The sequence below is a fragment of the Astatotilapia calliptera genome, chromosome 5 (genome assembly GCF_900246225.1).
Source record: "Astatotilapia calliptera chromosome 5, fAstCal1.2, whole genome shotgun sequence".
Classification (NCBI taxonomy): domain Eukaryota; kingdom Metazoa; phylum Chordata; class Actinopteri; order Cichliformes; family Cichlidae; genus Astatotilapia; species Astatotilapia calliptera.
Genome location: NC_039306.1, coordinates 32916982 through 33061160, shown reverse-complemented (window position 1 = coordinate 33061160; position 144179 = coordinate 32916982). Strand labels below are relative to the sequence as shown.

General features: G+C 40.4%; 5 protein-coding genes across 7 annotated transcripts; 2 read left to right on the top strand and 3 right to left on the bottom strand.

The window, feature by feature from the left end:
- The first annotated feature begins 37542 nt into the window (after positions 1–37542).
- svbp (small vasohibin binding protein) lies at positions 37543–40480 on the top strand. The gene is made up of 3 exons (XM_026168993.1): positions 37543–37698; positions 38700–38825; positions 38923–40480. The coding sequence occupies exons 2-3, from the start codon at positions 38712–38714 to the stop codon at positions 39007–39009; spliced, it is 201 nt and encodes a 66-aa protein (XP_026024778.1). The 5' UTR covers positions 37543–37698; positions 38700–38711; the 3' UTR covers positions 39010–40480.
- A 378-nt stretch (positions 40481–40858) lies between these two features.
- On the bottom strand, positions 40859–45965 carry fbxo2 (F-box protein 2). Its single transcript, XM_026168992.1, has 6 exons — positions 45838–45965; positions 44826–44891; positions 43864–43990; positions 43132–43224; positions 42912–43050; positions 40859–41396 (listed from the first exon to the last, which is right to left on the bottom strand). Exons 2-6 carry the CDS (start codon positions 44860–44862, stop codon positions 41262–41264), a joined length of 531 nt encoding a protein of 176 aa, XP_026024777.1. The 5' UTR covers positions 44863–44891; positions 45838–45965; the 3' UTR covers positions 40859–41261.
- A 2387-nt stretch (positions 45966–48352) lies between these two features.
- Positions 48353–102085, bottom strand: LOC113022983 (integrin alpha-5-like). Its single transcript, XM_026168991.1, has 30 exons — positions 101707–102085; positions 94044–94168; positions 92092–92192; positions 91482–91605; positions 90935–90996; positions 90724–90769; positions 90441–90566; positions 89426–89470; positions 89195–89238; positions 89023–89079; positions 85240–85292; positions 83271–83479; positions 81562–81753; positions 81424–81469; positions 81233–81346; positions 78171–78226; positions 77504–77661; positions 73302–73439; positions 67198–67265; positions 60967–61117; positions 60345–60437; positions 59975–60054; positions 57185–57265; positions 56989–57094; positions 54633–54791; positions 54428–54535; positions 50651–50764; positions 50114–50215; positions 49876–49998; positions 48353–49332 (listed from the first exon to the last, which is right to left on the bottom strand). Exons 1-30 carry the CDS (start codon positions 101904–101906, stop codon positions 49249–49251), a joined length of 3165 nt encoding a protein of 1054 aa, XP_026024776.1. The 5' UTR covers positions 101907–102085; the 3' UTR covers positions 48353–49248.
- A 9172-nt stretch (positions 102086–111257) lies between these two features.
- Positions 111258–124585, bottom strand: bin2b (bridging integrator 2b). The gene is made up of 12 exons (XM_026168990.1): positions 124474–124585; positions 122157–122237; positions 121187–121241; positions 120674–120768; positions 118641–118736; positions 118410–118517; positions 118221–118306; positions 117403–117478; positions 117235–117317; positions 114761–115382; positions 114511–114603; positions 111258–111722 (listed from the first exon to the last, which is right to left on the bottom strand). The coding sequence occupies exons 1-12, from the start codon at positions 124564–124566 to the stop codon at positions 111609–111611; spliced, it is 1602 nt and encodes a 533-aa protein (XP_026024775.1). The 5' UTR covers positions 124567–124585; the 3' UTR covers positions 111258–111608.
- Positions 124586–124598: 13 nt separating this feature from the next.
- Positions 124599–142975, top strand: txnrd3 (thioredoxin reductase 3). 3 transcript variants are annotated; one of them, XM_026168987.1, is made up of 16 exons: positions 124599–124828; positions 132843–132903; positions 133881–133990; positions 134629–134736; positions 135168–135240; positions 135342–135461; positions 135608–135750; positions 136103–136218; positions 137066–137291; positions 137513–137605; positions 137992–138068; positions 139574–139730; positions 140070–140177; positions 140431–140526; positions 140639–140773; positions 141996–142975. In XM_026168987.1, exons 2-16 carry the CDS (start codon positions 132900–132902, stop codon positions 142056–142058), a joined length of 1629 nt encoding a protein of 542 aa, XP_026024772.1. In that variant the 5' UTR covers positions 124599–124828; positions 132843–132899; the 3' UTR covers positions 142059–142975. The 3 variants fall into 3 exon arrangements, with proteins under 3 accessions (XP_026024772.1, XP_026024774.1, XP_026024771.1); XM_026168989.1 differs by lacking the exon at positions 124599–124828 and adding an exon at positions 131804–131846; XM_026168986.1 differs by lacking the exon at positions 124599–124828 and adding an exon at positions 131884–132255.
- The last annotated feature ends 1204 nt before the right edge of the window (positions 142976–144179 follow it).

The following is a 144179-nucleotide window of genomic DNA, read 5'->3' as shown; positions in this document are numbered from 1 at the left end:
GATTAACCAACAAAGAATTTTAAAAGTTATAAACCTTTGTAGATCACTGTGATCACACAAGAATGTGACATAGCGTCTGACTCAGACTTTTACAAGAGTCAAGATGTAAACCAAAAACTGTGTATACAGAGATAAAAACTATTTCAGATGAGGTCAGTGTAATCTGCCTGCCTGTAATGTGTCAGGATACCGCTGTTAACAAGACTGTAAGACAGACTGATTGTGATACCAATGTGCAGCCTGTAAATCACTGCATGGGAGACGAGGGAGGAGTGGACTGAGTCAAAACGAAAGACAATTAAAAATGGGAGAAGGAGAGCACAATCACATGTTTCTGTGAATGTGCTCGTGGACATGGTGTTCACCTCACTTGGACATCTGGCCAGTGTTTTAACCCTCTGGGGTTTAACTTGTCATCAGCAAACACCTTGAAGAAGCTATTGCTGTAAATTAGCACTATTTAAATAAAACTGAAATAAATGGAACTGAGCTGTAATTGCAAACCTCAACTAATTCTGTCGACAAGACTGAGAAGGTACTCGATTAAGGATTCAAAGGCAAGTTGGAAGCTCAGAAGTACATATTATATTATTAAATGAAAAGTACAGAAGAGTAATATCAGTACATAAGCCTCAAATACTTGTATGTATTAAGTTAAATTAAGTGTAGGTAACGGTGGGAGCTTAATTCGTATCCTTTCCACTAATGCTGCCAGCTGGTCAGTGGTCAGTAGTTGTCCAGAGGACATTGTTCCAGAAGTCTTATTGTTCCGATGCAACTTTCCAAAGCGAAGCTTTGCAGCAATTTTTTTTTTTAAGAAAAGTCTTTCTCCTGACCATTCGCAAACTGCCAGATTGAATCTGCTTTTATAGCTGTGCTCACACTTGCTGCTAATCAGTTAAACAAGTGCATGTAATTACCGGCACCTGGCTGTTACTTACCCTCTTAATTCCTGTGGAAGCAGTAACAGTGTACTCGTGTTTTCACAGAACTGTAGCTCCTAGCTACACCCCTGCACGCACTGCCATTAACCATATTACCTTAAAAAATTTTGATATGAAACTGAAAACATCTTGTGGTTATGAACTGTGCACTAGGCACTCTCTATTAAACTCTTGGAAACAGCCACACACCGTCGCATTCACACACTTGCACTCGCACAGCAGATACACACTCGGCATCTAGCAGACGGGTCATAATTCAAAAGGCTAATGTTTGTCATGGCTGCCTGCTTAGTTTAGATATATTGAGATCTGATCCCCCTGGGATGTAACAGTAAAGTTACACACAGGGACACTCACACACACACACACATGTGCCCACACACATTTGTGACGTAGCAGTGATGGAATCGATTCTTCACGACTCGAGACAGATGAATGGAAATGATCCACATGAACACCTCTGTGCTTTCTGCCCTGCTCACACACAAGGTGAAGGTTATTGGACGTGAAGGAGAATGAGAAAGGCTGAGAGAGAGCTGTTCCAAGATTGTGTGTGTGTGTGTGTGTGTGTGTGTGTGTGTGTGTGTGTGTGTGTGTGTGTGTGTGTGTGTGTGTGTGTGTAGGTGTGCGTGAGTAACTCCTCCAGGAGTCCCACTTTAAATCAGGGCTTATTAAAGCCGCCTTATTTCAGCCACACTGAACCACTGCTGGACTCCCAGGTTATCACAATAACAATAAATCCCATTCACTCTGGCTCTACAGGCCGCTGTGTGTGTGGGCGTGTGTGAGAGCGTGTGTGCGTGTGTGTAAGTGATATAGTGTTTCTGGCCTTGGAAACTCATTAGGAGTTTCCCAATGCTGTCCACTGGAGGGAGGAGACTGGGGTTGTCACGGAAACATGTCAATCGGTTAACTCTCCCATCAACAGAGTTCCCCCACTGTACATGCATGTGTGTGTGTGTGTGTTTAAAACTGATCATCTGAGAAGAATTAGGCCTCATAACAGTGACAAGCTTCTGTGATCGGAACCAATCCTTTAGGGCTGAATGCAATAGAAAATCTTTAATAGGACGCACATTGTTAATATGTTCCCCATTGTGTAATAATTTCCACCTGAACTCCAACACAGGCACGCTAACAGGATGATACACACTTCAAAGATAAAGCAGAGTACCTGTTTGTAACAATGAAATATTAATTCAATTACATTCATCTTGAACCGGATGAAAGGATGAGGGTATCTTTTGAAACCTCCATGCAAAACGTTTACACTGATGTTTGTTTGCCAGCACTCTTCTTCACTTTTCTTGGACTGATTGCTACAACTATCCCTCATTAGAAAAGCAAGAACTGAACTTATCTGGATGTTATGTATACTATACACTATATATTTAAAAAATAAAGTTGGTTAGTAGAAACATTTAGAATAAATACCATCTATTCTTGGCTGTATTTTCATGGCAGGATGAAGAAGTCTGTCTAGACGTTCTCATGCCACTACGTCATGGCTGTGATTGCCATGCCTTAAAAGAAATGAGAGGAGCTGATTTGATTGGATGTGATTGATAACCCTTGCACATTCTCTGATAATGTATTCTGCTTGATTTATCCTCTTTCAAAACACCAGTCCCAGTGTATCTGAACTGTGCCAACACCTCTTGTCGTTACCAACTTAAAGACTGTTGGACATTGTCCACTTTATTTGCTTCTGGCACCTGCAGCATGCTAACCAATTTTTCTTGTCCCAAATGATTAATGTAGACTCACGGGTCAGGCAGCATGGCTCAGTAGCCCTCACCACATATGTCATATGTCAGCGGGTTGAAAGGTGATTTTGAGATAGAGGTGAGTACATTATCTTAGCATCAAACATGCCAAAATGACTTAACACATGCACGTGTGCCCTGTAAAATCTGGCAAGCCCAGAAGAGCCATATAATTCTTAGTTTTTATAAGTGCCTTGAGATTACAAATTCCTCATAGCTCTGCTTACATCACTCTGCCATATATTAGCTCGCTTTGACAACAACAAGTCTGGTTGGCCACAAGACTTCATCGTGTACAGAACTTTGAGTTCAAAAGGCGAGGGAGCTCTTTTTTTTTACCTCTGTGCCCATTTGAAGCCTTTCATATAATGAATAGAAGTCTCTCAATGGAACTATTTTAAGGCGAGGACTAAAGCTTTACTGCAGAATAACAAACACAAAATCTTGGGGGGAAAAAGGCAAAAAAAAGAAACAAGAAAGACTGACGAATGACCATTGACACTGTAGCTATTAGACAACCACAGTGTATTTTCATGTCCTATTGTCCTTTTGTGATCAATAAGGTGGAGGAGCTTGGTGAGCTGATTACGACCGAGAGGAAACACCCTGGGTGTAGCATGATGTGTTTCATGAAGACGTTGCTACATCCACACTTCCTGGTCCACAGTGTTACCACCATGCTTGGCTTTGTGACTGCACTAGCTGTGATCGAAAACTAATGCAATCCCAGATATTACTGCAAAGAACAAATTTTGTGGCCTGAATGTTGAAAGTCGAGCTGTGGACCACATCAGTACCATCAGCTGAGGGATTCTCTTTAATTATTGATGTTTCTGATCAGTTTGAATCAATGCAATCAAATGCAATCAAATCTATCAGCTGACATAGAAGTGATTAGGGGGACCAACTGTCCTCTTTTCCCCGGACATGTCTACTTTTCACATTTTGTCTGGGGCGCCTGGAGGATTTTCGAGATTGATGAAAATGTCCGGGTTTTCCTACAGGCCTACAGAGGACAGATACGTGGGACGTCATCCCCGAACTGCTGCTTTGTGAGTGGTTGTTCTGCGCTCACAGAAAGTCTATATGGCATTTTGTATTTCACAATTCATTAACCGCACAGAGAAGGCATTGTTTAAATATGTTAAATATGTTTATTTAAGCAAACAGTATTATTAAAGTTCTTCATGACTGGGCCAAGTGTCGTGTTTTTTGGAAATCAAAATAGGGTATTCATGATGATCATAGCTATTCAATTTTTTTCATTTTATTTATTTATTGCCAAATCACAATAACAGTTGCCTCAACGCATTTTATATTATAAGGTAAGGATCCTTCGATAAAAGCGAGAAAACCCAAACAGTCAAACAACTCATTATGAGAAAGGGCTTGGCGACAGTGGGAAAGAAAAATTCACTTTGAACAGGACAAAACCTCCAGCAGAACCAGGCTCAACAATCAGCACATCGGCAGCAATCTGCCACAACCAGTTGGGGGGTGAGGGGAGGGGGGAGACAGGACAAAGACACACCGTGGAAGAGCCTATTAGAGTTCTCTGTGGCGCCCACCTTTCAGTTGTGTTTCGGCTGGTTTTGTGATATAGACATAAACACCCTGACTGCGTGAGGAGAAAAGTAAATGTAAGAGACTTCTAACTTTCTGAGTGATCATTTTACATCCAAATCACAGCACAGCCGTTATCTTAAATGTGTGTGTGATTAAATCACACACATTTTAGCTTATTCTTGAGATTGGATTATATTTATGGATTATTAGCTGCTATTTATGTTGGTGATGGTGTAGCTGTTCATTGGAGTTTTTGATCTGATTATAAAAACTTAATTAAATCTTTTTGTACAAGTTTTTCCACCTTAGCATACTTTGAAAAGTATTAATTGCAATGTGAGCTCTTAGCTTGTTGCAGACTTCTGCCTTTTTCTGTCATATTTACAACACTTGCAATTTTAGAGATGATTTGATAAACGACTTTTCCTAAACAGTTACAGAAAGTATAAAAACATGTGTGTGTTTATGTGTATGACATGTAGTAGTTTACTTTTACAGTATGCATGTGATGAATATGCATGTTTACATGTTTTACTTTATATGTGTGGGCGTCGATGTGTTTGATCAAGTGATTTTGCATACAATATTGTGTGTGTGTGTGTGTGTGTGTGTGTGTGTGTGTGTGTGTGTGTGTGTGTGTGTGTGTGTGTGTGTGTGTGTGTTGTGCCAGTGGAAACCATCGAATCTATTTTCAGAAGAGACGTTCATTTGTTCCATCTGGAGCCAATTAGATAACCTGAAAGCAGCACAGACGCTGTGTTTTGATACAGTGATGCTCCATCTTTTTGGTTTCAGTGACGAGATTGCTGAAGAATGTCCACACACACACAGACGCACACACCCACACACAAAGGCAAATGATTGCAAATTCCTCATAACTTTGTCTCTATCATTCTGTCATGCGTTAGCCCTTTTTGTCCCGTTCCACCCATCTGCACACAGACTTATAAATGTGCTGTTGGCAATATCACGGGTGATGTTATTTGACAGAGTTCTGATCAGTGTGTGCCGCACGCAAATGTCATGGTCCAAATCAAGTAATGTATCAAACATGTGTCCTTTACACAAATCACATCAGAGAACAAGGCATCGCTCTCTCTCTCACACACACACACACACACACACAGACCAGAGTCTTCAACATAGATGATATCAATCACTTCATTGGCATTCATACTCAGTAACATGCTCTCCCACAGTAAAACTGTGTGCGGCTGACCACAGATTCTGTTGGCCAGCGACTCAGTGGAATGTGACAATATCCCAGGGAAGTAGATTCAGCACTGAAACTCTTAGTCAGCCAGCAACACCAGTTAACCCCTCTATTATGATAAGGGCCGTTTCTGCTGTTTTGAGCTGTCTGAATTACTGCATCTCTTTTTCTTTCTCATTTTATTTTACATAATGCATGTTAATTTAGTTCTATTAAAATGGCCTAAATCAGTGCAAAATGTGAACTTGTGCTGTGTCTGATTTAAAAAGATGGCGAAAGTACCACTGCATGTGTGGAAAAAAGTGTATAAACACCTTGCTAGGTTCTAAAGAACAGTGTGAAATCTGTTAGTACTTGGACCACCGTCATATGGGAATGAAGGAGGTCTGAAAAAGTTGGAATCAAGTTAGCTTTGCACCACCTTAGGGCCAATTTATTGTTTCTGTAACCACAAGGGGCCACGTGGAAACTTTGATAAGCTCCTTTGTTTTTATTCAGAATTTTAGATGCCATAGTGTTTCCTAGCTTCCTAGAGTATAAAGTTGCTGAAACTATAATCTGATCTTTTCAAGATAACACAGAAGCAGTTACATGTTTAGAAAATCTGAAGAGTTTAATATAAGATCTAAGAAGGTAAATAGATGTTTCGATAAACGCTCCAAGACTTTATACTGGGGTTCATTTTAGCTTCTTCAGTAAATGTGTGGCATAACATATTCATCCAATTAAGTTATTACTTTAGTTTGAGCCTGAAGCCTATCCAGGTCAATTGCAAATACATCCTGCTACTTTTTGAGCCCTTTTAATTCTCTCTCTTTTTTAAGGGTGTAAAGGGTTTGCGGGTGAGCAGGATTGATTTTGTGAGTATTTCTTCATTTTTACTTTCTTTTAGTGTTTTCAGGATTTTTGCATAAACAGTCATGTGAAAATGAAACGGAAACAAATTCTTACTGCTTCTATAGCAATTAAAATGTTCAATAGCAGCCAGGTGCTACTAATTAAAAAGAAATTGATCTATTGATCATCAGCAAGTGTGAGCACTTCAGTGAAAGCAGACGTACGCTAACAATAAAACTCAACTTGACTCGACATGACTCAGGTAGATCGTTACAGTTCAATATTGTACAGCTAGTGACGCTACAAGTATAAAAAGATTGCTTGTTCTCTTTAATGAAACATGGCTGCACAGCTTAGGTTTGTTAAATTTCATCTGAACAAACCTCAAGACTTCTGGAACAATGTCCTTCGAACAGGCAGGACCAACGTAGAGATATGTGGCCATAATACACAGAGACACCCGAGGGTCCTGTAAAAAGCTAACAACTCATGCACATAGTTAATATGGTAACCCACTTCAGGTCTGGTCACACACTTAAGGACACACAACTTACAGTTTTACATTTAAAAAATCGAGAGCTTGAATGCAGTTCAAAAGATCTTTGTTTTTTTCCTTAAATTCAAAATCAGTGTGATGTTTTTCGTTGTGCATGCAGACAGGATGTAGATAACGCTGTATGATGTTACCTGTATAATCAGAAAAGTAAACAGGAAAAGTGACCTTGCAGCAATGACGATTATTTTATTTCATTAATACATGTACAGATTTTTCAGGCTTTCCAAAATCTTAAATAATAATAATAAATAATGATAATAAATTTTATTTATAAAGCGCCTTTCAAGACACCCAAGGACACTGTACAATAGGATAAAACACATAACAGAATAATGACACAAGGGAGAACAATAAAACAAAAGCACAAGATAAATAAACTGATACTGTATTTTCTTAACAATAACTGACATGGATGATAATCATTTTACCTAAATCCTTATCTCATGTGAGGCCAACAAAATGGCTAGATCCGTCCCTGGGCATGCAGAAATAAAACTGAAGGGAATAAAAGCAACCATATGTCTGGCTCTGTTGCATCTTTTTTTTTTATCTTTTTTAGTCCATCGTGGGTTACTTTTATAGGAGGGCAGTGCTGTATGGGTGGAGTGTTTTTAATAAAATTGCCATTGCAACCAAAACCATAATCTTTCCCTAATCATTTCCCAAGATTGTTTTTGTGTATAAAGTTACCTAACTTTAACCAGCATTAACTAAATCAGCACATGTCAGTACTACATGTTTAAAAACCATCTCTTATTCTTTTGAATGACTTTTTGAATCATTTTTAATCAAATGTCCTGTTACATGAGCATCAAATAACATTATGTTGAAAAGCTAAGTTATCAGTAAATATAATCATGTCTGTCATAAGTCTGCAGAAGCTCCTAATCTGAAGTTAATATCCTGTGATTACTCCATTACACTCCTCTCAAACCACTCGTGTGCACGTACATACACGTGTAATCCCGCTCACACAGATACCAGCATTTACCTCCGAGGAAAACTGTAGCTGCTTATTACGTCAGAGGTGTTTATGCTGGCATGATTGGTGCCCACAGAGCCACAAGCCCTTACTGCTGTTTCTCCACCCAATAAAACACAAATCTGTTGACAAGGATCCGGGACTTAAGTGCCTCAATGGAATGTATACAAATCCTCTCTATACGGATTACTCGTGGAAATCATAGAGGAGTTTCTGTTAATGTTGTTCCACATATGAACACACTGCACAAACTGACAGAGAGGAAAAATAATAATAGGTCATATATTGATTGATATTAAAAATCTTGCTCAAAATGTAAAAAGCTTTTGTTAAGGTTTCTATGGGCACCTCACTGCATACTTGTGCTTCTGAAACTTCATAATGGACCTCAATCAGCTTTATTCTGAGTTCCCTTATTGATGACAAGAGGCGTGTCTTCAGCTGTGACTAAACAGTGCACTGTCCAAACCTCACACTGTAATATCAGGTCAGGTTTGTTGCTTTTTCTTCCACGTTTACTGGGTGAGCCGACATCATATTAAACCCAATGGATTAAGAATGGTATGTCAAGTTCACGTGCGTGTGAAGGCAGACAAGCGAATACTTTTGGCAATAAAGTGTAAGTCAAATACACTGTGTATCGGCAGGGGCAAGAACTAAAGCTGCCTGCAGTCTTAACTGATGCAAGTTAATTGCTGTCTGTCTCCAGTTTCTTCAAATACAAGTTAAGGACGAGTAATCTGAATACACTTTTAACCAGCCATTGAACCTGGAGATAAGCCTTCAGAAAGTGGCAAAGTGACTGGTTTTTCCTCTTAAAACCACGAGTTATGCTTAGAGCTTATATCTTGGTTGCTTCCATTCACCAGAGGATCAATCGTTTAAACAAAGACTGTCACTGCTGCTGCCTCCATTGTCCTGCTGTGTTTATAGACTTTGAGGTGTTCCAGAACTCTCTAATATCCTACTCTTAGGGAGGCCATGCAGGCATTATCCTTATTCCTCATATACACCCTAAGAGTTAGTTTTATTAGCACACGGTGAAGAAGGTAAAGCCTGCCATTTCAAACATGAAAGACTGAGGAAACAAGACAAAGGCGTTTTCGGAATTTTAGGTTGTATGCTAATAAAGATGTTAGGAAGCTGCAAACGCTCAACTGTCACGATGGATTATGCAGGAATTTTGGGCTAATGTGGTTTTAAAAAAGCAAATAGAAGCTGCCCTTTTGAGAATAATCAGCATGGAGACATCACATTTTCCCTCCAAACCAACCTCTGCAATGTTTCAGCTGTCTGTTCTGCCTGGACCTCGTGACTTCACTTTGAGCTCAAGGCTAACTGCTCGGCTCATTGCAGTGACTGATTCAACTGTTTGTAAAAACAAAAATGAACAAAACATACAAAAAAGACAATATAATGTTAGATTTAACATGCTCAAATGAATGTATGCTTGTTTTGTTTTTGGTGTTTTTTAAAGGACCCTAGCTTTGCAGTAATAGTCAGTAAGAATCAAGATTACTCAATAGCTTGTTGGATTATCCCATTTCCTATGAAGAGATGGGTTCAACTCCACTTGACGAACATCATTATCAACATTACTGATACAGCAAAGCATTCGATAATGTTTCTTACTAACACTTAGCTTGTGCTGCAGCTTTTAGCATCAAACGTCATCCAAACTGTACTAGAAGCAAACAGTTTGAAGGAATTTTAAGAGTACCTGTTACATCCTGCTTCATTTTGGGCATCAGTTCCTTACGTGCTTGTGTTTTAACTTTTCTCTGTTGTTGTTGTTCTTTCCTCCATTATTATCTGATTGTGTTCACCTGTTCCCTGTTAGCCGTCTGTACCTGGTGTCTGTTCCTACCTTAGTCTTCCTCATTTTTGAGCTCACCTACTTTGTCTGCCTGTATTATTTTCTGTCTCCATGTAACCAGGTAATAGCAAACCCAAGTTCTAGAGGGTATCAGCCATTGATGTAGCACTGGGGGCAGGGGGTGGGGGTGGTGTCAGTGGAGAACTTTGTTCAGAGTCTTTACAAAAAAAACAATCCACTTTAGGATGACCCAAAGTCAAAACAAATAGTGCGAAAACTTGAAGGCTCTGTAAACTTTAGGAATTCACTATTTGCAAAGTATTACCTACATGGCACAACCTTATCATTTGTACTGACTTATATTCATTATTTAAAACATCTGTTCATGTTTCCCTTTTTTCTCTGTCAGAAGTTCAGCTTGAGTGCTCAAATCCATTACAAACATCAGTGGTTCTGCTATTTACTTAAATTTGTGCAATGTAAATGGAAGCTAAAATGGTCTGAAAGAAATCATTTTGCCGTGTTGTTATGTTTTCCAGGCACTGCAAAGCAGATGGGAAGTAAGGACAGAATACGAGGTACAAAAACAAGCGATGAGAGGATGGATGTTGAGAGATGCTGTGTGCGTGTCGCGGTCCCAAAGCGTGGTGAATTTAACCCAGCAGGGAGACCAAATGCTGGCTTTGGAGTACTTTGAAGGAACAGAACCAGATGTTGCAAAAGAGACATGAAGAAATTAGATTTTTTTTTTTTTTTAAAGAACCTACTGTACAGATCTGAGGGTTACAGAGGTAAATTTAAGAGTTTCAAAGACAAAGATCTGCAAGGCTGCATAACTTCATCAAGGCCACAAACAGACAGCACTAAATACTGTGTGTTTTTGTATGTGTGTGACATTCACAGCCCATTAAGCCTGTCCCCCATCCCACCTCTATCTACATATAGACGTGCAAATCATTCTCTCTGGAGCACGACCTGCTGTCACCATGGTTTGAGCAGCGTGATTGGACATAGACCAGGAAGTACTCAGAAAGGCCATTAGCATAACATCGTTCATGGGAACACTTAAAAATGAGCATGGTGTCGTGAGATCGGCAAAACCTCACTGGAACCGGTTTCCTCCCATCTGCACGACTGTTCCCAGTTAGTCTTCATAATTTGTTATTCATCCTAAATCTCTGTTGCCTTCAGTGATGACAAGAAAAGCCACAGTAAGAATAAATAATCCCAGGCGACTAGAAACAAACACAAAGGCAACACGTACACACACGCGCATACGTACTAAAGCATGAAACATCAGTTGTGTGGAAATCTGTGTAGCCATAATATAATTAGCCACTGAAAACAAGTGTCAGTGTGATATACTCATAAAGCACATTGGAGTGGTGGCTAAGACTAGAAAAACACCATATAAATGCAGCCCACTCATACACACATTTGCATTGGAGATCGCTCCCCCAAAGAAGCTGAGATACAGCTTTAAAACTGCTGTAACTTCATTTCTCCAAAAAAGCAGCTCAGTAGGAGCAGTAGCTCAGTATGGCTCACAAGTGATTAAGTTACTCATGATGTGAAACAGGACAGTTTTAAGAATTCTAAGAAGGAATCATGGTTGATGAAAATGGTATCATGAAAGGTGCCTTTCATATTTGTTTTGACATGAATGATAAACATGGAATTTTGCTGTTGAAGCTATGATATATTCCACCATACAGTTTTTAAAAAATCTTTTGAATTCAAAGGTTATGGAGTTGGAGTTAGCATTAAAGTTATTTTTTCATCCCTGAGACGTTCAAGAAACTAACTCTTGTATGTAAAAAGTATGTAATTCCAAGGGCTATAACTTGGAAATATTATTGGAAGTATTAAGGAAAAAATGTTCATAGCTTCGTTGGATATGTTGAAATTACTCGAGGAGGTCGGGTTTCATATTCTTCTCATACATTGGATGTTTGCATGTTTTTAAATATTAAAGAATATCTTTTTCTGAATTTCTGTTGGACTCTGAATTTAATGTAAGTAATTAATAAAACTTAAGTAATTAAGTTTGTTTAAGATAAATTTCTCTGTGTGTAGAGGGAAACAGATTTGCGATTTTTTCTTTTTTATTTATTACAAGTAATTGGTGTTGTATTATCACAACAACAAAAAAAAGATTAATGTAACTGCCAATTTAACTCCATTGAAGCACAACGGAAGATTGACTCCAGCTTATTCCTGTTATATCACAGGCTTGATACCGGTGAGGTTGCAACTCAGACCTGGCTCCCATATTCAAAGCAGCCATTCCAAAGGTAATGAAACTACTAGTTCATTGCACACAGTTGCAATAATTTTGGTCGAGCCGCAGTCTTCAACCCCTTTTGTGTGACTATCGCGCTAGGTGTTCCTCAGGGAACAGGACAACCTGCCTACCAGCAGTTCAGCACACCATTAAGAAAGATTATGTGCAAACATGGGTGATTCTGCTAGATATCACTGTTATAACACAAATAATCGCTGAAGTGAAGATATGAAGTCCGCTATGACAACTTACTGAAGGAGCAAATGAGCTGCAGGGTGGCGATCTATCACAGTACCCACAGCTGACTGCAAGCTGCGGAGAGCTCTTTATCGCAGCCCAGCTGTGCAGTTGAGATGTTTTATAAACTAATAATCCTCTTATCTGGGTCATCTACTGTGCTGCTCTGCTCTCTTCACGCTACATCACACCTAGGATATACACACATCTCACCTGGGTATAACCGTGCATGGTCCACCACCTTCGTTATCTGATGCTTTCGCTCTGCCAGCAGCAGGACCAGCACAGGAGAAGCCCATATGGAGCACTTTGCCAAAATACCAAAATCTTCTCCTTTATGACTGTATTTAAAATGCAAAGCAAAGATCAAGGCTGATACCTACAATTATTATAGTGGAATTGTGATTGAAACTAACAGGAATAAAAGTATTCCCCCGCCCCTGTAGTCTGCACACATGTTGGGTAGGTGTATAGTGTTTGTTGCAATTTACCCAACAGTACCAAAACCACTGTAACCAGTACTTTGTGCAATATTGTACCAGTATCAGCCAATGATTCAAAGAAAGATAATTTTGGAAACTAATATTCAGAGCACCATCAAGGCTTCACTTTTGACTCATAGGGACTACCTTTGCCTCATTATTTGGCTATTATGAATGTAATATTAAACGGTATACATGGCGGCAAAAAGGTATAACTGAGCCAAAAAAAAAAAGTTATGGGGTGATGTGCATGAACACAGTCTGGTTAGTCATGTGACTATTAAGCGAAACTTAAGACTCGAGATGGGGATATCAGATTTTCTGGGAACAATGAATTTCCAAAGCTGACTCACTCTTATGGAAAAGATTAAAAAACAATGAACATACAGAATTGGGTCAGGACACTTTATGGTAGAAAGCTATGATAAAGAAATGTCTAGGACACAAGACAGTGTTACTTCTGTGTTACAGATGGTCTTCTTCTGTAACAAACTAGTGGAGAGAGCTGCAATAACATTGATGCCTTCCATGTCTTACCTCAGTGTGCTGCTCTTAACCTGACCTGGAAGAAAATGAGTGGTGAAAGGAAAGGTGGAAAAGGCCCGAAGCTCTGTACATTATCACACTCATCAAGATTCTCTGTGATTTGTAGTGGACCTGCGCATGAGGTACGTAGCCCTTGTGATGAATATCACCTTACTGTAAACTACATGATAAATGCACAGAAGTGCAGAGGGGGTTCTGTTATTCAGAACAGGTTGCCATGCGTGCTAAGGCCAAAATGACAAACAGCTGTGGTGCTGTGCTCGTGCCAGCGCACACGTGCATTCCCACTGTTTCTCTGTACTTTTGAATTGATTAATGCGAGCCCTTTAAGCTATAACCAGTAAGGCTGACTAGTAGCAATTGGAGGACAAGTTAAAATTACATTTGATGGTACTAGAAAAAATGTTGGCATATTGAATAGCTAAAAAATGATCTTTAATTATCAGTAATTCTTTTTTGCTAGTGAGGCTAACAATAACAGGTCTACCCAAAAGGATTTTCATGTGTTGCAAAATGATTGAGACTAATGAAAATGCAAAAAATCATTCACATTAATGCCATGACCCAGTTTTTATTGTTTTGTATATTGTTATGATCAATAACATTAATATTTCTGATAGATGTTTTAAAGTTGTTGTTGATTTGTTAATGTGGAGTCAAACTATGCACAGGCTGAAGAGTTGACCTGGACACACCCTCCTGTGGACGCACATCCCACATGAAGTCTGTGTGTTGTGCCACGGGTCTCCCTGCTCGTCCAATCCCCAGCTGCTGAGGCTAGATATAGGGACATGGAACATCACCGCTTGGGTGGGATGGGGAGTAATGCCGTTTTAGTCCTGGTGTTGGAATGCTGGACAGGTCTTTATCCTCTTAAGGATATTCAAGTGTGCATGGGAATTTGCCCAATCAGTCTGCATTTGCTTTATGGGCTCGGAGCAGGTATTTGACCTCATCCCTTGAGGAATTCTGTGGGAGGTGCTTCAGGAGCATGGGGAATTTCGCCCATTGTTATGTCCTTGTACATCTGCAATAAGAGCTTGGGCCACTTTACCAGCAATAAATCTGACTTGTTCCCAGTGGGTGGTGGACTTTACTGGGGAAAAGATACAGAGCTATTGAGTTAACAAGATGCTTATTGTAACAAATCGCACAAATCTCAACAATAGTTTAGAAAATGGAAATGTATACTGAAAGAACGTTGTTTTTATGGAGGGCTGGTGTTTTTTTCTAAGGTTTCTGTTAACCATATCCTTCTTTCTAAGTAGATAAACTATGAGTGCTCTGGCAACTTTCACTGGTGTTTATGTTTATCTTCTTTTTATCTTCCTGGTATGTATTTTATAAATCTGTTAGGGTATGCTTGTATAATTTGTCTCTTAAGTGACTGACATCCCCTACTGTGAGCCAAGTAGTCATGTTGCAGTCACCTATGGTTTTTGGAGATCTGAGGGGTGTTATCTCCAATGCAGCTGGAGCATGGCACTAGGGGCTAAGGGCACGCATTGATGCCAAGTTGCTTTCTCTTGTGCCAAGTCTCTGAAGGTGTATGAGTGTTTACGATGTTCACACTGGATGAGAGGCATGAAGGACCTCTGAGTGCCAGTTTCACGCTAAAGACTTTTCCAATGTCAGTTCACTTTGTCACTCAGTTTGCTTAATGGGCCTCCTAACCTTTCATGTGGAGCTTTTTATCAATCAACTCTATTGTTCTGTTTTTATTATTGTTCAGAGAGAAGCAGGCTTTTTTGCCTTTATTTAGATGGGACAGAGGAGATGAGACAAGAGCACTGATAAAAAGAGCAGGGGGAAAACATGCAGCAAATAACCTCAAAAGCTTGTGCTATACCTTTAGAGCATATAGATCACCTCTGCAAGCTAGCAAACTATGCCAACATCCCTTACTTGTATTTCAAATGAAGTTGTTATTGGTACTGAAACTGAAACAACAGGTACAAAAACTCAGCATCTGGAAGTAAACCATTCCATGGAGTGATTGAATATGTATGTAGTAAAGTAGAAACAAATAAGCCATCAGTTTTATGAATGCATGTCCAAAGACTTGATATCCGGCTGGCGTCCTAAGCGTCCACTCAGGTCCCAGCTGAAGCTGGGCCAAGAGTAACTCTCTGAGGCTGCTCTGAAGGAGCCAAGCCGTGACTAACATGAACCACCATCACCAATGCTGAACTGCCAGCCAGGAAATAAATACAGCTGGAGAAGCCTTGGACCAACACGCCTTCCAGTCATGTTTGGTCCCAGGTGAGAGCAGAGAGCTAGTAGATGGGCATAAAAAAGTCATCACAGGCTTTTTGAGCAACACATTATGTCCGTCAGTGATAATGTTAACATAACATTAAAAATTAGCATGCTGTGCTAAGATAAACTGAAGCAAATGTATATACAAGACTTGACTGTATGACAGTTTGGAGCTGCCACATGTAATCAGTCAAAATCACAGGTTCCAATCATACTGCGATAGAGTATAATTGCACCCTGTCCATCCCTAAATACCCCACATGCTGTTTTATGAGAATTAGTAGAACCAGAAGGCCTAACAAAAAATGCAAGTCAGCTGCAGTGCAGTGTCATAAGCAAAGTTTTTACCCAGATTACAGTCATGGTAAAAAGAAAGCACAGCTTCTTTCGGTTCTAGGGTTCTAGGGTTGAATGCCCACAACTTAAAGTGAGAGACTAAATGATACAGAAAAGGATTACTTCACATTATTTCGGCTAAAGGTGGTTTTACAAGCTGTGTTGTTGTTCATCTCAGGTTATATTTATACAATTTTAAGGACATGGTCATTTTTTATTTTGTCCTAATATGTAAAACCACAGAAGTGACAGAGGGTTTGCTTTCTTTACCTTGACTCTATGTTACAAAGTTTAGCACTTGATTGTGTTGAACATGCATCTGTTTTTCTTTCCTGCCATCAGTTTACCCATTAAGGGATAAATGAAGTAGTTTTAGCAAGCAGATTCATGGTCTGAATGCCTTGTTGTGCCAAGAGGAGCACTATAGACTCTCTGTCTCCTCTTGTTAGTCTTTTTGTATTGTTTTTATTAGTGTGAATGCTTGAAAAGCATTCACAGTATTGTTATTCGAATCTTTATTATTATATATTCCGTACGTTTTTTGGCATCTAACTCCTTCAAAACCGTTCAACTTAGAAAAACCATTCAAACACCGTTAGATTCCTCTTCTTTTGGACATGACTGCTTCTACTTTTCTCATTTTTAACATTTATATTTTTAATTTTATTCAACTTTATTCAACAAAAATTTCCCATGTATTTCAATGGGGAGACCCTTCAAATTCTCATTCAACTTACTCATTTTTAAACTCTTACTACTTCCACATACATTGACATAGAGCCACCATTCAAACTTTAAAACGAAGACAAGACATTCAACTATTCAACTTGTATTTATCTTTTCAATATCTATTATACTTTTTCTTCAGTTCCAGTTTAAGTTTCATGATGTTTTTTCACCCGTTTCAGAGTTTATAATGGGTGTGTATGGGACGGAATGTTGGGGCTAGAGTGAGACAGCTCAACTGCTAGAGTGAGAGGAGCAAAAAAATTAATCTTAAAATCTTTTTTAAAACTGCTGCTGTGTCCGCAGCGTTTGCTCTACAGGTATGATTTTACCCTCAAAACGTAGCCATCGCTGTCCTCTTTCATCCAATGTGTTTACTATTGTACTAGGTGTTATGGTTTTTTCATAAATGTCACCAATGCACAGCCTCCTCCCTCCAACTCTTCCATAGACTCTAATGTTAAAATGGCTCAGAAGGTTCGTTTGAAAATCAGAAGAGCATGGTGTCTTTCCACTGTCACCACGTCCATATAATAAACTCCACAGACATGAAAACTGAGAATTTGGTAGACTAGACATTGCTGTCGCTCACAGTGAAAGAATTTTGTCAATACGACTTTTACTTTTCATTTGGGAACGATTTGTTTCGGCCTGACTTTTCTGTTCATTTTAAGCAGCAAAAGTGAGGTGCATGTCTGTGTCCGTGTGTATGGAGCCATTGGGTGCGGTCACTATAGCAACCAGGCTCACACCTGCCTGCTTAACGAGCTCTCTCTGCCACTGTACCAAGATTCATCTTAAGCACTTCTCTTTCAACTGCTGCTGTGTCCACAGTGTTAAAGCCATCATTTTACCCTCAAAACGTCGCCATCGTTGTTCTTTTTCCAACATCTTGTCTTTCAAAGCTCAGAGATGTAAACTTTTTAAACTGTGTGGGTCCAAGTGGAGGGATCACATTTTAGTCATTCAGTGATTCAAAGAATATGACCTTTTAATATTCTTTCAGATGTTTTCTGACTCTAAATGTTCTTTTCTCATTTCTTAGGTTTTTCTAATTTACAATTAAAACATTTTCAGCTTTTTTCCAACTTCTTCTTCTGTGTAACCTTCAGCTTTTAGCAGTTCAGCACTTTTGTTTTCAGGTTAAATTCGGGTTGTTTTTTTTTATCTCATTCAAGATTTTTAACTTAAATTCAGTAATTAATTCATTTCAGTGCATACATTCAGATTCAAGCATTCACACTGCAGTTTCTTCAGAAAATGCACTTTCTAGTTTAATTTTATTATTCACATTGTTATCAGAGTGGGTTTTATGCTGCAGTGGACATGAGGTGAAGGCCACAAACAAACATACAGTTTTGCTGTGTGTGTGTGTGTGTGTGTGTGTGTGTGTGTGTGTGTGTGTGTGTGTGTGTGTGTGTGTGTGTGTGTGTGTGTGTGTGTGTGTGTGTGTGTGTGAGGGAGAGAATTTGAGTGTCTATGTCTGAGCGTTTGTCATGAAGCTTACTTGATAATGAGGGTGAGAGATTGAAACAGGAGCCAGGGGCAGACAGGGAAAGACCCCAGGCTGTCCAAGGATGCTGAAGAACCAAAGCCACACATCTCCATCCCAACAAAGGGAACAGGAAGGCTCCGGACAAGGCACCAACAACCAAAGGCCCCACCAAGCAATGAAGAGGTCCAAGCAACTCCGACCCACAGCTTCCAGGGAGCACCCAAGCAACCACACCAAAATGCCCATCCAGGCACCAACAAGTACCCATGCCCAGGGATGGCAGCAACAACCGGTGGGGAGTGGCAGGGAGGGGAACTCCCCCACCCACAAGAACAATGTCCCACAGGGGCCATGGCTTAGCGAGCCCCCGACCCTGGCATAGCCATACACACACCCACACATACACTCACACAGAGAAATTGCATGAAGACAGACATCCATCCACATCCACCCCACACTCTGAAGTGCAGAAGAACAGATGCCCCCCAAAGCCAGCGACTTAGAAATATGGTATCCAACCAGATACAAACTCTGGATGGCATAACTTTGGCCTCCAGTAATATTACGAGAAATCTCATTTTTGACCAGGTCATGCATTTATTACTTCCAGGCTGGACGACTGTAATTCATTATTATCAGGATGTCCAAAAAACTCACTGAAAAGCCTTCAGTTAATCCAAAATGCTGCAGCAAGAGTCCTGACAGGGACTAGAAAGAGAGGGCAGATTTCTCCTGTTTTGGCTTCCCTTCATTGGCTTCCTGTTAAGTCCAGAATTCAAAATCCTGCTCCTCACATACAAGGTCTTAAATAATCAGACCCCATCTTATCTTAATGACCTTGTAGTACCATATCACCCTATTAGAGCACTTCGCTCTCGCTCTGCAGGCCTACTTGTTGTTCCTAGAGTATTTAAAAGTAGAATGGGAGGGAGAGCCTTCAGTTTTCAGGCCCCTCTTCTGTGGAACCAGCTTCCAGTTTGGATTCAGGAGACAGACACTATCTCTACTTTTAAGATTAGGCTTAAAACTTTCCTTTTTGATAAAGCATATAGTTAGGGCTGGACCAGGTGACCCTGAATCCTTCCTTAGTTATGCTGCAATAGGTGTAGACTGCTGGGGGATTCCCATGATGCACTGGGTGTTTCTTCTTCAGTCACCTTTCTCACTCTCTATGTGTTAATAGACCTCTCTGCATTTAATCATTAGTTATTATTAATCTCTGTCTCTCTTCCACAGCATGTCTTTTGTCCTGTCTTCCTTCTCTCACCCCAACATATCCCCAAATTTTTGTTCCCCAAAGTACAAATTATTCATGCCCAAAAGCAACAGGCATCTAACAACAGCATTATTGAACATTCTTTCTTGGAGAACAGTCAAAGAATGAAATCAAAGAATGTTTATTTAGAAAACCTGCAAAAAACGTGTAAAAGTTAAGGACAGATGTAAACGTTCTGCAGGACATTTACAATATACAATCCATGGCAGCATCTGTAGTTGGGAAGGAGCCCCTCTGATCCACGGCCCATTAGACCTGCCTGGTGGAACTGTGCTGCCTGGGCCTGTGTAGCCATAGTGTTGGTGTGACCCATGTCCTGTTCTCTGTGGGCAGAGCGCAGGCATTCCAGCAGCTGTCACGCTCCCATCCCTAAGTAAACCCTGCTGGCGTAGTCGTCCAAGGGAAGCAGCCAGAGGAGTTGCTAAAACACTGGAATCACGCACTAACTTAACAGTGCCCGTATTGAACATGGCTGGGAGAGCGAGGCAGGCCAGAGTAGAACTGCAACACCTGCAGCACCTGCCCCGTTTAATGCACCATTCGTTTCATGTGGGAGAGCCGGCAGGTATTGTAGAGTTCGGCTTGTAGGAGCTGTTCACATCAGATTATAGCCAAGAAAAATCTTTGAAGTCCATTTTCTGTTTGTGACTACTGCAAGTTGGATTTGGCAACAGGCCCGGACCTCTTTGATTTGACTGAATGTGACAAGACTTAGTGAAAACGTGGAAGGAAATATTCAGTTTAAAAAAGGAAATCGTATGTTTGTTTCAAATAAGAGCAACAAAAGTGGAGATCTTTCACACATATGTATTATTATAGCAAGATTTTATTGGGGTTCTCATAGTAATGTTTAATTTGCTGTGGAATATATGAGCATGCAATGTGACACTGACTGAAGAACACAAGTAAATAGTATATGCGCCTTCACAAAATATATTGATTAACTTCATAACATCCAACCAGTTATCACTGACGTGTGAACTGCTCTTTAAATTGTTTTATTAGCAAATCTTTTTCTATATTTATTATAAAACTGAAAAAATCTGAATACAGGTGCAAGTTCAAGTTAAGTTAACAAATATATACTCACAACCGTATCAATTATTTTCAGGGATGATGGGGCTTTCCTAGTATTTGCAAACAAATACTCCAGCTTATATTTGAGTATATTCATTGATTTTGTATTCCATTCTGTTCTTGCTTTGTCTTTTGTCCTATTGGGAACAAAATCACTTTAATAAGGAGGAATCATCTGGAACAATTGAACATGATTTATTGAAATACAGAATTCAGTCAAGCTGTTTGTTAATTAGAATCTGATGACCCATCATAGCATAATGGAATTTCAAGCAAGGAGACGGAAAGGCAGAATTACAGAAGAGTACTGGGTTTCAAAGTACATAGGATGGAGGTTGATTGGCTTAGAGAGGGCAAGCAAGAGGATGATTGGACTAGAGCAATGATGCCAGCATTGAGGTTGACAGCATGGGAAAGTGGATGTAACTATAAAAAAAGACTAGCAGCTGAACATCCATGAAACTGTGCAGATGTGTGATTACAGATCTTTGTTTTTCAATGTTTGTATGAGATTCTAAGTCTATGGGTGTTATGATTCATTGCAGAAAAATGTAGCTGCGATGATCCAGGTAGTTTGGTCACATTTGTATCTTTCTTTTTTATACAACAATAAAGTTGTATATACAAGGTTTACTGCAAGGTCCACACAGCACATTATAGAGTGTTGAGAGGCTTTTCTGTTCGTCTGTGTGCTTCTACAACAAATAGACGTAGCCAGATTGCTGGTGACCTATGTAAGAGTTAGAGGTATGGTTAGCTTGGCATCAACCCATTTATACAGAAAACTGCCTGAAGAATACCAGTTTAATCTCTAAGGCCAAAATGGATGTAAGAGATTCGATTTGAAAGGTTTATAATTTTGGACACTATGCTGTGCACGTGGTTCACCCTAATTCTTCTCTAAGTGGCTCGGGTGGATGTTATGATGTTAACATGTATTTATGTCTTCATGAATCTCTGCAGAATTATGATTCTAGCTTAAGCGGGGTCAGACAGCAAATGGGGATAGATGAGAACAAAAGACTTTGTCATTTGAGCTTGGATTTCCATTCTAAACCTTTTTGGAAAAATAAGAAAAGCTTGTTTCAGGCTCAGGGCCGGGAGCTGAGATTTGACTGAAAGCCTTGTATGTAATAAGTAGACATCCAAGTTGAGAATGCTTTGCTGCATAAATGAAGACGCACGCACACACATATTCATTTAAATGTCAGTAAATTTGTGATACAATGTCATCTGCAGGCTGTCATCGAGAACACTGCATACACACAGCTCATTTGGCTACTAGACATCAGCACATTGTCAACCAAAGGGCAGAAAGGGCCACTGACACATTTGCCCCTGCCTTATTTACCACAGCAAGACTCCTGTGTTCTTGTCATTCCATACTTTCTTGTCTAACTCTCCAACACACACACAGAGGAGGGCCTGTAAGCGTCGTCCTCAATTAGGCATGTTTAGCTTTAACAGTGTGCCGGCGTCAGCTAAGCCACTACTCCCTCGGGACCCAACCGCCAATCTCACTGAGTAAACACATGTATACATGGAGTACCCTGACTGCCCCACAAAATGAGTCAGACACAATCATACACACAATTTGCAGGCCACTGCAGTAGATTTACCTTGTAGTGGGTACCTTAACACACAGTGGCTCCTCTAGAGGCATTTCTCCATGCATAATACTGCTCTGACATACAGAACTGAAGTACAGTTCAGGTAATCAGTCTCCTCTATGTGAGCTGTGGTTATATGCTCAATTAGGGTGATAGAGTGAGATAGTGTTGTGCAGGTGGGGAGACACTACACTTATTCATACTAAAACACCTGGTTGCCATGTGTGTGCATGTGCGTGTGCGTGCGTGTGTGTGTGTGTGTGTATACATATTTAGACAGCTGTTATCCCCAAGAAACCTTAACCCTCTGACCTACCACCTTTGTTGTCACCATGCCGCTACAGTCAAGTTCAGGTTTCCTGATTAAACATAATGAAGCAGTATCATTATCTTATTTAAAGATTTGTGTGTTTCTTAATTATTTTTCATCGAGTCTCTTGAGTTGGCTTTTCTAATTGTTCACTGTACCACTCTTAGCTTTTTATCAGAAGTAACAAAAGCACAGCTGATTAAACTGAACAGGACTTTTACTTCAAGACCTCAATTATTTCAATAAAGAGAAACCACGTGGAGAAACTGAATGTGATTTATCGAGGTGGAGAAATTAATTAATGTATTTGGGCTCCAGTAACACATCCCAGCAGTTTTTACTGTGACATGATTCGTGATAATGTCAAGTTGTTACTGTTCTTATGCATGACTTGCATAAATGCTGCGTTTGCCCACAGTTTTGGTTTGTTTTTGTTTTTGTAACACAGTGTGAGATGGGGGTTTTCATAGAATGGCTCAGATCCAACATCATTTAGTAACATCTTGACCACGCGGCTGCAGTGCGTCTGGACCGTAGTGGGAACCTCAGTGTGCTGGAGAAGCCTCACTGATTTGGGTGTGTGGTCATAGTCCAGCTGTGTGTGAGAGAGAGACCATGACATTTTTATGTCTGTTCAATAGTTTTAAAACTACCAGACACATATGTCTCTGTGTGTGTGTAAGAGTGAGAGAGAGTGAGAACATATTTGTGCCATACTGCATGGATGTCTGCCTGCACATGTGTGTGTGTGCCAGGTCCTAAGAATGCTTGTATTGTTTATCATATTCCTGCAGTGTGTAGGGAAACCTTAACCTAACAGTGCTTGCTGCTCTCCACAGCCCGCCTGTCCCAGACAGAAAATTGGGAGGGTTGGGGTCCAAATTATACTCGGTGAGAGAGGAGAACGCTGCGTTTGTTTCCTGCACTATGTGTGCAGCGTGTGTACAGTGTGTTGTGGAGTGTAATAGCTGTGTATCATATGTTTTTCTCTGGTTTGGCCACAGGGCATAAAGCAATAGCAGCCTCACTGTGACAGGCTCTTTAAGGGGTATTATCAGCTCTATCTACATTAAACCAGTGTCAGAGTTCTACACAACATAAACACAAGAAACACTGGCACTGTGTGGATGAAACCCACAATTCTTTCCAATGCATTTGCTATATGGGTTAAATATAACTAAAATCTCTGCTGTTTAATGCTCGATCATCACTGGAACAGAGCAATGCTTTACAGTTTTAGCTCTCAGCCTCAAAATACACCTCTTAAGCAAAACTCAGTTGGCACAGGGGTGCAAAGTGCTTGAAATTTAATCAATCATCTCACCACATTTTAGACAAAAATGTTTAGACCTGTGCAGCCACACTTCAGGTGAAAAGCATCTTTCTGGTCTCTTCACACTGCATTTTCTGGCTAAATCACACCACAGATATGACTTTAGACTCAAATTACAGTCTCCAGTGTGAGTCTCAAACAATTCTGTAAATAAAGTTTTGGATATGTATTTAGTCAAATGGGTTAAATAAAGACAATGCATGAAAAAAGTACAGTGATTTTCTGATAGACATATTAGCTTGTTTCAAGGTCAGTATTATAGTATGCAAATATTTCAATGAAAGGACAGAATAAATGTTAAATAACTAAAACCTTAATTTCTGTAATACATTTGTACAACGGGGAGTGTGTGTGTGTGTGTGTGTGTGTGTCCATACTCTGCAAAAATAAACATGATGGTGTGTTCGGCTGATCACTGGTGTTTAGAGGCTCTACTAAGTGGCACCTGGCCACTGCCAAAACAAACAAAACTGCGCATGCATGTGTTCTTGAGGTGCACGTGTGTTTGTGCGCACACACGTGGGTGAGCGTGTTGCTGCTAAGTGCCACTATGTGTCAGCCAAAACAAACAGGCTTAATGAGAAGCAGCTCCTGGGAGAGAGAGCAAGAGAGTTGTGGAGAGAGAGAGGGAGAGAGAGAGAGAGAGGGAGAGAGAGAGAGAGAGAGAGAGAGAGAGAGAGAGAGAGAGAGAGGGGAGACCCGGCCAGGCCAAACACACTGACCCTGCTGTCTTTCTCGCATGGACAAGGATCCACTGTTTCCCTCTGTCCACCTATAGCACGACCATCACCTCCATCAGCCTCACCCCTCACTCTACTCCACGCTCCTTCCTGCACCCGGCTCTCGCCACTCCATTTACCAGTGAGGTGTAAGGGTGAAAGGAGTGGAGGGGGTGTATGAGGTGAGTGATGGCAATTAGAGGTACATTTGTAGCTGTGTGTGGGAAATGCAGGGTAGTTATGCCAAAATGTTTGTCCACATAAATACACCGGCATAGCATCTGCGAGAAGGAAAAATTGCAGATCAGATTAAACCCTCACACACCCTTTAACAAACATCTTTCACAATTAACTGTCAGCCTCTCTGATCTCTCATCTCATCAGAGAGGCTGATTATTCCACACGTTTTTTTGAATCCTTCCTATTTTGAGGTTGTAATTCAATTCAATTTAATTCAGTTCAGTTCAATTACATTCAGTTCAACTGAATTCAGTTCAATTCCAGTCCAATTCAATTCAATTCAATTACACCTGGTGGAAGACTCTAAGAAGACCCATCTTGGATGAATTGTAAAGTTTCCGAAAGGACAACAAAAACTTTTTAGCTTTTAACAAACAGAAATGTCTAACAAATTACTGATTGACCATGTGCTCATCGTCAACAGTGCCTCCAAACTCAGAGGGTAATACATGTACATAATGTCAAGCTAGCTTAGCTAAATATTATTTTCATTTAAAGACTTTTCGTTGCAATTTAGTTGTTTATATTGTACTAGTATTTTTTTTTTCACTTGAGTAAAGAAGTATTTTACCCACCACTTACTCCACTTACTCCAGTTTGAAATGGACTGATATCAACAGTGTTGGGGAGTAATGGAATACATGTACCGCCGTTACTTATTTAAAATACAAAATATGAGTAACTGTATTCCGTTACAGTTACCGTTTAAAAGGGTGGTATTCAGAATACAGTTACTTTGTTGAAATAAATAGATTACACTGCGGTCTTTTCCTGTTTCATATGTTAGGCTATGCCCTCTCTATTTCTGGTAATTCCACGCAGGTGAAAACCCAAACAAAACACGCATTAAGAGGCTCTATGTCATGTTAACAGCAACTGGCGAGACTGAACATAGGAACCTGAAACATGATACAGAAAGGCACAGTAGACACAACATGGAACACAGTGAAGCCATATTACAAGAACTAAGACCATGATAATCATAACTGAAACCTAGGGAAATAATAACTATAAAGATCAAAACAGCACAACCCACATGAACATAATGAACTCGCAGGGAAAGAGTAAAACTAAACACGGTGAACACAGGAACACAAGATCTCTTCAAAATAAAACAGGAAACGTAAGTCGCAGACATGACAACCTGAACTTGACAACGTAAGACACAGACATGAAACACATGAAGGGCACGGGAGACTTAACAGGGGTGGAAGACACAAGGGGAATCTAATAACAAACTATAACAACCTAGGCATGATAAAAAATGAACTAGAAAACCTGAAGGGCTTAAACGTAAACCATAAACTAAAACTCAAAACGCAGGGTCTCATAATGACATGAAGAAATATTAAAAAAAAATTATTTAATATGAAGGCAGAGTGTTACAGGAATGTAAAGAATGTAGCCTCATGGGCAGCGTAGTCCGTGCTGCATGGACTGCCATACCCGTTATGTGTCTGTGAGCGAGGGAGGGAGAAAAAGGAGAGTCGAAAAGTATGACCACCAACTAGAAACGGGAGCTGGAAGCATGTAAATATAATAATAACCACTGCAGCCAAGAAGAGTGCCTGACGAGCCCAGTGGTAAATACGCTATTAAGACTCGACTGTACGCTGTGTTCGTGTTTTCCTCCGAAACAATAAGTTCCGTTGGAGCAGTCTTTCAACGCCTCTCTCTGTCTCTGGCTAGCAAAGTTGACCCAGACAACAAAGTAAAGCTAGTTTTCAGCTACGAGCCCGACATGAACCCAACGCATTAGCCAGAGGTCCCTTTACGGTTTACGGTTCGGAGCCGCGGACCTGTTTTATATACGCGCGGAATAGTTTTCTATAGGAGATCGCTGAAAAAAGTGCAGCCTTACCTAATGTCCACCTACTGTTACTCATTTTATATTAAGATTTAAAAATCTAGTTGGTATTGGTATGGTGAGTAACCTTCAGTAATAGTAATAAATCACACAGCAATAGTACATTCATGTAGTTGTAAAAAGCATGATAATATATTTTAAGTGTTGAGTAACGTAATGGAATACACTACAAAATACATGTTGGGGCATGCATTCTGTCATCTGTAGTGGAATACATTTTAACCTTCCCAACACTGGATATCTACATAATATTTATCTACTCTTACTCCTCTTACCTTCAACCATGCACGCACTTTCTTGTAGCATTTTCTGTTTTACGTTTAACCACTTTGTAAACAGTGCAGCCAAACTCCCTCTCCAGTGCTTCAGGTTTGATGTATTGCCCAAGGACAATTTGACACGTGCAGGAATCGGGGATCAAACCAACCAGAGAGAGGCTGAGAGGGATATTTGGAGATAAATATGTATTTGTACATTTGAAAGAGAAAACAGAAGCCATTCGAATAAATATAATGCAGTTTTGCTTGCATGGGAACACATGCAGGACAAACACAAAACAGTCTGTTTTGATATTTGAGAGACTAGGAGAGGAGACAGGAGATTAAGATTTAAAGTCCCTCAGTCTCCAGGAGGATCGGGTTGGGGGTCGGGGTCAGTTTTTCCCCACAGATGTTTTTTGGGCGGTTTAACATCAGTGTTTGCTAAGTGTTACCTTATTTATGTTATTCAATATACCAAAGCACCAATGACCGTTTTTAAAGTCCTCAATCTGATCACTTTTGATCAGTTTTGTTTTAAAAAAAAATCTCATCCTATTTATAACAATGCATTGAGTAAGACTGTGGTTAAAAGGTTTGCCAATCACAGCTTGATATGTTATGCCTGTGGAAGATCAGAGCTGTAGCTGAAAACTAAAACTTGGGCTTGACTTGAGGTCATGAAAATGAAAATGTTACTGCTTTGTGAATCCCCCAGTCCCAGACTTAACAGGATCAAATGTGCTGGCTAGTTAAAAGTAAACTCTCAGAACAAAAACAAAAAAAAACATAACTTGAAGGCAGAAAGTTTGAACATTTTAATATCTCGTTTGTAAATTTGAAGGATTTTAGAATTAAGTACTCAACGATATGCTTGTTGACTTGGCTTTGGGAACTAGAGACTTGAAGCAGGTCTTGATCTGATAAATTTGTCATTTGAGTTGAACCTGACCTTACGTAGATTTTTTGGACCTTTTCTTTGACTTGAAATGTGCTCTGAGATTATTTTGATGTCATGAAACTACATTTTGACTCAACCTAAAGGAATTTACACGGATGCGATGGCGAGGTCTTACCATCAAGGACTTTAGAACTGCTTTGGTTCTTGCTCTGGCCAGTTTGAGACTTGATCTCAAAGGATTTTGACGTATTTCTAGGACTGAGGTTCAAGGTCTTAAAACTTGACTTGGCTTTGACCTCAGACATGGTTAGTCCACTTGACGTCCTATTTACTCTGATATGCTAAAGAAGTGACTGAACAAAAACTCACCTGAGATTTGATCTGGATCAGATTTTGTGGATCTTACTGTGCAACGTGACAGGTTCTTGCAGTTAAGTTCAAGTAATGTTCAAGTCAAGTCTCCACCTACCCCTATCCTTGCAACACAACTCTGCAGACAACTTTTAAAGTGCACATGAGCAAGTTACTCACCTTTCTGCTGCACACAGAGCTACACCTCTAGCTGTGAAAGTGATGCAGAGCGGTGTTAAGAAGGCATGAAATCTGAAAACCTTTCCTGGCTTCAAAAAAATTAACCTCAAATACTAACTGACAGGAGTGTGCGCATATTGTCATGTTTGTGTGTCTGCCCAAGTGTGCGTGTGTGTGTGCTCCATCATTTAACTGACCCCTGCTTGTCAGGTCACATCCTGTTCATATCTTTTTTGCTGGTTACCACTTGCTGTTTGCTTTGGCGGCTTTAGGTCTGTTGGGGTTCAGGTGTAAAGAGAGCAACCGAGTATGTTCGCACATTTGTGTGTAGCATGGCGCGCAGGCCTTTGTGTATGTGTGTACAATAACTGTATGTATGTGTGTGCTCCCAGTTATTTTAGGCACAGTCGCCATGGCCGTTTATTTTTAGGCCTGAAAGACTGTGTGTATGCATATGTGCATGTCTACAGGGATTTGTACACACTGTGCTAAGGTGTGTGTGTGTGTGTGTGTGTGTGTGTGTGTGTGTGTGTGTGTGTGTGTGTGTGTGTGTGTGTGTGTGTGTGTGTGTGTGTGTGTGTGTTTTGGCAGAGGAGCTTAGGAGGTTGTGGTGAGTTTGTGTGTTCAGGGCCGCTGGTGTGAAAGAGCAGTCAGAGCAGCGCTTCCCCCTGGAGAGAGGGTTTAATTTAGAAGAACAAGGCTCCTAACACACTCTTGTGCTGTTGCCGTCTCCTTGGCCTATCACTCCACACCTCATCCCTCCCCTTCCCCAGCTCTCTCTGCCACTCTATAAACCTTTAAGCATCTCTCCATCTTTTCTTCCCTTACTTGTTAACCTTTTTATAGATTTTATCTCACATCTGTTTCTTTGATTGTATAATCACATATTACTGGGTAAAAGGTTGCCAATAGTAGGTCAGCAATCTCTCCATTACTTTATTGTCTGCTATGATTTTGATTAATGCTATAAAGTTTTCTCTGAGGTTTTTTGTTTGTTTGTTTTTTCAAGCATTTGCATGTCTGGTTTCTTAGTAATAAATCACAAGTCTGGATGCTCATCAGGCAGGACTGTCAGAAATCCTGAAGCAGAGCAGGAAGGCTCAGACTAGGGTCATCATTCAAAAAATTAAAGACCAGTACGGTGCTTATTTGTGCTCTGACTCAGTGCAAGAATAAGTCTACAAACAGTATGGAACATAATAAGTAAGCAAGCAAAACTTTACAGATATAGCACAATTAGTTCCAGGTGAGAACACAATGCACTGCAGAAAGCAGGAGCTACCACAGACTGCTATGATCCTGGGTTTTCACCCAGGACTTTCAATTTCTGTCCGTTCCCTGTTTGTCATGGTTTGTGGTAGCTTTGCAGTTGAAAGTTTGGTCTAATATCATGTTTTTGTCTAGGCTGTGTTCTTGTTCATATTAGGTATTTCTGGTTTTCCCTGGGAGTTTAATTCAATTCAGTTTTATTTATACAGCGCCAAATCACAATCACTATTGTAAGGTAGGCCCTACAATAATACATAACAATCTCTGTTCCTAATATCATGATTAGCTGGGTTATGTTCTTAACTTTAGTTGGTTTGTATTAGTTCCCTTATTTTCAGTTATCTACCTTTACGTTTTGGGACTCCACACAGCATTGCACATTGATGTTTAAGCTATATATAGATATTTATATATATATATCAACAACTTGGTCAATAAAATAGTTAAAAACAGACATACTGTAACTAGTAGATACAAATAAAAGGCAACAGTGGGATAGGAAACAATGATAAAACTGCTAAATCAATAAAAATGATTAAGAATATTATGAAATAGTAATGAAGATCAGCAGCAGCCCAGTATAACTGTAAAAAAAACTTTTTAAAAAAATGAAATGGATAAAACAAGCAGATGTTTAATAAAACCGAGTGATTATTAACATCAGACTGAGATTACCGATCATGACTGCTGATAGGTCTGGGTTTTTAGTTTGGCTTTAAATATGGATGATCTTGGAGAATGCCAAATATAAATTGGCAGATTTTTCCAGTGTCTTCCAGGGAAGAAATCAGGCAGTCTGCTCTGCTTGACCTGAAGGGCAAAGCCTGTTTGTAGCTTCCTAGCATTTCTTGATGTCATAGTCCATGAAGGACCTTCAAAAATAAGCATTTAAATTTGAAAATTAATGCTAAAACTAAGAAAGTTTTCACTGATTTCATACAAAAGTTCATATTAAATATAGCCAAAGTTTCACATGAAGTCAGTCTGCATACAAGTAATCCCTGTAAGTTAAAAATTAATGGGGGACAAGCAAGCTAGATAAGCTGTCTGCTCTACTGAACTCTACTTTCACTGCTCTGAGATCAGTCACCTCTTCCACTTTGTGTGGAAACAGAGCAGACAGCTCGAACATAAGCTCCGCTTTGTCATCGTAACAGATACATTTTCTGTTACTGACCACATTAGCCAGCTTATGTAATGTACGGTACTTAGACGGCAGTGAAATAACCCCTTTAACCACGTTAGCAAAGAAATTCTCTAATCAAGCTGAACAGGCACAGACGCCACCAGCGCGTTCAGATCAGCCTTTCTGAGAAATCACTTGATTGAGTGAAGGGATACGTTTAACCAGCTGTTTTGTTGATACACCTTCATTTCCCATGAATGTATTTCGTCCCCTCTGTAGATATCGACAGTTAACCACGTCACATAGTGTTGAAGCTTTTGTGTAGGCATCTCTGTAGTTTTGCTAAAAGAATGGTTCATAAAACAAATCCAACCACCACTTGTCATTGTCAGCTAATAGTACATTTTCAGATTATATCTACAAATGTAATAATATTTCATAATTCTTTACCATAAAGCAAAGATGGAGCAAATGAAGATAAAACAAGAGAGGATCATAATATCTGATTATGTTGTCCCTACCTAAAAGTCAAAGTGATGATAATGACTTGTTTTTGTTAGATCAAGTGTTATCACCACTTGTGTACTCCCCTCTTGTTTATAAACTTATGTGAATGGGACTATATTCTGTTAAAGCTCCTTCCAAGCAAACCTAGCAGCTGCACAATATGAAGGATTTCTCAGCATGTTATTTAAGGTACCATGCAGCTACTAACCAACCCTGCACCACCTTTTCCCTCTGATCTTTTGCTAAGTCTGGTCCCGTCATCGCTGTGGGTGTTTGTGCTTGGCTCTTCCCTGAAATCACCTGTCCATCAAACAGCGTGGTCAGCTCTGTGACGTCTTTCCCCTTGCATTTTCTGTAGGTGGCAGACATGATGACTGTCCTAACTGCCCAGTTTGTCTATGTTGTCAGTTAAATGACCATTGCTACACAAGACACATCCCCTACTGAGGATTTTTCCCTCAGCTCTTCCAAACCAGCCCAGGTTCCTGCACACAGGAGCAAAGCAGGCAAAGAGTTTAACATTTACACTTCAGCTGCTTTAAATGAACTCTTAGTTGTGCTATATGACCAAAGTCCAGAGACTACTTTTTAACCCCTGTAGCTGATTGCCAAGCTTCATGTGAGTGTTTTTCATTTGCACTGCTGTGCATATGGAGTAGCCGGTCTGGCCGTCGTCTGCAGCTTTGAGCTGAAGTTGTTCTTGGCAGGATATTATTCTGAGGGAGAGCGCTCTCCCATAGTTGGAGGATAAATCCAGGTAAACCATTGGTATGCCGTGCGATAAATCTCTGTGGCATATAGCACTGCCAGAGGGCACACATGCGCACGATCAGACATCAAGTTCACAACAGCAGAGACCTGCAGTGCTGTCAGGTATATTTGGTGTGAGGAGACGGTTTCCTTGCTTCATATGTGAGAGTGTTTAGTAATTCTGTCGCTTCGTAATGACTGTTTTTGTTTCTGCGGTGATGAATGTGTTGTGGACCACCCTTTGGCCGGTGTCAGCCTCACTCCTCACCTAGTTGATTTATGCACTGAAGAGGTGCCCCGAGGGGAGTCTGCTCAGTATGTGTACGGTGTGAGCAGTGCTTATCAGTTACAGTGGACAACACTTAAAAACTGTTTATCTAAAGATTCCTTTTTTGGCCACATATGCAGGTGTAAGATGATGAGGTTCCAACGGAACAATTTGATGAAGTTTCTCTTGTGAGACGTCTATGTTTCTAATGTCACGCACTCCAATGATCTGTGCTAATGGAAACTGACAGAAATTTACTGCTGGACTGTGGCGACATCTAGTGGCCAGACCTGACTAGAGAACAGCCAGCGCTACACACCATGCAGTTCCACTTTATCTTGTTGCAGTCTTTATTAGAAACCTCTTAAAATTAGCCTCAACTTAGTTGATACACAGCACATGGTACACAGCAGATGGTAATCGACTTCAGGAGAACAAAGCGATCTGAGCACTCGACCCTCTACATAGAATAGAATAGAATAGAATAGAATAGAATAGAATAGAATAGAATAGAATTCAACTTTATTGTCATTGCACATGCACAGGTACAGGGCAACGAAATGCAGTTTGCATCCATCCAGAAGTGCTTTAGTGATATAGATATATTACAATATATATTAGCAATAATATAGATATGTGAGTATATTACAGAAATGGGTCTATTATGGTATGTTATAATGTACACGGTATGAAGTATGTTGTGAATATTCTATAACTATAAGTATGTACAGGCTGTAGTGAGTACAAGCTATGTACAAGCTATGAACAGGATATAAATATGAAAAACTATACAGAATATGAAATAAATAACTTTACAGAATCTGGGATATACAGCTATACAGAAATGGGAACTATGCAAGTTGTAAACAGTTGTAGGATTAAAGATTATCGAATGTACAGAATGATTATTTACACAGAGCTATACAGTAGTGCAGTTAAGATAAGTGAGGGTGTAGATAGTTTCTACAGAGGCTATATAAAGTGCTAGTGGTTGTGAGTGGTGGTTCAGTCCATGTTATTATTGTGTTTGAGGGTACAGTTGTCCATTGTGGGTGTGTGTATGTTCAGTCCATGAGTTTAACGTGGGTCAGATGTCAGGAGGCAGAGTTCAGGAGTCTGACAGCTGTGGGGAAGAAGCTGTTCCGGTACCTGGTGGTCTTAGTCCGGAGGCTCCTGTGGCGCCTCCCAGAGGGCAGGAGGGTGAAGAGTCCATGTGATGGGTGACTGGGGTCTTTGATGATTTTCCCAGCCCTTTTCAGACACCGCTTCCTGTAGATGTCTTTTATGGCAGGAAGTGGTGCTCCGGCGATGCGCTGGGCAGTTTTCACGACCCTCTGCAACGCCTTCCGGTCCGAGGCAGAGCAGTTCCCGTACCAGACTGTTATACAGTTGGTCAGGATGCTCTCGATGGTGCAGCAATAGAAGTTCACCAGGATGTCTGAGGACAGGTGGTTCTTCCTCAGAGTCCTCAAGAAGAAGAGGCGCTGGTGAGCCTTCTTGACCAGCTTGGAGCAGTTGGTCGTCCAGGTGAGATCCTCGGAGATGTGGACTCCCAGGAACTTGAAGCTGCTCACACGCTCCACAGCCGTCCCCTTAATGTGGATGGGTGGATGTGGGTCAGCATTCCTCCTGTAGTCCACGATGAGCTCCTTGGTCTTCTCGGTGTTAAGCAGCAGGTTGTTTCTGTCGCACCACTCAGCCAGACGATCCACCTACATTGATGGGGAGGAGGTAGAAAGGGTAGAAAGCTTTAAGTTCTTCGGAGTCCACATCTCAGCCGACCTTACCTGGTCCACAAACATCTCCCACCAGGTAGGGAAAGCACAACAAAGGCTTTACTTCCTCAGGAAACTACGTCAGGCCCAATTACCCCAAAGACTGCTAGTAAACTTCTACCGCTCCATCAGCGAGAGCCTTCTGACTTACTGCCGCACACTCTGGTTCAACTACTGCACCGCGGAGGACAAGAGGAAACTGCAGCGGGTGGTGATGGCAGCAGAGCGGGCAATCGGCACCTCACTAACCCCCCTCAGAGACATCTATACTGGCAGACTTCAGCAGAAAGCCAGCATCATCATCAAAGACCCCTCGCACACTGGACATTCACTTTTTCCCCCCCTTCCCTCTGGTAAACGTTACAGGTCCATTAGGTCGAAGGCAAACAGACTCAAGTTTTTACCCACAGGCTGTCAAACATTATCCACCCTGATTGGAGGATGACTGCACTGCCAACACTCATGGACATTACACCTTATTTATAAATCGTATTTCTATTTATACTTCAATGCAACCAACATCCCTACCTCTTTAAACTGTATTTATTATAACCTTATTTAGTATAGTTGCAACAGCACCCCCCCCCCCCCCCACTCAATGTGCAATATCACCCCCACACACACTCACACTCAATATCACTGATCACACTACACTTCTCAATGCACCTGCTAGTTAGATGGCATGTATGTAGATGTAAGCGTGTGTGTGGAAATATATGTGTGTATGTATGTATGTACGGATGCATACATGTGTATATATATATATATGTATGTATGTGTGTGTAAGTTTGCAGTTGTGTGTGTATAACTTGTACATATCTTTCTTGTGTAAATGTAAATTTGTCTGTTATTGTGTAAATACTTACGCTATTGTGTACTTCACACACATGGAGAAATGCCAAACTGCCTTTCATTATTCTTGTAACGGTGACAATAAAAAGCTATTCTATTCTATTCTATTCTATTCTATTCATATTACAGCTATATGTGTAGCAAACCGGGGCTGGTGGTTTAGGAAAGTCCCCAGGAAAAGGTGGTTCTCATATAGTTTGATTCCATGTGTGCCCTCACAGGGAACAGTTACTGCAAATCATTAATAAGTTGTTCTGGTGATGAAATATTTTGGTCCCGATGGGTTTGGTCTTTTCCAGGATTTCACGCGACATTAGAGATCACTGATGGCAGTTAAATCCAGGGACCTTTGTTGTGACCAAATGTCAGTCTCTCTGAAGACATATAAGAGATTTGTGACCAACTTCTTGCTCTTGTCCAAGTCATTTCTCAATGAGGTCATAAATCAAGAAATTCTTTTACTTTTATATTGTTCTTTTTTAACCATAAATAACACAGGTTTAAAAAAATTTCTCTATTGGCTACACATATCTTTTTACGTGAAATCTATGATCTATTAAAGGTCATTACAGATTATTCACTAAAAGCACCAACAAGGTGTTCCCCTATTAGCTGAGAACTTGGTGTACCTTGGCATGGTGTGCAGTGTGTGCTTAAAAAATTGGAGGGAAATGCTCGAGTGAATGAAAAAGAACTGGTAAGCCTAAAAAGAAAAATCCAGTAAAGACCTGACACAGAGATGCATCTGAACCATCTACTGTTCACTGAAGTCAAAACAGAAATGGACTCAGAAGAAAGGTGGCTGTCAGGAAGTTATTCTTAAGGAAAGGGAACAAGGAAAAAGCCTCATGTATGCCAAATTACAGAAATGAAATATAAAAACTGACTAAAAATCAGTGTAAATAGGTCTTATGGAGTTGTGAACCTAAATTTTTAATTGTTGTTCCAAATCAACGTCAATAAAGGAGGTGAGTAGAGAGGTACAACAGTGTCCACAGCCATCTGTAAAACATGGTGGAGGCTCTGTCATGGTGTGGGGCTTCATTTCAACCAGTGTTGTTGGCAACCTTGTCAGAATTGATGGAATTATGAACACAGAACAGTGCTGATTATTGGCAATGGTTTCATTATTAAGTTTGAGTGTGTTTGTATTGTTGGAAGATCAGCCTTCACCCCATTCCGAGGTCCATAGTTGTTCTGATGCAGGTTATCATGAAGGATGTTCTGTACATTGCTGCATTCATCTTTCCCTCGACACTCACTAATCTCCCAGTTCCTGCTGCTGAAAAACAGCCCCACAGCATGAAGCTGATAGCCCCATGCTTCACCGTAGGACTCATATTGGCCTGGTGATGAGCGGTGCATGGTTTCCTCCAGATATAACTCTTGGCGTTCAAGACAAAGAGGTCAATCTTGTTTTATCAAAGACTGAACAAAAAAAAACTAAAAAATTTGATAAAGGCAGCATTGTGTTAACGAATCTTGAGGCAAGTATCTGCAACAAGTCTGTACTGCTGTTCAACTCATAGCCAGCAGAGGGAGCACAATTGATTTGTGTCTGCAAACTCTTTCTCTGTAAAGCTACAGGTTACAGATCACAGCTGATGGGAAACCTCTGTCCTTTGGACTAAGCATCAGACATGACCTCAGTCAAAGAAAAACTTAAAAATCTATTGGGTTAAATGCCACAAAATCATTTATGAATATCTTCTTCTTCTTCTTTTGTCACACTTCCTTTTTGGATCACCACAGTGGATCATCTGGCTCCATCTCACACCATCCCTATCATCCTCTATCATAACAACCATCTGCATGTCCTTATGAATCATGTTTGCATATGATTTTACACCAAATGCCCTTCCTACCACACCCTCACTCTCTCTGTGGCTGGGTTCATTTATGAATATCTAACAGTTATAATTCATTCTCAAAGACAGTTAGACTCACACTAATAAATGTAAAGTATTCATAACCTAAACAGCATTTCCTCAGTAAATATATAATAAATTTGATAGTTTGGTGCAGGTCTGTAAAGCAGAACAGGAAATTGCTTGGGTTAAGTCATATTCATGAATCTGAACATGTATATGTTTACACATCTATCAGTGAATATTTTCTTCTTTTTTTCATGAATACAGACATAAACATGTCACAGTACACATACAAGCAAAAAAGGATCAGCATTTGGTAACAGTTTTTTTTAATGATGCAGACATATTCTGAAACAATTTGCCAAATCTACCAAAATTCATGGAGTTTGCCTTAATGTGGGATCCAGAATTATTGGTTTTGTTTTTGTTTTTTATTAGATTTTATTTTATTTTATTTTAACTTTTTATTTTTAATTCAGTTTCAGTTAGTTTCCAAAATGTGTTTGCGCATTTCAGTTTAGTTTTTGTTATTTGAATATCTTTGATTCTAATTTAGCTTTTATTAGTTTCAGTGTTAGTTTTAGTATATTTTTTTTTAATTATTACGCCAGAGAAACGATTAAGGAATATCAGTATATTTTATTATATTTCAACAGAAACAGTTGGAAGAAGTTGACTCAGTCTTGTAGACATACAAAGTCTCAATAAACATGTCCATAAAAGCCTGATCAGGAAGTTTGTGACAACTTTTTTTTAATTTTTTTTTATCAGATTAACAAATACAAAACTAAGACTATTTTCTCCACATTTTTTTTCTTTGTTTGTTTGTTTATTGTTTGTTTTTTAGTTTTCCAAGTTCACAAACTACATAAGACCTATCGAGGGCACCAATGTGGTTTTGTTGCCTCTAGCTGACCGCAAATTTGAATAGAAAAAGAAGGAAAAATATCCGGAACCTTCCACAAATGCCCGCAGACTAAACACGGACTTGTTTGTTGGTAGCACTAGTGATCGTCTAGTAGCTAGCTGCAGTCAGTTTACAAGCTGATTAAGGGTGGTCAAAGCACGTTATAACGCCTTTTCTACTTGTTGTCTTTACTTTGTCAACTGTAGGGTAAGTGTACCATTATCAGAATCTAAAATGCTGCTGGCGATTGAAATGTTACTCTATTAAAACCAAACTCTTAGCTCGCTAATATTAGCTACATGTACAGAGACGATCTTGGCGATAAAGGATTAGAGCTGCACATTTAGGACGTTTAGATTTCTCTTTTTGTGGAGCACTTGACTTGTGTCGGCACAGTTGTTTTCGCTCTTGTTGCTGTTGCAGCTTTACAGCCAAAGCTAACGCTCATTTATCATCCATTAACTCCGTTAATGGTTTTTGTTCGAAAATAAGGGGGAAAGATCGTTAAAACTTCCCGCTGTCCAGGGAATGAAAATGTAAGGTCCTAACTAAACTCCTAAAACTGTGTAAATGTGGAACGCATTCATCATAAAGCAGGTTATGACACTGCCTAAAATACTTGTTTAATTTCCTAAACATACAGATGAGAGAAGGAGCAAAATCACAAGTTATAAAAGGCCTACATACACAAACACACACTGGATAATTGGAGGGAAAGGGGAGGGGTGATGTGATGCATTTAAATAAGTATTTAAATGTATAAAATCCACAATTAGTTAAGTAAACTTGATATATTTCTCATTTTGTGCGTCATTTTTGTTAAAAGTTGCGCTTTTTGTGTCTTAATCTTCTACATCAAAGGGTTTAGTTCTCTTGTTTCCTTTTTTATTTAAATGTTCTCAAATTTCTGTATTGTGAATAGTTGCCACCTTGATGTCACGGCTGTATAATTGGGCAGTGGATTGTAAACCTTGAAACTACAGCTTCTCTCACCCACTCGTTTTTGTTGTTTTCCTCATTTGTTTGTTTCACTAGCTGTTCATTAGGTTTAGCTAGTTATGTGTTACTGAACTCTTCTTGATCACATTAGACAATCCATCATGATTTGCTCTCATATTGACTCTATTTTTAGTCACAATATATGGTTTTCTTTTTAATGTTTTGTCACTATGAGACCATTTGACGCTCGTCTCTTGTTACATTTCTAGTGGACCATCACCATGGAGCCTGCGTGTCGTAAAGACAAACCAAAGCTGAACTCAACCCCGACCAGAGGAGACAGAGCCAAGCAGAAGTCTGCACAGCAAGAGCTCAAGCAGCGGCAGAGAGCAGAGGTGGCCATCATCCCCTTTTGTTATTAAACCTAGCACACATACCCCAACCTAAAATCATAAACAGACATTAAATTTGATTGCTTTCTTTCATTTGCAGATCTATGCTTTGAACAAGGTGATGACAGAGTTGGAGCAGCAGCAGTTTGAGGCCTTTTGTAAACAGATGCAGTCACAAGGAGAATGATGCTCTGTCCTCCTATTTTACACACCCTCCAAAAACACCATGGAGAGACACACACACAGACTGCTCTCTTATATTCAGCTGCATCTCTGTTGTTGCCACCTGCTGGAAACAATTTAAAAAGTATTTGTTTCTGGTGTTGAATCAGGCAACATGTGACATTTAACAGACTCCAGTTCCTGGCCCTGCAGCGGACTTGAAAATGCCACACATTAGTTGTTGTAAGCTGATGTTGAGGCGCATCAGGTTACTGATGTTTCCTTTCCCCGAGGTGTGCATGTGAAAGGTGTCCAGGTCAAACATACATAGTGATATTTTTACCTGCTTTCTTAACCCAGGAAGTCTCTCAGCCAACCGGAAATGGGTTTAAGGCTGATATCCATGAGAGGAGAGATGTTTTTGGACCTCTCCTCTAACAACTCATTGTCACTTTGCAACAGTGAGTTGTTAAGAGCCTGTTTTGACAGAGTGCTTTATTTTTAACTTCTTAATATTTAAAGCTTGCTGCAGGCGTTAAAGTACCATAGTAATGAGGAAAAATCACAGCTTTACTGAAGAAATCATCAGTTTTGGCACAGCTCCGGTCATAAACATTGCTAGTCTGTACATTATGCTCTCCTGACTTGTTGTCACCTGCCTACGTTTTTATTAGGAGTATTTTAATATCCTGCTATCACTCCTCCACTCCACTGTGTTTTTCAGCCAGTACCTTACAGTGATGTCTCACTCTGACCCAATCACAGACTGTAGAAGGTCACATTTTTATGTCCTACTGCGAGTGAAGTCTATTCTATCTGTCCGTGTGATTTCCAGTGATGGTATGTGTTCTGTCAGTCTGTCTGTTAGTTATCCGGATGAATTTGCCATCGTGTGTGAATTTTGGCCCAGCTTTGAACTGTTTCAGCTGATCTGGATTCACGTACCTTTGGAAGCCTTCTTTACCATTACTACATATGTAGTGTCATACATTCTTAAATACATACCCTGTTGTATAAGAACAGCTGTCCTGATGTTTTGAAGAGAATATCACAAACTAATTCAGAGGCACACATCCTTTTGGATTCAGGGACTTCTAGGTGGAGGTAGTGGAGCTGCAGACTGGTGGAAGTCTTGGAGAAACAAAGTTCTTTGGTCCATGTTAGCTCTTCAGATTTTGTCTGAAAGTTTTCATTCTCTTACCAGCATACTTAATGCAACACTACGCTCCGCTCTGGCCATGAGGCTGTGTTTCAGTGATTCATGAACACAAACTAATAGTAACTTTAAAATCCATTGTCCTTAATATCTGTGTGTTACCACAGCTCATATAGACTCGTCAGAGTCTCACTGATCTGTTCACGAGCTACTCCTGCATGTTTTTGCCACAGTCACTCATTTTGTAACCTATAAATATTTGTATTGTTTGTTACCCTATGGCATCTACTCTGACCTGAGTATGATTTATAAAAAAAAATAAAAAGTGAGTTTTTTTGAATATGTGCTTTCATTTCTTTGTGTTTTGACAAAACTTTATCTGTCAGATGAATTAACACAAAAAGCCATCAACAGCAGCTACTTCCTGAGTCCTTCATCTCCAAAGACACCAACAGATCAGCAGCTCTTATATTTAACACCCCACCTTTTTTGTAAGGGTGTGGTGGTAAGATTACCCCTCTGCTCTGTAGCAGAACAGAAGTATTAAAAGAAAAATATTTGAATAAATTACCGAACATTTGTATATGATGTATTGATTCATGGTCCATCGAGAAAGCCTTTGTGACCACATATAGTCAGCAGTAGCAGAGGAAGTACGTCCATCTTGATATTCTCAACCCCCTACAAGCAGTCTTCTTATAAATGAGGACAAGTCATAATCCATTGAATTCTTTATTAACTTTTTGGTTTATATCCTAATTATAATTCCAGGTTAACTGATAAAATGTGGTCACTTTCAGAACCCCACTCATCAAGTCAGTCCCTTAGTTCAACCCACAGTGTAGTTCCACAGAGGTAGTAGTTAACAGATTATGTAGTAGATAATAACTGGTGCAGGCAGCAGTTTAAGGATTTTCAGGTTAGTAAAGCCAAGATGACACGATGGTAGGGTTTTGTTGTGTCATTTTACAAATGTGAAGCAGTGTTTTCACAGCATGAAAAGCAAAATGCAGGATAAGGCAAAGCTGGCCATCAATCGAAAGCTCTGACAATAATATTCTAGTTCTTTATTCTCCACCTTTCACTATTATGTGGTTCCCTTTTTCTGTTGTCAGTGCTGCTTAAACCTCAATAGTAACGGAGCTTCCAGTGACACGGACTCCAAACCAGCCATCCCAGAACTTAGTGTCTTGTCCTCCATGTTCAAAGGAAATGAAACGCATCCCAGGGCCATAGTCAGAAAACGTGTGGTTAACCTGCAGTACAGACAGAAAACCACTGTGAGCTGTAATGCAGGATACAGAGCACTGTGTTTGTCACACATTTATAAGAATCTGATTTTTAACTGAACCCTTGGTAGAACCTGGGACCATTTCGTGGCCTTTGCGTTTTTTAATTCCACGCCATTTCCACTGTGTTTAATGGAGTATAGCCAAATTTTCAAACATGTATTTTTTTTCCCATTTTATTTTAAAATTTCAGTCTGAGTTTTTTAAATGAGCTTAAATGGCTGAATAAAAGGCATACATCCACTATCGAACCTCGTGGCCGATTTCTGCCCCTTGAAACCCATTATAAACGCTATTTTTCACTGCAAATTAATTACGGTCAAAGGGATCGTCGATGTTTTTAAGTTTCATTTTCATTTTTGAGGAGGCCTTAGAGTTGTAATTTTTTTTATTTGTCCACCGGGTGGCGCCCTTGCTTCACATTTGACCCCGGGCTGGAAAACAGCGGGCTGCTTAGACAGACCTGCGGGGAAAGAAGCCTGATTCCCGGCGTGCAGCAGCGGCTTCGCCCGCTGATCGGGCGGGACCATTTTCGGTCCCTAGGACCGTGAGAGGGTGCTTTTTTTTTTTTTAGTCAACAGGAAATGATGTATTTGTTGTCACGTGGTATCGGACGTGTGTGCTGGAAAAAGCAGTCCCCGGTGATCGTGCCCCGGTCATCGTCGCGACTTACCCCGGGAAGATGCACTTTTTTCGGCCTAGAGGAGCAGCATTTGCCGCCTGGAGACCATTTTCTGGTCCTGAAAAAAAAAATAAAAGGCGATCGAAATGACTGTTGGTGCCAATCTTTAGTCCATCTAAAGGCCTAATTATAATAACAATTGAATATTACCTCAAATGTTTTTTTTGGAAAATATTCAAGTTTTATGTTTTTTGGGGCAAAAAAAGCAGTGCGCTCATGTGACGAAACCGGGATATAAAGGGTTAAAATCCGCGAAATGTAATTAAAACTTGACATGAATATTTCAAGGAGAAGTAGGTCTAAAAGATTGGCTAATTTAAAGTGGAATAAAATAATATATAAATTTTTTATAGCACTTTTTTGGGCGTGGTCGATTAGGACCGATAGTGTGTGCATTTTATGAAATGCGCTCCTGCAAAAAAAATAAAAGTGGATCGAAATGAATGTTGGTGCCAATCTTTGGTCCATCTAAAGGCCTAATTATAATAACAAACAAATATTACTTCAAATGTTTTTTTTGGAAAATATTTAGTTTTTTTGTTTTTTGGGGCTAAAAAAACAGGGCGCTCATGTAATAAAACTGGGATTTAAAGGGTTAAAACAATGAAAATATAATTAAAACTTGACATGGATATTTTAAGCAGAAGTAGTTTTAAAAGATTGACTAATTTAAAGTAGAAAAAAATATTGATATATAACATTTTTAGAGCACTTTTGGGGCGGGACAATTTTTGGTCCCGAGGTTCACGAAAGGATGGGATTTTGAGGTTCTACCAACAGTTAAAGGGGCTTTCAAAAACCTCTTTCCATGAGCAGTCATCACAGTCGGGGTCCAGAGTCACCGAATCTGGTCTGAACTCCTGTATGACTTCGTGGTTCTCATCTAGCAGACACACGGTCATCTGGTAGGTGCAGCCACAGTCCGTCCTCCCACAGTACCTGCAGGATGAGCTTCCCTTTAATCACTGAGTCTGTTCTCTGACACAAAGGAAATAACGTGTCTGTTCAGACGTGTCCTACCAGTCTTGTACTGTGACAGGAGGCTGTGCATCCAGCTGTTCAGATGAGAATCCCTCTGCCAGCAGGTCAATCACCTGCCTCTTCAGACACAGCCTGGGACACACAGGATATATTTGCAAACTGAACTAATTTTGGGAAGAAAACAAAAAAAGCATTCTGCCACATATATGATGTTTAAATTGAACTTAATATGTTTCATGTGAATAACAAAGTTGTAGTTTAGTAAAACCTTATGCATGTACATATGTTGTTGAGACAGACTCAATAATACTGTTAGAACTATGCGCTGTATTATAGAGTATCATAACTATCTGTCCAAACATTTTAACGTCTTATGGGGCGATCGTGGCTCAAGAGTTGGGAGTTCGCCTTGTAATCGGAAGGTTGCCGGTTCGAGCCCGACTTGGACAGTCTCAGTCTCATTGTGTCCTTGGGCAAGACACTTCACCCGTTGCCTACTGGTGGTGGTCAGAGGGCCCAGTGGCGCCAGTGTCCGGCAGCCTTGCTTCTGTCAGTGCGCCCCAGGGTGGCTGTGGCTACAATGTAGCTGCCATCACCAGTGTGTGAATGTGTGGATGACTGGTTGTGTAAAGTGCTTTGGGGTCCTTAGGGACTAGTAAAAGCGCTATACAAATACTTACCATTTAAACCTTTTCCAGTGACCCTAAAAGAAGCCTGACAGAATGTAGTGGTGTGACCAATACTCATATGTTGTATGTGATAACTACTCACTCAAAGGAGGTTGCAAAGTATTTAGTCACTCCTTCACTGCAAAAGTCATGACCACAGTCTCCCGGCATGTCCTCCACCTTCCACTGGCTCCCACCATTCTCTATCAGCTCCCAGAATTTCAGCTCATCTGGGAGGGAAATCCACAGTCTCAAGCTTCCAGTCACAGTATTATGTTTCGTTTTGTTTTGTTTTTTACATGAGCTTTATTGGGTCAAATACAAGAGCACAATTAGTTGCATTTGAGTGCTGGCCAGCACGAAACGGCCTCAAAAACAAGACCAGAACTAATAGTTTTTAAAAAGAAATCTAATTTAGTCTTGATCTGGTGAGTAACTTGTTAGCTATGCAACTTCTGTTATGAAATAGTTATGAGTAAGTTATGAGAAACAAAAGTGAACAAAGCTGACAGCTGTTCTCAGTGTCACATCCTAAAATATCACGGTAAAAGGCAGAAATCATTAGCAAGTTATTGAACACACTCGACGGCAAACCAGTCAGATACCCCCCCTCAGAACTTGGTGAAGACCAAAAGCAGAGCCAAGAAGAAAAGTGGACACTGGACTACCATTCACCGGGTGCCTAGAAACATGTTTCTAAATGAATAACACTACTTCTTGTGTGTATGTCTCCTGTTCGTTATTGTTTCTCCCTGTGCCCCATTTCCAGTCTACCCAAAGCATCTTGTGCTCCCTCTTTCGGATCAGTGGCCTCCCCGTGAACCTCCTTATGTGTGCACTGCTCCCTGTCTCATCTTTGACTGCTTGGATTCTGCCTTGCTTTGTAACTTTGGAGGTATCCTGTATCCTACACTAGGCTCTTGTGTACATGTAAGGTTCATACAAGAGGTAAGCTCTGCAAAAAGTAAAAGTTATAAACAAAATGTCAAAACTACTACTTTAAAAAGCATCTGATGAAATGCTCATCATGCTCTCTAATCCACTGAGGGAAAAATAATATCTTACCTTCTCCGCTGGGGTTCTTCAGCAGGTTTCTGGCCATGATTACAGCTCACTCAGAGAAGGCACGACCTGCACAGGAAAAACAGGAAATTGCTACTTGGACCAGTATTACAATTTAAACCAGATCCTTCATGTAGGTATTGGCTTAGCTGCAGGAGAGGTACTCATACAGGTCTCTTCTATATTACACAGTAGTGTGCTGGAACAGTAGTGTGTGTGTGTGTCATGCCAGCTGGAAGACTGCTGAACTCCACTCAATGGGGAACGTCCAATAAGGCAAAGGCTTGTGCTCGGGAAGCACATGTAAATAAACATCCAAGGAGAATCATAGTGACTTTGGGACTCTTAGTGGTCACATGGTGCTAGAGTTTCCTTTACAGCAAAAGGCTGTTTTAAATTGACTGAAATCTTTGTGACATTTGGTGCAATCAATGATCAGCATATGTGGTTTAGGTGGGCTCAGGAGCATATGAGGTGAGACCTATAGTCTCAAAAACATCCCAACCCAAACACTAATACCCTGTCTGCTGACTCACAGCACAGCAGAGAGGGTGAAAGCCTCACGCTTTACATGCTGAATAGGAGGCATCACAGAGGATCAAGCAGTCATCAGACAGACATCAGTCAGCAGGAAAACAACCAGGGATAGCAACACTTTTAAACTCTAGCAGCTCGAATACAGTGTATGTACAGTGCCTGGTCATTAGCTTTCTCTTTATATGCCTGGTGTTTGTGTGCTTCAGCACTGGTACCAACAATGTTTTTTAAGATGAGCTAATCATTTTTGCATTAAGGCCCAAAACGATAACTTGTCATTTTAGTCTCACAGAGTTTTGTGCACTGTGCAAGATACTGGATCTGCATTTTGCTGTTCACTGAGACTGAGAAAAAACTACTGAGTCATTTCCCCCTGCAAAGCATAACAGCTACATGACACGCATGCTAATGACATGCTCTGCTTTAAATAAAACACTGAGCTAAATGCATAAAGCAGCATATTGTGTATGTTACTCACAGACAAGAAGGTGGCCAGGTGCAGTCTTTTGTTTCCTCTGGCTGTTTCTCTGCCTGCACTTGAGTTCCTCTGCAGAGTTGCACCCCCACAATAGAGAGGCTTTTATAGACTGTGACGCACACACACACACACACACACACACACACACACACACACACACACACACACACGAGAAGGAGTGAGAGCGAAGAGAGGAGGAGGAGAGACACAGAACACTCTGGTTGGAGGCAGGGTGCATCCATCCAGCATAACTCAGCAGAACACACATGGACTCAGCACAAATGTCAGAGGAAACACTTCAACAGCAGCTGTGGGAGAAAAGCATTCAGTAAGTCACGTTGCATATACTAATAGGGTCACTTTAGTTGATCGTGAGGTTTTATGTAGCATTCAAATACAAGAAGAGCCAAACAATAACCAAGAAAGTTAAGAAATAACAAGAATTAAATACCAAACTTTGCGAATTAGTTAAAATCAGAAAATGATCTATGACATATGAAAGGACACCAGATTGTAGAAGGTAAGTTATTCCAGAAGTGAACAGACCCAGTGAAAATAAACTCAAAACCAGGAAACACATCTTAAACTGATGGGAAAGGGGACCAAGTAGAATTTGCCATACAGTAACATGCATTACAATCAAACAGCTGACTTATAGACCGGCTGATAGAGCAGTACACCAGGACTCTAAGCTGTAACACCAGGCAGACTGACCTGAGTGGGACTGTACAAGACTAATGGTCCACTCATAACATCCATTGGGAACTCACTGGGACTGTGGAGTCCAGCTGCAGTCACCATCAAGTGGACAATATAACAGGGTGATGCAGCACATGTCCGTGCTGCTGTTCTGCATAGGCCTCACACATCACACATAAAATATCTGTCCAAAATATTGTCTAGTGGACCTTTCCTCGTGCCTGGGCCTTAGTTTTGAGTAGATATTAAATATTTTATCAATCTTGACTTCACGCATCTTTTATGCTGTCAATGTGTAGCACAGTCCTCTGCAGCGGCAGCAAGGTTGTGGATGGCAGTAACATATATCACCTGCAGAGGGAGATGTGGTATCATATGATGGTTCTGCCAAAAACCAAAAGCGAGCTTATGGCCTTAATGTAAAACACTTGTTCACATGTTAGACAAAGATTTGCTCTGTGGTTTGTCTGATGAGAACTCCCAGGAAAAGTGTGTGACTTATGATGGAAACACAACTTAGATGACTGGTAAGTTTTTAATTTAAACGAAAGTAAACGAACCAAACAATATTAATGAAGCCGGTGTTCTGACAAAACGTCCTGCTTTGGCAAAACGTCCTATTGTAAGTAGTTTATGCACATTTCTGCTGTCACAGAGTCATTCCAGCACAAATGTAAGTAGGTATGACGGTTTGGCACTTAATTTTAGCTGTTAAAGTATGCTTGTACGTCACATTTACAAAGGTAGGACGGTTTGGCACTTAATTGTACCCATCAGAGTATGTTAGTAGCTTATATTCACATAGGTAGGATGGTTCGCCACTGAATTTCGTGTTGTGCGCATGCGTAGAAACAACGGGTAGGATGGTTTGTCAGGTAGGATGGATTCCCAGAACACCCTGCACCATCATGGCCCATTTTGTCAAAGCTGTAGGGCTAAATAGATCATAAAAAAGTAATAGCGTATCAACTTCTTCTTATTTTATTTACAAACTTAAATCAGTCATACACCCAAACTAAGGGACGGTCATACCCACAAGCCACCAAGGAATTACTGGTGACACACTTTAACAGCAGAGTCGTTAAATTATTCTTATCTTGCAAGCTTGTTCGGCGATTTAAAAATAATAATTTTAGAAATTATTTTTGCTTCTTAGCATTTTGACAGCACATTTTGATGTAGTTTACGCCTTTTGATGTAATGTAATGTAAAATGTAAAGCCTACCTTTGCTGTGTTTTTACTGCAGTTGCTCCTTTGGTTTACAAAGGGTCTTATCTTCAATAACATCAGATGGGAAATGTGTCCATATGTCTTCTGGTCCTCCCAAGTGTTGACATTTTGTCCCATTTTCATGAGAAAATGTGAGGGTCTAAACTTACTGCACAAGGATATTACTCCTGATCAGAAGGATATTACTTCTAATTGGATCACTTCCAAACTTTCATCTTGCTTTTATTGGTTGATGAAAGCATCAATACATTTCATCACAGTTTTTGTCCTCCGTGTCCCAGGTGTAAACTATAAGAAAGTCTAAAATACTCTGCAAATAAAAACAGCACTTCAGGGTTTTATGATGCACTGCTGGATTGAATTATTTTTATTCTAAAAATACAAAAGAAATCATTATTTGATAATTTAATGGAAAATAAAGGGAGTAATTATAAATCAATGTTTCTAAATGAGTAGCTTTTTCTTGTGTGTGGTGGTGTCAAAAATGGAGTTTAAGTTGGAGGACTTCACGTTCAGTCCAACTAAAGAAAAGGTGAATAGACGTCAGAAGAATGACCTATTACATATAGCATTTTTTTCCATGTGCCAGTGCCCCTAAATGCAAAAAGAAAGAAAGAAAGAAAAGAAAAATAACTGAAGGAGCTCTTGGGGATTAAGTTGGGTGAAAGGGGTTTAATTTGGTGAGCAGGTTCCTGCAGAAGAAGTTGAGTGAGGTGATGTTGCTGGTGTTCCTACTCCACTGCAAAATCTCCTTCCTCGAGCAGGCAGCTCCTACAACAGTGTTAACCAGCTCCCTACCAGGCAGCCCAATCTAGCTGTAAAAGGCTGATCATAGCTTCTTGTGTGGGTATACAAAATTAGGCTTTATTCTGTGCCACAACATCAATATAACACAATGAATACATTACATCATACACAAAGTACCTCCCAATATGGGAGAGAAAAATTCAAGTTAAACATTGCAGATTTGGCAAGTTGCTTTTTTGATTTTTTTCTTCCTGTGGACAGTACAGTACAACATTCAACAATCAATAGGAAATCATTGTGCCATAAATAACAAGTGGTTTAGGCATCATTCATAAGCAGGAATTTTCAAAATCATCAACACCAAGCTTACAAACATGGCTTGAATCACACTTTTTTTCATTCATGAACTACCGACGTTTTGGTGCCTTTTGTTGGATGTCCATTTGTTTCTTTATTGTCAATGCAGGAGTATAATATGACAGGATGAGCTTCTAGAAAAGTCTCTGACTGCACAGAGGAATGTCCAACAAACAGCAGTGCATATCCAACTGCGTGACCCCTGTAATGTTTTAGTGCAGCACCAGACATTTTTATCTTCCAGTGATACAGCACCCATAACTGTCCCTTCATGAATGGGTGGCCTGCTTATAATTAGGAATTTCCGTTATTTTTTTGGGAATGCGACAATACTTCCAGTTCTTTGGAACAGCTGCAGGTGGAGGCTCCGTTCAGCTCTAAGCTTCAGAGGACGCCTGGGGTTTGAGTTTGGCCTTTTCCATGGTCGTACCGTATGGGTCTGATCTTTTAAAGAAGCCCATCTAAAGCAAAGGATGAAGAGATTAGATGCAAAACAATAATAACGTGTGAGCTTCACAACTGATACGTGTAAAAAAATACACTGTTCCCTGATAACTTACCCAAAATGCAACTCACAACTCTTAAAGAATAGTCACTTTTACAATATCTGGTCAATCCACAAACACTATCTAATGACAGCCATACTGATTTTTCTACAACACATTGTTTTTCTTGCTTCTGTAATGGTTTTTGTTGGGTTTTTGTTCCCGCAGTAACAACTGAAAGACAATCTTACAATTTCCGTGTTCTGCAAGCACAGCTTTAGTTCAGATCACAGCTTTCAGCAGTTATAAGTAAACAAACTGACTAAAGAAACAAAAATCTGTTTTTGGGGTCTTTGGCTCAGGCTGTAACTCAGTAGAGCAGAAAAGCCCGAAGGTTAGTGCTGTCAATCTCATATTTATCAAGAATATTACAAAAACTGCAATGTGTAACAACCAAGTTATTCCAGAGCTGTTTTTCTGTGATCATGCTAAAAGTAGGGTATTTGAACACCTTGTTACCTTGTAAAGTAAGTATATGAGCAAGGCCAGCAACAGCAACCCAGCTAGAACAGCCAGGATGATGATCCACACAGGAACCGAGTACTGACTGTTGGGTTTATTCCACATCACAGCAGTCGCCACCTGAACAACAGGAAACCGCAGAACTGATCCACCGTGCACTGATTTTCATTTGTAAATGAAAAATCTAAAGAGCTTGTGAAATTGTAAAAACACAGAAAAAAGCTGTTGATGTTACCTTTTTGGATCCTGATGGCTTTAATGTGGGAGAAACAGAATACGGCATCCTGTCCACGCTGAAGTGAACGGAGCACTCCAGCGTGTACTGCTTATAGGCTCGCTGTGGACGATCGATAAACAAAAGTTTAATGAGGAAACTTTTTTGTATCTAAGGAAAATCAAAAGCCTCTGTGATTTCTGCGAAATCAGTTTCGTACTATTTCTTTAAATATTAGTTTATCGTTCCATACATCATCTACTCTGTACTGTGGGTTATAGTAGGCTCAAAATTTAATTATAAAATGTCACAATTAACAGTAGAAAGCCTATTAAGTTCATTAGGAAAACTGTTAGGTATGAATAATGATCTAATGTGGATGAGACACACTGTCTGTTTTTGTCGGTCGACAGAGGGCAGCATGAGCACAGACTCCTGCAGGTTCTCGCCTTCATCCGCTCTAGTCTGTTCCTTAGTTGAGTTTCTTCTTCTCAAACTTGAAAGACATGACTGACACTACAGAGCAGTAATGCAGAGTTCAAAGTCCTGTAGTCTCACCTCCATGAACGTTTCAGCCCAGACTCTTGAGCGTACAGTCAGGATGACACTTCGTCCTCTCTGCAGCAGCCCCACATTACACTGCAGCTGCCAGCACTCCACTGTACTGCATGTCTACAGAGGGACAGAGCAGGCACAGCACATTCCAGTTAACCATTCACCGTCATTTCTTTCATTACTAATGACTAATTACTGCCCTCACAACAGCAATTTAAACAAAAAAAAAACATGCAAGGATTTTTCTACTACATGATGCATTTGCATACATGTGCTTTACTTTCCTTAGTTTGATAAAAAGTTTTCCATTTGTCAATTTCACTGTTAAGCGTTAATTCTCACAGCCTCAGGGACTGAGAAGCCTGCAAAAGTCTTTTAAACGTTCCTGATTTGTAGGATGATTTGTTGAGTGTACTTCCGTACTTTGTGAGCTTTGGCACTTCAATGCATCATCTGGCAGTCAATATTCGGAGTGGCAGTGACTCTAAGCTCAAGACAAATTTCCTGTAAGAACTATACAGAAACAGCCCCATCTTCGATATAGAAGAGAATACCTCACATGCTGTGATATAACTGCATAACCATAAACCCTAGCAGTCGTTTTTGTAGCAATATAAACACATGGATAAACAGAGATTATGTTTCTTTGTATTATGCTTAGCATTAGTATTGTCAGTTATTATGACTTTGAATTAAGCTAAAATGTTGAAACATGTTCTAAAAATAAGACGGGTCCTCTGGAAAGGCTCACACAGTTAAATGGTTTTGGCAGCACAGTGACAGAGTAAGAGCAGATTACAGTGCAGTGATGATATAAGATGTCAAAGTCACCGGTGCTCTATACAGAGTTGATATGAACCAGTTTGAGCGCCAAGAAAACTTCATTCAAAATCCCACTGACTAAAAACTGAACTTCATTCTTTGGATATAATCAAAAGAAGATTGCTGGCAATTCACATGCCTCTGTTCTCAGATCCCCACAGCACACACTGAAACTCCTGTGATGTGTGTAAATGAGTAAAGTCGTGTATTGAACAAAGTAATGTTGTTGTTTATTTAATATTTCAGCTTTCAGTTTAACCCTGTGAGGTGTAAGTCATTGTCAGTGAAACCCCAGCCCTAAACCCAAACCCTATATATTTTTAAAAAGCCAAGAGGGTCTAAAGTGTCCCTTTGAAATCAACAATTACCAACTGAGTAGGGTTCACATCGTGAATACAGCCTGTCCTAACCCTACCTACACCAACAAGATGTGCCTCCCATAAGCCCCAAAAGAGAGAAATCCATAAATGATTCCAGGGGTCATGAACGGTTCATATGTGTAGAAATATGATATATAACCAACACTGTTGGTGTGTTTTATGATTATGAATGAACCACACTGTCTGGGTTTCTAGTTTCCTCATGGAAGCGTTAGTCTCCCTGTGCCTGTCCATGAAGCCAGATAACACACACCAATGAGTTAAATTGCAGGAATGTCTTAAAGACATAAAGACCTGGATGGCCGCTAACTTTCTGCTTCTTAATTCAGATCAAACTGAGGTTATTGTACTCGGCCCTGAAAAGCTTAGAAATATGGTATCTAACCAGATTCTTACTCTGCATGGCATTACCTTGGCCTCCAGTAACGCTGTGAGGAACCTTGGAGTCGTTTTTGACCAGGACATGTCCTTCAACGCACATATTAAACAAATATGTAAGACTGCTTTCTTCCATTTGTGCATCATCTCTAAAATGAGAAATATCCTGTCTCAGAGTGACGCTGAAAAACTAGTTCATGCATTTATTACTTCCAGGCTGGACTACTGTAATTCATTATTATCAGGATGTCCAAAAAACTCACTGAAAAGCCTTCAGCTAATCCAAAATGCTGCAGCAAGAGTCCTGACAGGGACTAGAAAGAGAGAGCATATTTCTCCTGTTTTGGCTTCCCTTCATTGGCTTCCTGTTAAGTCCAGAATTGAATTCAAAATCCTGCTCCTCACATACAAGGTCTTAAATAATCAGGCCCCATCTTATCTTAATGACCTTGTAGTACCATATCACCCTATTAGAGCACTTCGCTCTCGCTCTGCAGGCCTACTTGTTGTTCCTAGAGTATTTAAAAGTAGAATGGGAGGGAGAGCCTTCAGTTTTCAGGCCCCTCTTCTGTGGAACCAGCTTCCAGTTTGGATTCAGGAGACAGACACTATCTCTACTTTTAAGATTAGGCTTAAAACTTTCCTTTTTGCTAAAGCATATAGTTAGGGCTGGACCAGGTGACCCTGAATCCTCCCTTAGTTATGCTGCAATAGACGTAGGCTGCCGGGGGATTCCCATGATGCATTGAGTTTTTCCTTTCCAGTCTCCTTTCTCACTCACTATGTGTTAATAGACCTCTCTGCATTGAATCATATCTGTTATTAACCTCTGTCTCTCTTCCACAGCATGTCTTTTATCCTGTCTTCCTTCTCTCACCCCAACCAATCACAGCAGATGGCCCCGCCCCTCCCTGAGCCTGGTTCTGCCGGAGGTTTCTTCCTGTTAAAAGGGAGTTTTTCCTTCCCACTGTCGCCAAAGTGCTGCTCATAGGGGGTCATATGATTGTTGGGTTTTTCTCTGTATCTATGAAGCGCCTTGAGGCGACTTATGTTGTGATTTGGCGCTATATAAATAAAATTGAATTGAATTGAATTGCCTACAACAATCGTGCATTGCATGGCAGACTGTGTGATATGTTGGAAACAAAACTAGTGACTGTCACATACCACAGCAAGTCACTGAAGCTACAAGTTATCAAAATTAAAGCTTTTTATCTCTTAAAAATAACCCAACAATGCACATGTACAGTATTCTGCAGCCCTAACTTTCTTCTGGGAGTGTGTAACTGTTGTTCACACTGACCTGTGAACTTCTATTAAGTTAGCACCAATTCATTAATACTAAAAATACTTTAGTTTTTAGAATTCCCACTGTGCAGCACGGTTTATTCGAAACATTTCTGTGTGCTAAGGTTGTTTGGTTTCATCCGAGTGCCATTAGAGATGAGCTGTCAAATGTCAGCCGCACAAAAATAACTCAGTAAATCACAAACGTAATTAACTTCTTCTCACAAACAATTACAGCAAGCAGCTGTCGATGTTGACCAGAGCTCATCATCTTTATTTCCATTTCCTCTGTTGAAACAAACAATCGAATCAGAACAAGAAAAGGCAGAGCTACTCCTTTCTGCAGTCTCATTTGCATCTTTTGGTTTCAGTGCATTGCATACATGTGTAAATACCACTGAACACTACAGTAAACACAGTCCCGTAGAAACTCAGAGAGACTCGACACCCAACAAAAGAGCTTTTGTTTTAAAGTGTTTGGGATCTGCAAGCTAATCTCGCCACTACTCTCCACCCACGTGTCAGACACTGAGGACAGAGACAAACATGACCCGTGTCTTTAAGGGACACATGACGTCCACTGATGAGGAGCAAATGTTGTCACAAGGTTGCAGAAGAAGGAATAAAGTTGGATATTCAGTTTAAACTTGAATTTAGCTAGGTTTGCTACGAACTTACCCTGCTGTGTGTGTTTGTGCTAAGCTAGGCTATACATAGGTTATGGTGCTACAGTGAAGGTTTGGCATGAAGTGCACAGAGATGTCAGACTCTGCTTAGCTCCTGATGGCTTTAAGCTGAGTTAGCTGCAGCTAGAATCTGTAATCAAGCATTTCCATTCATTAATCAAAGAACAGTACATGTTCTCTGTAAAACTCCTTCACAGGTTGAATTTCTATATTCTGTAATGTCTCACCAGGTTTCCTTGTTCAGCCAGAGGATCTCTGTGCACGTCCCTCTTCTGGATGCGGTGCTCAACATTGGACTTCAGTGATGCTGGACCCTCTACTGCCCCAGGCTGAAGCTGTAAACATAAATACATTAGGAGTCATTAGCAAACACAAGCCAGTGTTCACAGTCAAGAATAGACTAACAACAAAGGTGTAAGTGTGTGTCCTCACCTTAAGTTTCAGTGCATTTAAGGTTGTTTTGGAGAAGCAGCTGAGAGGACCCTCAGTGACCACCTCCAGAGGGTAGAGCAGCCAGTGACCATGAGCCTTCAGGGGACATTTCACCACTAAAGATGTCTGGCTCACCACACTGGGACCGTTATTCACCAACTGAGAAAGAGTTTAACATGTTATACTGTGTCTTATTTTAGTACACTGTACATTGTGTACTGCACTTTACAAACAAACTCCCTTGCATTGTGATTTTAGTAAAAGGAAACACAAGTCCTACGCGTGAAATGACATTAGCAATGTTTGACTGTATCAAGCGCGCCAGCACAGCCATCCACGTCATGATAGTCTTGAGAGCTTAATAAAAGAAGCCGACTGGACTGGTTTGTGAACGTTTCACCTCTCTTCAGTTCTAAAACAAGTGGTCCAGTTGTTCAACAGATGTAGCCCGGATAAAATGAACCGGCTTTTTCCTTTCCATGGATCACGTCATCCAGTTCACTTTTGTCCTGGTTGTTCAAAAGAAGAAATGAACAAGACAAACTGGAGGTTTGATCTAGATTTTTTTTAAAAACCCAAAAACTATTGGATTATCTGATCTTATCCAATCAGGTAATCCTGTTTTCCCTTTGAACAGGTTTCAGGATCCGTTCTGACTGGATTTATCCTACCAGATTACTTGTGAACAAACGCACCCAGGTTATTATCCACTAGTGGAGGAGACCCACTTTGAAACCCCTTGTAGCCACATTTTTAAGGAAAAGAAGACTATCGCACATCTTAGTTAAGACCGACGCATCTCAATATTACCAGCTGACAAGGGGAGGTGCAGTGCTGTTCTCAATTCATCTGATTATCACTCCAAAATGACCACACTTTTCAACAATTTAAGGAGTGTGGTAATATTTTACAGCAACACTTATGAGTTCTTAATGTAAGACACAAGCAGCTACTAGATGAAAGACATGAATTGCATACAACAGCTTAAAAGGGAAAAAGCTACTGACCACCATACATACTGATGCCTACACCGAGATGTTACACCCTGCATATGCATGACTTTCTTCTTGTATCTGCTTATGGGGGTCTCATAAGTGTTAGTGTCACTGAGGAGTGTGGTAATTTTGCAGTGATAATCAGTTGACGATTGATGCTTCGGTCTTTACACAGGAATGTTACTCAGGACGCCACCTTTTTCTGGATGGTGACGTTAGAAGGAGGAATTCCCTCACTAGAGTTTAATCACCTGCCAGTTTGTTTTAGAACTGAACTCCTCAGATCTTCACAGATCTGAAAAAGTCCAGGATCTTTCAGGCTCTCAAGTTTGAAGATTTGCAACTTTTTGTAATGACACATAATAGTAAAAATAAAACAAAATGAAGAATAAGATCATTTAAAACACATAAACATACAGAAAGAGCATAAGAAAAACTAATGATTATGGCTTATGAACAGCTCCCTATTTACCTTGTAGAACAACCTTAAGCAGTATTAACTTTTAGTCTCTCACATAGCTGTGGAGGCATTTTGACCCACTCTTCTTTACGTTGCTGGAGGTTTACAGGCTTTGGTTTATGCACAGCAGTTCATTCAGGTTGGGGTCTGGATTTTGTCTCAGCCATTGCAACACCTTGATTCTTTTTTCAACTACTCTATTGTAGATTTGCTGCTATGCTTGTTATCATTTTCCTGTTGTTGATCTGTCTGTTAGGCAGATGGCCTGAGATTTTATTCTGGAATATTTATACAGAGGAGTTCATGCCTGACTTGGTGACTCCAATATTCCAAAAAACAAGCCCAAATCATCAACCCTCCACCACCGTGTTTGACATCTGGTCTGAGGTATTTTCCAAATATGCCACTGCGCATTATGGCAAAATGTCACCACCTTGTTTCAGAAGTCTTTTGGTTCGTTTAGATGCAACATTACAAAACTGTAACCATTCTATTTTCTTGCTGGAGAGAAGAGACAATTTGTTTTTTAAAAGACGTTCAGTCTTTTCCTAATTGTACTGTCATGAATTTCAATATTTAACATGCTAACTGAGGCCTGTAGAGTCTGAGATGCAGCTCTTGGACAGTCATTCCTGTGAACACTGGCACCTATGTGTACTTTTTTTGTAACCACAGCTGACGTTTTAAGCCTCAGAAGATAATGTTAGCTTCTTTTTCACAGTGCAAAATGTTTTAGTGAAATAGCCGAGCTCCTATTTTACACGACTATTAATTTAAGCTCACCAACACTACTATACTCACATTAAAAGTTGGTGAATATTTTGAATGTATTACTCTTCTATGTTTCAGTGTGCAAACGTGATAGGACTAGCTTCTTGTGTATCGTAGATGTTATTTTTACCTCGAAGACCTGCTGAAGCTCAGGGCCGATCTCCTGCTCCTCCCCCAGACCCTGTCGCACAGTCCAGTTGGGAGGAGGAAAGATGACTTTGTCTGGCCGAGAAACACTGCAAACGGCACAGTCACACTTTTATCTTGGCAAGAATGAAGGTTAAGAAAAATGATGTCATAGTTATGTGTCTAAAGTGAAGCCTCACCCCTGGAGAATGATGTCAGCCATGGCAGAGACCTTCAGCTCATAAAACACCACTTCGCTCTCAGAGTTATTTGCATTTTTACTAGAACAAACCACAAAAACGTAATGTTACTGAAACAGCCCTGATCACCTGATCAAGAAGCATTAAACAGCTTTACAAACCTGAATTTTGTAGACTTTTAGTGAAGCGAGCTGAGAAGTTATTAAACATATATATATATATATATATATATATATATAAAACTAACTTTGCAAATGCTACCAAAAAACCCTACAAGATAAAATGAATCAAAAATATTTGGATAACACAGTAGGAACATGTATTTTCACATGAGGTATTATTTAACCAGTGGGAGTTTAAGTTATTTTGCACGCTAATAGAGACTTCCATCTGCCACTGAAGGTGCTCAAGAACTTCTACTCCTGCACCATCGAGAGCGTCCTGACGTCAAACATCTGCACCTGGTTTGGGAACAGCACCAATCAGGACAGACGAGATCTGCAAAGGGTGGTGCGCTCGGCAGAACGCATCATTCAATCAGAGCTCCCTGACCTGCTGTCCATCTACACCAAGCGGTGCAAGTCCAAAGCTAGGAAGATTATGATGGACCTCTCCCATCCCAACAATGGACTCTTCTCACTGTTGAGGTCTGGGAAGCGCTTCCGCTCCCTTAAGGCCAAAACAGAGAGAATGAGGAGGAGCTTCTTCCCCCAGGCTATTCGGGGCCTGAACCAGGTGTAGGACTGGACTCTCCCAAACACGTCACTATAAGACTGGACTCTCACACACGTCACCACACGCACCACCACACATTTCCTATAATCCTATAATTCCTATAATTTATAATCCTTATCTTTATAATCTCTTCTGCTATTTGCACATTTTTACTGTAAATTCCTAAGTTAATTTGTAAATTTTTGTAGTAAATTGTAAATATTGTAAAACTTTTCTTCTGTCATTTAATGGTCGGGCATTGTACAGCTACAAGCATTTCACCCCCATGTCATACTGTGTATGGTTGTGTGTGTGTGACAAATAAAATTTGAATTTGAATTTAATATTCAAACACACAACATAAAGACCCCACATTAGTAGATGCATTGCTGGTTTGGAGGAAGTAATTACTGAAGTTATTACAGAAAGTTCAATCAGAGAGAATGAGTCTAAATAAATATCAGTAGTACTGGAAGTAGCTGCTCATTATGAATCTTTTTTTTTCTTTAATGGTTAAAATTTTACTTGTGAACAAAGTCATTTTAATTCAGATTCAAAGAGTATTTGGCTCAACGAAGCTCTGACTAAATAAACCTGGGGTTGTTCTTGTTTTCAGCACTGAATCAGTGACAAATCGTAAGATGTTCTAACTTTACAAAAGGTGTTTTCTAGTTGCTGGAGAAAATCTTGTTCACTTTCCACAGAAATAGAGCAACAAACTCTTTTTCCAAGCTAAAAAAAAAGATCTTTTAAATTAGCAGGATGCCATTTCCTCTCCAGCTTACAGGTTAACTGCTTTAAGGTACGCGTTGCTGAGTATTTCTCATATGGAGCCTTTATTTTTAGAGGAGCCAGAGTATCCAGGTCACTTTCCAGGTCCACAGTCCCTTTTTTTGGTAGGATGAGTAACATTTTTTTCTTGGCGTTCTTCCTCTTGTCTCAATGAAGCGTGTTTTGTCAATTTCAGTTTGTTCAGGTTAAGAATTTCCAAACTTAGTACAACTTTCAGTTTGGAAGACTAGATGTGGATCACCATCACCTTCTCAACATCAAAATGTTTGCTGGTGTGATATCACTACAACGCAGCCACATTAACCGCGGTTCAGTCAGGATCACTAAAACAGGCTGTTTCCATCTGTAGCAACTTAAATGCTACTCAAAAAATGAAGGGATCACTTAACTCAGACATCAAGTCTTCATGAATGAAATATTCAGGTTGAAAGTCTTTATTGACACATTGTGTAATTTGTTTTGGTTTCAATGGAAATCCAAATTTCAACCCTTCCAAAAAAATCCTAGGAAGAACAGAGCAGGCATCGTGACAGCAGCCTGTTAAAGGGGAGTTTTTCCTTCCCACTGTCGCCAAAGTGCTTGCTCATAGGGGGTCATATGACTGTTGGGTTTTCTCTGTATGTATTATTGTAGGGTCCACCTTACAATATAAAGCATCTTGAGGTGACTGATGTTGTGCTGTATAAATAAAACTGAACTGAATAGATCAAGGAGCTGGGGTTGAGGTGCAGCAACGTTGAAAGCAGCTAAAGCAGCCTAATAGCATGCCCTATATGGGATTTACCATGTGTAGAAAGAAGTCAGCTGGTGTGGACTGGCAATGACATCAGCTGAGTTTGACTTCAGCATGAGTCAGCACTAGTAGTATGTATGTTTAACTGCTCTGTTATTTCCTGAGGGGTTTCAGATGGATGTGCATATTTGATTTGGCACAGATTTTACACTGGATACCATTCCCAGCATAACCCTCCTATTTATCTGAGCTTCAGAGCAGCACTAAGAGTACACTAATCCCTGAAGTGGCTTTGTGACTCCTGTTCGTCCTACCAGAATCAAACCGAGGATCATTATGCAAATGTGTTAACCACTACACCACAGAATCACAATAACAGTGATGATGACAGATTTACTTGGTTGCCCTAAAGAATTTTTTGTTAAAAAAAACTGTATGTAGCTTATAATAAGAATTAAGAGAATACTTTGGATTAAAATCTGCTCCACTGGTATGCAGTTGCCAAAGATACCCCATCCCACTTGAACTGGAATCCCTAAAAAGTGGCCTACCTTCGTATCTGGAGCTCAAACTGAACAGTATTGTAAGTATCACTGAGTCTGGGGATGGTGAAGCGAAGACCGGCCCACAGCTACAAAAACAGCCACAGAAAATTCACGCAGTTATTTCAGGGAACATGAGAAAGGAAATAAATGTGTTAAATAGAGTCTGGGTTCTTTTTCTTAGAGACGCCCACTTTGGAAACAAGGAATGAAAACTCTTTCAACACAAAAGCAATGTTTATCAGGTTTTATCAGGTCGGTGAGAAAACATGTCGAGTTTGCTTATGTATGAATTAGGCAAGTCAACTTGGCTTAATTGTACTGAGACACAAAGAGTGGGAAAGGCCAAAAATAACATGTGGGTCTTATTGGCTCTTACACTGGTACCAGACTTCATGGGGTTTCCCAGATCACACACGAGATAGCGGGTCTGGTTTTCTGCCTCGTAGCTGCAGGTCAGCTGAGTCAAGCTCTGGAAAGGACACAAAGAAATAAAACTCCATCATGTATTTAACTTTATTAAGTGTACTGCTGTAAAAGCTAAAGAGCTGTTGTCTTGATGCATGCTCAGCTATCCAGGTAAGGAAAGAAGATTCATCTGGACGTAGCGTTTTCAGTGTGAGAAACGTTTCGTCACTCAGCCAAGTGACTTCTTCAGTCTCACGAGTTGTTAGAATAATAAATCAAAACTCTGACTAGAGTTAGAGTGTGACTCTACCAACCAGCTGCATTTCAGGGCTTTCAAAAAATGTATTCAAAACGTAGTAAGTGTATTCACGTTCTTTCACGGCTTTAACTCAACAAGGAGGGCGTCAGGTTGAGAAAACTCTTTTAGCGTAACATTACGATGGCAAAGTGACCTTTGACTTTATGCAAAGTCAAAATAATTTCCACATTTTATTTGCATTAAAGCATTTTTATGCATAATTATCATTTGAATGAAAAAACACGGTGCTTCTGACCGTGATACTTAAACCTCCTTTTAAACGCCACCGACTCACCACGTTGTTGCGTGCTATCCCGCTGTAGTCAGCCTCTGGGGGAAGCGCCACATAGAGCTCAGCCTCGTACGCACCTCCCTCTCCCTCGTTCCTGGCATTGAAGGTCAGGCTCACGGAGTTTTCGCCTCCCAAGTAAACCTCTGTCTTGTCACTGGGCAAAGAGAAGCGCAACATCATCACTATGTTTTCACTGAGCCTTACCTTTTTGAAAGCTGTTGAAAGCTGTTAAAAGAACAGTTTATGCAGACTTCCTGTTGCACATAAAACCATAAGTTCCATGTAACACTGAGAATTGAATCGATTTATCAGAGAAAAACAGTTTTTGAACCAGATTTTTATTTTTTATTAACCTAAAGTGATATACTATAACCAACCGTAACCAAAGTACCCATCATCAACAATGACTCCAACCCTAAACTAGTGCTGTCAGGCTAACATTGAAAACACTCTTCTCCAAAACACAGGGACTGGGTTGGGTCATTACCAGTGATGAGACGTCAGGGTCAGAAGGTTAATATATCACAAACCTAATGATTACGTAATGCACAAAAAGTGTCTGATTGTGCAAGAGTTACACAGTCAACAAACAATCATTTGCAGTCTGCTTTAAGCCACACGATTAAAATAAGCACTATAATCTCCCTCCTGTAGATCTGTTCTGTTCTTCAGCAGCCCCTGAGGAAGCTACTCATCTGTGACTCTTTAGCTGCTTAATTCTCCACAGTGTTTCTCACTCATGTTCGGTTCTGCCAATCGAAGTTTTCAAAGGTTTTTCAAGAGCAGCAAGACTGAACAAAAACAGCCAAAGCAAAACAAAGAGCTGAAAGCAGCAACACTAAGTAAAGTCGGGATTCAGCGTTACAGGCTAAGCTCATTGATGTGAATGTGAATATGCCAAAAATTATCAGTACTTGATGTATTATTTTGCAGAGGTGGGACCAAGTCATTGTTTTGCAAGTCTCAAGTAAGTCTCAAGTCTTTATCCTCAAGTCTCAAGTCAAGTCTCAAGTAATGTCAGGCAAGTCAGAGTCGAGTCTCAAGTCACTGGTGTAAAAGTCCGAGTCAAGTCACAAGTCTGAAACTTTGAATTTCAAGTCCTTTCGAGTCTTTAAAAAAAAAAACAACGAAAAAATAATGTTGCAGTTATGCTAAATGTAAATATTAGACCATGTAATTTTAAATCTGTGTTTTTCTCAACACATGACAAAAGTGAACGTAGAAAATATACACAAATTGTGAAATTGCACCTCTTTAAAATGCAGCTCAATTAAACCTAGCTCCAAGAATAATTTTCACCGACAGTTCTGAGATACGCTGCATGTTATTCTTGGATGCGGTTGTAGGACCAGCTTTAAAATCGCATGACAAAAATATCATACACATTAAAAAAACTGTATCACCAACGTAGCCTGGACAACATTTGCTAGTTAGATGAAGTCAGCTATCTCATCTTAGCATATTTATATGCATATTTATAATTATACGGTTCTTGGAGTGAGTGCATACACTCATGAAGTTTAGTAACTTCAGGTCACTGCAACAAGCCCAGGTACAGTTTACCGACGGATGGGTACAGGACCTTGAAATGCACCGTGTAGAACGAAAGACCATCGTACGTATCATAAGTTTACCAGTCTCACAAATCGTCGTCATAAATACACATTCATTAACTGTTTATTAATAGGACCTTTGAGCTCAACGGTAATTAATTAGCAGTGGAAATAATTTCTGGTACCCATCACAGTAATGTAGCAGTGACAATAATACTGTATGCTGTAATCGTACTGGGCAATTAGTGATACAAAAAACCTGTTTTATCCTGTGAATAAAAGTATATGTTTTTGTCAATGTACCATAATAACAGAAGCGAAACGCAATATTGTGTCAGGACAATTCACTATTTATGCACAATAAACAAAGGAGCATAGCGCGACAATTTCTGTTCAGCGCCAGACTTGCTTGTAACCTATATCACCAATTATGTTATGAAAATGACGTATTAACTACTAAAAAACACTGACCTTCGTGTAAATGCTTGGAGCAGACTAACCTGTGAGCTGGAGTGTTCTGGGACGTTATATTTGATCTTTGAATGGCTGCAATCCAGGCCATCCGTCGCGTCTTTGTTACTTCGGAAACATGGCTTGAACAATTTCTCTTCAACGACGTAATCCGATAACAACCGATCTCTTTACCCGTCGGCTTCCCGTGGCTGTCATGTGACTGGCTATTGCAGTTAATGATACAACAGCTTCTTGCCATTTTTGTGTTTCTTTTTATCGCTGTATAACTGATTTCAATTGAAAGCCTGCGTGCGCTACTACCGCTTGCCACGAGTTCCCAGAATCCTTTGCGGTTCTACCCGTGAATGACGTCACATTTTCAATCTCTATATAATATGCATGTTAAATTTTATATTTGGGGTAAAATATCAAGTCTTTTCAAGTAAACCGGTTCAAGTCCAATTCAAGTCCCAAGTCATTGGTGTAAAAGTCCAAGTCAAGTCACAAGTCTTAGAACATTTTTTCAAGTCAAGTCTAAAGTCATAAAATTAATGACTCGAGTCTGACTCGAGTCCAAGTCATGTGACTCGAGTCCACACCTCTGTTATTTTGTGATGCTGCCACTGAAAGTTGAAACTCTTAATAGAATCTAAATGTAAATTATTTTTTTAAATGACCTGGGGGGTCAGAGTACCTTTTGACTGCACTTTCATAGGTTTTACAGCTTTCCCTACTGATACAGACCACCCCACACCATTCATACTACAAGTAATTAAGTAATATATGAATAATTAAATTCATCAAAACCTCCTGTTTTATTAACTATCTACTACAGAAATGTTTTTTAATATATAAAAAAATATATATATATTCAAAGTGAAAAGAAATCAGTGAATTCACAAGAACTTTCTGTTTTATAAATTCAGGACAGTCTCGGGAATGAGCTACCAAAACTTCTTCTGTAATTTGACATATTTTTTTTTTTTAATAAAAGCCCAGCATGTCATAGTAATAGATTACAGCAGCATTTCTTTATCATGCGGAGAAACTGAGATGTACTGTTGAAATTATCACAGGGATTTAAAATTAAGATCAAAGTGGGCTGTGTGTGGTCCACAGTGAATTTGACATGCCTTTTTTAAATACACAGATATCATATATGATAGATGATTGTATAATAATGCCATCTTACCATAGTATAGTGAAGTCCTAAGTACATCCTTATACAGCCACTTGCATGGTGTCAGACTCATTTTCTGGCTTTTGGTTCCCTTGACTGTCACAGGCCATTTATTATTCCGTCTTGAAAAGCTAGTTTATTTACTGTAATCAAAATGACTGAAAACAGCAGCTTTCACACACAGCTTCTACGCCAGCAGAGTTCACTTTTCCTTCATTTCCAGATCTATGTCAAGTCACTGGGTGCAGGACATGACCAACGTGGCCCAAAAGAAGGTAAAACGTAATGAAAAGCAGGGACATAAAGTCTTTCCACACAATGAATCTTTGTTTCAGTCTGTCCCCAAAGGCCATTTTCTCCGACATATCATGTCATGAGTGACATGGGAAATGACCCAAATCTGATCACTGTGATTTGTCTCAGGAAACCGACCCCCACCTTATTCTTCGACTTCATAGTGACACCCCTGTGTGCAAACACATTTTCAGAGAAGTGATAAATCCACTCGACACCCTTCAACTCTGGCCCTCCCCCATCAGCTACACTTGGCAGTAGTAAATTCACGTTTCTATTGAGCAGGAAAGGAAGAAAGGAGCGTGGCTGAAGGTTGGAACCGGGGTTCATCTTTCACTCCATTCCCCCCCGCCCCCAAAAAAGGGGTCTGGACACAGTGACCCCAAACTAGGTAAGACGACACCCAGATGATTTTAATTAACCTTGGGCAAATTTAGCAAATGCAGAGGAAGCAACTCTGATCCCACAAACAGCAGACTCTCACCGATGCCAGGAATGGGCAGGAATCAGCAGCTCACAGCTGACACGTTATACTACACTGACTTCACTGGGAAAAATATAACAGTGGATCATGAAGCTCATAAAAGCATAATTAAAGCCAGAGGATACAACTAAAACACCAGCGACAGACCTTTAGGTTATGAATCTTAAACATCCCACTGTTTGCAAATTCTTGGCAAAGAAGGGAAATCGCTGTGTGCAACAGTCAGTGAAGGGAAACTGTGTTTTAGTGGAAGTGCTGAATCATTCCAAGTTTGGTCCTGTGGCAGCTCCAAATGCAGATCTTTGACTTTTCATGAGAAACTTTTAGCACTGATTGTATTTCTACAGCTAAGAGAAATCACATGGCCATGTAATGCAAAACAGTCCACATATCAGAGCTGGCAGGCTGGGAGGAGAAAGTCTGGAGTGTGTGTTCGCTTTGTGAATGGGCTGAGGCACAGCCAACTATCTGGCTGGAGCCTATTCAGCAACAAGGATTCAGGATTAATATTACAATGATATGTTATTGTGCCAAGAGCTAGGAGTCATTAGTCTAGATCTTTACCCCAGTGCACGCATGTTCTGAGCTGTAAACAACCTCCTATTCTTCCTCAGTGAGGGAGAGGGGGATGTGATCATGTCTGACAGCGAAAAAGACTGACAAGCTGGAGTTCGTGAAACATGTAAGCTCATTCAGTTCTGCAGTGGATCCAGATCACATTCTTTAACCCTCCGAGGTCTGAGTCATCGATGACACTAACCTGCCTAACCTGAACCCTGCATGGTTTTATATGTAAATATATACTGATTGTGCCGGGTTAGGGTTGAGCTCAGGTTTAGGGTCATCGCCAAGATACCCAGACCTCAGATACTGGTGGAGGATTCACTCTGTGTGTATCAGGCTTATATCTTCATATGTTTTTCCTTAACTTCTTTAAATAAATGACTATTTTATAAAGAACTATAGAATTAGAATTATAGAAATTCAACCCAGACCCTAATCTGCATCAAAATATGTTGTTTTTTTAAATTTTACAAAATTATTTTTCCCCAAGTCTTGACAATCAGGAAACAGAGAAACAAACAAAGAAATGATTCTAAGTGAAACACTTTCTGAAAAACGTAGGGAGGGTCGGGGTTAGGGTGTTAGGGTTATCACCTGTGACGAGTAAGACCTCAGAGTTAATTGATGGCTAAAGTCTTTATTTTATGTTTTGCTAAGAATTTGTGATTTCATTAGATAAATAACTTCGAAATTTGCATGAAGTTTAATTCTGTTACCACTTTTTTTCCTGTGTGTCCAGTTATTTAGTACTTAGTAACATAAAACCAGAGGACCTCCATTCCACGTTCCAGAAACTTTCAAAGTAAATTAAATAAAATAATTCAAACAAATATAACTGTTGAGCTTTTAACATGCACCAAACAACCAATCTATGGCTTGGTTATCATTTAAGTCACAGGTTAAAATGACGGTTTGTCAGCAACAGTGTTACTTTTTAAATGAAGACTGAAACATTTAGGCGTTACAGTCTTCCTATTAATAGATTTCCATTTGGGGATTTATTTCAGATGAGTCAAAGTAAAAGAAAAACGGGTGGAACCACATCTACACCTGTCCCAAACCCTTCGCCAATAACAGGGTTTTTTCTTCTTTGCTCGTTTGCTTGCTGGGAATTGTGTGACTGTATAAATGGATATTGCTATTATAGTTTTGTTCATGTAAAACAGTTTAAAAAGAAACAAGCCTTTAAAACTGCAGTATTTATATGTATTTAGTTCATATGCAAACTAGTCATGATACTACAGAAAATGAGCAAATGATCATTTTCCCCAAGTTCACTATTTTAGCATCTTTCAGCTCCTTGTTTTGGTTTTAAGGCCTGAAAACTGTGTCGAATTCTGTGATTCACTCTCACCACTCTTATCTACTTTGTATTACGTTACAACTGGAAGTGTTTTATTCTTTGCTTAATTCCCATCGCCGCATGGATAGTGTTAGTAAGTTAACATAACGGAGCTAAAAGACGAGTGAATGCTGGATTTGCATTAGCTACGCAGCCAGGAGCAAGATTACTAACAGCTTAGCAATATTGACTTCATCAAATGACAACATGTCGACTTCTGTTGGTCTTCCTGGCTGCAAAAAGTCGAAGCTTTTCTTGGAATAATTAGAATTGTTGTTGCGTGAGGGACAAAACTATGGCAGTTTAGCTTCAGGTGGCTAGCAGTTTTAACTTGTGTTTATTGGATCAGGTGGTTTCCTCTCACCCATAAACAGCCAGCTTTAGATCTGGGACACAGATGTTGTCATCTCCACAATCGAGCTGAATCTGGGCCTGAAAAAAAAGACCGAGATAAATGGAATAAATAGGAGCAGTAAGTTAGATTTGGTTCCTTGTAAAATCAAAAGGTACAGGGAGAGAAAAGCTCTGGAGGAAGTGGGTGTTGACAGAAGCCAGAACAACAGATTTGTGATTTAATGAAAGGATAAGAGAGGATACAGACTATACATATCCTCTATATACACACAAAAAACTGTAACAATATTTGCATCTACCAGATGCTGGGAAGTTGTGAGAAAACATGACCCTTTAATGTCTGCAGAGTAAAAGTAATACGTGCCTTACACGTATGTGGGAAGGAAGAAAAGGGAGAAAATATGGTGGTGGAAGGTTTAAGAGAATCAAAGGATGGTAATTCCATCTTAACAAGTATTACATTTTTGTGGGAAAGCCTTTTTCAAAAACAGAGAAAAGCTCATATTTTAAAGGCAGTAGGGATTAATCTGCCCTTTAGTCTTACGTGACAGATGACCACAGTACAAGATAAATGTTATTTGATTTAGAAGTATAGTTTTTCTTTAACGTGCCCTTGAGCGTTTTGCTTTATTCCCTCCTTTCTCCCTTTTTTCTGTCTTCTCTTCTCTGTTCTTCCTTGTAGCTTTACTGTCATCGTAGCTGTGGCATGTCTCTCCAACATATGGGAATCATTAGATTCCCAAAGAATGCAACAGAGAGCAAAGAATCAGCCTGGCAATGGTTAACAGTGTCTCAGTGGAGATCCCTGCTTCAAGTTCCTAGTTTTACATTTATTTAGGACCCAAGATGCTATCGGCCATTTAATAACAAACATGCTTGAGTCTAAATGCTATGCAGGTATACACTGTACACTTCTAAGCGTGAAGTCTCTTCCTGTTAAAACTCGCCCACAGTCACCTGTGTTTGCTAATATGAGTTCATTTCGACCGGCACTGGATTTATGTGCACAGACATAGAATTGGAGGATGGATGCAGAGCATAACAGAACTTCCCCTTCATCTGTTTTGGTTTCAGCTGTAATAAAATTTAGCCAAGACCATGTAGTCAAAGTTCTTCCCATCTGCAGTATTTTATACTTGGCAGCATGGCTCTGCTCTGGGAGATTCCTGACTCAATGACAACAGATATGACACTGATAGAGGAGAAGCTGAGGTGGAGGTGGGTGGTAAAGCAGCTTGCAGATGTGCAGAACATTACAATGGCAAAGTGACCTTTGACCTTATGCAACTCAGTTCTTATGTGGGTAAGAACTGAGTTTAACTGAGCTGCTGTAATTATAGTTGCCTAAAATAAGTTACCATCCACGTGCATTGATAAAATTCATTCATGTAGTCCATCCATCCATTTGCTTTGGCTTATCCAGGTTGCAGAAGCCTAAGCAGACACCTCCCTCACATTCTGATAGTCTACACTCTTTGAGATCTTTGAGTTTGGCCACTTACAACTAAACACAGCTGCTTGACGGCCCAGTACTATATTGCGATTCTTTATTGTTTTCTACATAAGTACTCTGGGCCAGCCTTATATACTGGGAGTCATGAGAGGTAAGACGTAGGGTCAGAGAATTAGGTCAATATCAGCCAACATGTGTGAATGTGGTTAAAAAAAAAGAGTGGAATCATTGTCTGATTTGGCCTGTTGACTGTTTGTGTTGGTGAGTGCAGTGCTGCTTATGGGGCGTCGCTGTGACTGCACCACTGAGAATAACATGCTCTGTGATACACTTACTAAGATCAAGTGATGAGCTCTAACCTATAATCTCTTCCTTCTAAAAACTCTTCATCTGTCGTTCACTTTCATCTCTTGATCCTCACAAATGTAAAGCATGTTTCCCTCCAGATCTTAAAGGAGCAGGCTATTCTACTGCCATCAACTTCATGTTACAGTGAAAACTCCAAACAGCATCACAATTAGATCTGGCATAAGTTCAGTTTCAAAACAATTTACTGGAAATTAATGACATGTGTCATAACCATTGACCCAAGCGACATTATACAAAAGAGAAGATCTTAACCTCCTGAAGTCCTCATCGTCAACAACCCTAACCTTAACGCTCATCCCAGATAAAAAGTTTTTATGAAATTCATTTCCCAAGTCTTGGTAATCAAGGACAAAGAGATATAATCATTTTCACAAACACTGTTTTTCTCCAAAATATAGGGTTAGGCTTAGACCTCAGAGGGCTAAAACTATATGCCGTCAACCCTTCTTTAAATGCAAATACAATATACATGTTTCATTTTTTGAACTGCAAGACCTTTAAGAGCACATCAACAGCTTGGAAATGTACTGAAGAGACACATTCATCTGGACCCAAACACAAAGTCTCATAATGGTTTGGATAGAAGGTCTTTCCAGCTACGACAGCAGACGAGAGACTAATTCTGCTCCAATGGACGTCTGACTCTTTCCCCAACACAAAAACAATGATGATAAAATGAACTCATTAACTGGACTAGTCATTGACAGCTCAGCAGACTGTGTCATTCTCACTAAACATTGTAATATAACAAAGCAATTACAGAACAGAAATTAATTAACTGGATATTAGTGAAAAGCCATTAATACAGTGAATAATGAGCTCTGACATCATTTCAATTTTCTGCAGTATCCCTGTAGTTGCTGGTGTGGTTGTTGTGGGCTATTGTACTGTCACCACACCCAGCAATGTTCTAACGTGAAATGCATGGCAACATCACTGAAGCATTATCAAGTTTATCAATGGCCTTTACGCTCTGATTAAGTGTCCTGTAGTCCTGCAGTTTACTATATATAAGCCTGTCTGGACGCAGTAAAAAGCAGTGAAACTGATTTTGTCTAGAAAGGCGTAGCAGCAAATCTGTCCACAGCATTAGTGTCTATGGGTACACAGCTCATGGCAATTACTGACAGCTGACTGAGGAAATTTTCACTGGTGCTAATTTGGCATTATGTGAACACAGAGAGTGAAAATAACAGGGCTCAAACTGTAGTTCACAATGTAAAGCATTATGGGACTTGTAGTTCTAAACCCTGTCTCACAAAAAGTATGGCGAAGAAAAATAACAAGGGTTAAACCCCACAAACCCTCAGTGGGGTTACTTTACTATGGAGGAAAGTTTGTGACTTGGTCTTCTGTCATCAGGTAGTTTTTAAAGCTTTGACGTATGTTGGGGCAAATTATCATGTTGGAGTACGCATCCTTCACAGCAAAGGAGCAAAGAAAATAAAAGCAATCAGGGGGCAACTCTGTGCTGAATTTACTTGCAGTCTGATGCAGGTAACCAAAGCCACCATAGGAAAAACACAGCTGATGAGGTGTGACTTTGCTAACACACAGTAAGCATGGTTTAGGTTGCTTACTCATTAAAGCTGTGTTGGAAACTAAAGGAAGAGTGATATTTCTAATTGATTAAGAAGTCTGCAGCTTTATCTAATTATATCATAATGCCAATAAATCTTACTCCGTGTCACAAATCTGCTTCAGTGGAAGCATACAACTCAACAAAATTTTAGCTTTTATGCAAAGGACGGCTAAAACGGGAGATCAACAGATGAACCTGGTAATTTTTCCTTTAAGGATTCCGAACTCAAAAAAGTTTGGTGCACTCAATATTACAAAACTCCAATTACAAGCACATGTAGTGCACACTTACACACCCACATCACACACTCACTTCAGCTTATATACCTCACATAAACATGTGCACATTTGCAGGCCCTGGCTCTTGCCTGGTGGAGGAGACCACTGGCAACATACATAAACAAACCACAACCAGATGTCTGTGAGCTGAGCACCACCCCGCCCAAACGGAGCTGTCAGTCCCCCCTCTGTGTTTTTGCAGAGCCATGACTCGCAAGTCCTCCATAAACCTTCCAACTCTTCGTATATGAAACGCGCGCAAAGGAATTGCCAACAGAGACCAGAGAGCAGAACGCAGCTCTTGATTTAACAGTGCCGACCCGCAACCTCTAACCATATGGGCTTCGCTACTATAGAAGGGCCAATGCTAGCCTCTGTCCTTGCCAATCAAGTCATGTTCCTATATGAAAAGTAAGAGTGAGCCGTGACTTCACCATGTATGGAACAAACATGACTTTAGGTTGCTTGGTAGAGCATCCTCACTCCCCTTGCTCTCCCTTCATCTGGTAACATTTGTGGCGACCATCTGGTTAAACCCTAAGAAGCACGGCGTGTGGCCATATAAGTGGTGTGGTCTAGGATTTTGGTGTGGTAATGTGATATACAGTACAGACAGACTCTACACTTTTACAGAAGCACACACTTCTTATCCTCAGAGACTTTAGACTTCAAAGACAGTTTTCAAAGGGTTAAGTTAAAAATGCATCCAAGACACAGCAGAAAAGGGAAATGTTATGAACCCCTGGGATGCATCACATGGTTGAGTTTGTATCCATAGTTAATACACCTGAGTTTGGGGTTTTGTTTATTCTAGTATTTGAAGTTTCTTGCATTGCCTTTATTTTGGGTCCCGGCCTTGTTTATTCTTATTCTTGTAGTGCCTTTCAGTTTTGTGATGTACTTATAGTTTGCTTGTTCTCTTTAAGTTAGCCTTCATGTCTTCCTACTGATAGTTTCCTTGTCTCTGTATTTAGCTGAGTTCTTTTTCCTAATTTACTTGATAACTAGTCGTCTCGTGTGTCTTGCTTTCAGTTTAACTTCCTCCCCTGTGATTGTCTTGATTACTTTTTGTCTTGTTTTCAATTCCCAGTTAGTCCTCAGTGTGTATATATAGTTCTGTCCTTCCCCACAGACAGACACATAGTCCCTCTAAGCATCTGTCTATCTTCCCTCTTGCTCTTTCAGTTTTTCCTGGAACTCTTGGATTTCTGCTGTGTGCTAAATTTGGTGTTTTTGCTTTTAAGCCAGACTTCAAGGTTAATTTTTTCTTATCAGTCTGCTTTGCATCCTTCCTTTGGGTCATTCACTCTACAAAGCTGACAGAAAAAGAGGAGAAAATAGGTGGGACAGATGCCATGTTCACAAAAACAAAGTGCAAAAAACAGACTTTGCAAGTAAATATGCGGCACACATGAAGCATACGATCTCCACTGAAGCTTTCATTGCAAGATTTAAATAAATGTGCACAGGTGAGGCTCGACCATCATGTTTGGGAAGGTTTTGGTAAGGTTAAATTAGGAAGGAGGGTGCTGGTAGTGCATTTGTTTATCCATAAGTAAATGATATACTTTTTGTATCGTGCTGTTAATGGCAGGAGCACATACAATCCTCTGCACAATGGCTAGTTAACTCAGGAAGTGGTCCTAGTAACCAACACCACATGCTAGAAAGTCCGGGAAAGGTGTCCAGCAGACAGTCAGATAACTTCCAGACCACAACACGGGTTTCATTTTAGAAAGATGGTTGAATTGTAAGGCAATGTCTTTGCTGAAGTAATCATTAAAAATCCAGTGTTTTCAAAGAAACTGCACTAAAATTATTGTCACCAATAATTTTGGGTAAGCTGAGGCTCCTCTCGCCTTTTTAATAGTGCAGGATATGGAGAAACTGTAATCCGCCATAAAATTGCTCCACAGCTTGCTGTAGAAGCATCCAGCTGCAGCCTTGCAAACCAAGTTCATGACACCACCACCCTCACCATTACACTAACTTTAACCCTATGCATGACACACCCACTTCCCTACAGCACAGCTGCAATCAGATATATGTGGTTTGTGTTGCCCACTTTCTTCTGAAGTGGTTTAATGAGACCTGAAGAAATACTTTATCTCAATGACCAATTCCTAATACTCGCATTAGCAACAGAGGGTTTAAACAGGTTTTGATTTGTATTTGCTGTTTTGCTTAAAATGCCTGATGTTGTGCTTTACAGGCGCTACTGGCACCACCAAACTGTAGCATTTCGGCTTTTAATTGCGAGAATAACATTATTATTATTATTATTATTATTATTATTATTATTAATAATAATAATAGGCAACATCTTCAAACTGCTTGTTTAACTCTACCATCCCTGCATCTGTTTCTACATGCATACAACAGTGTATTGTCACAGCGTTTTGCATTATCCTATCATTAGATGATGTACATACCTTCTGCTTTATGAGCTGTTCTGTCTCGTAATTGAGGATAGGTCTGAGGCCATGTTGGTCTAGCGGGGCCTGTGGATCCAAACTGAAATTAAGGCTGATGTAAATGGGGGACAGTTTATCCCGAAATTCTTCCTCAGGCTGAAAGAGAGAAAGAAACAACTGCATTAGAAGCTGAGAAATCTGTATATTTAAATAAAAGAAAGCTACCAAGTGCGATTTCTGAAAATAAGAACAGATTTTACAGCAAAAACTGGCCTACATTACTTTTTCATTGTAGTAACTAATGTCTGGTGTGGCTCACTCTGACTTCTTAGCACACCCGTCTCCTTAGTGAACCAGTCCCATGGATCTGATGACTGAACCATCCCTTAATTATACTGCTACAGGCTCAAGTTCTTTTGCTCTCAGTCTTGCTATTCTCTCATTTTTTCCTCTTTCCCTTGACCCCCAAACATTTGCCTCAAACAGCCGACCTTCCCTGAACCTGGTTATGCCGAAGTGTCTTTTCCTGTTGAATGGGAGTTCTTCTTTCCCACCATCACCAAGTTCTTGCTCATAAGGGATTGTCAGTCGGACTGTTGGTTATCTTATACTATAAGACTTATAGTATAAAGCACTTTGAGGCAACTGTTGTTCTGAATTGGCACTATGCAAAAACATAAATTGTGTGAGTGAAATCAGTTTTAGTAGATGCAGATTGATTGTTTTTTTTACTTCTTTTAGAGTATTTATAGGATATATGTAAGTTAAGGATCTTTACCTGACATTTACAATAACTCCCTGCAAGCTAAACTCCACAAAACTTGTGCTGAGAAGGAAAAAAATACCAGTGCTACTGCTAGCTAGCTTTTAGGTTAGCTAACAAAATACCAGTGATACTGTTAGCTAGCTTTTAGTTTGGCTAATGGGGGATTCAAACCTGTATTCGCTTATTGTGAAGGATTCTGGGTATACAACATATGCAGTCATTCAAATGACCAACAGCTTGATGTGGTTGATGGTGTCTATAAGTGGATGATTTTAATTTTGATTTTGAAAGGTGGATGAAGCAAGAAGCATGAAAAACCCCCACAAAGAATTAAAATTAAAACAGCATGAAACACACAGAAAAGTGGCTTTCAGTGCACCTATTTTTATCACTTGGTTTCACTTCAGCTCTTTGTATGAAAAATCAGTCAGCAAAGCTATGTGTAGGACAAAGGTACAACTGTGATTGAGCCCCAAAACTGTTGATCAGAGAACAACAAATTGGTTTGTTTCTGGTTAAGGGGTTAAAGGAGAGGCTGGCAATATCAACTTATTATGCACTGAGGTAAAGTCAATAAAACCAGAGGTTATAATGCACACAACTGATGAACTGACCCAAATTGCTAAGCTAAATTGAAAGGGATTTTGATATTATAACAGCAGTGATATAACAAGTTAGTTTTTAAAGTAATATTACCTTTAAAATGGCCTGAGTGTGTTTAAAGTTAATAACATGTTGCCTGAATTCCCTTTGCATAAACACAATGATGTGGCTCTTTTAAAGAAAGAGTACAGAGTACACAGACAGATAAGTGCTGACTGACATGAGTGCATGTTTGTCAGTTTCTACTCTGGTCTCTTATCCTGTCAGAGACCAAAGTGCTCTGCTCATTATATCTAACAGTGAACATCCACACGTATGACATAAGCGCCTTTGTCAGGCACAATCTTTGATCAGGTCACCACTAAGTGATGAGAGGATTGGTACTGAAGCAGTTTCACCTCACGTAGCACTTCAAACAGCAATTTCAAACCCTGTTATTAGGAAATGACTTCAACCTCGGTATTAGCCGAAAGTTAAGTGCATTCACCTGGTTCTGCAGGTGCAAACCAGTCTCTGATTAGACGGCTCCAATGAAAAGCAGCAGGGCTGGAGTCGTTTCCAAACATTAAGAAGTAGAAAATTTGCAAAAATTATTAAAAGCATACTTATGAAATGGTTGGTCTGAAGAATAAGGGCTGTTTGCACAATTACTTTCATGTTTGTAAATGATGTGTGCTTGTTCTCCTGCCCAGATGACAGCATGAAATATGAGCGACTATTTGCAGGCTTATTATCATAGTTCTGCCTGAAAGTACATTTCTGTCCCTGCGTGTGTTTATATCTGAAAATTGCTGGGTGTACTTATCATTATAGCCAATATCTCCTCACCAAAATGCAATTTACATATCTTTTAGCCTTTAAATTATTAAATGTTTTTCATTCCTTACAAAAGATCTGCAAAGCTCATGAATGATTCAGATTCACTGTTTATGTTAACTTTTGTTAGATATGTTGTCCTTTTTTAATGTTTTTTATATGTTAACTATGGTACCAACTTTCAGTACGTACATGCATAAGAAATACTGATCAGTAATCTTACTAGTGGTTGTCATAAAACACGTGTCATTTTTTTCTCTCCCTCTTTTTTTGTGGTACAAATTGACAGGAAATGTGGTGAAAGAGATCAGGGGAACGGCATGCGCCAAAGCTCCAGATGACCATCTGAACTAGTTGTATTTGATGAGAAACTAGAATGAGACTCAAGAGAAAGATTCAGAAAGGTAAGAGAAAGAGCTTGAGGTCTTTCTTGCTTTATATTGTTGTCACAGAATAAAAATTAAGTTTTTGTTGCTGAATTATTTGGTTCATGGATGTATTTCACTGCATTTTTGTACTTTTCAGAGGCTCCAAATCAAGTTATGAATGCTTTATAAGCAATCATGCTAATTATTTAGCTTCATTCATTTCTTATTCATTGAGGAGCACCTCATGTTACAGTCACACAGTGGCTGGACACAGCAGCACAACCAAAACTATTGTGACAGAGTACAAAGAACTTGCAGTCTTGTTGCTGATGAACAGCAGCTCTGTGAACATTAGCAGTCAGTTGTGCTACGGTGATAAAACAGTTTTAAGATTGAGTAAGTCGGTTATCAGTTTGCAACTGAAGTTGGCGTTTACTCACAAACTGTGATAATATGATGAGTTACAGTTATTTATATTCCCAAAATCAATCGTGTTTCTCTTTCACGGCAGGGAAAAGGCTCGTTGCTACCACCTTTTTACCCCTCCTGGATAACATGATATAATTTACATGATATCATGATATCACCGCGCACTAAGATTTCTAACTGGTTGTAAACCTTTAACACATCACTGTACTTTCTGTTCTCTGGCTGACTGCTTCCCACTGGCCTTACACAGGATGGCTCATTGGTATAATTTTATCTATAAATCTATTTGTGGTTTACTCCCCTCTTATTTATCAGACTCTTACAGAACTTGGAAAGAAGGCATTCTCGTTTTCTGCCCAGTCCTCATTGGATGCATTACAGAAGGACTCGCAGCTCTCTCAGTTGCAGATTTAAAAAAATGAAAAAATTACCTTGTAAAATCATCACTATGGGAACTTGTTCCTCTTTTTGAAATGACTGTGTAAACATTAGGCTATTCTTTGTTGTCGTAATTTTAATATGTTTGTCTGAAACAGGTCTCTCTTGTAAATGAGACCTTGAGTCTCAGTGGGACTGCCTGTATAAATAAAGGTCAAATAAAAAAAATAAATACAAATATGGTAAAAATCAGAAATACTTTCCCATCTTGTAAATCTGTTATCATCTACATATATAGAAATTCATATTAAGCAGAACTTCACATTAACTACTTTGAAACAGAAATGAAGACTTTTCTCCAGAAATAATGACATGGGCGCTCAGAAACGTCTCTTTTATACAGGAATGTAACCAGTTAAGTGAAGTACCCTATTACAAAGAGATCTGTGCAGTGCAGACTGCAACTGCAACATGTTATTTGCAAGCCTTTGCCAATGGAGAACCTGAACGTGATTGCAATCAGACCACAACAGTTTGGAGACAGGTTGCTTCCTGTGCAATTCCTTTGACATGAAAAGTGGCTACCCAGTAACTGAGGGTATTGTATGTTCAACCTCTAGGTGACCAGTTGGTTTGCAGCTATTTCCCCTCAAAAGCATTCAGTGGAATCATTGGGCAATTTTTCCTAGTCACAAGGGGGACTAGGAAAAAAAATAGGAGAAGTCCTATATCTTCTCTAGTTTGACTAGATAAATAAATTCTACCTGACCAAAACAAAAGGTTTGCTAAAAAAAATCAAATGGAAAACATTCGCTCAAACTGCTTGACCTCAAGGTGCAAACACAGCTTGTGTGACTGACCCGCAGATAGATATTGCTGTTGTGACACAGGGGCTTTCTGTTGGTGAGGTTAAAGGTCTTCACTAGGCTGGGCTGCTGGCTGTCCAGGAACAGAGTCCTCCTGATAGACTCCTTCTGCTTCTGCTTCCCACTGTCCAACTGCACCTCTGCCACGAAGCCTTAAAAAAATGTATGACACACACATCTATGTTTCACACAAATATGCCAATTGGTGCAAAGCACATACACGAACGCATATGTGCTCAGCCGTCTGTGTTTGCCTGGCCACATGCAAACACACACATATGCAGGAGTAAATATTATTATGGCAAACAGCCTTTGTGTGCTATTTTGTTCTATGTACAGAAACATAGAGAGCATTGCTGCAGACCACATGACAACAACTATGCAGAGAACAGAGACAATACACACCCACTCACTTCAAATAAACACACACGCACTTTTCTAAACTGCCAGAGCCCACCAAGTTACCCCGTGTTTACACGATTGTTCTTTTATCTTGATCTTAACTGCCAAATTGACCACAGTGAGGGCTAGCATACTTGTGGCTGCACAAAGAAAGCAAGGTAATGGGGACCATCTGTGCGTTTGTGTGTGCATGTGTGTGTGTGTGTGTGTGTGTGTGTGTGTGTGTGTGTGTGTGTGTGTGTGTGTGTGTGTGCCTCACCTAGATGAGAGGGGAGGTGCTTCCCATTAGCCAGCAGGCAGAAAGTGATGCTGACGCTGGAGGTTTAAGACAGACACAAATATTTTTTAAAAATTAGCATGCAGAGCTAGCAGGGATGTCTTGACTTTATTTGAGCCGTAGCTCTGTCTTCCTCAGAAAGTATCCCCTATTCATAGATTTATTGTTTTGGGGTTTTTTCCCTGCACTAAGACAGTGTGCATTAAGCATCTACAGTATGCCTCTATCAGGCAGCTGTTCAGTAAATAAAGTGAATAATTATGGTTCTTCTCTTACGGAGACCAAATAAAAGGGTCCTTTGATGCTACCTGTGCTTATCCTAAGTCAAAATCAAACTGTATCATTTTTAATTGTTAATAATTCATTAAAAAAATCTAGTATTGTGCTTCTTAAATGAGAAATAGCAGAAAAAGTGTGAGAACCAGTGTATCTAAATTGATGCTGTGCAATAAATTCAGATACAGATTAGAAGGGCCAAATTCAGTCTAAGACTGTTTGCAACCTTCTGAAGACCAAATTCTGCAGAAAGTAATCTGATGACAGAAAGTACTCCCTCTCTTAAAGTTTAGGATTGTATGTATTAAGCAATAATTTAAAAAAACTTATCTGATTCTTAGCAGGTCTTAAAATTAGGAAAATTCAACCTCAGATGAACCATGAGAAGATGTTTGGTCATAATGCACAGCACCACATTTATAGAGAACATCTCATAGAACTGCAGCACCACCAAGCACATTGTTGAGTTGAGCATGAACTAGTCTGTACACCAAAGTATTCTAGAGTCAAATGTGAGGCCGTCTGTCTGACAACCAAAGTCTGGCCAAAATCGGGTCATGGAACGATCAACGATCGCAAGCACAGCAGCAAATCTACAACAGAACGGCTGAAAAAGAAGAGAGTCAAGGTGTTACAGTGGTCCACTCAAAGTCCAGACCTCAAACTGGCCAAGATGGTGTGGTAGGACCTTAAGAGAACTGCACATAAACAGATGCCCGCAAACCTCAATGAACTGAAGCAACATTGTAAAGTAGAGTGGGCAAAGATTCCACCACAATGATGCGAAACTAGGTCATACGGAAAATGATTACCTAAAGTTATTGCTGCTAAAGGTGGCTCTAGACACAGGTGGATTTAAGTTTTTACACACTGCATTTGAGCTTTTTTTTTAAAAAAAAAAAAATAATAAAATAGTTTAGTGTTGTTGTTTTGCTTTTATATTTGCCTAACTTTAGAACCTGCTAAGTACAAGATGTTTGTTATTATTACCTCACTATATAACCGTAGAACTGAAATACAGTAGATTTTCTGTGTACCGTGACTGTAACATTATACTGGACAAAGCAGAAGGTGTGATGGGAAACGATGCTCACAGAGGGAAATGGATAGTTGGATTAACCAGTTAAAACAAGAAGATCCACTGCTCCGCTCCTGCAGTCAGCAGGGGTGGCAGATTGGTAGAGATCAGAATAAAACACTGGAATGCTCCAGTCTATGTTTAAGCAACATCCCCAGACAGCTTTCAATTAGATACGAAAATGTTGTCAGTTTGATCTGATTCTAAATTAATTCCAGCCATCCTTGGCCATTTACTTGCATTTAAACCAAAGTAAACACTGACTCTAAATGTGCTGGAATAATAACACAAAGTCAGCACTTAACAATTACACTATGTGCTTGAATGGTGCACATAAAAGCACAGGAAACAAGCTGTGTAAATCTGTTTGGCGACACCTGGGAGCTGCTTGGCATCTCGCTGGATCACGTTCTTCAGATGTTTTCAGGAGTTTTGTCATTTCGTGAGATCTACTTCTCCTCTGATTGTACACAGATTTATTTATCCTCTCTAGGCAAACTTGTGATTTGTAAGTTTGGGTTATGTTTGACTTCACCCTCACAGACATGGTTAGGCACAATTCATCTCAGCTGGACACATGACCAGCTGATATGCAACATCACCACGTTCTACAATCCTACTCCCACTGCTTACTCTAAAGTCTTTCACTGCAACCCCCAACCAGTCGCAGCAGATGGCCCCGCTCCTCCCTGAGCCTAGTTCTGCTGAAGGTTTCTTCCTGTTAAAAATGAGTTTTTCCTTCCCACTGTCACCATGTGTTTGCTCATAGGGGATTGTCTGATTGTTGGGGTTGTCTCTGTATTATCGTAGGGTCCTTACCTTAAAATATAAAATGCCTTGTGCAGAACCAAGAGCAAAAAGAGCTACAGTCTAACACCTCAGACACCTGAGCTTTATTCCTCAGAATTATAACACATAAAAGTGAGGGAATTTAAGTGAAAAGTAAAAATTCTTGTCATGTTTAATATTAGCTGTTGTAACTATGGAAACACATGAAAGGTCCCTTTTAGGAGCTCTAGCTTTGAAATGCACACACGTACATGAATGAACATCGTGTTCATTCATTCCATAAAACTTACAAGCCTTTTCCAACCTTTTCAAAGCCTCCGTCTCCTTCCCAACTCTCTTTTCATTCCTCCATGTAGCTACTCCACCTTTCTCCCACCTCCCCATCTTCTCCTCTCTCCCTCTGTTTCCGTTTTGTTTCCACGGCAGCAAAAAATACAGCAATAAGCATGAAAACAAGACTCGCTTGTATCAACATCAGAGTCAGATAAAAAGACACCAGGCAGCTTGGCAAACACCCCACAACAGCATTTAAAGGTTCCACACTGAATCCGATGGTTAAAGTGAACTTGTGGAAAGAGCTTTATTGGGACTGAAAGCTGGGAGAATTTTACTCCTTGTTTTTCCACTGATTCTAAGAATACTCTGTGTTCAGAGGAGGAAACTGGCAAACATGAAGTCATTTGACATTCTCTTGAGGTAAAGTACTGACTAAGATGTGTGTTACATAATTTAGGAGATGCTCCATAACCTCAGAGAACTCTTGAGTTGCTCTTAAACTTTTTTGGTAGACCATTAAAGAAACTTCCACTACAGCAGTGAGTGCCAAAGGCTCGATCACACTGTGTATAATCCACCTATTAATAAGCATATGTTTCGAACTCTGAACAGGAAAATACCTTACCAAGACACAGAAAGACTTTTATTCCCTGTGGTCAGCATGCAGTGCTTCTCCTCCTGGTTGAACATGGTCGGCTGTACTGTGAGAGACGCGCTGGCGTTCACTATTGGCCGAGCTCTGATTGCAGACACGAGACAAGAATGAGTAGAATGGTCTGCATGATTGTGATTACGTTACTAAAAGTTTAAACATACCTGTAGAGGACAGCTTTATCTACCCCAAAAGCACCGACAATCAGGTCTGCGAGAAGAGGAAAGTGACTTAAATCAATAAATGAAATTAAACAAAGAAGAAGCGTTGATAGAGATCTGTTGGAGCCTTTTCTGCAATACCTGGGTACCCGTTTTGATCTAGATCTCTGTTGCCTCGCACAGTAAAGCCAAAACTGGCCGGGAAAGAGCTGAAAGCCCACTGGCCCGAGAGCATCTGAGTGGGGGTGTCCTTCAGTCCTCCAACATGACCGTTGTAGATGAAAACCGACCCCTGCTGGTCGTCTCCTCCGTACGGACAGCCGATAGCCACGTCTGATCGTAAACAGCAACAAGACTTTGTTAACTACATGTATATTATTATGCAAGGCAGCACAACGCACTTATATTCCTTCAACAACAAAATAATGAAGAACAATTGTTCTAGGACTGACAGTTGTTTTTCAAGGAGCAGACTTCAGTCATTTGCTGTGTTTATTGGTTATTTACATTGTTAGACTTTGGCTGAATCTTGAATGAATGAAGTGTAGACTCTGTCAGTGTGTCTGTTAGCTCAGCCAAGTTATCATTCACATTTGGAAAAGCATCTGAGGCCGTTTAAACGAGTGCTGAAACATGAAATCAGTCACTACACCCTTTCCCTTATACTGACTCAGTCATGTAGGAAATAAACAAACAAAACATTTGGCTCTTTATGCTGCGCAAATGTGAGGATTTGCTTTTCCCTGTTTATATGATTGGCACTTTTCACCCTTTTCTCTATCTTTTTATAGCATGAAACAACCAAAGAAGAAACTCATTAGACAAATGGACACTTGAATGCAGATCTGTATGAAAGAAACTACTTCATGGGACAGAAACCAAATCTAAAAAAACAAACTGAGTGCAGTATTATTTCTGGTAGGCAACAAAGTTCACCTCAGCCAGCACTCCCAACAGATCTGCTAATCTGCCAGCCCACAGACAGTTGAGCTGGTACACTTCTTAATTGCACACAAGAGGGCCACTTTTGGCTAAAGGCTTCACCACAGCAAGTAGCTCTGCAGGTTTTGTTTCAGAAACATTTTCATTTATATTTGACAACGCCAAAGGCTTTTGTGTCTCTAGTTAGAACTGAACCAGGAACCTTCTGCTTGCCAAGAAAACCACTACACTACACTCTCATGTCATATTGCCAAAATCTCATATAGTGGCTCCTTTAAGGGTGCTTTAGCATTGATCCTGTTTCCTTTGCAACCCACCTTTACCCCAGATTATCAATTTCATGCTATTTCTGACTTAATCAAGGTTATGTCTTTTGTCAGTTAGGCCTTTTCTGTTTCTGCAGCTCTCCCATCACGTATGCCTGGAATTTCAGGGAGGAACAAGAACAGAGCCATGCATCTGAAAATAAATGACTCCAGATGGAAAAATAATCTTACTTTAACTAACGTGGTCTCAAAAGAAAAGGTGGCATGGTGGTGAATGATGCCTCAAATTTAAAAAAAGCCTTCCTTTTTCTCCAGATGCACTAGTTTCCTCCCACAGTCCAAAGACGTGCATGTTAGGTTCAACAATGCGCCTGTGAGGCTGTCTGTATCTACTGTATGTGTTAATGGTATAATGAACTGGAAACTTGTCAAGGGTTTAACTCTCCCTCTACACCAGGCTCCAGTTTCCCTGCACCCCTAAGCTGTGCAAGTGGTTAAGACAATGGGTGGATTTTCCAATAGAATTACATAAGTTATAGTAAAGTATGTTCAGAAATGGGGTTATGACCTATAGTGTAACAACTGAGTTATTTTGTCTCGTTCTGGTCTATGTTCAGCACATTCTCTATGATGCAAATTTACCATTGAAACCATCTTGGTTGAGGTCACCCAACGGGGCCAGAGAGGTGCCAAACCGGCTGAAGGCCTGAAGACCCAGGAGGTGAGACTGACTTGGTTCCAGCTCCAGAGGACCCCTCTGTAGATACACATACACTTTTCCCAACTCCTCCAGACGCCCGTTAGACCCCCGATGCATGAACAGCGGCGCTCCCACCACCAGGTCATCCAGACTGGAGTTATGGGCAAAAAGCAAATTATGAAGCTTTATTCTTTCCCCATGAAGACAACAGGAAGACCCTGTACCCTCAATGACACCTCAATATACAGGGTGGGCCATTTATATGGATACACCGTAATAAAATGGGAATGGTTGGTGATATTAAAGTCCTGTTTGTGGCACATTAGTATATGTGAGGGGGCAAACTCCTCAAGATGGGTGGTGACCATGGTGGCCATTTAGAAGTCGGCCATCTTGGATACAACTTTTGTTTTTTCAATTGGAAGAGGGCCATGTGACACATCAAACTTATTGGTAATGTCACAAGAAAAACAATGGTGTGCTTGGTTTCAACATAACTTTATTCTTTCATGAGTTATTTACAAGTTTCTGACCACTTATAAAATGTGTTCAATGTGCTGCCCATTGTGTTGGATTGTCAATGCAACCCTCTTCTCCACCCTGTATATCAATAAAGAGTTGTTTTGATGACCAGTAAACTGTATAGGCAGAGATCACCCTGATTAACGTCTGATGCACCCCAATAATTTTGTTCTGGAAGCAGGTCTGACAGAAACCACTCAGTTTAGAAAAGAGTAACAATAGTTACCCTTGTACATAAATTAATTACCAGAAAATCCATTGTTTTTTTAAATTTAAAGAAAGAAACTTGTTGTAATGTATGAGTTTTAATTTGCATCATATTTGCTACATCCGATATTTTTTGTAATTGCAGTTGTTTAAAAGATGTTGTGGAATTTGGGGGGTTTTCAGAGGAAAAGCACACTTGGCTTCACAGGGTTAAATGAGGACAGGATGAGAAAATTAGGACATTAACACAGACAATAAGATACAAAGAGTTTAATTTGAGTCAAAGCCACATAATCAGAGAATGATTTTAGGTGCTCCCCTTTTAGTATTTGCTTTTAACACACAATGAAATGAAAAAATGCATTTTTTCATTTCAAAATGTAATCCTCTTTTTCCCTCTTATGTAAATTTAGGAGTTTGCAGCATTGTGACTCAGCTTGAGATTAACGTAATCAAATGTGATTTGCGGTGACTAGCTAAAAGGGCAACTCATATAAAACTGCACTGACTGTTAGCTAGCGCAGATAGCTGATTTTTGCGTGTGTGGATTTCATCTGGAAATAATAAAGTCTGCCACTACATTTACATTTGAGCTTTCTCGCTAAGCCACGACTACTTCTCTCACAGTCCAACCATAGATTTGATTTAAATGCCTGTTGTATTCAGTTTCATTTAGCACTATGTCACACTACAGTTGCTAAATATGGCCTAACTGCCCTTTCACTGTGACTTCCAGTAACATTAACATTCTGGAAAAGCCTCTTATTCTACACAGATACTGTACAGTGTGTTGAGTCCTTTGAGTGAGGTTAACACTGTATGTGACATCATGACTGAAAGTGTAGAGCGGAACAAAGAAGGGTGTGAGCTTTAGAACGTTCTCAGGGTTTAACTTGCTACATTGTGACTCTTCTACTAGTAAATGTTGAAATTCTAAAAGAAGAAGGGAGTGAGGAAGTGAGAAAGGCAAAAAAACTCATTGCACAGAACAAGAATACTCTCGGGGGGAAATTTTAATGACACATTAGAAAGCATGAGTAATTGAACCACTGTGGGAAATGTCCAAAAGTCACACTGTTGACCTCTGTTTCAATTGTTTTTAGTTTCTTGTTTTAGCTGATCGTATCTCTCCCATTTCATCACTCACTGCTGATATTTTGTGCCACCATGACAGTCGCTTACCCGTCGCTGTTGATGTCAGTGGTTGCCACTGCGTAGCCAAAGTAGGACCCCATCTGGAATGCATTACAAACAAGACCCAGTTAGCCTGTAATCATACCACAGCGCACAGATCCCTTTCTTTTCTTTCATTTTCTCTCTCTACGTTTCCTTTTTATCTTTCCACCACCACCCCCAGAAGCTTTCTTTTTCTCTCTCAATCCCACAATCCCCTGGGGTCTCCTCTTCTCTCTTTTCATGGGGTTCAGTGTTGACGCTCCTGTAAGTTCGAGTTGAGGTAGGGGGTCTGAGGATTGATAACTACAACTCCTTTAAAGCACACCCAAAGAAAATGCTTGTGGGACTTGGGCTTTCCGGTTTAATTTCATGCCATGTATGAGCATGTATGATAAATAAGGGTCACGTCACATCCTCGTTTGACTCTGATTTCAAAGTGATTTGTAGTATAGCGTCACTGAAGGGTTTCCAACACTTGAAACCTTTGTGAAAAACAACACTGAATACTAGGATTGCTTTCCCGTTGTGCACATGCAAAGCAGCTCTTAACATAAATCACTGAGGCTCAGGATAAAGTTCTAATGCAGCAATGTAAAACTCTGGCATTACTGTTTTGCCCTACACTTAAAGTCCAAGAAAACAAAATCAAGTGCTCTGGTAATGTTCTTCTGAGGTCTGGTGAGCTGTGGTGAGAACAGCAAGCTAGGAAAAGTCAACCACTGATGGCTTTTCAGTCATCAGCCACAACGTCTGGGGTTCCTTTAATAGCTCTACAAACTGCATCAGGTTTGTAGAGATGAGGACCAGGCCACAAAGTTCTGTAACAAAGTGGCAAAAATCAAACCAATACAGCAGTGCCAAACATGTTAAAATATTCACACATTTGTGCTGCTCGTGCCTTTTGCAGTATTTTTTAAATTGAAATCAGCTAAAAAACAAACAAACTGTGAAACAGTCCAAAATGTTTGATCTCCAGTCTTGGTGAGAAAAATTCGACACACCAGTGTCTGTGTGCATTGCAACCCTACATCCAAAAAGTTTGATTCTGTTCATCTGGATGTAGCTACATCCAGATGAACAGAATCAACCTTTTGGGATTTGCCTACCTGGATGCATGCATTGAGACATTGCAACCCTACAGTTTATGGGCACAGCTTGCTAACCAGCTTGGTAGGGTTTGCCATAAAGCTGAAGCAAAAGCTTTTAAATATGAAGTCCACAAACAAATGATGGTGATGTAAATGTAGCATTGTCTGTCTTTAATTAAGAGCCTTTTTTTTTTTACCCATTCATTAAAGCTGCCCTAACCTGAATGCTAATGGTAGTTTATAATTGCCCTTCACCAAAGAAGCTGTGGCTGATGAACAAAGTGGAACACCAAAAGCAGACAAGGTTAGTGACCAAAGGTTAATGAGCAACGCAGTCAAACTGCTAACTCTGAAGTTTAATTTAAACTTCTTCATTGAATCTACGTATGTAGAGCCTACAATTTAACCTACACCCACTTTGCATTTGTACATGTAACGCTGTACCGCTCTGCAACTTTGCGTCCAAGCGACCGACACTGTCGTTTTCAACAGCAAAGCAACACGACCTCTTGGAGAAAGGCTTTCTGGTGTGTTTTCACAGCTGATCTCTACATCACAGTCTGAGCACCCATAGAGAGACCAGCAACAGAGAGAGGAGCCTCATTAGCCGGGAGTTTACACCAGATCACTCTCACTATGACCTGACAGTTTATCCGGCGCCCTCCACCCTCAGATGGACACCTCTGAGCACTTACTGATGACCTCCCAGGCTGCGCCACACAAACATAAACGCACGATTAGCCATATGCTTTACCATGAGTCCAGGTGTCACATGCTCTCGCATCAGCAAAGCCTAATGACGTAACTGGTATGTCACAACTCAAGCAATACCGTTACCTTTGTGTCACACGACAGTTTGTACAGGGAAAGAGTTTTTCGTTTCTGTTCCCCTTCTACAGTTTGTCTGTGACCCCACCCTAAAGTCAATTCAGTGTCAGAGTTCAGGGACAAGATTCAAATTTAGCTAAATTAATAAAACCAAAATGTGTGACAAAAATTGTCCTTTTCATTTACTGGTTTTAACCTACATTTTTAAGCAAATACAATAAACACAGAAGGAAAATTTATTCTGGATGTAAATGAAACATGTACTCATATTTACATTCGAGGTCAAAGGAAGGGGCTTCTGAATGCCCTCTACAAATGACTCATCACCACCCTTCAGCTTTTTCACCACTAGAGAATTGATAAATAGTATTTTAATGATAGTAAAGGGTAACGTTGTAATCTAGCACTTACATTTTCACAGGAAATTAAGTAGGTGGTTAACAGATGACATTTCACACCTTCAGCTGCACAGCGTTGAAAGTTAACATGTCAAAAATAAAGCTCAATGAGTAGCTGAGCTAAATATACCAACGTGATTAATCTGCAGAGATGGGCAGTAACACGTTACTTGTAACGCGTTACTGTAATCTGATTACTTTTTTCAAGTAACGATTAAAGTAAGGGATTACTATTGCAAAAACGGTAATTAGATTACCGTTACTTTCCCGTAGGAACACTGCGTTACTAAAACCGTGATTTTTTTTGCGAGAATGTCTCATGACAGTGACGTAAGCGAGTGCGCCGTTAGTGACAACAGCTGTGTGCAGATCAACAGTGGATCATATATCGAGTGCGGGAGAGAGTATGAGCGTGCAGCGTTTAAAGCGTGGAAGTACTGACCTTACTTTGAGTTTGATTCCATAAAAAGTGACAAAAACATTAGTGTCCGTTGTGCGTAGGAAGAAAACTTTTTACAGTGAAAAAAACCCCCCTAAACTTCCAAGCAAGCACCGAGTGCACAACGACGTGATGGGAAACTCACAGAGAAACTCGCGGATTCATCAACTGACCGCGGCACACCTGCACCAGGGTAAACCTCCGCCTACCGCAGTCCTGCTTTACAGGTGAAAATAGAGCAACAGGACCGCTGAGTCTTTGACTTTATTTATTTTCTGCTGTGTTTTACTTGCATCTATTTGAAAGAGTGAGTGTAAACACAAAAAATATTTTATTTTATGTGCTGGAATGTGCAGAAAATAGGTTTAAATGTTAAACTAATTTATTCAAGTCAGAGAATGTTGCAGATAATTACATTTTTGCTTGATGCATAAAGTTAAAAGATTAAAACTGATAAAACAAGTTAAAAAAAGAGACTTTTCCATTTGATTACATTTTGTATGATGGAGTATGCAGAAAAAGTAGAATTGGGCTGAAAGATCTATCGCTTTATCACCTCTTCAGGTTGTAAATCGTGTTTTTAAAAAGTAACTAAGTAACTAAGTAATTAATTACTTTTGAAAATAAGTAATCAGTAAAGTAATGGAATTACTTTTTGGGGAAGTAATCAGTAATTAGTTACTGATTACTTTTTTCAAGTAACTTGACCAACACTGTTAATCTGTGGGCTTTATTTAAAGGAATTCTGTTCAGCACTGGTGCTCTTCAGCTCTGACTGACTTTAAAAATGCACATCCTGAATCAATATGCTGACCACTGTCTTGGTGTCTGCTAACTCTGGGTTTGATTAACAGCTTTTAGAAACCACGAGCTGTGCGTACTGTGACCTGCAGCTCTGACCCTGCCGTAGGCCTCTTCTCCACAGGGCAAATTCCTTCATCTCCAACCCTCCATTGCACATGCCACTTTAAATATAGGACCATACATGAAAACAGCAGTCAGGCAAAAAAAAACATCCAGTCACACTTGTACGTACCTGCTCCCCTGTCAGGTTTAGCAGAGATTTCAGATCACTTCCATTTAATATGGACACCTATATCAGAACAGCAGAGAGTTAGCTATTAAAACCTGTGCGCTGAGAACCTTCATGTTGCCTCACGTTTCCTATTTGTACTGCAAAAATCAAGAAGAACATAGGAACTCCTTACTAAACCATACAGCATGAGTCCTTTTGGAACTCCTGTGACAAAATCTGTGAAAAGAAAAGTAACAACATAATTATCAGATTTATTTTGGGAGGGGGGGTCTGAATGTTTTGGCTTCCTGAAAGGCTAATAACACCTTTCTGTTACTACACAAACACGTTTATCGAAACAAAGCAGCAATCCCCACACTCAGCCATGCATTTTGGTTCTCAGTACTGTAAATATGACCCTCACCTTCCTCACCATCCCCGCTGAACTCGCCACTAGCCACAGAGTAACCTGCAGGAGAGAGGACAGAAACAGCTTGAAGTGGTGGATACAATAAAAGTATATTTTTGCCTACATGCCTTAACCCTGTGAGGTGGAAATCATCATGACACCAACGCTAACGCTGCCCCATCAGAATATGTTGTTTTTGTGTTTTGAATTGTTCTTGTAAGTCTTGGTAACCATGGGACAAAAAAAATCATCATTCTGACTGTCGCCATTTTTCTATAAGCATTAATCCGAAAAAATAATGTAACCCTTTTTATTAATCTTTGAGGTCTAAGTCGGTGGTGACCTCAGCTGTAACCCTAACTCTAACCATCAGACTAAGTCATTTTTTTAAAATACATTTTTTCACAAGCCCTGGCAGTCAGGAAACAAAGAAAATAATCCTTCTTACTTTCATACTATTTGTTCCATGCAAGCAGAACCACAGGGCTATCTGCTGGCCAATTATACACTACTTATACCACACTACACCTGTACTTAGGCAATGCTATGAATACTGTGAGGTATTATACACAGAATGACAGCAAATAAACAATAAAAATAAATGTATTCTTGGGAAAAAAACTGCAAATAGTTTGTGATGCATTGACAAGACGTAAGCATACATGCAACATAAGGGCCCTCAAAAATTGATATGTCTTTTGAAAAATTGATTTTAAATCCCAGTTGTTTGGATTTTTGTATATATCATGTTGATTTGGCCCCCCAGAGTCAACGCACGGCAGGTCTTAAACATCACAGGCATTCAACTTAACTGACGACAATTCATTCCAGTAAAGCTGAAAATGTTTTTTTATTTTGTCAAACTTCATTGTAAATTTTCAGTGTTTTGTGGGCATTGTTGATCATTCTTCTGTTACTCGAAGAATAGATATAATTATATATAGATAACAAAGACTTAAGAAAACAGACATAAAACAAAAGCTGCCCATAGGTCGGGTTTATGCTGGGAATGGTAAAGGTGCTTCCTTACCCAGGTAACTGTCATCATAGCTTCCCTGCACCTGTCGGGTTTGAATCTGCCCGGCGACCGACAGCAGAAAGTAGGCAGGATAGTAGGCCTTAACAATCTCCTCTGTAGTGGCAGAGATCAGCTGACCTTCAGAACAGACCAGTAACAAAGGGTCGTGACTCGTGAGGCATGTGTATCTTGAACTTTGGTTCCCAATTATTTATCCATTCTCCATGAAGAAGAAAACAACACTGGAGGATGTGTTCTAAAACAGCCATACGGCATCACATTCCTCTCAGCTCACCTTGCCAGTAAAAGCTGCCTGGTCCTCCAAGCACAACCCTCCCATCCTGAAAAAAACACACACACAACTGAGCTGAGGAATCTGTGTGTCACCAGTTTCAAATAAACTGTGCATGTTTGGTGCACACAGTGTAATCGCCACTGCTTTGATCAGCAAAAAGAGAGAAACACTGACCATGTTCCTGCATAAAACTAGCAAACATTTCTCTTACCTTGGTGAAGTCAGCACTGAATCCCCCCTGACAATAGCCCTGTCCAGCAGGTCCATGTCTTTCTGCAGTGAGCAGCAACAAAACATATTAAATATCAATACATTTATTGAACAACAACTTCACGTTGTTCATAACATCTCTGCCAATAATGGAGTTGCAACCTTTGACATCTGTAGTTAGGGGTAGGGTGTCAATTAGATTAACTCTCTAAGGTTTAAGTTGTCATAAGAGAACCCAAACCCTGTGTAATCCAAATATATAGCTTTGTTACCAAATTGTTATCCTGAAGCTTTTCAGAAATAATCACTCTGACATGCATCAAACACAAACATAGAGTTGGAGTGGGGTTACGGTTATGGTTAGCACCTGTGATGACTTATATCATAAGGTACAATGCTAAAGTGAGTGTGTAAGACTTCATTTGAAAGGTTTAACCAACATTTTAGTACAAATCCAACGCTAACCCTAATTGTGGGTGAGCTGCTGGTCACCTGGTGGATTAAGATGTGGAATCCCCTGAAAGGTAGCTGTTGCTGCTCTAGCTTACCTGTTCGGCATGGTGCAAACTCCACAAATCTTTTGAGGTTGTCTACAGCGAGGTAGCAGGTTCCTGTAACATCGGAGAAGGGTATGTCGTGTTCAGTCCTCCAGTAGTATCTGGGAGCACAAGCCTGGAGACCAGAGAAAGAAGACTCAATAAAAAAATGTAAACTTTACTCTTAAACTTCCTTACAGTTGTTAAGCTACTAGTGCATCGAGTGTGTAACGAGACAAAAATCTGTTAAGACTCTGGACTTGCTGCCTACAGTAAGAAACTTCAATGGCCAAGTCATAGTATAGCATAAGCTGACTAGTCACTTAGCCAAACCAAATCGCCAAACAAACCAAGACGATTGTGAAGAAGTAGAAAAAAAGAGTCACTTGGCTTGTCCTGAGGTTTTGCTCCTGGTCTCTTAAGCTATTGAGTTAGCTGTTGTGTTAAAATGCAATGATAAAGTGTGCTGCCCAAGCTTTACTGTTGGGTGTGAGAATGTGTTTCCGAAACCCCATATTAAAGAATTACTGACAACAAAGTCTGCACTATATGTTAACAGCTTTTCAATTAAACAAATATGCCACAGGTCACTTCAGCAATCTAGCCAATGAGCTATTCTTACCAGGACGCTGCTACCATGGGCACGCACAGTAGCTCCGAACCACTGATGAGACTTGAACTCAACCTGAGTGTTCACTTCATTTATATAAAAATACCGGTCACCTGTGAAAACACAGAAGAAAACCCAAAAGATTTATAGTCACCACACAGTTTGGTTCTCAGAAAGCAGGACTAGAAGGAAACTTCAGTGATGTCAGGAGTTGCTATTTTAACTCTGATCACCGTGTTGTGTTTGACTTTTGTGCTGTCTGGGCTTCATTTGAGAGAGTTCCCCACATGTTCTTGGCTTTTTACATGGATATTTTATGGCCTTCTTCCCGGGGTCTGCAGTCTTAATCCATCCTCCATGCTATGGCAGACATCAAACAGCTCAAAAGGACTTGGACCTTGTTGTTACTGTAACCCAAACGGTCGTATTTGATTGTCAAGATGTGTTTTAAGAAGAGGCCCTGGCAATACTAAGGCACCGATGAGGAAAGGTTTGGTGGAGTGTAAGGAGAATGTGCCAAAGAGTTTTAATCTTGCAACTTCAGCAACATTACACCTCCAGATTTTTGCTTTTTCAGGGACATTCTGTTAAAATAATTAATTTGGGAAACTAAGACAGTTTTCCAAGTTCAACTGCTTTTCCTGGTCCACAAAACTTGGCTCAGCTGAGTCAAGTTGCCTTTATGTCCTTTGGAGCACAGTTAAAACAAGAACCACTTCACTAAGTGGCAAATAAAAGTTGTAGAGATTTGCTATCGGACAATTTCTTGCACACGCATGCTTTTTGTCTCACACGCATAAAAAGGAACATTCAGGATCCCTGATCGCTTAACAAACCCTAACGCCTTCTGCATGCCTGAATGAGAACACTTGTCTTCAGTCCCTGTTTAAGCACTCAAATAATGTAAATTATACTTATAATGTGGCTTTAACTGTAACCTTAACCGTGGTGATTTTCTTGATATATGTTCCTGCTGTCTCTACTAGAGTGGTGACATTAAACTCTCCTGGCTGCAGTTCAGTGTGCCTGTTTGGTTAATGGAGTCTGGCCTACGTCCTCCAACACACCATTAATCCTGAGGCCTGAAATGGGAAAAGCGAGACTACTGAATGTAAATGTATGTGGTGTGCGACTGTAAGCGTGGTTTTAAGTGTTTTCTAATACACTATATCAAGTTTCCGAGACCATTTGTGTTTGTAAACATCTTGCGAGTGTATATTTATGTGCGCAGAGTTTGCACAGCCACATTTCTCGGTCTGTGCAAACCACAATTTGATATCAGCACGCAGTCGGTCGTGATAAGTTACACCCTCTGATCCTCAAACGGTGGTCCTTATCGTTTCCTGCATTTCTGATGGAGGTGATTGTTTTCCTGGCAGGGCCGGGGGAAGGCCGGGTCCTCTGGGGTCCTTGTCCCCGTAATGACTCTGCGCTAATTAAAGAGCACTCACAACACTGGGCCCCGAGTCGAGGAGAAAAATCAAAGCTCTGTGAAAACACTGCAAACGCAGCTCATTGCCCAAAATGGAAACCTTAGAGAGGGGTGGGGTTGAGGAAAGACTCAGTCACCATTAAAACTCAGGAAAGACATCAAAGGCTAGTTTCAATCAAAACACATGGCCCCTAGATCGGGCGATGGAAGATGGCAGGGAGCCGCACTCCTGACCTCAAGGTCAAGCACAGCGGCGCTTAACTGGGGGAAGCTACCCATAGCTTCTCTCAGCCACTTTAATGGCGAGGTAAAGACAGCTGTGCGTTTACTACACATTCTGTTTCAACTATTTCACGGTACCTTTGGGGAAAGTGACATTTTAATACTGTGGAACAATATGACCTACGAGCCACTGCTGTGATTATGATGTAGGGAGAATCGTCTCCCTTGGATTTTAAATATTGAGCATGATTTTTATCTGTGCCGGTGCAAAGAAGACAACCGTTAATTTAGATTTAACGAGACACCCTACCTTGCTTGTCAAAGCTGATAATGGTGCAGTTATTTTGGCTCCACGGGCACATGTACACAGCTCCTCCTTCAGTGACGTTGGGCTGGCTGGTGTTGGCTTTCGGGGCACCGATCAAAATGTTGATGCTAGAGCAGCAGAAAAGAAAATATGACCAATTTCTGTACAGAAGCGTAATTCCAAAACTATATCTACATACATTTTTTGGTGATCTCAAGACAGTAAGAAAGTCATGAACCCTTCCTGGCTGTAGCTTCTAGACATGAACACAGAAATTATCCTTTCACTTGAGCAAGAAATCAAATATGTCCATTTCCCCAAATGCTGCACAATTCCTTTAATCAGAACTCAAATGATGACAAAGAGGAAACCAGACTCTGACAGTCTGTACTGCCGGCTATGAAAACACAGCCATAAAGATTTGAGAAGTTAGATCACATTGTTTTGTTTATAGAAGTTTGTAAAGTTCAGCACAACTGTTTCATAGAGGTATGTTAAGAACATTTAAAGAGCAATTTGTAGCTATTACCTCAGCATTCCCACCGATCCCTGCCATTACCAGTTACTTTTACACCAGATGTTAGATACAGTTACAGGACGTTGTCTGGCACTGCTAAACATAAATCTACAGACAACACCAAGACTTATAGTCATTTATCCTGCCCTCCATTTTAATGCTCTGACCCCAATCTGAATCCTAACTTTAACTCCAGGCCGAGGAAATAAAGATATGCAATTTTTTTTTCTCCCAAGTCTTTGCAACCAGGGGTGAAATTAACTGATATACATAAAAAAATGTACATTTTTTCCCAAATAAGTCCAGTTTGCCTCCAAAATTAGTAGTTTCGCCTTCTACACATTAGTCCCCATCACTGAAGGTTCACTTTATACCCCTCTGTGGTTTCTATTGGCAAACTTAAAAGGCAGTTTTTTCTGCACCTGCAATCTGCTTTGCAACCCACTTTAACCCAACTCTTCCTTTCATCCTGTGTCTGACTTAATGTCATGTATGTTGTCTGCTAAAAGCTCAGAGTGCTGCATAAGTCCCAGTCCAGCTTTGTCTATTCTGGGCTACAGTCTTGTTTTGCTCTGCCCACCTCCAGCTTCATGTTCTCACATGAAAGGTAGAAAAAAATCCCAGAACAGAGCCTTTTTCTCCAAATATAAATTGGACCTTGGACCTATCCTGGTTATAGTTAAATTTCTGTTCTTATATTTTGTCCTACGTAGGTGACTGTGACCTGTTTGGAAATTATAGACTCAAAGTGTTGCGATGACAACACGTTGGTCCCAGAGTATTGTAGCTCTTTTTCACTTTAATGAATGGCAATCATCTTTCTCAAAGCCTTGTTTAGGTATGGTTTTAGCCTTTGATTTGTTTAGAAAGACAAAGACGTGGTCATTTGCTTTTTTGTCTTACAATGACGAGAAGCTATTTATGCAAATACAGTAACTCAGTGTTTTCACTTAGCGCACAACCATGTGGCAGCTCCTTTAGGTTAAAGAGATATAGATTTCTATCTCTCAGTTATTACTTTCGTGCTGAACGTACTTTTGCTTTGTAGCTAGAAAATTAAACAAACTTTGGTGGAAAAAAATGGGAGAGTAGACAAGAAGTATCCTGAGATGGTTGTGCATATTTTCATGATATACTCTGGAAATCAACAAAGCAATAACACACATTAATGTGACCTATCAAAAGCTGTTCTAAACATTTGCTTGCATGGATATAGATAAATATCATGCAAATATATACCTACACCTGTTATTCATGCAGCCTTGCTAAAAAAAAAACAACCCAGAGCCAATGGCACAGCTTAAGACAGTGGTGACTGATGACATTAGCAGATATCAGACAGACTCTGTACTCTCCCCATCCCCCAAAATGTCTTAGGAATATTTACACGGCTGGATGAGCTTTCCTTATAAACCATTCACTCCACAGCCACTAAGGAGTGCAGAGTACAGGCTTTCAGTGGCTCACTTTTTCAAATCAGTATATAACTTTTATTCACTCTCTGAGGTGACTAAAAACACTAGAGCTACAAATCCTGAACAATAGGATGTTTATCAGTAGAATGACACTATTGAGCCCCGAAATTACAGGATTCCTTTCCTTGAACTCATGTTCAACAGGAACAGCTGCGAACAGGAAAGAAGCTCAGGAGCAGTACAACGTATAATTTTTAGTGAAAGATTTATGACCTCCATTGAATTTACTCACAGTCACATTATTCCAAAATAGGTTGTGTCCTAATGGTGGCATATTTATACACAAAATTATATTTATTTGTGTAGTTTCACCACATCAGGTCTGTAAAATGATCCAAACAAAGAACTGGTAGAACTGCTCATGACCTACAGGCCTATTGATCCCGTGATAGGGATCAGTACTGTCTGTAGACACAACCTGATTAGCATGGTTGGGAACTGCTGACGTGCATCACAGTGCTGTCACTGTTCAGATTTTTTAAGATTTTATCAGGGTTCTTATAATAAACAGGATATGGTGTTTACATGAACTGGACCCCCATACCAAAAATCTGCTGTATTTGGTTAACATGTAAATATACTCACTGAACTCACACGTCTGCGTGTGGCCCAGAATTCCCTGAAATACTGCTCCCTTAGTGTCTTTACACTTGTGACCATGAGATCATTACTGAACCTCTATGAGTAATCAGAGCAAAAGGCAAGTGTAATAACCGAATCTCCAAAACTGCACCAAAGTAGTGGAAAAAAAGAATATTTTGGTGGCGGTAATAGACTACAGGAAGTTATAAATCTTGGTATTCTAAACGTCTGTAAGAAATTTCATTTCAACACTGCAGACTGTAGCCTAGATGTAGCCACATTACATTGGTTATTAGTTTTCCTTAAAAAGCCTCAATACAGCATTTTGTTCACCAACACGTACGTTTTTCTGGAGCCAGTTTTCAGCTGCTGATATAGATATCTGCTAATCAGTGTTAAGTAACAAACCAATACAGTGTTAGAAATTCCCTCATGACCTCTGAAGCACTGTGTACTGTAATACTGGAAGGACCATTAGAAATGAAAAAGAATCAATTTATTATGCAGTATTTATGAACAGGGAAACTATCCAAACAAATTGTAAACCGGCTTTATAATAATGTTTAGTTGTGTGTTTTAACAAGCAAGACAAAAGCAAAACAGTCCACTACAGTATCTCACTAAGATGAACACATATAATTAGTATGTAATATATAATTTTTTATACATCCTTCAGTCCATGAATAGCCATATAGTCAGTGACACCTTAAAGGCAATCGCACATAAAGCATCTTAGGTGTTAGGCAGCTTTATTGTTCTCTAGATCCTCCTGGTGTCGAAAACTTTACAGTCATGGCAAAAAGAAAGTACATGCTGTGTCTGTTCTAAGATTTTATATATCAAGACATAATCAGAAATGATCAGTGTCATAACATTAGGCAAATATTACCTGACACATGCCATATTACACTGTGTCAGTATTTGCAAAATAGCTGTATGTAAAAAACTAAGGACACCCCATGTTTCAGTAGCTTGGAGACCCACTTTTGGCAGCAATAACTTGAAGTAATAAATAATTGTTTGCTGTATGAGTTCATTGGTCTCATATTGTGGACCTGCTCTTCTTTACAACACAGTTTCAGTTCACTGAAGTTTGCATCACACCATTTCAGGGTCACTGCAAAAAATACTGATTTGCTTTTTCAACCATTAAGTTAAACACTTGCTGCTTTGTTTAGGAGCATTGTTACATTGCACGATCAAAATTGGGTCAAGCTTTAGCTGTTAGACCGACGGCCTCATATTTCACTCGTGAATGCTTTGGTATACTGAGCGGTTCATGGTTGAGTCCAGCTGCTGTAGCTGCAAAACAAGCCAAGATCATCACGCCTCCACCACCGTGCTTGTAGTTGGCATGGTGTGCATGTTTGTGCTGATATGCTGTGTTTGGTTTTCTCCAAATATACACTCCACTCAATTCAATTTTATTTATATAGCGCCAAATCACAACAAAGGTCGCCTCAAGGCGCTTTATATAGAGAATGTTAGAAGAACACTGTTAAAGAAGCCTTGTGGTTGCCATGTTCTTTTTGGGGGAAAGGGGGCTTTCTCCTGGCAACCCTGCCCAACAACCCATACTTGTTCATTCTTTTTCTAATGTTACTGTCATTAACTTTGACATTTAACATGCTAACTGACGCCTGTAGTGAGTGAGCTCAACTTTGTGAATAATCTTCCGCACTGTAGAATAACGAACTACAAATGGTTTGGAAAATACCTTATAACCCTTCCCATTTATCTCTAAGATTAGTGCTGATGTCTTTTTTCCTTAGCAACATGTTAACACCTGAATGCTCCGGCACAGCAAACTGCCAAACCTTCTGCTGCATAATTCCTGTTAAATAAATAATGACCTGATATGTGATATGCCATGTTTTGTACTTCTGTCACATTCCAGATAGGACAGAATTCTTTCAGCACATGAGAAGGATTTAACTGTTTGTCTACAGCTCCGAAAGCTGTAGTAAACATTAGATGACTTTGTTCTCCAAACCAAGTCACTCGTCTGCATATTCCTAGCCTAATTAAGAAATGCTCCAAACCTCTCTAATTTTTGCATAGTTTTGATTTCCTCAAAAAGCCACAAGACTGTCATCCCAAAATGCTTCTCATTACTAAGTGAATACATGCACTGTCCTAACAGAAAACCTAACGTATAATTATTCACCACAGCACCTGATATGAGCTAGAGAAAGCTTCCCAAGGCTCCCAACAGACAGACAGCGAAGCAACTGCCAGAATGCATGACAGCCTGCAGAAACTATCCCATCAGCAGAATGAAAATTCAGCAGTTGCATCCCTTTCCTGTGTTGTTTACTCATCGCAACAAGCACTAGATTCACAGGAAGACATTCAGCTGCATTTCTCTGCTGTCAGTACGCTTGAATTCGGTGGAAGACAAAATGTGGTATTGTTCAGCATAGGCAGAAAAAAAAGATGTGTGTAAACCAACATCTCAGGAACCACTCCACAATATTCCCTCTGACTGCCACAAGCTTAGTTGAGCAAACTCACGTAATCTTAACCGACCTCCTTAAATGAAAATATCTACATTCATTAAACCAACATTGACTTTAGTCTGTGAGCCCCCAGGGATGACAATGGTGTAAGTGAACTCCAGCAAAAGTAGCTTTACATTTGACTTCCAATGGCTGCCAGCTACCAGCTGCTCTCCGGTGTGGTAACATAAAGCAGATTAAACCTGCAGCAAAACTGAACTACAACCCTGTCATCATCGAGGCTTGCAAACATAAAGTGCTTTTAGGTGATGTAACATATCTTCCAGAGGCTGTCAGCAGCTGTGAACAGCTGGCTAAAACAGGGCGTTTTGACTGGACAAACCAACATGGATTTGTTTGTCTCCAGGGAAAAATAGAAAAATGTGGTTGAGAACTTTGAGGGTATTTGTTTCTGTCAGCTTGTTAGCAGTTCAGTTGTAACTGGTAAACTACCAGCACTAGGAAGACTGTGTAGGGGGGTAATGCAGTACAATTTACTGTTAGTTGTAGATAATCAAGGTCGCTCCATCCGCCCTCTATAACACTAACTGCTGACTCTGTTGCAGCACTGACTGAACAGCTTTATCGCTGTCTTGATGCACCCTAGTCAATCTGAGAACTGATTGTGAACGGTCACAAGGGCAACAAGATCGCAGGTTCATTGAACAAAGTTGCATTCATTTTGGTCCTGCCCTGTCTCTTTCTCTAGTGTGACTCTAGCATTCATCTGATGTACTGACCAGAGACAGCACAATATAAAAGATGGATATAATCACTATGACGTCACCCACAGTTTGTGATGTTCCATTTTGAAGGCTGGATATGAGTCGGTTTGTTTGTTTTATCATTTTTGTTGTTTAGAAATCAGATGTGACACATAAGGGGCGGGCCTGGCTTGGAAACCACATGTTCATTCGCTTGTCAATCACAATATGTCAGCAAATGAGCATCTGCTGAAATATTTTCCTTTCTAAAATTTGGAATAACCAAAATTTTCAAAATGATTGGCTGAGACCATAAACTGAGCAGGGAAGTGTTATACAGAGGACCAAGTTTGTTTGTTTGTTTGTACTGTGACGCGGTTTTGTTTAGAGCCATTGACAGAACATTGTACAAAAGACTAAATATTGGTGATTTATACATCTGGCTACACTGACCTCCACAAACAGTACAGTTCATGACTCAGTAGTACATTAATGTAAAATAAATACTTTTCTGAAAGAAAAAAACTTTAAACAAATCCATAAATTACTGCTGCTCACTTAAAAATATATATGAAGGAGGAGGGGAGGACGTAGCTCAATAGGTAGAGCATTCGCCCCATGATTGGAAGGTCAGGGGCTCAAATCCACCAAAGAGCTACCCTGAGGTAGCCCTGAGCAAGGCACCATCCCTACACACTGCTCCCCAGGCGCTGGATTGGTGGCTGCCCACTGCCAGAGAGTAATTTCCCTACAGGGGATTAATAAAGTATACAAAAAAAAGAACAAGGCTTTTTTATGTGATATTTCCATACCAGCTATAAAACATAGCAGTTTAGCCAAACCTGATCACAGTTTGTTGTGTGACAATTTAAAACACACGTGTACACGACATCGCTATAACAGCAGATTGTAACATTTTCTATTTGGCTTATGTTGTTTAAAGAAAGTAGTTTTTTCTTTTCTATTTACAGCTACTGTGGATTCAAACTGGGAAAACCAGGTTTTTCTTTTCTAGCACTACACTGAATATGTTTTCACTGACTGAGTCCCTGAAGTATTGCAGTCTACTATAAACGTTTTAGTTTTTCATGGCACTGGCCTCTCAAACAAATCTGATGCAGAACTGTAACTAAGGCTGGTTTTGCTTGATAAACTTCACACATTCTTCAAAATCACTGTGTGTGCTTTTTCCACTAGTGCCCAGAAGAGAGGAGATATAGGTGATGCTAAAGGCTGTCTGTAGGGGAAGGTTTGATCTTTAACTTCATCTCACCTGGCAGTTCCTCATCTGTCAGTAAAGAACATCGGGAAACCCTTAATGCCCCTTCAGTCTTCATTCAGAATAAGACTTGCATTTTTCTTACTTTGCTGTAGGTTAACCCCCTGCTCCCTCAATCACACACAGACACACACTTGTGTGTCTGTTTCCAATCAGAGTTCGGCCTATATCCAGTGTGTGTGTGTGTGTGTGTGTGTGTGTGGTGGAGGGGGAGAGAGATGTATGTGTATATGCATGTGAGCTTCATTTCATACATTTCCCCCCAGCCCATGCTGTTTAAACCTTTAAAGAGCTGGGACAATGGCCAATAACACAAGTAAACACACATTTAGGCTGTGATCCAAACACAGAGATGCGTTTTTAAAATCTAAAATCTGTTTCTCATGTCAGGATTGGTGGCTCTACCAGAAAATACTGCTCTGTGTCTCAGGGTGATGTTATAGGGGCGCCAAAAGAGAAGTGGGTTACTGCGTAAAGTAACCACAAGGACAAGATTTTAATCTTACACTAGAAATAAAAAGAAACTTTACAAACTGTAAGGAGAGCCGGAAAACTTCCCCTCGCTGACCTGGAGAAAGAATCCAGCTCTGTGGCCGTTCCTGGCACTTTACCTGGATGAGTTCTTGAAAAATTCCACAGAATAGCCGAAGTAACTCCCCGGGGGTCCAGTGAAGACGACGCGGTTCTCCGTGTCCAAGTTAAAAGCGGCGCCAAGCTGAAACCAAAGCACCACTACAGGTAGAGCCAGCACGGCGCACTCACAACATTTTCCCCAAGACCGGGTAGGTGAAAGTCCAGGAACGGTACCCATCTCTTGTGCTGCGCGTCTCTTCTTTCATTGAACAGCCGCAGCGCCGCAAACGCATCATGCGTGCTGTTCCTTCCGCGGGACGCCTTTGGAGTCGTAATCATAAACTGGTGTCCTGAATATCCTCTCCTTCAGATGCAACAGGTCCGGTGTAGAGTCCCACAGTGAACGATGAACTGTAAAGGAAGAGGGTCAGAGTGAGAGGGAGGGGAAGAGTGCGGCCAGATATGGGGGTGGAGTTTTTAAATATTACCAGACAGTCTGGTTCCCAAAGAAAAAAATGCTGTAAAAAGCTAAAAGGCACGAAATCTGAAATATCACAGCAGAACCTCAAGTGTGGGCTAAAGCTCTTTACCTCAAGGCACCGAAGAGAGAAGTGGTTATTTCAGCATTGCACATTGTAAATAAACAGGCCACTACTGTAAGTTACAGTGACTCCAAGCTGCAGTATCAAAACTGTATTTCACTTCTACAGCAAGAGAAGATGTATTTTTGCAGTACAATAATCATACTATAAAAACTTTGCATTTTACAATACTGTAATTCAGTAAATTTGTTTTTTAATTTGATGCACATAAATATATATTAACATTTCCACTATATTATTATATAGACAAACAAAACTGCAACACATTTTAGCTAAATGCATATAAATGCTAAATGCAGTCATTTTATTAACGTTTGGATTAATGTTAGCTGAACTTTTTATTTATTCAAATGTAGCCCTGTTAAATCAATTAAACTCTCTTGTTGCCTCATTTCGATTTACATGTCAATGCTTATCTTAAACCAGAGGATTGCACAGGGTTAGAATTAGGACTATGGCTCTTACCAAAGATGGTTTAGACCTCGTAGTTAGATGCAGAAAGATGCCGTGGATTCAAAAATGACAGTAAAGTGCTGTATTTAGAGTGTGACTTACTAGAAGAAATGTGTACAGTACAAAGTACAGTTAATATCTGTAATGTATACATAAATGTAAGGTTTCAGCATTCAGTGTATCCCATTCATCCATTCACTTCTGCTTATCCATTCAGCATTACAGGAGGCTGGAGCCTATCCCAGCTGTCATAGCAGGAGAAGCAGGGTACAACCTGGGCAGGTCACCAGGCTAACACAGGACAGTTGGCAACCACTTGCTGTAACTTTTACGGCTCCCCAACTGTTAAATATTTTACATTTAGCATAATAAGACTATTCTCTAAATGTCATTCCAATCATGTAACAGGATTTGTGACTTGGCAACAAGTTTGGAAGTCTAGCTTTTGCGAAGAGTTCATGATTGAACGATTAGGGAAAAGTGAATCCCATTACTTAACAGAAAGGAGGAAATTTAAAATGGAAACATAGACATCAGGTAGTGAAGAGCGGGGTTTTAAGCTTCTTCTTTTTTTATTGCTGCTGCAGTGGAAAATAAGACTATGTGACGTCTAAGAGTAAGCCAACAACTGACATTTACTTGTCAGACATCTAAAGTTCTTATGAAGGTTCCAGATTTACCTTCATGTTTTTGCAAGAGTCGACTCCTTTATGCAGTGCTACCAAATCACAGCTGATGCACTTCCAAATTTTACATTAGGTTTCAGCAGAAATACATTCCCAACGCTGCTACACTAATAAATAAAAGAACCGAACGTCGGTATAAAGCTCTGTATTGCTGAAAGGAGCTGCAGATTGACGTGACAGTTCACTGGAACATTGTTACTTTGTTTTCATATTGTCATCATTGTACCAACACTGATTATAGCTGCTCTTAGCATTTACAAAGATCTTCCTGGAAAACATACAAAGAAGAAATTAACTCTTTTATCTTTGTTCTTGCTGTTTTGGAGTTTCACTCATCCGTGTGTAGAAAAGAGGCTGTATGTTTTCAAAGTCAGACTTACTGTCAGAGTTGTGCTTTTCCTCTACCATGCAGACATGTCAAGGCAATTCGGCATGACTAAACTGGGAAAGCCCACAGAGTTCCACCTTCAGCTCAGTCTCTCGTCACTCTGCTGGGAATAAACTTTCTGCTATCATTGCAGACGTGCAGGCGAGTATACACTGTGTGATTATTAGTCTCCTTTGGTCATGGTTATGTGTATGTAAATGTGCAGCCTATAGTAATAGAGGGCCCCAGATTTGAAAAACAGTGAGTCAAAATGCATTACCTGCCAAAGGCAACAGCACTTGGACAAAGACTGTTTTCACTCGGTAAAAACACATTTTCACATGGCACAGTGGTCCTCGTAGCAACTCATAATACAACGCTTAGTTCCCCTTATAAAGTCACAAATGCCAGCTGATGTGGTAATGTGCTGGGTTTTACGTATTTCCTTGTCCAAGAATGTATTTCAGTAACAGATTTAAATAGCACATCCATGAGACTGAAGGTCTATTCATTAACTTTAATGAGTTTAAAACATTTGTGTTTCCTCACAAGTGCCTGTCTCCACCACTCAAAACCTATTATTTAGCAATATACTATAAGTGGAGATGGTTAAAATTCAAAAGGAGTTGCGGCTGTGAGGTGAAGACCTGGCTTAAATCGAGTATATACATTACCATGTGTTGTACAAACTGCCTGGATAACTCAAGCAACCTGTGACCTTTGTTGACCTCTGTTGGCCTGAGGTATGAACTGCAAACTAGCACCAAATACAATGATAAGGGTTTAGTGGCACTGCTAAACACACAGTGCTATGTATTTGGCTTGAGAGCCATCTGGTGCTGAAACTACAATGTAATATGCAATGAGGCAATAAATTATTGCAGCACCTCCCTAAGTTTCTCTCTACTGACGACAAATCACACGCACTTAGTGTTGTTGCAAACAGTTCCACTGACCCATGAAGGTATTTGTCTTTTTGGCTGACTCTTTATTTTATTTCATTTTGTTCATTTAGACATATATTTTTGTAGATATATAAATAAATTATTCAACTTGTTTTGTAGCAGTTGTACAATTTGATGCAGGGGACAAATGTGAAGACCACAAGCAACATTTTCTGTTGGTGCATTCAAGTGCCCACTGACACTCTGGATATCTGTAACATGGTACTCATATTTATATTCAGTTCAATTCATTTCAATTGAATTTGATTCAGTTTTATTTATAGAGCACCTAATTATAACAACAGTTGCCTTTGTAAGGTAAAGACCCTACAACAGTAATAATACAGAGAAAACCCCAACAAGCAGATGACCCCCTATGAACAGGCACTGGGAACAACAGGGAGGAAAAACTCCCTTTCAACAGGAAGAAAATCTGACAGAACCAGGCTCAGGGGGGCCCGATTTTATTTCATTAATTAAAATGTTAAATTTGGTCGTAACATTTTTAAGACTGCAGCATAGCTGTAACTCTGCTTCTGGAAAACAGTTATTCTAAAGGATTTCTCTGTTCACTGTGGTAAGTTAATTACAGAAGCTGAATACCAAGCAAGTGCTTCAAAACGACAGCTGTGCGTTTAGTTTATATTAGCAGTACCCAGTGCTTGAGATCAGAAGTGGAGACCCCCCATAGCAGAGGTGGGGGGACTCCAGGCCTCAAGTGCTGGTGTCCTGCAGGGTTTAGATGTGCCCTTGATCCAACACAGCTGATTTAAAGGTTAACTGACCTCCTCAACATGTCTTGAAGTTCTCCAGAGGCCTGGTAATAAACTAATCATGTGATTCAGGTGTGTTGACCCAGGGTGAGACCTAAAACCTGCAGGACACCGGCCAGGTTGTTTTGATAGAAGCCTCAAGCTTATCTGTGACTCTATGGGGTCATGCTAGGCAAGTTTGCTGGCCAATCAAATACATTAAACCCATTTTGACACTGTGGGCCGACCACCACCAACACCAGCAGAGGACATAATACCACAATCATCAGATTGCACTTCACACTGGACTACAAACACCTTGGATTCTGTGCATCAAACTGACTCTAGGGCCTTGATTTCAAAATAAAATACAACATTTACTTTCATGTGAAAACAAGGCCACCGAGCAACAGTGCAGTTCTTTGTCTCCTCAGCCCCGGTAAGGTCTTGTGATGTTGCCTCTGGTTCTGAAGTGGTTCGATATGAGGAACCTGACAGCTGCGACCCCTTTGCTAAACATGTCTGTGTGGGATGGATCTGAAGCCTCAGTCAACTCCTTATGAAACTCGCTAAAGTTCTTGAAGCAACATTTATTGACAATCCTCCCAAGTCGGGGTTCATCCCCGTTGCACTTTTCCTACTAAAAGGGACTCAAAATAATTCTAATAATTTGAGAGGATTGACAGAATTTCTGATTTTCACGAGCTGGTCACCACAAACATCGAAAATAAAGTAACATTTTACAGATAACGAATGTAGAATATATGAGAGTTTTCCTTTTTTAGTTCAATTACAAAATTAAATAAATGCATACATACACAGATGCATTCATAAAGTTATTCCTGCTGGTGACTGGTGACCTGTCCAGGGCCTACTCCACCTCTCACCCTATGGCAGCTGGGATAGGCTCCAGCACCCTCGCGATCCTCAATTTGATAAGGTGAAGAAAATGGAGGGATGGACAGAATAATATCTTTTTAGATACACCATTACTTTACTGAAAATTGGCTTATTAAACAAAGCAATCATCACATCAATCACACTCTCTGCATCTGTGCTTACTATGTGTTTCTAACCTTAGTTTCAAAGCAGAAATAAGCAGAGGGAAGTGCACAGAGGTGACCTTTACTGATTTGGCTCGTTGCTGTGGAAAAAAAGACGACGCTCTGAGCTACAAGGAGCATGCTGAAACTGCAAAAGCTCAAATGCCTGCTGTGCCGGCTCTATCTGCAGTCGCTAATTGGAAAGGCCTGAGAACAGAAGCACACACTGAAACAACCTTTTCAGCATTTCTGCAATCGTTTGCAATCGTATGTGCTTGCAGAGTTTAAAGGGTCTCATTTTCCACTGGTCCACTCACCAGCCATGTGTGGGGACATTATTTATGCCTTTTTACAGCCAAAATTACCTTCAGCTTCACCCCCACACAGGACTGTCTGCATCATGTCAGGGCGAAGGTGATAAGAGACATAACACACACACCTGCTAGGAGTGTCTGCATGTTGTCTTGAGCACTGAACAATGAAGGTAAGGGCACTCTTACCTTTACACACAGAGCAACAGAATTACTGCAATTAAAACAACAACATGTCTGCTAATGTAGGAGTTTGGAAATGTTTTTCTAAGGTTATTAGTTAGGTATTTGCCAAGCCTGAAATAAGCTGCCTCAGGACAATCAGACTTTTTGCAACTGTCATTAGGTGCCAATCGATGTGTGCTTATCCTAATTCTGCACACTACTTTAAAAAGATGATGAACTGAAAAGAGTTTCAACTTATTTTGTAATTAAATCTCTCTATTTGAGGTCTTGCTACTGTTCATAGGTCTCTTTTTGCAAGTGGTTCTTTTCTGTTTCCCAGTTTGTTGGACGTTGCATGTTTAGCACGAGCACTTGTAGCTAGGTGGATCAGTAAAAGCTGCAACCATCAATATTGTTGTATCTCCGTGCTTGTCACTTTCCTCTCCCCTCATTACATCAGGTGGATGACCCTTCCTGAGCTTAGTTCTGCAGAAGGTCTCATCCTGTTAAATGGGAGTTCTTTAACCCTTTGGTGCTTGTTCATTAATAAAGTGTCTACATTGTGTCTATAACAGTAAAACATTTGCTTTTATAGAGGTGCTCACAGTGGGGTATTAATCAGGTGCATTTGATTACTTATCCTCTTATGTCCTGTGGAAGCAGTAAGGGTATACTTTTTTTCACAGCTTCCTGTTCCAATAAAAGCTAAAATTCCCTGCTGTCACGTGTCTGTTTGATGCATTTTTATTATAAAATACTTCTTTATAAAGAATATACAGTATGAACAGTGGTGTTCTAATGTTTTTTCTACTCTGCTGTATCACAGAGCAGCAATCTCACCGATTCCTTGAATGGTTGAGCCTGACCTTTGACCTTTCTCTGCTTGCTGACTAAGCAGTAGAGGAAAAAGAATAGTCTTACAGGAAGAAATAGAGATTAGAGATTTCCCATTCGTTTCCACAGAGACTAACTTCTTCAGTCATGGCCTGCTATGAAAAGCCACCACTTCCGTTTAAGTGTTTGATTAGCGTTGATTAGCATTAGTTCTCCATTTATACAGTAATGAATGAGGTACGTGTATGTGGGGGCAGGAGGGAAACATATTTATGAATGAGATCCAGAGGTGTGTGAGCTAGTTTTCCCACATCTCATTTCCATCACTTTCATCCACAATGAACTGATGAAGCCGTGCACGGCACTCCACAGCCTTCCAGAGAACTCAATCCAAGCGAATCTATCATCTGCCTTGTCAACACAAAACTGCTTCTTAATGAACCTGAGCTAATGCAGCTCTTACCCAAGTTGAACCTACTTGCCAACTGCTCAAGGGGAGCAGCAAGGAAAACTCACACTGCAAACAAGCAGATCAGCACGAGGCCAGCGGAGAAGAAACAGGCCTCTGATACTGTCTTACCCGGATGAAGGCCCCTCATTGAGAAAAAGACAAGTAACAATAAATTATATTCATACTGGAGCAAATCCCAGAGTCTTCCGCTGTGAATATCACCTTTCAATATTAACCTCTTGGTGACGAAGCAGCTCTATTAATAACAGAAATCCATCAGTGACCAAGATTCAATCTATGAGGGACACTTGGGAGCATGGTTGCCTGCGGCCTAAACTGTTAGCGTGTATTCCCACAGGTAGCTTGAAAAATATTCTGAACTGAGGCAGCCAGGTTTCTCTGTCAGTCCTTAAATCAGTGGAAACATTTCACTGCAACACAAAGACAGGAAGAAAACTAAAACTTAGAGCAGCTTTTTTTGTTTGTTTTTTAAGGAAGTAAAGAATGGAGCATGCTCAAAAAGGAAATAAAGCATTCGTTATATTGTGTTTGTTATGAAGTACAGAGGACCTGTAATAACCCCAACCAGGCCTTCTCCACCTCCAAAAGGCTTCAGGCAGGTTAACTACGCTAACGCTGAGCCAGTGCAACATACTTGGATTCCTGCCTCCTTGCTTTGAACTGCATCTCTGCAAGGCCACATTACAGAAGCTAGTTTTGCTAAACACCTGAAGTAAATGTACATTAACTTTCTGTAGCATTCAGTTTGTTGGCATTGGATAGCGTCTACGACAGCATAACAAAAGATTTGTTCGTCTTTATGGCAGTTCTACAAAACTCAAAGCCATCAACAGTAGGGAAAACGTGAGCAGGCAACTATGCTTCTCCTGTGTTGGTTGAAAAGTTGTAACTCTGATATCAGTGACAGATATTTAGCTATGCTAGCCAGATGTTGGGTCCTGAGTCAGCACTGAAATATCCACAGATATTCGTGCTGGCAGGAGCATGAACTGATATAACTCTCTGTAATTCCCTGACACTTGGGTCCAGTGCCACAAGGTCGTTTGCCTTGAACAGCTGCATTTCCAGTGATTTTAAATGTGGTTTCACAGAGGAAACCAAGGGCCAGTGACCATGAGAAACACCAAATCAAACCACTTGGAAACCAAAAATTCAGCAACTGGTGATTTTAGGTTAGAACAGAGGCCGGCAACCTATGGCTCATGAACCACGGATTAGATTTATGGTTAACTGTAACCCTATTAATCCATGTCCTATATTTATCAATTTATCATCTCCCAACTACATCTGCCCATCTGTCCCCGTCACCCCCTGCCACCAGCGTGTGCTGCTCCTTTTTTCCCTGTTGTTTGGTAGGAGGAGCTAAAATGGCTCTTTTGATGTTGAAGGTTGCCCACGCCTGGACTAGGAAATGATAGGCAGTGGATCAAACCACTATGAGACGCAATGCTTTGGTGTTTAACCAATTTTGCCATCGCATGGCGACTCTGGTCCCCATTACATAGTAGTAGTGTTCATGTTGCCATTTGTTTTCCTCTTTTGTGGAATTTGAGCGTGCTAGTGAGTCAGCCAAGGCAGAACTGAGACAATGGCATAAAAGGCTAAAGGGAAATATTGTGTATTATTATAAGTGGCAGTGGTAGGAAGCTAACATTAGCATGTTTTGCAATCACTGTACCACAGTACAGTGATGCACACTGCTAACAATGCACTGTAAAAACTCTGAATCTCAAGTTGTTTTTCATTTTGTTTTCTTTGTTCTGTTTAAATGTACGTTATGAGGCTAATGCATTAAAAACAGGCTTTTGTTATTGGGCCTGTTGAAACCCATTTTAATACATGTGACACTCTGAATGTAACTATTATTTATGTGGCTATAAGACATCAGAAGCATTCATTACTTTAATTTAATTAAGTTTGTTTACATTTTTAGTGATAAATATCACAAAAAGGTTTTTGATCACAAGACTTCTTCAGTCTCAGCTGACTGCAGGTTTCCCCAACCTTATAAACAGTACATGTGCATAATGACCAAAACTAGCACCACTGACAAGGTTAGGGAAGATGACCGGGACTGATGAAGGTCGCTTCAGGGACTGAGAAGTGAAGCAAATACAGAAGACCGCTCAGGTTGCAAGAAGTCACAACCTCTCACATGTTCTTGGCGAGTTATCGGTCTTGTGGCTAGTTTCAAGGTTTACTGGCTAGAATGTGGGGCTCATTTTGTAGACAGCGGTCCCAATTAGATTAAAAATGGAGGGTAAAGCAGACTACGCACAGACCTACCTTGTCACTGATGAGCGATGTTCCATCACCACAGAACACCAGCCAGGGTGGGAGTTTGGGAAAGTGCAGTAGCCCCATCACCTATGTTCACACTTAGAGTTACAATATAGAGAACTAAATATGTAATGACACCAACACCCTGCACATAATTCAAAATAAACAATAATCCAGGGGTGTAAATTTCTCTTTATTGCTTCGTTTTTCAAACTAAAAGTGTGATAGGAACTCATGTTTGTTTTGGAAACTGGGAGTTCCAACTTGCAATGTTGCACAGGGGAAGCCCCAGCAAATTACATTTCTACTTTAATGTCTCAAAACCTTATGTGACCAACAAATCACATCAGGCTGTGTCGTCACACAGAGCTGCCTCGTCTGGTGATACGACTTTCTCATTCAAACGACAGAGCTGCCAGGCTGAGGGTAGTCTGCCCCAGCTTTTTGTTTGTTTTTATATTTGACAGATCCCACTTCCAAAAAGCTCTCACAGTCGATCAGTCAATGTGTCTCGAGTTTCAAGTCCTGACAATATTTTCACATTCCTTTCGAGTGAATCACTGCAGCTCTTTCTCGGGCTCAGGCTGTTTATCAGCGGCCCTGCAGCGACATTATGCTTTATTTAAAAACATACAGCAAATGAAACCTACTTTGTTAAAATCTTACATCAGAACAACAACTTTTTTTTTTTCTTACAACTTTATTAGGAAACATTACACAGGATAATAACATGGGCTTAAAAACATTTTTTTTTTTTTTCACAGTGTCTCATAGAGCAAAATGCCTTAAGATTTCCAAATGTCTTTTACAAAATGTTCTTCGGCTCGTTCGCTTTTGTTCCACAAGTTGCAACATCATAGCATGAGGGAAACCACGTGGGAATTGTGCTCATTTGTTTGGACAGCTTCTGCACCCATAACATATGGGTTCACTCCCTCTCAGTGTGTGTGTGTGTGTGTGTGTGTGTGTGTGTCACCAGAAGTGCCTGATGGAAGAAGAAACAGATTACAGACCGAGCAGTGACTATTGCCTCACTCTTCTTTAATGGGTCGGATAAGTTTTTCTGAGAAGATCCCGGAGTGATTTTCTGCATCCTGGTGCTCGTTCCAGCTCTGCTCCCTGACCCCCCTCACCACACCTTCCTCCTGCAAGACACAGTAAACACATGTGAGGACTCAGGGAAACAAATCCACCCTCTGATTAGATACTCGGGACATGACAGTAAGATTTACTAACAGGGTGAAATGGTGCTTCTGAATTCATTTCCACACTGTGTACACAGTGACTGGGAGACCAGTCCGTGAAAGTAAACTCAAACTCAGCCGTGATCAGAAAAGGAGTGTGAAAAGATGCTAGATAACCTCGACATGGAAGTTGAAAGATAATATAAAATTATGAACAACTTAGAAGGTTAACAGTTGTCACTATGGGAAGCCAAATGTGCATTTCCATCTTTTTTTCGGGACTCGTTGAATGCCATTATTATTTAAATATCCTGATCAGAGCAGCTCTTAATATGAATTAATTCTGTTTTTTCTGGAAAACAGGCCTGTGTGTCTCCTGTGTACATTGTTTTGTTGTTGTTGTTCTTAATCATTGTAAGTAAGCTTTTTCTCACAGCATCTGATTACAGACTCCATTCATGCATTTTCTCCCATCCGGGTCTGGGTCATGGGGTAGCATAAGCAGACATTCCCAGACGTTCCTTGATCCCAAGGCAATCTTTCCGGTACATCCTGGGTGGACATATCTGAAACGCCTCATCTAGGAGGTGCACAGGATGCATCGCTGTCAGATGACCCAACCACCTCGACTAGCTCCTTTTAATGCCTGGGAATCAGTAACACTAGTCTGAGCAGCTCCTTAATAAAAGAGGTCTGGGTGAGCCCAGACATCATTCAGACACAGCTCATTTCTGCCACGTGTCTTACTTGTTGTGTGACAACAACAACAAGGCATTCTTTATACTTTATTCTAGCTGCTCCATGCTTCTTCGCCATGGAACTACTTCCACAGTTTTTGTGCAATTTTCACCATTCAAATCTTTAAATAAAAAAAATCTGCTATTTCTGCTAATGCCAGCTATGACTTTTGGTGCTCAGAACTTCTATACTTTTTGAAATACTAAATTTTTTATGCAATTTTTTTGTCCCATTGAAATGAATGGACCACATTATCAGTGTTGTCACTGATTTTGCTTGCCGGGGTGAGCTGTGCTCAGTGAGATGAACAGCCGTTCTGAGAGCGGGAGGCCCGGGTTCAAATCCCGCTTTTTTCAGTTAACACTTTAGCTTTTTAAACTCTTTTCAACACAAATTTCAGCTTCTTCACCCCTTTTCAGCAAAAATACCAGATTCTGCAGCTGTTTTCAGCACAAACTGTTTTCAATGGAATTTTTTCACCAGTTTTGAGCACAAATTTCAGTTTCTTCACCTCTTTTCAGCAGAATTTTCAGCTTTTCCACCTCTTTCAGTTACCTGAGAACTAGTTTGGCTCAGTGAGATGAGTAGCCGCCTTGAGACCACAAGGTCTGGATTCAAACCCTGCTCATGGCAACATTTCTTTTCAGCTGACAGTTCAACTTTTTCACCTCTTTTCAGTACAAATTTCAGCTTCTTCACCCCCTTTTCAGCAGAATTTTTGGCTTTTCACCTCTTTTCAGCAAACATGTCTGCTTCTTCACTGGATTTCAGCACAGTTTTACTTCTTCAGCTGTTTTCAGCAGATTCCACTACATGGCATTCACACTGCATTTTCGCAGGAAATGCAACTTTTTCTAGTTTTCTTTCAGTCACTACTCGCAGCCATAGGTGAAAGCAGGAATGTAAACAGAACGTACAAAAAAGTACCGAACTGGAAGAGCAGTATCCCCACCCCTGTACTGTACATGGCCTCTCACTCAGAGCAGCTCCATAGGGGAAGCAGAACCTTTCACACTAGTTTGTGCCCTTTTCCCACCAGAGAGGTGAAGTTTCATGTCTCTTTGACCAGATTTGGCAACCAGGGATCAGACCATTAAGGCCTCTTGATCTTACAGCTGCTCAATCCAATTTTTGTTACGGCTGTGACAAAAAGTTAAAGCTCTCTCCAATCCCATGCTTCCAACACCTTGTCATTTTAGTGCACAAGTACATTCACAGTTTTATTTATCCCACCATTTAGTGCAGAAGAGTTAAATGTGGAACACTGTGCATGCCTTGCCCTCAATAGTGGCAACAACTGGCTTTGTAATAGAAACAAATAAATTTAGCATCCATGATGATGCTAACTATAAATGGCTAAAAGCAGATTTTTTTGTTGTGGGCTTGTTTAGTGTAGTAAATGTTAAAATATCACCTTGTCATTTTAGTGCACATTCACAGTATTGTTTATGCTAACCATTTACTGCAAAAAAGTGAAGTTAGGTTTAGGGTCATCCTCACTACTGAAGAATTTGGTACCTTGTGTTATCAGAGGCGCAAAATGATGCAAAAGTTCAAAAACATGCAATAAGTAGAACAACAGAAGTGAAATTTTGCTGTGTTGTCATTTGATGTACATCCATAACACGTCAGGTGCCATTTCAGACACTCTGCTGTGGATATTCAGAATGCTGAACATAGTCTACTACATCAAACTACAGTGTAGTGTAAACTGCAGTGAATTTTGGTTTGATTATAGATTCTGACGACTATTCCAAGTTGATCAGCACAGCAAACTATGTACAAACTATCACCTCCCTGCAAACGACTGGACTATTTTGATTTGCTGGTGGGTTGAAATACGCAGGCATGTGATAAAATGCACGTTAGCAAGTACCTACACAGAAAGGCCAGAAACAAACACAGTGGCCTAAATGACATGTCCAGGTCCAGAATGTACAGGATGTGTGTAATCTCTAGAGTGCAATGGGAAGTAAGATATGGTTTACAAGTACACACTACACAAACACACCTGTTGAGTGTCAGCAAGAACCATGATGACATCGCCCTCTTCAAACTGGAGCAGGCCTTCTTCAGATGCTGCGTGACTCTCTAGTGCCACCCCCTGGTGTAAAACAAAGCTGTTTTATTCCACATTACCACACGGCTGTAACGTTTAAAGGCTTAGTTCACACAAATTATTAAGACTCTCCAGGTTATTTTAGGGGGACTTTACTGTTATAGAAATGTCAGCTGTAGCTGCTTTAAGATTAAGCGTGTACCTTATAGAGGAAGCCTGGTGGACTGGGGGAACCCGAGTCATCTCCTGACTCTAACCCTTCGTCCAAATCCTCCTGCTCCTTAGCAGGTAAGAGGGGGCTTTCATTGGAGCGGAAGGATACACGAGGGGCTGGAACTGGTGCCGGTTTGGTATTGGCCTCCTCTGATGTTGGATCGCTCTCAGCATCCTTATGTGGGGCATCGCCACCAGCAGAATCCGAGGGATCAGTGATCTCCTGGCTTGCTGCTGCCTCTGACTTTGGTTCTCCCTCCTTGCTGTCTTCTGACTGGCTTTCAGCGGGCTCCGACGCAACTGCTGCCTCTGGATTTTGACTGCTCGTGTCGCTGTTGTCATTGTCACATAGCGACTGCCTCTTCGGTGAGCCGGTGCCACTCGAGCTGAGATCGGAATCTGATGAGCTAACACTTTTCGAAGGGATGCTGCTCTCTTCTGCTGGGATGCTTTCTTCAGCGATGTTTTGAGTCTTTGGGACAGGGGAAGAGGGTGCAGCACCTTTGCCGTTTTGGGAATGCACGGAGACGTGGTCAGCTGGGAAAGCGGTGTTGCAGGGTATGGGATTGGATATAACCAGGGACTTTCTCTTCTTTGACTTGCTGCTTGTGCTATTTAAAGAACAAAAGCACATTATTTGTGACAGAGTTATCATTAACACCCCAGCATACAGGAAAGAAAAGAATAAGTGTCCAAAAGTAGCAGAACCCTTTAAATTTAAAGATCTAGAATTTTCTGTGAAATCAGTGGACTTTGTTGCAGTCAAGTATCAGTTTGCTATTCTTGACGCTGAAGCAAACTCCACGTCATTTGCCAAGTGTGGCTTCCTCCCATCTACAAGTTACATTTCTACCCAAAGTTGCACTGAATTCGGTGATGAATGCAGGCAAAAATCAACAGACAACAGTCCTACAGTGTTTTAGCCAACCTCAGTACTTGTAGAGTTCTGTTTTAGGTTATTTTCCTGTTAAAGGAGCAATGACCTGCAACTGCAACTGCAACAGAGTTCTTGAACACTCTTGACAAGTTTTTTGCCTCAGAACACCTTTATAATTTGATCCAATTCAACTAATACTGCACAGCATCAAGCAGACAAATCTGGGCCTATAGTATACCTGACATTTAGCCCTAATGAGAATGAGCTGTGGCTAAGATGTGTCAGCAGCACTGTGAGAAATAGCCAAAAGTGCATCAAAGAAAAGTGAACGCATGGGCCAAATATTATTGCATAACATATCTTAGACTCCTCTGTGTTTCATAGTGAAAGATTTTTACTCGTAATACCTAACATGCCTCACCAAAAAGCTTTAAATGGTTTAATCGAAGGTGCAAATTTGTTGTTTTTTCCCCCCATACAAAAATAATTAATAAACCAAAGCAGTACTATATATTCTGAAGCCTGTGGTTGACACACTGGAGAAATACTTTAGGACACTTTTAGGATTTTTGAGATTCTCAAAATGCTTTGAATTTAATTTGTCTTTAATTTAAATGATGGTAGTTTTCACACTGAAAAAGCAAGGCCTTCCGGCTTAATGAACAGCTAAAATGGATCCACATCATCCCCCTCTACAAAGTTTCATTGTCTACAACAGGGGTGGGGAACTGCAGGCTTCAAGGGCCGGTGTCCTGCAGGTTTTAGACCCTGGGTCAACACATCTGAATCAAATGATTAGTTCATTACCAGGCCTCTGGAGAACTTCAAGACAAGTCGAGGAAGTAATTTAGCCATTTAAATCAGCTGTGTTGGATACATCTAAAACCTGCAGGACACCGGCCCTTGAGGCCTGGAGTTCCCCAACCCTCAGTCTACAAGATAGGAAGCACTGAAAGTGGATGCTAGTTTGAGATTTTGTTGTTTGTTGAGTTACAGCCCATTTAAAGATCCAGTATGGGCAAAAATCGCAACCTGGTTTACGAAAAACACGAAGAACAATCTCCCAGAAGCATCAGTACAGGATGCAAGTTAGAAAAAATTGTGGTCAGAGACAAAAAAAAAAAAAAGTGGTTAGAGTATTTCATTTAATTTGGTTTCATGAAGAACTGAGCGTTCTTATACGAATACAAACACTTTTGTGCCAAACCCTTGCATGTCTGTGTCATTTATTTCAAAGATAAAACTTTTGCAAGGCTATGTATGCAACACCTTCCACTCGCCTATGTGGCCATCTTATCGCTTCCGACACAGAAACAAACAACTCTAAAAACAAGTGTCCACATTTGGGCAACACAATGAGAGCAATGGAGGTCTCTACTGTGCACGCAAACCCACATTATCTCCCATTGTTTTCATCTCCTCTCAGCTGTAAGAACCATTTTAGCATCTTTCAGTTATTATTTTGGTTTCACGGGAGACTATTTTAAGCCTGAGAGACAGAGTTTGTATGCGTTTCAAGACAAGACATTTCTTAATGCGCACACAGCTGCCACAAATGATGCAACATGTGCAGCAGAACACCCTACCTGTTCAGGCCCTTGATGATGAAAGCTTTGCCCGAGTGTTGAGTCTCCAGTTTCTTCATCACATTGTACAGCTCACGGTTCAACTGTAAACACAAGCACACCGTCCACCTTCAATTCACATTGCCGGTGAGAGAGTGAGGAAGTTGAAGGCGATGTGTGACATCTTACCCCGCTCATTTCTTTATAGAAAACATCCCTCAGGTTGGAAATGTTTTCGAAGACCGTCACATAGCAACCTATCCGACTGCACAGACAAAAAGACAAAGTTGAACTTTCAGTTTGTCCACATGACACTTTTCTTAGGTTCAGTTATACTGGCTGACGTACCTTTAAACATATAAGCCACGTAAATATTGGTTCACATCTTTCTCTTTTAATTCAGCTGTTCTTAGTCTCTTTGCTACATGTGTATAAAATCAAGCACCTAACTATGCAGTCTACCCTTTATAAACATGTGAAATAATGGATTGTTCTAAAAGCTTAACTGAATGCCAGTGTGGTACCGTAATAGGGTGCTACCACTGCAAAAAGTCCATTTGTGGAATGTCTTCCCTCTTAAATATTCCACAATCAAGTAGTGTTATTGCAGTGTGCAAGCCTTTAGGAGTCACCGCAACTCAGCCACCAAGTGGCAAACCACATGAAGTATTAACATCAGCACAGAAACTCCACACTGGGAGTTTCATGGCATGGGTTTCCACGGCCGAGCAGCTCCTGTAGGTGTAACGTGAAGGTGACCCGGGACTTGTCAATATAGTGTATACCCTGTCATCTCAACTTTGTATCCAATGCAAACACAAAAGCTCCCAAAATAATACAAATCTGTATAAATTTAATCTGAAAGGTGATTTCATATAAGAATGGTCGAAATATGCAAGTCTTAAAAACCTACATCCATATTCTACTTTTATTTATCCACTCATGATCCAGATTCCCACTGAGATTCCACTGAGCTAGTTCTGTGTCTACTTGCTGCTGAATCATACCTCTGATGGAGAACAGGCAGCTCCTCGCGCAGCTCGTTATTTATTTCTTCAAAGACATTCTGAGCTTTGTTGAATTCCTCTTCTGCCTGTTAAGGAGGATTTAAAAGAAGAAAATACAGTCGAGATCAGACGTCTTTGTCAGCGGCACACTGCACGTCTGTGCTGCGCAGGCTTTAACAGTAATGTTACCTTGGCTATTTTAGCTTCATCCTTTTTCTTTGCACCCTGCAGCGCCTCCAGGTGGTGTCGTGCTGAGTCATAGTCCACCAGTTTTCGTCCACGCTTGGCAACTCGTTCCTGAAAAAACAGTTTTTCAAAGTGAACACAGAAATTCAAAGACCTCTTAGCACCTGAGAGACCAAAGTAGCTGTTTTAGCATCGCCTTGCAGTTCTGCAGGACTCATTTGAGCGTCGGCTTACCTTGACTTCAGGAAACTGGCTTGTATAGTTCTCCATGGTGCGGACAAGCTGGTCATTTATCTTCTCTTCGTAGTCGTTCCACAGCAAGTCTTCACTCTAAGAAAAACAGATGGTGCCACATTAGAGTTAAAAACTCTTGTTCCCATTGCACTAAGCCACAAATATAGGCAAGCATACAAACAGTGTTGCACATTATGGAAAGCTTCAGTCGCAGTTTGTCCAATGTGAGAGCTGACTTACTAATGGAAACCATCCCATCCACAAAATAATTAGTGACAAGGCCCTCGCTTTATAGTTGACAGTTAGTCAACAGTGGACATTCCAGGCTTTGGTGTGTAATTTAACCCAGTACTCGCCCAATGCTCTCCATCCATTGTTATTTCATCCTTACAAAGATATTTTTATTGACATTCCATGGTCTGTGTTTGACATATTGCTGCTTAACTAGCATTAGTCTAATTTTGAATGTCTCATATAAATATTTAAGACAACTATAAAATTTGCATTTCCTGCAAAAATGCTGTGTGAAGCTGTACGGCTGAAGCTGTCTGCTGAAACTAGCTGAAAAAGCTGAAAAGTTGTGAAAACTGTAATAACTTTGCAGAAGCATAAGAACTGAGCAAAGATGTAACTACTTAGCAGAACTGCAATATCTTAGAGGAAACATAATACTTGGCAGAAACACTATAACATAGCAAAACTTAGCAGAAATATTGTAACATGATAACTTCTCAGAAATACAGGAATTTAGGAGAATTATTATATTTAGCAGAAATACTATAATATAATATAATATCTGTATTCAATGGGTATAACTTGCTTGACTCTTTGACTCTAGATGACGGTACTTTTAGCTGCTCCTTTATTTCCCATGAGGTCACCACACCAAACAGAACCACATGTTTGATTTGGCAGAAATTTTACACTGGATACCCGTCCTTACTCACACTCCCATTTATCTGGGATTGGGACCAGCACTAGCAGTACTCTAGCTTGTGACCCGTTCCTTTCTCCTCCCAGAACCAGGGATATTTCATTTGTAAAGCGAATTTCTTCACAACTACATCACAGCACAGTTGAGTTCAGCTGTGCAGTGGCAGATATACCTGCTCACTGTAGCAACGATGTAGGTAAACATAATTATTGAATTTCAGACTGTTTGTTTTAGCCAGAGACTCCGTGTCAACTCTTTGCATTGAGCAGCTGGAGAGAACTGCATCTAGAAGGACTTTGGAATTAAGCAGCTCAAGACAGAAAAATAATATCCAAACTCTCCTCATGAGTTTCTGGACCTCACACCAGAGAGTGAACTTGCATTTAAATGTGGGTATTTGTTAGTACATGTTGCATGAAGGTCACTAATATTTTAAAGAAGTGTGTGATTCCAGCCAGTGAAACATATTGATGACATGATCCACAGTAGTCCTAAGTAAAAACTGTATCAGTAGGATTCAGTTCAATTCTATTCTATTTATGAATCGCCAAATCACAGTCAACATCACCTAAATCAACAATCACCTCAAGGTGCTTTAAACTGCAAGCTAAAGACTCCGCAATAATGCACAGAAAACTATCTATCAGATGACCCCCTGTCAGTAAGCTCTTAGCGACAGTGGGAAGGAAAAACTCCCTTTTAACAGGAAGAAACCTCTGCCACTAGCATTCTTAATAATGGCCAGCAGGGGGCAAATCCTTTATAGTCTGGTTGTACAGAAATCTATGGAAAAATTAGCCTTCTTCTCAATTAATCCATGCCCTCAGTAAACAATTTTCGTATCAGTTTATTGCCCCATTTGCTCGTTTGTAGTCATGGCGAAGACAAATAATGCCCAAATTGTAAATTAGAGTTAGTAGATTGACGACAAAGAAGGGCTGGCCTAACTTGTGACTGATAAGTGTTCAAACAGTCAGATCCCAATCTGTGCTTGTGGCATTTAGCTACCATGCCACAAGGGGGGGGGGGGGGGGGGGGGGACGGGACACAACCAAAGTGGGACTTCCCAAATAAAACAGTGGCTGCATCATAATCCTACTTCTGTTATAACAGCGAGATCTTTCACTCCATCCCAGTCCGATTCATAGATGTCGCTCAGCGTCTGGGATAGCCGCTTAGATGTCTCATGCATGCCTGTAAAAAGGAAGAAAAAAAAAAGAAATTTAAAATGTAGTCATGACTCCATGGGAATGAGCCCATCTACCTTCTGGCAGCACAAACAGCACCACGGTGGTATTGTTTTTAATGTTTCTGGTGCTGCTGCTGCACCCACATTACAAAGGCCAAAACAACACTAGTTTCCTGACTGGAGCTCACAATGCAGGCGCAAAAGCTGACAACATGAAAAACAACGGTTTCTCATACATGACTCACATATGCGATGCTGCGTCTGCTATTTTTTTTTAAGGCGGGATCAGGGATCTTTACAACTTGGTAGCGCAGACAGGATTGCAAAAGTCTCCCACAAAAAAATAGAAGACTTTCACTTCCCTAGTTTTCAACTTCTCCCCTCAGTAAGACTGGGGATTCAATCCATGCTTTGCAAACCCACCTTTCACTGCTGCATAGTAGGCTTTGACATCTTTAAACAACCTGCTTCCGTCGATCTGCGTGCAGGAAGAAAGGAGAAAAGTTCAATTCAGTGACGCCCAGTAACAGTTGGACAATATAAGAAAATTGTGCTGCATCATTTCCTTGACATCAGTGTGCTTCAGCTGGACTGCAGGCTGTTAGTTTGCTGTGAAACTCTCTCTGCATCAGTTTGCTTGACATCGCAGCTCCTTGCAGTCTCACCACAACTTGGAGCTTAAATTAAATAACAATCACAATATCTTATGTGGTTTTTGTGAAGTGAAAGCAGCATGGAGTGTCAGTGGGTAGACTTCCTTCCTGTTGCTCTTCGGCAACTTCCCTGCAGTATGTAGTGTAGTTGTTTGCCACTCGGGGAACTTAAAACCTGAGCAACAGAAGCCCAACAGTGGCAGCGATTACAGTATTAATACAGTAACATGGAATACAGATCACCAGTACGCAACAATAAATGAAGGAATTTTGTTACTTTTAAAATGAAAGTGGTTTTGCTTCCTCTTTTCTAAATTTTAAATAGTCTACATTTAGAGCTGTTCAGAAAGGCCAGTCTGAGGCTTTCAGTTCGTCAGCCTGTAAAAACCTTTCTTAAATGACAGCTCTTTCACAATTTAGGGTAATGCTGCACACAGATCTCTAGGGGAGACATAGTAAGTCGTATTTACACAGAACAGATAAGAAAATAGGCAGGAGCTCTGTCTTGCATTTCCTGTTTTCAAGGCCAGGATGATTGCCTGAACTTGTGAGTTGGCACGTCAGTGCAGGGAAAAAAAGACACAAAACACTTTTTGGCCCTGTTGCAATTATGTGAAGAATTTTGGTAAAAGGAAACAAATGAGCTTCGAGATTAAAGATGTTAAAGGGGTTTTATCAAGGTTGTAGAGCAGAAAGCAGAAGACTACCATTTAGAAACTGTGGTTACGCTGTTGGAGTACCTGCTGTTTGTTGAGGTTCTGGGAACAGAGCTCAAACTGCTCATCTTTGGTTTCCATAGTTTTGCCCAGTTTCTGAAGGACCTGAAAGCATTAAAAAAAAAAATCAGATTGAGTAAATTTTAACAATATGCCACGAGAGGTTTCTACAGATTGTGCTCATACAGATTAAAGTTAAACTATATCAAAGCCTGCCTACAGGTGTTGTAGAGTACATGCAAGTGCAACTAAATAATATCGCCTAAAGTTGGAATTTGAAGAAAGCAAATAGAAAAATTAGGAACTGCAAGTAGTAAGTTCATCAGACCTCACCTAATTTTACCAATATTTAGCAGGTATAACACACCTGAATCTCCCACAGAACTGTTGAGTTACTTTATTGGTGATTGTTTGTGTTGTGTAGTTCAGCTCCACCATTTGTAACGCCTTTTTTTTTACACTATATAAATGCAATAACATTAAACCAAATTCATTGAGTTTTCCTTCACATGATGTTTTTGCAGATACTGTATATTAGGTCCACAATGATGCGTAGGCAGTCCAACATGTAGTAAAAAAAACATTTCAGCTTGGTCCTCTAGTTATTTAGTAGCTCTGCTTCAAGGGCGCCCACAACAGGAGAGCTCCGACATTCCCTCACATTCAAATGGTCTGTTTAGTGCATAGACTGTAAACAAAAAACGGCTCCCATCACATCACCAGTGGTTTACAGACTTTCATTCTGAAAGTTCAAGATTGGCATTTTGGCTGCCGCCAACTTGATGTTTTGAAACGAGACAAGATGAGCTAAGAAACCAAAGGATCCTGAATGCTCATACTGCAGCACCTTGCTAATCACATGGTAGGCCCACCCTAAATCACACCCTGCATTGTCATCTGTTCTGAACCTAAGAAAGACCGTAATTTACAAGATTAACATCATGCTTTTTTCACTAAGACTTGAAACCAGCATCTGTGTCCAGACGTTTACTGAGGTCACAGACATGTAGGATATGTTCAACATGTCTGATCTGCAACCAGCCATGTTGCCCCCTGACAGCCATTAGAAAGTTTACACCACTTTGTCACCACCTTTAAAATACAATCTATGACCAAATTACATATTTTTTAAAACTATATATTAAACTCTGCCTCCAGCATCTGGCTGCTGAATCACTGAATGATGAATTTTTGAGGCTCAAATTGAAAAAAAAAACAACAACTTAAAAATAGGTTTTGCAAACACAGAAAATACAGATGACTGTTGATTCTTTAAAGGTTTGTGACTACGACATGCAGTGATACACACACTTTCAACATAACAAAATAAACCTGTGTAATGTAAAGTGGATCTATCTGACAGTGTGGATATACTGACCTAACCAGACTAACACTCTACATAGAGCACCATTTACACCCGTCCCAAAACTTAACCAGACACATGTGGCTAACTTTTTCTGAGCCCTTCACAGCCCAACGAGTGCAGCTGTTTGAAACCTCTGACTTGAAATCTGCATATAAAAGCTCTCATCATCATGCCCATTCTTTAATTTACCACCACAGAAATCACAGAGTCGCCCCAAAACAGCCCTTTAGTCTTCACTGTACCGAAAAAGCAAGCCTTTGTAGCTGCTGCTTTTAGGTGGAGTGGTGAATTCAAGTTTGTTGACCACAAACCGAGAAAGACACAGCTAGTGAGAGGAAGTGCACAGTCAGGAAGTAGCAGCATTTCTGTGTCCGCACACAGCTGCATAGCAGTGAACAACAGCATGTTGCTCAGACGGGGGAAATCTAAGCTACCGTTTTATTAGTGGTTAAAAAAGGGGCCAGTTTAGTGAGGTTAACGGTGAACCCACACGCATGAACTGGAGTAAGTGGCTCAGTCTGGTACAGCACAGTGTGCAGACTGCTTTGAATGCTGTCTTGTGGTCAGGATCACAGTGCGTAAACGCGTCCAGATTGATTGATGCCCTTACAAACCATGCAACGAAACACAGCTGAAAAGACGGCAGTGATGAAGTCGAGCAGTTCTCTCACACACACACACACACACACACTGATTACAAAAGTGAAATCAGTGGGGGATTTTTTTCAACCAATCACCCTGCTTAGAAGCGAAACACGATTTCAGAAGCCTGTCATCGTGGGAACATGATGCCAAGGTCTCTCTCCCTCTCTCATACTGGCTTTTCCAGCCCTCAACACCGAGCAGCTTAATAAAACAAGCTCAATATGTCCGTCTCATAGTTTAACAGAGCCGTGGCAGTGACTTTCGGGCACTGTCAAGAAGTTGCGTGGGCTCAGTGAAACTTTTTTAAAAAGTGGATCTCCTCTGGCTCACCTTCTCCTGGGCTCGATTCAAGGACTTCTGGACCCGTTTCGCGAAGATTCCGGCTCCAGCCTGGAGGTTCGGGCCCATCTTATTCTCCGCCATCGTCAGCTGTCGCGCTGTCACTCTCTCTCCTCCCTGACTGCTGTGCGCTTCCTCCGTGCGATTCAACTGCGACTTCAGCTGTTGTAGGCGGAGGTGGAGCAACACAATGTCAAAACGCGCGCGCGCAGCCAGAGACCAGTCAGCTCGTCCTGTTGCGACTTGTCAAAGAAATTAGGCCATTTGGAAACGTTCCTGCGTGTTTTCATCTGCTGAAAACACGTCACGTAAGAGTTGAGAAATCCACTCCTGCACCTGCGGCCAGGTAAACTCTTCCAGCGAAAACTCACCTGAAAATTATGTGCGTAAATTACGCTTCTGTGGTGCAGCGCAGCTGATTCAGCGACGTGACGTAGGCGGGCAGGGTGAGGGTTAGCGGCAGCAGATGATGCTGCCAATTATTTTTATTTTTTCAAAGAGAATTACACAAGACCTCACGTATCAGCCTTTCATATTATATATATATGTCTGACCGGAGATTTCTTTACGGTCGAATATTGTTATTCATATATATAAAGGAATAATCGGATCTGTACGCTTACTGGCCACTTCATTAGGTACTTTTTATAATGTTCAAATAATTATAAAAAGCTAATGGTGGTTCGATTCCATCGGAGTATGAATGTGTGTGAATGTTAGTAAGCACTAGAAGCATAGAAGACAGTGCTTGTGTGAATGGGTGAATGTGGCATGTTGTATAAACTGCTTTGATACTCCGGGAGAGTAGAAAAACGCTATATAAGAAACAGTCCATTACCATTAGCTGTTCAATCACATGTTCAATCACTTGAATAGCCTTTCTTGCCCATCAAGAATGGGCAAGAAAGGCTATTTAAGTGACTTTGAATATGGCGTGGTTGTTGGTGACCAGACGGGCTGGTTTGAGTATTTCAGAAACTGCTGACCTACTCGGATTTTCCAACACCACCATCTCCAGGGTTTGAAGAAGATATTTAGTGAGCAGCAGTCATCTGGGCAAAATGCTCAGAAAGCTGCTGTTGATGTCACAGGAGAATGACTAGACAGTTTGGAGCTGATAGGAAGACAACAGTGACTCATACAACCGCTCGTTACAACCAAGGTATGCAGAAGAGCATCTCTGGTCAAACCTTGAAGCAGATGGTCTACAGCAGCAGAAGACTACACCGCGTGCCACTCATGTCAGCTAAGAAGTCCATACAGGCTCACTGAAACTGGATAATAGATGGATAATGGAAATACGCTGTCTTGTCTGATGAGTCTCAGTGTTTGCTCTAACATTCTGAACTTGGTAGGGTCAGAATTTGGTGTAAGCAACATAAATGCATGACTTCACCTGCTTTCTATCAACAGTTCAGTACACTGGTGATCTAATGGTGTGGAGGACGTTTTCTTGGCACACTTTGGGCTCTTTAGTACCAACTAAACATCATTTAAATGCCACAGCCTAGCTGAGTATTGTTGCTGGCCACTTCTGTCCCTTTATGATCACAGTGTACCCATCTTCTGACATGGTACAAAGCTCAGCTCATCTGACACTGGTTTCTTATACATAACAATGAATTTGCTGTACTCAAATGCCTCCACTGTCACCAGATTTTAATCCAAAACTGCACCCCTGCGATGTGGGGAAATAAGAGCGTTGCATCATGGATGTGCAGCAACTGTGTGATGCTATGAGATCATTATGGCTCAAAATCTCTGGGGAGTGTTTCCAGCACTTTGTTGAATCTATTAAATGGCTGTGTGTAGTTTGAAAGAGCCATCTGTGATCTTTAAACCACAACAATCTAGCCACATACATAAAATGTGATTAGGTGGAACTGCAATGTCTATCTTGGCCACTGTATTCAAGATGATGAGTCAACATGGCGGCTTACACAAACTGGCGCCTGCTCCTATGTATTTTTAAGATGTAATTACACCCTAATCAGTGTGTCAACATTGTACAACATAATCAATGTACAATGTTTTTAAATAACCTAATAAAATTATTTATTGCTTCCTTATGAGCACAGCAGTTACTTAAAAGTTATTTAAAACAACAAGATTATATCCATTTAAAAGAAGGCGTCACTAACAGCAGCTAACAGCAGCTAACAGCAGCGCTCCCCAGCAGCAAGCTTCACGGACCATCTCCAGTCAGACTCTTTCACAAAGTTTTACAGCCTCCTCCAGAGTAAACAAACACGGACACATATTGACACATGACGTGAGCTTCCTGACAGCCTACACTCGCTACAGATGAATGGCTGCCAGAGCTTTTTGTTCTACAGTGGCTACTGTAGCTAGGACTAAGGTATACTTGCCATATTGGTTGCTTTGCTCAACACCCACACAGGGGGCACACAGCTAGCATAAAAACATCATTGTACGCTTGAATTGGGAAGTGGTAAAACAGAATTCAGCTGCAATCTGCTGACATCTAGTGGTGATATTTTAGACATTGTAACTTTAAATCTTTTTAAAATGACAATACTTTGAATATTTTCCATAATTACATGTTTCATCCAGCTGGTGTTTTCACATTTCTACTTAAATGCGAATAAGTTGTTCTGTTTTCACAAACTTCTTTGTTATTAGCTTACATACAATGCAGTAAAAAAATATTCACCTCCTTCCTTTTTTGCATATTAGTCACACTTACATGCTCCAGATTATCAAATACATTTTAAGATTAGACAAAGATAACCCAAGTTAAAATACAGTTCTTAAATGATTTTATTTATTAAGGGGAAAAAGTTATCCAAACTTACCTGATCCTATGGGAAAAAGAAATTCCTCCTAAACCTAATGACGGTCTTGAAGTCCAGTCAAGTTTTTGCATTAACTGGCAATTAGTTGTCCACAATGCTCTTTTTTGCAGAACTGGTTTCAGCCACATTTGAGATTTTGCAAGCATGAACGGTCTGTTTAAGTTTATGGCAAAGCATCTCAGTCAGATTTATATTTAACTGCTTATTATTTTGCACCTTTTAAAAATATAAATCCTCTATATCTACATTATAACATAGTACATAAGTAATCAATAAACCCAATCCAGTACTATGTATTTTTATTTCAGCAAAGAACATCAATGCCTGTTTAAACACTTTGCACGACAGTTATTCCAGGCAATCAACTCTCCCTATTAAAAAAAAAAGGATTCCTGGAAACTGCTCTGACTTCCTAACACGTTTTCTGATAGGAAGCTATTGACACATCTCCTTCTTGACACTATGACTAATATGTTATGATACATCCTACAGCATAATAACAGAACAAGGTCAGACAATCACGGCTGATTGTTAAATTCAGCTAATATTCACAGAAGGCTGTTTAATTAGACCTTTAGGGAACTTTAAAGCTATTTGGGAACTATTGTTAACCCTGCTGTCCTCATTTATTTCTTATTCTGTTTGTGATGAAGATTATGAAGAAAGTACAAATTCTGGGAAACTCTGTGAACACATGAAGTGTGGGCAGTAGATCAAGTTTTACTGGCTCCATATTTTGCTATCTTGATGGGGATGGTGATAGGCTCATTTTAGTTACTTTGTATAATATTTTAGCTTCATCTAGCTGTAACTTAACATATCTAATTATTAATTAATTAATATTATATGAATATCTCACATGTACAAAAATAAATGTAATAGTGTATGAATAAATGTCACCAAAACTTGTTATACATTCGTCCTACTATCCAGTATCTGGATGTTACATGTTAATGGTTTATTGCCATGCTTTAACAAAGGTGTGGTCGTACTGGGGAAATACAGTCGTAACCACATACCAGTGCAGCAACTTATAGGTGTGTGTGTGTACTTGTATTACTCATTCATTTTGTTGGGACAGACCTCAGTGAAAAACATGTATCAATCATGTAAAGTTAGTTTTAGGTTAAGATGAGGACAAGTAGCTATAGTGTGCATTAGAGTGAGGAGGTGATTTATTTCACTGCTAAGTGATTAAAAGTTCCTTCTAACTTCATGTGGACAGAAGGTTTGTTTAGAGTTATTGTAGGGTGGATGTTTCTGCCTTTTGGGGACATTTTGGCAGGTCCTGGAGAAACAAAAACATCTGTTGTTGGGTTAGTGACTCACAGGTAAACACCATAAGCCTTAAAATATTTCTTAAAAATCCATCACTTGATCCAACTATCCCAGCTATAGGCCAATCTCCAAACTTCCTTTTATCTCAAAAATTCTTGAAAGAGTAGTTGTAAAACTACTGTGGACTATTAGGGCCAAATTAAGAGAAATAAATATATTATTGATCATTTTGAGAAAAATGTGGAGATTATACTTATTTCAAAGCAAACTGGTGTGGTTGCTGTACCCTCTAAAAATGCCTTCTATAGATGAATTAGTAAGATTGTATTTCAGAATAGTTTTAGTTACAAGGAAATGATTTCTCTTTTAGCACATAAACATAGTGTTGTAATCAGTATGGGGACTGGAAAGATGCTCCAGAAAGCTGCATCGGATCAGATGTGGAAGAGCTGATTTGTACAAAATGAAATGTCTGACAGTGGAGAGATGCAAGGATATCGATGGTTACACCCTCATACACTAAAGAGGATGTATGCTGTGTCACAAGACAACTGATCAAATTGTTTCAGTAACTCATCTACACAAACCATTCTGTAGATTGTATAGCAGACAGTTTTGGCTTGAAGCAACTGTAACCTCCACACTTTTTTGACTTTTTTCTCAAAATGATCAATAATATGTATATTTTTTCTTAATGTAGCCCTAATTTGTATAAAACCGCTAACTGATCATCTGCAGATGAATGGTTTATTTAAAAAGTTTCAGTTTTTCACAGCACAGAAACAGCATTAGTGAAGGTTATAAGTGATCTTCTTATGGCCTCTGACAGTGGACTCATCTATGTGCTTCTCTTTTTAGACCTCAGTGCAGCTTTCCACATTATTGAGGTGCTGCACTGTAGTGGTTTGACTCATATCGATCGAAAAAATTCTGATTTGTTCATGTAAATGAAGAGTTTTCTTCACACAGAAAAATTATCCTGCGCTAGGTCCAATTCTGTTTACATAATACATGCCTCCCTTAGACCACAGGTGTCAAACTCCAGTCCCCGAGGGCCGGTGTCCTGAAACTTTTCTTTATGTCCCTGCCGCAACACACCTGAATAAAATTAGTAGGTCATTAGCAAGACTCTATACACTTGATTGTATGCTATTGACTTTCTATAGAGTCTTGCTAATGACCTACTAATTTTATTCAGGTGTTGCGGCAGGGACACATGTAAAAATTTCAGGACACCGGCCCTCGGGGACTGGAGTTTGACATCTGTGCCTTAGACCAGCAGTCTCCAACCTTTTTTGCGCCACAGACTGGTTTATGTCCGACAATATTATAAATACATAAATACAACAAAATAAAACCATTACCGGTACCAAAAAAAAATAAGATTCCTTCAATGCAAGGCATCTGCTATGCAAATGATACCCGACTTTATCTATGCATGAAGCCAAATGACACACACTAATTAGTTAAAAGCAGGAATGTCTTAAAGACATAAGGACCTGGATGACCTCTAATTTCCTGCCCCTAAATTTAGATTAAACTGAGGTCCTTGTACTCTGTCCTAAAAATCTTATAAATACGGTCTCTAACTAGATACTTGGTCTAAATGGCATTACTTTAGCCTCCAGTAACACTATACTATAAATGGTAAATGGCCTGCATTTGTATAGCACTTTACTTAGTCCCTAAGGACCCCAAAGCGCTTTACACTACATTCAGTCATTCACACACAGGTGATGGCAAGCTATGTTGTAGCCACAGCTGCCCTGGGGTGCACTGACAGAGGACACTGGCGCCACCAGGCCCTCTGACCACCACCAGCAGCAAACATGGGGTTAGTATCTTGCCCAAGGATATTTGCCATGCAGCCAGGAGGCAGCCTGGGATCGAACCACTGACCTTCTGATTAGTGGCTGATCTGCAGCCACCCCCTATAAAAAATAACATGAAGTCATTTTTGACCAGCTTATGACTTTTATTGTGAATGTTAAACAAAAATGACACAATGGGCTTATTTGGCTTCAGCTTCCAGGCTCCCATTTTGCCTTTATGAGTTAGATAGTCTCTCTACTTTTAAGATTAGGCTTAACACTTTCCTTTTTGCTAAAGCATATAGTTAGGGGTGGATCAGGTGACACCGAATCCTCCCTTAGTTATGCTGCAATAGTCTTGGCCTGCTGCTATTATCAATCTCTGGTTCTCTTATACAGTGTGTCTTCTTTCCTGTCTTCCTCTCATCACTCCCAACCAATCACAGCAGATGCCCACCCCTCCCTGAGTCTGTTTCTAATTGAGGTTTCTTCCTGTTAAAATGATTTTTTCCTTCCCACTGTCACCAAGTGCTTGCTCATAGAGGGCCATTTGATTGTTGAGGTTTTCTATGTTGCTTCTATACTATTGTAGGATCTTAACCTTACAGTATAAAACACCCTGAGCCGACTGTTGTTATGGTTTGGTGAATACCATATATGAATAATACAAAATTGAAATATTGGTTTATGCATGTCTTTATCAATCTATCATCTTGTCTATGTTCTTTCTTCAGACACCAAAAAAATCGAGAGAAAAACATTTGTATTAATATTGGTTTACGTAGTTTTTATTATTTTAAATTAAAGTGTATTTAAGACATGACGTTTTATTATTAGGGTTACTGAACTTTTAACAGAAATTGTGCTACAGAGTGGACATCTGGAGTTTGCCATAGGAAGTTGTGACAAAAGGAAGGAATAGCCCGTTTAAGAAGGAAGAACCTGGAAAATTATTACGGCGAAAATGTACCTGTGACACACTTACCAGCAGATGGCGGTAGACACCAGCCTGTAAGCGTTACAGGACCCACAATTAGACAAGTAATATTCACAATACTGCTGAAATACTCAGGGGCTAGGGGCTCACACGGTTGTCAACTTAGCTTTCTGTTGCTGTCAAACGTCAACAATACATCAGTACATTCCTGTACAGCTCCTCTTCAATTCACTCCTGTCTTGAATTAGGATTAGCTGTCTTCCGGAGACGCCTGTAGGCCCCCAACTTGTGTTAGCGTCCCCTTAACTGACAGTTGCTACTTATTTTTTACGTAGATGCGCGTTTAATTCTAAAATACTTTATTTTAAGCGGAATATTTTGATTGCATAACAGTTCTTGTACTTTACGGCAGGTAATTAGCCGACCCTGTGACGTTTATAGTTAGATGCGTGTTTTATAGCACGAGGTTTCCCGAGCAGGAGGGGTTCTTCCTGCCCGTAGTGATTACCAAGGGAGCTCACGGTGAGCGCGGTGACTCAGATCGAGCGCACCCACCGTAACGAGACAAGAAATAGTAAAAGACGTTTGGCGCGGTTGGTAGACTAGCTGCTGACAGCAAAGGGAGTAGATCCGGGATAGACCCGCGGCTCGAGTATATTTTTTAGAAGTACTTTCTCTGGGAAACAGACTCAAGAGATTTAGATCTGTTCTCGAGTTTGTACAGAGAGAGGCGGTTTGTTCGGTTTTTTTTCACCAGCCGTAGCCAGCCGTCTACCTAAGCTTGCCCTGCTCAGGCAGACGGAAATATCCGAAAATGCCTCCCGTCGAAAATGACAGTGGGAAGAAGGAACTCAAATCTCAGATACAAGCGCTTATCGACTCCAATCAAGTGATTGTGTTCAGCAAAAGCTACTGCCCATTTTGTGTAAAGGTAAGGCGTTTAGTTTGTCGTAGGCGGTAGAGGCTCCGCGCCGGTCAGAAACTTCCACCTTCTCCCGCGAAGTACACGGGCTTGGTCTAATTGCTGGTTTGGCCTTGCTGCGTTAGTACAGTCATCAACTTTGGTGGCTAGAACTTTACTATTACGCATAAGCTCGCTAAATGACAAAAACAAAACCGAACAGCATAGCCTTTAATGTAATTTACGTTAGGTCAACAATGGCAGAAGATAAATATCCAGTGTATATTTAAGCCTGGGACGCTTTAGCCGCCTCTGAACGAGCTCCTTGAAAAGTCAGCTTTACATATCGTATTGTTCTTAGTTAACTCTGCTAGTGATTCGCTACAATGTGCTGTAAATTCTGAACGCACTGTATTTAAAAAGCTGCGCTAATTCATTTAAAACTCATACTTTTCTCCCATTTTTAAAATGCTGCCTTCTGCCGCGATAACCTGGACACAAAGGCTTACCTGACAGTTACAAGATGACATATTTGTTAGCATGAAATGTTCTAACGTGTGGACAAGTTTGTGTGCGTTTGATGTAGGATTAATCTTTTACCTTATTTGTGTTTTCAGGTGAAAGACTTGTTCAAAGAACTGCAAGTCGAGTGCAATGTGGTGGAGCTGGATCTTATGGGTAAGACGAGCATTGTGAGGTAACTGATAGCCGCTGTGAGGGATATTTAATGTGTTTGTCAGCAGCTGTTACACTCCGTGGCTGCCCATAAGTAGCTTTATGTGTATTATTCAGATCGCGAATGACTATATAAAAAAACAGCTGGGAGTATTGTAAAGTAAGTGCTTTATAGTTAGCTATAGTGTTGTATCAAGTTTTCCATTTAAAGGCTTAAAACTGCAGATTACTTTGAGCAAAACAAATGTTTCACTTCTTACAGCAAATAAGTTACAAAGAGGCAGGTATAAACAGGGGAGTGACCATCTTTGTCTGTGACCTGGTATAACTAAAGCAATACATGTTTATTGTTTGCTTTATTAGCTATGCTAACATTTTAGTGTAGGTTTTTAATAATTCACTCATGACAGTCCAGCTGCTTGTTTAAGGCCCATGTTTCTAGTTTGTCTGTTGAAAGCCTCTTCCTGTTTAATGTACATTTTGCTTTGTGCTGTCAGTTTCAAAGCCCCTAATTTAATATAAAATTTTTACAGTAGTTAATTCGGTTTTCTGTTCACATATCGGAAACGTTGTCCTATACTGGTTCACGGTCTGGGCTGTCTTTGCAAAAGCACAAAATGTGCTGAGTCATTCACCGAAGATGGCTCTGTGCCATTATCTCAGTGCACTCGTACCTCACTGCTCCTGTCTTGCTGAGTTAATTACCAAGGTTTAATGCTAGAGGTGGATTGCACGTGGTGGATGTTAAACGTTAGTCAGTGGAAAACCTAACAAACTTAATTACCAGAGGCTATAATTGATCATAACGTGCAGTAAAAGTCAGCACAGGATCAGCTAAGGAAAGTGTTTATTACAGCAGTACACATTCCAGGTTTACCCTTCCCTTTTGTTATTTGTATTTCATTTGCACATCAAAGATGGTATAAACGCACAATGCATGGCTAAGTTTCAGCATGTGAAAAACTTGCCCCCCCCTTCAGATAATGGGACAAGCTACCAGGAGATGCTGCTTGAGATGACCGGACAGAAAACGGTTCCTAACGTTTTCATCAACAAGAAGCACATCGGTGGCTGTGACAAAACATTACAGGTAAGCAATGAAAGTCGTCTTGCAGCTCAGATGTAACTTGTTTTTTCTTGTAACTTGCCTCTTCTCATAACAGAAATGGGTTGGTTGTTTTTGTCACAACTGGAAAGAGGTGAAAACAAACCATGTGGTTGTCAGTGTATGATGCCACTAAGCCAAGCTGTGAGAAACTCATTGAAAATGTAAAAAAGAAAAAGGTTTATGGTGATTATTCCATCAGGGGTGCATGAACAGGGTGGGCTATGTCGTCTCATACACTTCATACAGCTGCAGGAAAAAGAAATAGAAAAAAAACACCACTGTTTAAAATCTTTAATGAAAATATTCAGAAACATTCAGTAAAATGGCTGCAGCTAATCTTTGTAGACCTAGTTACTTGTAAATAATAATATTATCCCGACCGGTAGCATCCCCTGGAGACTTGAATGGCAAAATTTACCTCTCGCTTAACACACTGCTGATACGAATCCACGTCAGATAATGGGTGGCAGTGCTAATATCTGACTTGGACTGGGATATCTGTTAATAGCAACACCTAGTATGAAAAAGCTCAGTGTACCCTTTGTTTGTTTGTTTTTGTTTGAAATGATTAGCATTGCTAAGTGCTACAGTAACAAACGTTGTGTTGCTGTTTGTGTCAGGCCCATAAAGACGGCAGCCTGCAGCAGCTGCTTAACGGCGATAATTACGACTACGACTACGACCTGATCGTCATCGGAGGCGGCTCTGGAGGCTTGGCCTGCTCGAAGGTGATGTCAGAATTCAGTATTTACCTCTGATTTGACTGCTTTGTGTGAACTGGGGATCCCACAGACAGCCGTGCTTTTGTACTTGTGTGGGGGTGCAGCTGTAACTTTGGTCACTGGCAGAATTTCAGACATTTGCAGGCTTTTGTCTTTGGGAGGATTGTTAGTGAGATTTTCACACACTTGTATGATAAACAGGGCACAGGACAGAAACTAGAGTACTAGTGTAAATGACAGGAAAACAGAAACCTGTGAAAGGCTAAAATGTGTTATCATAATGAAATATAGTGCAAGGTGGTTCTTGATCTGTGGTGGTTGGTGATTTCTCAGAACTAGTGTGAAACTATTGCTGATGATGTAATTCACTTACACCACTTCTGTTTGCTCCATAAAACTGTGCAACACAGCAGTAAGATATAATCTTTTAACAACAGGAAGCTGCTGCACTGGGGAAGAAGGTCATGGTGTTGGACTACGTTGTGCCCACACCAAAAGGAACCACTTGGGGTATGATACTTCCTTTTAGTAAGACTTTTGACGCAGGGTTTGTCTGGATCTGTAGTGGCTGCTAAACGACAGTTTTGCTGTGCTCTGGCTGTGACGATCAGGTCTTGGAGGAACGTGTGTGAACGTAGGCTGCATTCCCAAGAAGCTGATGCACCAGACGGCCTTGCTGTCCACGGCCATGCAGGACGCACGCAAGTTCGGCTGGGAGTTTGATGAGACAGGTGAGGGCTCAGGGGACCGACCCAGGAGGTCACGCAGGGGTGACATCACACCAGCTTGCCGTGGTAAATCGGAGGCGAGCCCATTTAGGAGGCACCCCGTAGTCTTTCAACTGCTTCTACTGATGAGTGTCTGTTTCTGTCTTCAGTGAAACACAACTGGGACACGATGAAGACTGCTGTTAACAACTACATTGGCTCCCTGAACTGGGGCTACAGGGTATCACTGAGGGACAAGAATGTCAACTATGTCAATGCCTATGCAGAGTTTGTGGAACCACACAAAATCAAGGTAACCGACTGCTTTCAATGAAAATGAATCTTCAATAAAGTCATGCAGAGGTTTAGTCGTTTCATAACTTAATAAAGTCTTCGTTCTCTGCTTGCTCATGTGACCATCTCGCAACCTGTTACTAATCTGTATAAGCTGTCAGCTTTGAAATCATCCTGTTGAATTAACTGTTATTTTTGTGTCCTAAACAGGCTTTTCAAAAATACTTATCGGTGTTTAGAAGTTGTTGCTGTCGTTGCAATCACCTCACTAGTTGCACAAAAAGCAGATGTTTCAGAAGCATCCACTACATTGAAAAAGCTTCCTGTTATGTTGCATGTGTGTCAAAATATCTGTTTGTGTTTCCTGACAGGCTACAAACAAACGAGGGAAGGAGACGTTCTACACAGGAGCCAAGTTTGTTTTGGCTACGGGTGAGAGGCCACGTTACCTGGGCATTCCCGGAGACAAGGAGTATTGCATCACCAGGTGACAGCACCGTGCAGAGTACACAGAATCTGACAATTTATGTTATAATGTGTGTGAGTGACTGAAGCTCCACCCAGAGCTCCTTTTTAGACCAGTGGATGGGTTCATGGCTGAAATAAGTGTCACTTCCTTAAGGTGTGATCTCTGAAAACAAACCTGCCCTTTAGTGATCCAGCAGGTTGTTGTGCCTCAGAGCAGCCGTCTGTCTGCCTGCTCTGTGAATGCTGACGTGAGATTATCCTCAGGTGTCTTTGACGATTATGCTCGTGTCTTGGCAGAGAGGCTCATTTATTCCACAAGGTCTTAAACCAGAGCTGTCTGAACAATGTAAGAAACAAGCCTGGGCTTGGTAGGGTTTATTCGGGGATTCTCTTCGGATCTCACAGCTGTTGTTGGACAGTCAGCCAGATTTGGTACTTTTGTTGTCAGCTACTGAAATTAAGCTACACATCCTATAGCTCACACCTGAAAACAGGATAAGCAGTAATACGGGATATGGTTGGATTTATTTGTTGTGACATGAAATATTTAATTATTTGAAAATCTTTGAAAAAAAGAAATGAATTAAAATTTTGAGTGACCAGCTTGTAGGAGCAGAGTGCAGGGCAGCACTGAGCAACATCATGAACCTTGTTCTATTAAATAATCCACAGTGTGGCTCAAGGCTTTAAATAAGTATTAGACAGCATCTCTCCACACCCTGTGAGGTAAAAAGAAAAAATATCCTGAAGGTCTAGATCAGCAGAAGCAAGTGTCACACCTGCTAAATTCTTTGTATGCAAAACTAGCTGCACAAAAACCTGCTTTAACCTCACCTTGTTTTTGTTTGTTTGTTTTGTTTTCACAGTGATGACCTCTTCTCATTGCCTTACTGCCCGGGGAAAACTCTGGTGATCGGAGCGTCCTATGTGGCTTTGGAGTGTGGCGGCTTTCTGGCCGGCCTCGGGCTCGACGTCACCGTCATGGTACGGTCCATCCTGCTGAGGGGCTTCGACCAGGACATGGCCAACCGCGCTGGTGAACACATGGAGGGGCACGGTGTCAAGTTCCTCCGTAAATATGTACCCACAAAGGTGAGCGTGAACACAACCTGCTGTTTGTGATTTAGCTTATTGATCTCAGAGTATGCCTACATGCAATGGTAATAGCTGTAATCTTTAATGTTGTCAGGTCATGTGCTTAATAGGTCAACATTAAAAGCCTTTGATTTATAGTGAACGCAGGAGGTGGTCAGACTCTGATCAGCATATAGATGAATGATGTTTTAAGCCTTTTCTCTTAAATTATGTGTCAGATAGAGGAGCTTGAAGCAGGAACTCCTGGCAGGCTGAAGGTGACCGCCAAGTCCACAGAAACCGACGAGATCATCGAGGGAGAGTACAACACTGTATGTATCGCTTCGGTTTTCCTTCACCCCTCTCTCTGCTCCGTCGTCATGTATTTCCGCCAAAAGAGTAAACGGTTTCTCTCACAGCTTATTTCTGTGAAAGAAACTACATTTAGTGTTGCAATAATCACTATTCTGTGGTCACTTTAATATTAATCGCGCTCCGTAGTGTTTAGGGTACTTTTCTCTCTTTTTCCTTTTTTTTAAACCCCCATTTTTACAGTTTAACTAAACCAAAGATATGATGATTTTACATAATCTGTGATATGTTGAGATGCTGTCATGTTAGTGTTGAGAAGATGCCATGTCTCTGGAACAATTGGCAATGACAAAGGATTAATATCACACTGCATTAAAGCTAACAAGCTGGGGTTTTTGTTCTTCAGGTGTTGATCGCAGTGGGCCGAGACGCATGCACAGACAAGCTCGGCCTGGATAAGGCAGGAGTCAAAGTCAACCCAAAGTAAGTTCAGTATGTTGTTACTGCCGAGGAGGCCATGTTTCGGGTGTATTTGCACGTGTCATTAAATCATCATTAAACTTGATAGATCAAACTTTTTTGTGGCTTCTGTAGGCATGTAGAGTGGGGTCGTGGTCTGAGAAACTATGATTGTGACAATCTGGTGTGTATTGCCAACACATGGAAATTTTAAAATCTTTATATGGTATTAGCCTGTCACATTTGACCTCTGGCCTCTCCTTCAAGGTCAAATGAGATCAAACTTTCATAAAATGTCATCTTTAAAACTATTTTTAAAGTCTGCATCCAAATATCATGTGAGACTTGACCTTTGACCTCACATTTACATTTCACATCTGTCTTTCTGTCCAATTGGCCCCAAAATGTGTTTCTTGGAATGAGATAGAAATATACTGTAGTATAATATTTTAGTCCACTGCAAACTTCTTGAAGACCAGAGAAAACACAGTGAATATACAGAAAATACAATTAAAAGTAAACACCGCCCAGGGTGAGCTGGCTTGATTTGCTCTCAGAGTGCTTGTACGTGTGTTCCCCTGTCCCTTTAATACTCGCAGTACAGTCACAGTGATTCAGCAGTTCTTGCTGCTCAGGGCTCTCTGCCTGGTGTGAGTGTTGGGGGAATTTGGTGGGGAGGTGAGGGGTGGCTTGTGGGTAAGATGAGAACACTGCTGTAAATCACATTGGTATTAAGTGACAGAACAAAGGAAGTATCTATATTAAAAAAAGGCTTTCTGTTCTGAGTTCGCTTGTTTGTTTGTTTTTGAAAGAGTAAAAGTATAAAATTAGGTTTGGAAAAACATTCTTACAGACTGACACCTCCTGCAGGTCATTATTGATGCTGTTGATACCAGCATAGAAATGCAGTGTTTTCTATAAGGCTTTCTTTCCACTCTTGTGTGAATAACTGAATGGCTGAGCCTGTGTTGTGAGGCCTGTAGGGATTAAGACGGCATGAGTCCAGCTTTAAAGAGTGTTCTGAGTCTCATGACCATAGCAATTTTTAGTTGAAGCCCAGCATTAGCCAGAGGGCTTCTGTGCTCAGGGGCCTGTGGCTGTTCTGCTCCTGCGCAGCGCAGATCCAAATCACTGGCAGTACTGCCAGTGATTTGGATACTACTACAAGTGTGCTTCTCCTTTTTGCTAAGTATGAATGACCACATAGCCAGTTATCCATTTCTGCTTTGTCACTGACACACAAACGTTTATCTGTGTGGTGCTCTTTAACCTTGTTTCCTGCAGGCTTTTTGCTGAGTGTATAACTCTTTTTGGTGCTTTCTATAACGGTCCCCAGTCATCTACACAATGTCAGGCTTATTGTAAAGATTTATTATAAAGAAAATATCTGTTATTCACAGTTAAAATTGTGTAATTTTCTATTATTGTTACACCCACTTAACTTTGAACTTCAACACTCGGATATTTAATTTGAAGTCACAAAACGGGATAAAAGTCTTAAATGTATGCTCGATGATCCCATCCTGCAGGAATGGAAAGATTCCTGTGAATGATGAAGAGCAGACCAACGTGCCCCACATCCATGCTATTGGCGACATTCTGGAAGACAAGTGGGAGCTGACACCTGTAGCCATCCAGGCTGGCAAGCTGCTGGCCCGACGCCTCTACGGAGGATCAACGGTCAAAGTAAGTACAACGTGACTGTGTCATGATTTCTGACTGTCATTCTAAAATCTATTTGTCCATTAAACTACAACCAACTCAATACTACCAGACATAAAGTGTCTGAACAGTCTCTTAGTACCTATTTAAGGTGCATAAAGACCTGTTTCGTAGGATGGAAACTGAATGTTAAGGTGCCATTAAGACTAATCTTATTTTAAAGAGGTATAGTGTTAAAATCTGAAGTAAGCCATTGAAAGGGAAGGACATAAAGAAGGTCAGAGTGTTTTGTGCTCCAGATGATGAATCTGGTGTTCCATAACAAGATTTTGTTAATCACTAACCAAATGCTGTTTTTTGCAGTGTGACTACATCAATGTTCCCACCACAGTCTTCACCCCGCTTGAGTATGGTTCCTGCGGTCTGCCAGAGGAGAAAGCCATCGAGCTTTACGGCGAGGAAAACCTCGAGGTAACAGCTGAATTGTTGATGACAGACGAGGCTCGGCTGACTGTGCGCTCTGGTCGCTGCTTTCACATTGAATGAAACTGTCTCTAACTTACTTGGTTGTCACAGGTTGCCATCAAGCAAATGCATGCGTTTAGTGTTGTATTCCAGGCATACAAACTCTTCAGTACATCTGTGAATGCGAGCTGACGTTGGACCGCAGAACTGCGTTTGTTTTGAAGCTTTTACATTCATGTGTTTCTGGTCTCATGTTCAGGTGTATCACAGTCTCTTTTGGCCTCTGGAGTTTACCGTGCCCGGCAGGGACAACAACAAATGCTACGCCAAGATCATCTGCAACAAACTAGACAACGTAAGATCAGAGCAACTAAAATGCAACCGACAAATGTGCCTGAATCTGTGGCAGCCACCAGCCTGAGCTCCTGATTTGTTTTTTGTTTTTGTTTTTTAATGCCACACTGCAGGATCGAGTCATAGGTTTCCACTACCTAGGACCAAATGCAGGAGAGGTGACGCAGGGCTTCGGTGCAGCCATGAAGTGTGGCGTCACCAAAGAACAGTTGGACACCACCATTGGCATCCACCCAACCTGTGCTGAGGTAAAAAGACAATGCTGCCACTTTATTTACTTGGGTATCTTCCTGTATTAGTGGACTGCCTTAGATCCTGCGTTTATGTATTTAGGATGGGGTTTGTTTTTTTGGGGGGGGAGACACGTAGCCAGCATCCGAGAATCGGTCCAAACCGGGCCATCTGTAAAAGTTATCGCCACCCTGCCGGGTTGGCAGGTGGCATGGACACCAAACTGAATATGAGAACAAGGCGACACAGGATTTTTAAATTGATACCACAAGTATATCTACTAAAAATCTTGAAGTTTAAATCTCAGTGACCTTGACCTAAAGGTCAATGGTGTGGGGTTTTTTTTTTTTTTCTCTTCTCCTGTCTCTCTCTCTGTCTCCCGCCCTCTCCCCCTTTTTGTTTTATTTAGTTATTTTCCACGGTTTTGAGTCATGAACGTTTCAGTGTTTTCAGTTCCTTCTGTTCTCTATAATTTCAACAAAGTTTTAATGACGGTAAAATGAATCAGTTTTTCATTGAGGCAGACCGCACAGTTCAGTGTCAAACCACTCCAGGTCCAGTATGACAGCTAATAACTGTTAATTTCCACAGCATGTTGCAATAGTACTTTCATCAAGCCAGTAAGAACAGGAAATGACACTGGAGCTGCCTTTAGCACACAAACTGCACAGCAAATATGCTGAAGGCAGAAAGAAAGCTGTGTATGTCTGCAGTTGTCCTATCAGACGGCCAGGATAAGACACCAGGTCCAAAGAGCAGCCATAGACGGCTTGTTTAAAGTGCTTGCTGTCTCTTTAGTGGTCTCACACTTTTATCTTGGGCTGGAACAGGATATTCATCGTGTGTAGAACTTAAACAATCAGTGTCTGAATTGTTTGAATAGTGTGTGTGTGTGTGTGTGTGTGTGTGGTGATGCATGCTTGGGAATAATTGGTGTAATTAGGGGACATGATTATTCATTATGTTAATCGTGCTGGTGCTAATGACAGTGCATTAGGCTGCTGAGGATCCTCTTGTTTGATGGGTTTACATCGTATTTCTATTTTCTGACGGTTTAGCCCAAATATGTTCATCTGAAACAAACGCAGTGCATTGATGTGACAGCCTGGTGTGAAGTTTCATGTTTGGCTGTAGATGACTAAACAAACGGAACTAAGAACAATTTCTTTTCAGCCAATGAGAACATGCCTGTGGCATTAAAGATGTTAATTATGTTCCTGTGTCCTCTTTACCTTCTAGGTCTTTACCACTCTGGAGGTGACCAGGAGCTCTGGTGGAGACATCACACAGTCCGGTTGCTGAGGTTAAACCCTGCATGTTTAGCAGGCTGCTCTCACATTAGACTCCCCTACTAAACATTTTCCTCTTGACTCCCAGTCAACCTTTAACTTCAGCCTCACCTCTAGCCCCTCCCTTTACAGGGCATTTATTTCTCAGGAGCACCTGAACGTAAAACTCTCGGTGTGACTGGGAGCTACGAGGTAAATGGAGATGGTCAGGGCTGAAGATCTGCGTGTCTTCTGCTCTGGCTGAAGGAGTCTGATGTGAAAGCTGCCTGCTGAACAGCGGGGTTACTCTGCTAATGTTTCTATTGGGCCCCACCAGCGTGTCACTCTCGGAGAAGCCCAAACACACACCATTCCCGAGTGTGTGTTTGGGCTGTTTTTGACGTCCTTACCCGTAACCTCAAATAATTAGGTGGGCAAGGATCGATGTCCCTCTGTAGAAGCACCTGATGGTGGCCCGAACCCTTCGTCCAACCCCCCCCCCCCCCAGATTCATCTATTATAAATTGGCTCATTACCAGCGTTTGAAAGGATGCACAATTCTGGTGCGTACATAGGTTAGCACCATGCCTTCATCATTCCATACATCCTTCGTACAGGTTTATAAGTTGACTTATATGAATATACATGTCTTTGTCAATATTTATCTTTGCTTTGTGGAAGCACCAGAGTTTTCAAGAGAAACCTGTGATGCATCAAGAGCCTGGAGACTGTTTCAAATAAGCGAATGGCAAGTTTCCACCTGGATTGCTCTGGTCGTGTTTTTGCTCAGTTTGTAATTTAATGACTGCTTGTTGCATTGTGCTGTCTCGTGCGTCGTTTGGAAGACGGCGCTCCCGTTGCTGTTGACATTTCATCTGTATAAATGGCTTGTTTGTTTGTGTGGAACTTGTAGAGACTACTCAGTGTTAAATAAAGGCATGTCTATCTTCAGGTTTCGTCTGTCTTTGACTTGTGTGACCCAGTTTGTGTGAAATGATTTCAGGATTCTCACAGAGCCTGCTCACAGATTTCCATTTAGTTCAAGAGTAATAAATGTAAAAAAAAAACCCAAAGGTACGAGTTACTTAGTCATACGGTGCTTGATAGTGTTTCTGCTGAAGGATATGCTGCTTAGTAAATGTCATAGGATTTAACTGGACTGATATTCACAACACTGGCAATACACTGGTGTACATGGTGTGAACTGGTTAAAATGGGACTTTAAATCTCTTGCATTGTAGTTAAACTTTGCTTTTAGATCAGTAGCACACCACACTTTTTAATTTGTCATTATTTAAAAAAAAAAAAAAAAAAAAAAGCATGTTAGCCTGGCAGTACCATCAGCAAACATCTTTTTTCCTTCTGCTCAAAAAAGAGAGAACACAATTTTGATTTTAAGAAGTATCCATAAGTTAACAGACTTTACAGCCGTTAGACCATTGCAGCTTTTGCTATCCTGGTCCAACTAATAGTCATATTTGATTTATTTCATTTTGCATTATTGGAATCAGAACAGTCAAGACTGGTGAACAGGAAAGAAGTTTGAGAGGAAGTTAATAGAAGAAGAGGGATGGAGAGAAAAAACAGAAAATCTGCTTCATCACCTGCTGGGGAAAAAACACCATGTGTGCTTGTGTTCAGAAGGTTTCTCCATCTAAGTTTTTAATAGTAGGTGTGGGGAGCCACAGCCCACCGCAGGGGGCAATTGTGGCACCCACCTAGAAAAGACCGGGGTCATCCAGCAGCCACAAGGGTGGCAGGCAGCTACACCAGAGTAGACCCAGCCCCAACCAGGGTGAATGTAGTCTTTCACCCTTAAATCATCTTTGTTTCACCCTGCATGGAAACCATATAGTGGTCAAAATGCAATGAATGAATTATGTAAATACTCCAAAAATGTAGCAATACATAGTAAAGCTAATAATAATGGTTTTAAAAATGCAGTTAATTATACATTTTTCTTTTGCAGTGAACTCATTAAATATTTTCTGTGAGTTAATGTTCAGTTTTCCATTTATTTATGTCATACCACATAGTTCCAGTGGTCTCGGTGCTGAAGTAAGCAGAGGCGGATGTTTGGCGTGTTGCATATATACACAGGTACACCAGATGAACATCATCCCATTGAAGTGGTCAGCCTATTCATGTGGCCTGC

Coding starts and splice junctions, on each gene's coding strand:
- txnrd3 (XM_026168986.1), top strand. CDS start 132,139: ATGCCTCCCGTCGAAAATGACAGTGGGAAGAAGGAACTCAAATCTCAG. Junction 132,256..132,842: donor ACTGCCCATTTTGTGTAAAG/GTAAGGCGTTTA, acceptor TTGTGTTTTCAG/GTGAAAGACTTGTTCAAAGA. Junction 140,527..140,638: donor TCTGCAACAAACTAGACAAC/GTAAGATCAGAG, acceptor GCCACACTGCAG/GATCGAGTCATAGGTTTCCA.
- fbxo2 (XM_026168992.1), bottom strand. CDS start 44,862: ATGGCCAGAAACCTGCTGAAGAACCCCAGCGGAGAAG. Junction 43,991..44,825: donor GAAGAACCCCAGCGGAGAAG/GTAAGATATTAT, acceptor TTTCCCTCCCAG/ATGAGCTGAAATTCTGGGAG. Junction 41,397..42,911: donor ATGACTGCTCATGGAAAGAG/GTTTTTGAAAGC, acceptor TCTGTACTGCAG/GTTAACCACACGTTTTCTGA.
- bin2b (XM_026168990.1), bottom strand. CDS start 124,566: ATGGCGGAGAATAAGATGGGCCCGAACCTCCAGGCTGGAGCCGGAATC. Junction 118,307..118,409: donor ATGAAGCTAAAATAGCCAAG/GTAACATTACTG, acceptor CCTCCTTAACAG/GCAGAAGAGGAATTCAACAA. Junction 117,479..118,220: donor CTGCCTGTTCTCCATCAGAG/GTATGATTCAGC, acceptor TTGTCTGTGCAG/TCGGATAGGTTGCTATGTGA.
- svbp (XM_026168993.1), top strand. CDS start 38,712: ATGGAGCCTGCGTGTCGTAAAGACAAACCAAAGCTGAACTCAACCCCG. Junction 38,826..38,922: donor AGCAGCGGCAGAGAGCAGAG/GTGGCCATCATC, acceptor TTTCATTTGCAG/ATCTATGCTTTGAACAAGGT.
- LOC113022983 (XM_026168991.1), bottom strand. CDS start 101,906: ATGGGTACCGTTCCTGGACTTTCACCTACCCGGTCTTGGGGAAAATGT. Junction 89,239..89,425: donor CAGCGGGGATGGTGAGGAAG/GTGAGGGTCATA, acceptor TTCTTTTCACAG/ATTTTGTCACAGGAGTTCCA. Junction 81,470..81,561: donor AGATCAAAACGGGTACCCAG/GTATTGCAGAAA, acceptor CTCTTCTCGCAG/ACCTGATTGTCGGTGCTTTT.